General features: G+C 41.0%; 8 protein-coding genes and 2 long non-coding RNA genes across 18 annotated transcripts; 6 read left to right on the top strand and 4 right to left on the bottom strand.

Annotated features, from left to right (window-relative positions):
* Window positions 1–3,391: 3,391 nt before the first annotated feature.
* Window positions 3,392–37,481, bottom strand: CAPS2 (calcyphosine 2). Of its 2 annotated transcripts, none has more exons than XM_083399755.1 (19): window positions 37,378–37,481; window positions 34,715–34,816; window positions 34,140–34,186; window positions 32,628–32,673; window positions 32,008–32,133; window positions 25,728–25,760; window positions 25,109–25,297; window positions 24,557–24,679; window positions 23,939–24,006; window positions 22,282–22,401; window positions 19,559–19,633; window positions 18,304–18,399; window positions 18,114–18,207; window positions 15,342–15,460; window positions 13,935–14,011; window positions 10,514–10,668; window positions 8,976–9,095; window positions 6,236–6,332; window positions 3,392–4,854 (listed from the first exon to the last, which is right to left on the bottom strand). In XM_083399755.1, the coding sequence occupies exons 2-19, from the start codon at window positions 34,793–34,795 to the stop codon at window positions 4,679–4,681; spliced, it is 1,842 nt and encodes a 613-aa protein (XP_083255881.1). In that variant the 5' UTR covers window positions 34,796–34,816; window positions 37,378–37,481; the 3' UTR covers window positions 3,392–4,678. The 2 variants fall into 2 exon arrangements, with proteins under 2 accessions (XP_083255881.1, XP_083255880.1); XM_083399754.1 differs by having other exon boundaries at window positions 36,963–37,477.
* A 1,420-nt stretch (window positions 37,482–38,901) lies between these two features.
* On the bottom strand, window positions 38,902–45,331 carry CCDC107 (coiled-coil domain containing 107; the record flags this gene model as incomplete). The annotated part of the gene is made up of 6 exons (XM_083400050.1): window positions 38,902–39,427; window positions 40,570–40,679; window positions 41,503–41,593; window positions 42,276–42,342; window positions 43,802–44,007; window positions 45,178–45,331. 6 exons carry the CDS (start codon window positions 45,329–45,331, stop codon window positions 39,138–39,140), a joined length of 918 nt encoding a protein of 305 aa, XP_083256176.1. The 3' UTR covers window positions 38,902–39,137.
* A 570-nt stretch (window positions 45,332–45,901) lies between these two features.
* Window positions 45,902–54,101, top strand: LOC310658194 (glioma pathogenesis-related protein 1-like). Of its 2 annotated transcripts, none has more exons than XM_083400051.1 (6): window positions 45,902–46,088; window positions 47,826–48,071; window positions 48,350–48,456; window positions 50,620–50,702; window positions 52,111–52,140; window positions 53,827–54,101. In XM_083400051.1, the coding sequence occupies exons 1-6, from the start codon at window positions 45,909–45,911 to the stop codon at window positions 54,084–54,086; spliced, it is 906 nt and encodes a 301-aa protein (XP_083256177.1). In that variant the 5' UTR covers window positions 45,902–45,908; the 3' UTR covers window positions 54,087–54,101. The 2 variants fall into 2 exon arrangements, with proteins under 2 accessions (XP_083256177.1, XP_083256178.1); XM_083400052.1 differs by lacking the exon at window positions 53,827–54,101 and adding an exon at window positions 52,227–52,618.
* Window positions 53,310–54,093, bottom strand: LOC310658337. Its single transcript, XR_014502247.1, has 2 exons — window positions 53,994–54,093; window positions 53,310–53,693 (listed from the first exon to the last, which is right to left on the bottom strand). It is a non-coding gene; the product is annotated as an uncharacterized lncRNA (long non-coding RNA).
* A 102-nt stretch (window positions 54,102–54,203) lies between the features above and the next one.
* Window positions 54,204–60,163, top strand: LOC310658203 (GLIPR1-like protein 1). The gene is made up of 6 exons (XM_083400065.1): window positions 54,204–54,462; window positions 55,303–55,548; window positions 57,150–57,256; window positions 59,070–59,158; window positions 59,595–59,627; window positions 59,714–60,163. The coding sequence occupies exons 1-6, from the start codon at window positions 54,280–54,282 to the stop codon at window positions 59,866–59,868; spliced, it is 813 nt and encodes a 270-aa protein (XP_083256191.1). The 5' UTR covers window positions 54,204–54,279; the 3' UTR covers window positions 59,869–60,163.
* A 1,603-nt stretch (window positions 60,164–61,766) lies between these two features.
* LOC310658202 (GLIPR1-like protein 1) lies at window positions 61,767–70,266 on the top strand. The gene is made up of 6 exons (XM_083400064.1): window positions 61,767–62,145; window positions 64,135–64,380; window positions 65,853–65,971; window positions 68,857–68,945; window positions 69,602–69,634; window positions 69,725–70,266. Exons 1-6 carry the CDS (start codon window positions 61,924–61,926, stop codon window positions 69,877–69,879), a joined length of 864 nt encoding a protein of 287 aa, XP_083256190.1. The 5' UTR covers window positions 61,767–61,923; the 3' UTR covers window positions 69,880–70,266.
* Window positions 70,267–72,342: 2,076 nt separating this feature from the next.
* LOC310658199 (GLIPR1-like protein 1) lies at window positions 72,343–86,249 on the top strand. 3 transcript variants are annotated; one of them, XM_083400059.1, is made up of 6 exons: window positions 72,413–72,655; window positions 76,659–76,916; window positions 80,721–80,824; window positions 81,905–81,990; window positions 85,831–85,863; window positions 85,953–86,249. In XM_083400059.1, the coding sequence occupies exons 1-6, from the start codon at window positions 72,470–72,472 to the stop codon at window positions 86,114–86,116; spliced, it is 831 nt and encodes a 276-aa protein (XP_083256185.1). In that variant the 5' UTR covers window positions 72,413–72,469; the 3' UTR covers window positions 86,117–86,249. The 3 variants fall into 3 exon arrangements, with proteins under 3 accessions (XP_083256187.1, XP_083256185.1, XP_083256186.1); XM_083400060.1 differs by having other exon boundaries at window positions 72,417–72,655; window positions 76,737–76,916; XM_083400061.1 differs by lacking the exon at window positions 80,721–80,824 and having other exon boundaries at window positions 72,343–72,584; window positions 76,737–76,916.
* Window positions 83,105–84,073, top strand: LOC310658359. The gene is made up of 2 exons (XR_014502271.1): window positions 83,105–83,604; window positions 83,793–84,073. It is a non-coding gene; the product is annotated as an uncharacterized lncRNA (long non-coding RNA).
* A 3,306-nt stretch (window positions 86,250–89,555) lies between the features above and the next one.
* LOC310658205 (glioma pathogenesis-related protein 1-like) lies at window positions 89,556–100,827 on the top strand. 4 transcript variants are annotated; one of them, XM_083400067.1, is made up of 6 exons: window positions 89,556–90,160; window positions 90,935–91,572; window positions 94,807–95,052; window positions 96,210–96,316; window positions 98,262–98,344; window positions 100,275–100,827. In XM_083400067.1, the coding sequence occupies exons 2-6, from the start codon at window positions 91,390–91,392 to the stop codon at window positions 100,451–100,453; spliced, it is 798 nt and encodes a 265-aa protein (XP_083256193.1). In that variant the 5' UTR covers window positions 89,556–90,160; window positions 90,935–91,389; the 3' UTR covers window positions 100,454–100,827. The 4 variants fall into 4 exon arrangements, with proteins under 4 accessions (XP_083256193.1, XP_083256194.1, XP_083256195.1 ...); XM_083400068.1 differs by having other exon boundaries at window positions 91,115–91,572; XM_083400069.1 differs by having other exon boundaries at window positions 89,556–90,050.
* KRR1 (KRR1 small subunit processome component homolog) lies at window positions 100,243–108,424 on the bottom strand. 2 transcript variants are annotated; one of them, XM_083399998.1, is made up of 10 exons: window positions 108,272–108,424; window positions 107,252–107,427; window positions 106,293–106,427; window positions 105,894–106,019; window positions 105,631–105,714; window positions 104,758–104,814; window positions 104,237–104,407; window positions 102,868–102,945; window positions 102,681–102,774; window positions 100,243–101,642 (listed from the first exon to the last, which is right to left on the bottom strand). In XM_083399998.1, exons 1-10 carry the CDS (start codon window positions 108,348–108,350, stop codon window positions 101,509–101,511), a joined length of 1,134 nt encoding a protein of 377 aa, XP_083256124.1. In that variant the 5' UTR covers window positions 108,351–108,424; the 3' UTR covers window positions 100,243–101,508. The 2 variants fall into 2 exon arrangements, with proteins under 2 accessions (XP_083256124.1, XP_083256123.1); XM_083399997.1 differs by having other exon boundaries at window positions 107,252–107,430.
* Between the last annotated feature and the right edge of the window lie 33,723 nt (window positions 108,425–142,147).

The raw sequence follows: 142,147 nt of genomic DNA on the forward strand, positions 1-142,147 counted from the left end.
TGCTTTTTTCTAGATTTCAAGTCAGGCAGAGGGATACCATAATAAACATATTTCTTTTAAGAGGCTAATTTGTAAATCAACCACAATGGATGCCATTCTCAAAGTTGCAGCCCCATATGTGGAGGCAGGAAAAACTTTCTTATTCCTATTTCAGAATTTACAAAAGATCACAGTAGAAGTGATATGCTTACTTGTAGATCAGATGCTTTCCACCTTCCTTTGGGTTGCGTTTTCCCCTCCCCCATGTAACTTTTGCAGAGAAAACTGCTTCTGTTTGGATGGAGCTGTCTACTGCCATGGAAACAGAACAATCTTCTGCAAAGGACCAATGCTGAGATTTCTCTGCCTATTTTCCGGCAGCATTTCCCACTAAAGTGTCTAGGAAGAGCTTCAGTGGCTTCCTGTTATAGCTTGTAAATTGAATGTGTTGCTTCCCTACATAGAAAGGGCTAATGGTCAAGTACTATTATTAATTGTCTCTATCTATATAGTAAAAAAATGGGAATGTCACTGTGCAGCCTCCATTCAGGAGTCATAGTGCCACATCATATTCCTGGATTTGTACATGAAACCAGTTCCTCAAACCAATATTTGCTTCCTGGATCAAATTGTATGATGGATAGTAAGACTACTTCAAGTCAAGTATGCTTTAAATCAGGCATAGGCAAACTTGGCCATCCAGATGTTTTGGGACTACAACTCCCATCATCCCTAGCTAAGAGGACCAGTGGTCAGGGATGATGGGAGTTGTAGTCCCAAAACATCTGGAGGGCTGAGTTTGTCCATTCCTGCTTTAAATGCTTCTGGTCTTCTTCCTCGTTGCTTTGTAGCTTTGAAGCACAGAAGCTCAATAGTTTGGGCTCTCACTTCTGCTGTCAGTTGTTTCTCTTTTCAATCTACAAAGATAAATGACACTCTAAAATAACTAACACAGGGTGACATTGAGCCATAATAAATATAGGGACCAGCCATTCTAGCAGAGTAGACCCAAAGGCACATGAAGCCACTATGCTGTAGTAGATTATATAACTGTTCTTAGGTTATGGAATAATTTGCATATTTCTGACTTAGTGTGCTAATTAAAAAGAAGCCAATAGTTTGTCCCTGTAGCAATTCTAAACCTTTTAACTCCAAGATTCATTTGTAAACCTTGATTAACCAGCCAAATAGCTTTAGTGCAGAAGACATCTGGCTTGGTAGCCCTTTAATGCTTTCCTTTAATCCTATTTAGAGTACCTTTAATTTATACCATGAAAACTAAGTATTATATTTTGTCTCCATTGTAAGGTTATGCTACAACTGTCCATATCCTTGTTTCTTTGCGACTGAATGTCATCCTAAGAGACTGAAAAGTCTAAAGCTTATGCAGAATGTTATGCTTTGCAGATTAATTAGAGCACCAGTTCAGGAGCATGTTGCAGGATCTGAATTAGCTTCTGATAAGTTTCCAGCTGGAATTCAAAGTGGTGGTTTTATAGCTTTCTCAGTTGTAAATGACATGGGATTAGTCAGATGGAAAGCCACCTCAATCTTATTTTCCTATCTGGGTGCAGCTGCGGTAGGGGATGGATTTGCAGTTGATACAAACTGAAGGGGGCTGTTTTGTGTCACAAGGATTTTTCCTCCTGAAAGAAGATTCATTAGTTTCCTTTTAAGACAACAGCAAATATATGTTAAGACAGGCTTTACAACACAATCACATGTTCCTCCCCCCCTCCGCCATCTCTAGAATTGTATAGGTTGAAAGCTTTCAGGCCATTCCAAAATGTTATTTTTAAAAGAGTGAAATTGGAGCACTGGCTTGACATTCAAGCACCTTAAATCCTCTTATCCTTAGAACACTACGTAAAATCAGCCATTTAAGCTTCAAGTTTCCAAATCTCAGGTACTTTTTTCTGGTTTCTGAAACACTGTGGGAAGGGGTAGGGATTAACTGAACCCCAGTGCAGGCATGTTTACCGGATTCACATATACCACATGCAGTTGTCTCTAGTGCTCCTATGCAAACATGGTCGCAAAACAAAAATAATTTAATAGCAAAAACCTTTGTATCAGCTTGATTACAGGATTTAATTTGTGTCGAGGAAAATAGCAGGATCTCGGAATTAGATTGAGCTCTAAAGAGTATTAAGGATTCACTTAATAAAGTTTGAAACAGAATAAAATATCGCTGCCTCGGCCAATTAAGTACAGCTATTTAACTCATACTTTACTACAATGGAATCTTCTCACATCACAATGGATATTTGTTGAAAAGTGACTAAGCTGTGCCATGTGATGGGGTTCTTCAGATAGTCCTTATCCCTCTCTGTACCGTTCCACACCCTATGGGTCACAAGGCAAGAAAATTAGCACATGTCTTCACCATTTTCACTGGAATTAAACCAAACATGGATTGGCAGCTGCCATCACCCACTGATTTCTGAGTAGCAAGACCCTCCAATATTGCTGGGAGGAAAGAAAACATTTGAATAGAAAACAGAGTCACAGAATCATAGAATCTTAAGAGTTGGAAGGGACCACAAAAGTCATCTAGTCCAATCCCCTGCAATGCAGGAATCTCAACGAAAGCATCCATGACAGATGGCCATTCAACCTCTGCTTAAGAATCTCTAAGGAAGGACAGTACACAACCTCGGTTCCACTGTCAAACAGCTCTTAGTGTCAGAAAGTTCTTCCTGATGTTTAGTCGGAATCTCATTTCTTGCAACTTGAATCCATTGCTTTGAGCCACACTCCCCAGAGCAGGAGAAAACAGGCTTGCTCCATCTTCTATGTGCCAGCCCTTTAGATATTTGAAGGTGGCTATCATAGCTCCTCTCATCAGTCTCCTCTTTTCCAGCTAAATATACCCAGCTCTCTCAACCGTTCCTTATAAGGCTTGGTTTCCAGACCCTTTATCATCTTGGTTGCTCTCCTCTGTAAAATGCTGGAGGGGCTGCACTTCAGTTGGAACACATTTCCACATGTGGTGGGACTGTAAGGAACCAGAGGATTTATGGAACATAACTTTCTTGGAAATTTTATCACTGCAGCTGGGGTAATCATAGCCAGGACCTGGAAAGAGCTATCAGGAGGCACATTAGAGGAAGTGTGGCATATAGTGTTTAGGAAAATATTTCCCAGATCTCCCGAATTGAATATCCTGCTTTCATTTTAGTTTTAATGGTTTTTAACTGTTTTAACTGTTATGCTGTTTTAATAAGCTTCCGTATTTTATATTTTAATTATGGATATTTTAATGTAGTTGTATTTTAATTACAGGTAACTGTATTCTTGGTTTTATTCTTGTTATTTTGTTCTTGGATTTTATTTGTTTGTGAACCGCCTTGATATTTGTTCTTGAAATGAAAGGTGGGATAACATAATAAAACAGGCCAACACTTGCATGCATAGTAAAAATCCATAGTTTAATGCTATAGTTTAATATATAATAGTTTAATGCTACATAATTAAAAATGAAATTTGGTTATGAAAAGTCTCTAACATTAAATTGCATATTTCACATAACAAGCTTACCAAGGTTTTTTACTGAATAAAAATAATAAATCTCTTCAGCATCAATATAATCTGTATTTCAAAGGCACAATTTAAAGACATAATATTAGTGGGATGATTAAAAATATGTGCGCATTAAGATCAAATAAGCTGTTCTCTACCTTTTTAGTAAAAGCAAACCAACGCCCAACCAAAATAATGGCAGATCATAACAATGGAATATATGAAAACCATATGCCCATCAACCAAGGAATTTATATATATCTCTCAAAGTGGTATACAACTCAGTTAAAACATAACAGATGAGATCATATAAAATTACAACCATTTCCAGTAATCACAATAAAACAAATCTTCAGCAGGTGTTGTCATGTGCTGTCAATGTAACAACCACAACCACAATCAGGAAAGCACATGGGTGAAGAAGTAAAATATACAATGAGTTCTAGAAATAGCTAAGAAATCAATGTGTTTTCAAAACATCATTTTATAAAAGTACAATGCTTCAATTAGAACTCACTTTTCAGATAAAATTTGCAGTTAACAAGAAATGTAGCTGCTGCTATAAGATGCATGTCAGTCTTACCATGGGCAACTTCTAAAATGTTGTAAGAGCACATCTGCATATAACTTTCCATGCTATTGGGTTTGTACTAAAAGAAAAACATAGGAAACACCTGGGAAAACCACTGAAAGAGTTGTTGATACATTTTGTAGTGTGATCTGTCAGAAACTGGTAGGGAATTGCAACAGTATCAGCCTTTCTGGTAATAAGCCTTTAAAAGCTAAATCTATAGAGACTTACTAGAAGCAGTCATTGCATAGTAGTTGCATACAATCACTTAAAAAAATTAACTATATTGATCAAACCTGTAACTTCCTCTCTCATATCTCCTTTTACTCAGTTCCGATTTAACAAAACACACAGTTTCCTTATCTACGATGTAGTCTTAATAACAGTTTTCAGAGGCAGGAAAATATTCTGAGTTTGGACCAAAACACAGCTTTCATATTAAGAATATTCAGAGTGTAAAAGTGTAAAGTTCAAAAGAGATGAACAAACAACATTCTAAAAAATAACTGAAATATCTTCAGACTATTCAGGCTAATTTGAGACACTTTCATGCAAGACGCTAACATGTTTCAAATTCTGGTAGTGCTTCCCACCTAGACGTTTGCACTAAATACCCCAGGGGTTCCTTAATGTGTTAACAAAATCTTCATCATCCAAAATTCCAATACTTAATCCTTCATAATAGTCCTCAAACTCACAGAATGACACTTCATTAGCATTGCTGCAGGCATCCTCCAGAGTTTCTAGAAATGAAGATCTAATTTCTTCTTCTGTTGCATCACCTGTTAAAATATTGCTTATTATTAAAGACGTTAGCAGGGATGCCAAGAGAGCAGAAAAAATAGACAAAATCAAAATCCATGTGTCATTGTTATTAAAAGTATGATAAGAATTTAACATAAAGGGATTTCTTAAGTGAAAATTGCAGGAGGCAAACCAAAGCAGGAGAAGGTCAAAGGGAATTTTATCTCAGATTTTTTAGTCTTTCATTACCCCAATCTGTAGATATGAATGAGGAAATTAAACAAAGCAATCTTGTTCCATAGTATGGATTTGAAGAATTCTTGATAAATATACACAGAATAGTGGCTTGGAAGTTACCAGCCATCATTGCTATGTCCATGATATAACCATTTTTCAAACCCATTTTTACACCATATTTTTTCTAAATTAAATAAACCAAGAAAGTAAGAAAGAATCACTACCTTGTTTTCAGTATCACAATGATTATAATCAATACTCATATTCATATTTCAGACAATATTTTCAAGTTCAATTATGACACATTAAACCTTAGTTGCTGTTAAAAGAACTGGACCAGGATAGTCCATTTTTTGAGTCAGTTGGTAACTTTATTATCAAAATGTAAGGCAAGCCATTCAAATAAGTTGTGAATTGTTGACAAGAAGATGCTAGCTCCCCTCTTTCCCACATTCCCAAAGTGTGACTAAAATGGGTCAGAAAGCAATGTGCAAGGCATCTACTCCTTTCAATCACTATCAACCCAAAGCAAAAAGCTTTGAGCCCTTCTCCCTAAGTTGTTACATCAGTATTGAGGGGGCTGGGAATTTGATCACAGTTTCTGTATATTTGTGAGCCTTCTTCATACCTTTTCAGACTACTGTATACGATTGACACAGCACTGACCACTCGCCTTGGGATGAATGAGCACATGTTAATTTTTTGTATTCAGTAGAGTTCATTACAGCTTATTGTGGTACCAAAAGGTTGTAATGGTATCTGTTCAAAGATATGTACGTGGAAATGTGGTACTTAATCAAAACAAATATTTTTTTTCCTAATGGACAAACTTAGGCATCCACAAATAGCCTTTGTGACCAGTCATTAATTGTTGTAACCTCATTCCCTCCCATCCTGTGGCACATCTTAGAAGTCCTAAGGGAGCACCAGCCTCTTATTCCAGTTAGGCCAAGAGAATTGTGGCAGTTGTGGCAAAAAAAACCACAACCACCTTTTGCCATTTACACCAAAACAGGACACACAATATGAGTGACTCACACTGCCTTCCCCACAAGTTCAGAGAAATCAGAATAGACACCGTCCTTTCACTTTGTGTTGTTGGGCTAGTCAGAAGAAGTAGGATAGATAATACGACGTTGATAACAAGACAAATCAACAATTACTTTCTTGTACATTAATTACCTGCGACGACTTGAGGATGTTTTATAGCACAATAACATTTCTTGATATCTGTCATAGGAACACTGCCAGTTTTGTTATAATCCAGCTTCATATAAGCCTGAAACAAAGACGACGGTCAGAAAAGAGCAAGGAAGAGAAACACAAATTATGCTCACATACACCTGGCATCTTGAATGATAAGAATTAATTGGTTGGTTTGACCTTAAAAAGACAGAATGTTCATTTTTTTTAAAAAAAAAGCAAAAACCCTTAAGTAAAGAAATCATTTTAGTTGTGAACCTACACCCCCCACGTTGGGTATGGAGAAAGATAAAAAATGGAGTAGTAAAGTAAATAGCTGGGTGTGCTTAACTACACACACTTCGCTGGAAGCAAGCATTTAATTTTATTTATTTATTAAAATATTTATATGCCACTTTTTAAAAAATGTATTGAAGTGGCATGCAATTTAAAACAGTAACTTTTGTAACTGGTATCAGGAAAACAGGCTGTTTAATGACTTTTACGTCAAAATATAAATTGTTGTCTCCAATGTTATTCCTACTCAAAGACTAAACCCATTGAAATTAATAGACCTGACTAACTTAAGTACATCAGTTTTATACTGTGAGCGCAACTTACTTGGATCCAAGTCAGGTATTTCATGCCCACAAGTCTGTTTAGGGTGAAGGGTTTTGTTTTGTTTTTTAGATTTTTTTTTGGTCAACACTGGCAATTCATTAACACTTTTTTCTGCCTGATGCATAAAGCATTTTCTCACTGACTCACTCATTTTCTCACCAACTGACAAATTTTATTCAAATGACCTAGAAAGAAAATTCCTCTCTCTTTCTGCACATCCGTTGCCAAAGGAAAAAAAAAAAAAAGATTGGTACTGTTCAAAACAGGAGTTATATTTTCACAAAGTGAAATGCCTAATGGGTTCAAGGACCATAGGATTAAATACCAGGAATGATACCTTTATTCTAGCATGCAAAACAGACCTGCAGGTGAAAGACTATTTTGCAGTGGATGCCTTTAATCTGTTCTGATATTTGCAGTGCATTATTGTGGCACGCACAGTGTGGCCTTAAGGAGTCACATTTTATGTTATGCATGCAAAAAGTACAAAAGAGAGGAAGAGCTACTGAAAGAGAGCAAAGACAGAGAAACAAATTACAAACTGAAATGTTTATAATAAATATTAAGAAGGGTGGTATAGAAATGCTTTAAGTAAATGAAATCATGATTAGTTTTTTAATAATGACACAGTCTGGAAATATTTATCAGAAAACTTATACAGTATTCCTATTTTACAGATGGTAAGAAACAAATTTTAGTAACTTATCCAGTCTCAATCACCCATCCCTGCCCCCAAAAGGAGTACAGAATAAAATCATATGAGTAAAATTTGTATCAACACTTGCAGAATTCTGGTTGCCGTTTCAAAGGTATTGATTTGTTGTTCCAGAAAAGTCAACGGGGCAAGTCATTTATTATAAAGGCAACAAGAACTGTTAAATGACAAACCAGAGGAAGCAAACTTTTCTTCAAAACATAGAGTGATTAATGATCTTAAAGTATATATATTGGATACTAGATAGTATTTAACCATAAAGCATTAAGCAGATCAGTACTTCTTAGTTATCTGTAGATAAACTTGTTGTTGTTTAGTCGTTTAGTCGTGTCCGACTCTTCGTGACCCCATGGACCAGAACATGCCAGGCACTCCTGTCTTCCACTGCCTCCCAGAGTTTCTACAAATTCATGTTGGTAGTTTCGAGAACACTGTCCAACCATCTCGTCCTCTGTTATCCCCTTCTCCTTGTGCCCTCAATCTTTCCCAGCATCAGGGTCTTTTCTAGGGAGTCTTCTGTTCTCATGAGGCGGCCAAAGTATTGGAGCCTCAGCTTCAGGATCTGTCCTTCCAGTGAGCACTCGGGGCCGATTTGCTTCAGGATGGATTGGTTTGATCTTTTTGCAGTCCATGGGACTCTCAAGAGTTTCCTCCAGCACCAGAATTCAAAAGCATCAATTCTTCGGCGATCAGCCTTTTTTATGGTCCAGCTCTCACTTCCATACATAACTACTGGGAAAACCACAGCTTTAACTATTCAGACCTTTGTCGCAAGGTGATGTCTCTGCTTTTTAACTGTCTAGGTTTGTCATCGCTTTTCTCCTAAGAAGCATGTGTCTTTTAATTTCATGACTGCTGTCACCAACTGCAGTGATCATGGAGCCCAAGAAGGTAAAATCTCTCACTATTTCCATTTCTTCCCTTTTATTTGCCAGGATATAATGGGACCAGTGGCCGTGATCTTAGTTTTTTTGATGTTGAGCTTCAGACCATATTTTGCACTCTCCTCTTTCACTCTCATTAAGAGGTTCTTTAATTCCTCCTCACTTTCTGCCATAAAAGTTGTGTCATCTGCATATCTGAGGTTGTTGATATTTCTTCCGGCAATCTTAATTTCAGCTAGGGATTCATCCAGCCCAGCCTTTCGCATGATGTATTCTGCATATAAGTTAAATTAGCAGGGAGACAATATACAGCCTTCTTGTACCCCATTCCCAATTTTGAACCAATCAGTTGTTCCATATCCAGTTCTAACTGTTGCTTCTTGTCCCACATAGAGATTTCTCAGGAGACAGATGAGGTAGTCAGGCATTCCCATTTCTTTAAGAACCCCCCATAGTCTGCTGTGATCTACACAGATATGTAGATAAGCTACATATATTTATATATTTAAAACCCACTTACTTTTCTCACAAACGCTTTCCTATATTCATTCATTTCACCAAAGATGGCACGAGTAAACTCAGCATAATCAACTTCATCATTTCTGTTGTCATTAAGCATTAACCACAAAGATTCAAACTCCTAAAATTAAAGAATTTTGTGTCAAATAAGTTGCAATTCAGCACATAGCCTAACGCTACCACATAACGCAACAATGGAAGAGGCCAAGTTTTTATTTATTAAACTTCTATCCTACTCCTCATCCCAAAGAAGTACAGGGCAGCAGACAGGTGACAAAACAATAAAAAACATATTTAAAACAATTTCAATATAGATGCAGACTTCAAGATTAAGTGTTTTAATTCTAACATGGCACAGTAGAAGCAAATTGTATTTTCCAAGTAAACTAGATGTAATGTGCAGACTATTTGTCCTAGGTTATAATGGAAGATATATTTTCACTTTAACATGCATGATGAAAAAGCCCTTTTGGCTACAATTTTGTTAACCTAATGGTATTTAAATTAAATTCTGACCCCAAGTTTGCCATGAGAGCAAGCTAACATCTGACATCCCCAGCCACTTTCCTAAAAAAAAAAAAAAAAAAAAAAAAAAAAGGTCTACGATTAAGTACCACAACTTTTAGATAACAACTTTGTAAATCACATCTGCTTTCAGCCAGTATCTCTACCATGGAAGGTACACTTCAGAATACTATTTTCCCCTTGTCTGGTCTAGTCCAAATTTACAAGTGGCAACTAATGACCTACAGCAATGTTCCAGGTATCAGTGACCTGCAGAAATGTAGTTTCCCCACTGTGCTTATGTCTTTCTTAGTACGGCTATCAGGCCCTTGGAAACTAAAATGTTCAAAGTTCCTGGCATCAGAAGCTCTGATACATGTGTTTTCCTTGGAATCTGGCATCCATATTAATGATGTCAAGCATATTAGTGATGTCCAGGCAACAGTGCTGTTGGGGTGGGAGAGAGAGGAGACCAACCAGCCTCTCTGCCTCCTACAGTAGCAATGAGGGAAGTGGGTGGGAGGGAAATTGTTTCTGACTTGTATTGAGCTAGATAAACTATGAAGTTTGGAATATATCACTACTGACAACCAGCCTGACCTCTCATACTTGCTTGAAACAAGAATTCCAAAAGAACTCTGCCTCCCAGAAGTAAAATTTTGATAAGGAGAGTGTGTATGTCAGCATAAAAATTGCTGTCCATGTTCCATAAAAATATGTTAAGTATCTTGATTCCTAGCAACTTATTTTATACAGAGCTAGAGAAGGCAAGCTTTTATATTTTCCTTTTTCTTTCTAAGTTACCTGTTCTGCTGATGCCAACTCCGTGTTCTCTAAATAAAAATACATTTAACTGTTCTAGACTGGTACAGGGAAGCTGCTTTCTACCCTGGGAATGAAACAATCCATAGAGGGTTGGTGGCAGCAATTTACCTCTGAGATATACCCAGAGTAGTTTTTAGATGGAACATACTAGGTTGTTCTGAGATGGGGATCAGTAGATTCCCTCAGAAGAGTGGGTTCATGACAGCATACCTTTTCAGAAATGTCTAAATGAAACACTTTCAGTGCTTGTTTGAAGTCTGCTTCTGTAAGAATTCCATGTTGTTTCTTTTCCAGCTCCCGGAAATACTTTCCTAATCTTGTAATTGTACGAACTCCTCTTTTACTTAGTTTTTCTCTTAACCTGTCTGGGGGAAAAAAGGTAAAAGCAGGGAACATTTTAATACTGTCTATTCTGACTTATAATTATTCTCCAAGGTCTTAGGCAGAGGACTTTGAAAGTCCTGCTACATGAGATATTTTTCACTGGAGTTGCTGCGTATTTAACCCCAGACCTTGCGCATGCAAAAATATTTTCTTCCACTGTGCTAAGAGATAACCTTAAATAAACAAATAAATGGATACATAACGGTTTTGCTTTGCATCAGTAAATAACTATATTTCTTAGTAACAACCTAAAGTCCATTTCTTCTGGACATGTAATAATGTTAATAAACTATTAACATTATTACATCTTGCAGAATAAAAGGACTTTAGGTTGTAACTAAGAATTATAGTTATTCACTGACACAAATGGAATAAAATGGAATAAATATCACCAGAAACATTTTTTTTAAAAAAATCCAAGAACATGAAGAACATTATGAAATGAAAGTTACATAAGTTAATGTCGTTATGTTATAAAAAACTGTTTGAATTGTAAATAGTTTGCTGAATGTGATGGTCAATTTACTTCTAACAGAGGCCTGGCAGATATAATGTATACAAAACCAATAGACAGCTATGTTTGTATAGTTACTAAAGAGGTGATTGTGTCTTGTGAAATTTTCCATTATGTCTGCTGGCACCAGAGACTGTTACATTTACATGGGTCAACAGAATAAAAAAGGCCACGCTGTAACAGACCATTTAATGGACGTTCCATTTGAACTCACTGGCCCTTAATTAAAGGCCAATGGCATGTCAGAGAGACCCTTTTGATTGGTTAAAGGAGTCTGACAGGAAAGAATAAAAGGGCAGACACAGCACTACTGTGAGAGAGTCTGGAATAAAGAGTCTGAAAGAAGACAAAAAAGAGAGTATGAAAAGAATGGGAGCTGAAGAAGCCCCTGCTGTCAAGAGGAATCAGCTGGAGGCGTGAGAGGTCCTAGTGGCAGCATGTAGTTGTCCAGGGAGAAGCAGCCAGGACACCATGGCTGAAAGTCTTAGAAAGTCTGCAGAGAAAGAAAGAGTAAAACAGCAGTGCTCTAAAATAACAATACCCAGATTTGTCAGCTGTTAACAAGTGTCCGTGTTGGATACACTGGGTTTCCACAGCTTCACTTGTATATAAACACAGAGGTTTAGCTATCAACGCCTTTAAAAACTGAATGCCACCCATTCAGTCAGAATGCTTTCAAAATCTTCTAAGAGCATGTACTGTAAGGTTAGGCATGAGAAGGGGCAGCACCACTAGATGAACTTTAAACTAAGATTGTTGGCTTATTCAAGGGATGCTATTTACAGAAAGGGATACACTGGGGTCTTAAAGGCATTTGTTAACAGTTCTGTTAACAGTTTCTGAAGACTCAAGAGACGCTGTTGTTGACAACAACCTCCAAGCGCCTTTCACTGGAGATAAAATTCCTTAAGATTCCACCCCAATCAAATACGCACACAACCCAGGCCAGGTATTGGGAACAATCTACATCTACAACCAAAAGTTCCTCTGGTTGTACAGTCAACTAGCAATTTAGGCACATTTAACTTGTGCAAATTTATCTTTATGTGCTTGGCTGGAAAAAAATTAAAGGGTATGGGCATCTGGGTGGAGAAAAACGTTGGCAATCGTACCCACCATTGCACTCACCTTGGGAGAGTGTTTGGCGGTGTAGAGAGAGGGTGTTTTGGCTAAACATGATTTTGGCTTTATGCACAAACCCCAGCACAAATTGTATTTCTAGCTGCTTGGACAGTTTGGCTAACTTTACAAATTCACCTGTGCAACCTTCCTTTGGTAAAATCTATATACAGGACAGCGTCTTAGAACAACTCAGCACCTGGCTTACTACTGCTGATCCTTATTGGATAAGCATAACAACACACTTGAGTATTACATTATGGGCCTCTGTTTCCCCTCTTTATTGTCTGGTCTTATACCTCACACTGCCCTCATCAAATCACTATCGCCCCACTCCTCAACTGTCAAAACCTAGTTAACACCCATATGAATGGAACCTCAATCATTCTGCTGTCACCTAGATCAATCAGACTGGATTTACCTGATCCTGGCCCCACTTAATAAAATCTTAGAAGCAATAGGTCTCTTATCTCCTCTGCCAGAATCTGTCACCAAGATCTACTGTTACACAGGCTTACAACATCATAACAGTACAAAGCCTCAAATCGGCTACAAACTATTTTCATTTCAAAACATGAACATAAACAAACATATATACAGCTTTTCTCCACAGTGCTCAGGACACAGTGATTCCTGACCAGGTTGAATCCTTTATAAAGCCCTTGAGTTAACTGAGGAAAAGAACCTTGACCAAAGAGAAGACTTCAGGCGAAGTCCTCTGTAAAGCCTGAGTTAGCTAGAGAGAAAAGAAGATAAGGGTAATTGGCTACTGGCTTAGAATACAGAAGAGAACCAGAACAAGAAAAGAGATACCTCTTTAAAGCTAATATCTTTTAAATCTAGCATCTGACCTACAAATAATCCAGTTATATAATACTATAAACAAGTTTTAATAAGTAATTGCTTGACTTTTAAAATTAAGTCTCTGGCCTTTTCATCCCATGACTAAATCCAGTATTGCATGTTATATGAATAGGAACTTTTTTATAATTTAATGGTGGCAGACAGTGCTTTTTCCCCCCAGGGGTACTCAAGGGTACGTAGTACCGGCACCTCTTTTGTTGCTGTTGTTAAAAAGTGTGGCACTTACTATTACAACTTCACGGTGAGTACCGGCATGTTTTCCTAGAAAAAAATCACTGGTGGCAGCATAAATAAAAGGGATAAGATAAGCAGGTATATTCAGTTTATATGTAAAAGCAGAAGTGATTCTAGCTGGCATTCTGCTCTTAATTGCTGTTTCCACTTTGGTTGGGTGGGGTAGTATGTATCCTTTTTATGTTATTGCAGGATGAGCAATAACATAAAAGTCAATAACTTTTTGATATATTTTAATTTGGAATTATATGCTTTTTGAAAGAAATTGTAAGTTGCTATGAGACACGGTTTTTGTAGCAAGCAGCAAATAAATATTAATAATCAGGGCTTTTTCTGTGAAAGCACTCACTGGTACAAAGTACCAGCACCTCCTTTTTTAATGGAAAGCATAATAATAGTAATAGTAATAATAATAATAATAATAATAAAGGTGGGATTTTATGCCTAGATATGTTAATATAGTTAAAAAGCAAAAACCATCCTTCCATGAAGGCACATGGTATGGGATATACAAACCTTGAACATTCCGTAAAATAATATTGTCTTCACCTTCTTGTTTGATAGCATGTTCCTCATTTTCCACATTAAAATTCCTATAATATATTAATTCATTAGAACCACGCTACACATAACAGAAGTTAACTTTCATAGATCTACTCAAATTATCACCTACAGGTATGCTAGGAAAAGGCAGTTATTTGTAATTTATAAAATGCTTTATAGTAACTGATCAAAATTCAGTATTTTTTGAAACCAATTTATTTAAATGCCATAAAGCACCCTTTCTTAGGTTGGCAAACCAGCCAAAGCTAGTATAAGTGCTCTTAAGTTACCTGGTCAACCAGAGCTTGATTCTTCAGAGGGAGTTCAACCCAATTCAAAATAAGTTGCATATTTCCACCCAGTTTAGAAGATTATCCAGCCACCACCCATCTTGTCATTTTAGCATCTTTACAATCCTTGCTTCTAATTACTACCTCTCTTCTAATTTGTCTTGCTAAAGAGTTCTTTCCCTCACTCACCTCCAAAAAATCCCACTATGATTTTACTGATGATCTCTAAACCTTAGGCCTGCTATGCTATCAGGGAAGTCCTAGAAGTACAGATCAAGGATTACAGGAATGCAAGTGGCATTTGTGGCAGCAGAAACCCTGGGTGGATCTACATTCGTGGTTTATAACATTAATAATGTGTTATTAAAATGTGACACCAGAGGGCACTGCAGAGCAACGAGCCACCAGCCATAGGGAAACAGTATGTTAAAGGTAAGGTGACGTTTTATAACAATGTATCTAATATTGTTACAAAAACGTTTAAAAGATCAATGTAGATCCAGCCCCTAATATTTCCCCCTTTCTTGTTCTGCTCCCTACTTCAGGGTCCCTTTATCTTCAACAGAATAACTGCTGATTAATTCCTACCTTTTGAGGATATAACACATTGCTTTTTTTTTTTACAGAAAGTGTTTTGTTTTATAAAATGGATATGCTACAGCTGCAGTTTGAAGAGAAATTTGTGCTGTTTCTTTTCTCTTGCACGGTCCAAGCAGCTAAAGGAGGGAAATAGCCTGAAGAGAAAGTATTAAGGAGCCCCTCACCACCTACAACACTAGATTCCCCCTTCAGATAAAATTTCACAGTTGCATTTTCTGAAAGAAAACATAATAATGTGTTAATGTAATATAGTGCTGCCTGTATGTTTCCTCCATTTATCTGGAGCTTCATAAAGGGAAGGATTATGACCCTCCCACTTCCCCATCTTAGTAATTTCAACTTCACAGTATCTGTCTAATCAGATATAACACTTATGCCCATCGAGATCCAGCAAAAACCCCAAATCTCCCAAGTCAACATAAACCTTTATTTGTGAACATATTTTCAAGACAAGAAATAAAATCTGACCCGTTAGACTAAATTCACTTACTTTAGAAAAGCTCTAGCAGTTTCATCAATATTTGTGACACGGATTGTAAATACTGGTTTCTGTTTCATACTTTCTGGAAGGGCAGGGTGTTGCACACTCAAAAAAGTTAGGTCTGCTCCCTGTCAGCAATAAAAGTGATTTACAATATTCCATAAAATATAACTCACTCATCACTACTACCTTCATAAAAATGAACAATTTCACATATGTTTGTCTTATGCAAGCACAGACACCATTTGGTTTCTATACTCAATCTTCTTCTTTCTTCTAAGCAGTTCTCTAGCAATACTAGCAACAATAACTACTATTCAATTAGAACTCTCAATCCTCAGCTGTCCTTGCTCATTCTGCCAACCAGCCACCCACAAGCTCCATTCCACCCAAATACCTTGTCTATTCCCACAATGCCCCAAGTGCCTGCAGTAAGTTAGCTCTATTTCCTAACAATACCCTCATTTAGTAACATGATTTTATCTGCTCCCTGCCTTTGTTGATTGCTCCCATTGTCATAGAACCTCTCTACTTGCATAGCCTGGAAAAGTTCTAGTCACTAGAACAATTACAAGTACAGTGACATGAACAAATGCATTCAAAGTGGTGCACTCAATTAAAGACATGTCTAGTTATGGGAATTGGATTGGGGAAGAGAAAAGCAGTATTTAGTGATTCATAGCAATATGAATTAAGAGTGTTCACCAGTTCAAGGTGATGTGCCCCCCATGATGTGACATATTTAACAATGACTAGTTACGAAGAATCTATCTACACTTAAGAGCTTCAATTGTTTATTTCCAAAATGTAATACTACAGAAGTCTCTTTCAATACATGTACTGAGGAACAGAGGAGCAGCTAACAAAACTATCCTAACTGCTGTGATAGCCCAATGACCATGGAGGAAATACAAAGGAGCTTGCAATACCCTATTATCCAGCTACAAACTTGTTACTAGAGACTCAATTGTGGCAGAATCAAAGACTGCTCCAAATAATATGCGTCACAGATTCTCAAAAGCCCAAGTTTGCTTTATCCCTCTGTTCACAGAATGATTGCAAAAACCGCACAATAGGAGTATTCTCTTTGTATTAACTGCCCAGTATAATTTGGCACCTCTTCAAATTAATTTACACATTTAGTTCACACCCAAGGTTCTGGACCATATAATAAAAAGTGAACACAATTCTTCTGTCACCTATTATTCAGCAATTAGTTGTTTTCCTTGAATGCTAAAAAGAATAGCAACATCTAAAACAATACACCTAAAAATGACAGCTGTGGTGTCTTAAAATTTTGCAGTAAATCCTTTTAGATTCTAATAAATTATGATCAATTTGCAAAAAACATGCCATTGCATTTTGCAGTTAGTCAATAAAAGGAATGCCCATTAAACAAAGCTGTTGTAATTTGATTATAAAAGTTAGCAATTAATAACCCCTTCCTGACTGCTACTGATTGCCCTCTTGTGGGAAAAGTAAGACATGCAGTTTTATTCCACTAATACAGTACTATTGACAATTGATATACTGTATTCAACAGAACAATTCATAAAACCAAGATTCAGGCACAGAATACAAATCCACTGACATGTGACAGGTGGAGGGTCACACTCCCGAGTCCGCACTCTGGAAAGTGCCTACACAAATGCCTTTGTTAAAACCATCTATATTACTAATGAGGGAAGGAATAGCTTTACCTTTCTTGTACGATGAACAGACACTGCACCACTTTTCCCCAGTCGAGTCCCTTATGGTAGTGTGGTGTTCCTGAGAAGGGACACTCATACTTTGCTCCAGACTGCCGTGCATAACCAGTCCTGTTCCCCAACACTGCTTCGTTCTGTCTCTACCCCCACAGCTGCTTTCAGCATTTGATCATTCTCCCCCCACCAGATGCTCACAACACTTTTTCCTTCCTCACTAGCCCTCCATTCCTTCTCTTCCTCTCCCTAGTCTAACAGTTCAAACAGTTACTTTCCCAATATTCTGATTCCTTTAGCAGCAGTTGCCAAGCTGGCCCAGGCTACTGCAGTATCCCCCATTTCTCACATTAGTACTTATTCCTGTTTTTCCTAGGCAACTGGCCTTATGAAATATATTAAAACCAAAATAGGAACATTAAACTAAATCTCATCACAAAACTACACAAATATACATATATCATCTGCCACATTACATACCCTCCGGTTTTCTTTAGTCAATCTTCAGGTGCTTCTCCTGATTAAGTAGATTTTTACCGCTTAGTAGAATTTTTACCGCTTACTTACACTTTTGCACTGAGCTGTTATGGAAGCCCCCACCTCCACCCATGAATTCAACAACAGACTTCAGATTATTCAGTTTGCAAATGTATGCCTCCTTTCCATAATACTCCCAGATTAACATTCTTCAAACCATATTTGTAGTAACACAGCTTTGTTCCAACTTAGAGAAAGTTGGAAAGTGCCACTATCTTCCAACCTCTGAGCCCAATCTTGCAAAACTTCCTGTGGTACACATTCAGTCTTTCTCCAACCTGTCAAAACACCTCCCTGCAAATTTGGCAGATCGCATTGTGCCCACTAAATAACACACACACACCCCGATGCCGCCCCAATTTTGAGATGTTGTTCCTGGCTCATTTTTCCTCGGCCACAGAAATCAAGATAACTTAATTTGTCTAGTTTAGTACTGAGGAACTAGAGTAAAATATTATAGAAAGATCAAATCACCACACCTAACAAATGCAGATCCACAAGCCCTTAGGTAAGCATTGTCACAGAAGTTCACCATACTTACAACATAGACATCACTTAGACAGTATTGCTTTCCTTTTCTCTGTCCACGCTGATGCGTATAAACTCCCTTCTGAATGAAAGGTAGAGCATTTGTTCTGTGCAAAATTAAAAAGCAAAACCAAACCTTTAAGTTCATTTCCTGAGAGGTAATGATTTGATAAAATTCTGAAGTTATTCCTTATTCTACGTACCTATTTTTACCAAATTGCCGATATTCATATACAGTTAGAGATTTGTCATATGCAAAGAAAAATCCAATCAGTTCTCGACAAGCATCGCGACCATTTCTATAATGGTAACAGAAGCTATCGTAAGTTTTTTTAAAAAATAGTGGAAACCCTATCAACCGAACAGACAAGAACTTGGCACGTTAGGTACATCAACATCTACCATAAGAATAATTTTCTAGATACAAAGCAAATGAACAAATGAATTACTTCCTATGCTTGCAGGCAAATCCCTACCTCTTACCTCCTCTAAGCAAATGAAAGAGTTTTGTCAACAATTTGGGGCTACATTCACAAAACTCTTATTTATGAATGGAGCTTTTCAATCCATTAAAATGTGCATACAGCAGCCCCCTGTTTTGTTCATGCAATGTTAGACTAAGGCCACAGTACACAGGTTGTGCAATATTTCACACGTAGATTTTTTAGTTTATTATCCTGTCCTTCCTTCGAACTGCAGCTCAGGGTGGTTAACAACCAACAGATAAACAATCATACAAAGTAACACATAAGTCATCAGCAACAATTCAACAGTGAATAACCTCAATAAAAGAGCATCTAAAGATAATTACTGCATTATGCCAACACCAGGGCAGTGTGATATATATATAGCCTCCTTGCAAAAAATAGTATTCCGTGCCTCCTCTCCTCTATCTACCACTGCCCAGATGCATATTGTCTCAAGTAAACAATTGAAACCTTACAAAGCACAATACTTAATATGTCAAACAATAATTTTTAACCAATCAGTAATGGTCTAGCTAGCTAGCTGGATCCTCAGACAATAACAAAGCAGTAATATAAAAACTAATAAAAACCACAAAAGACAGTATCATACCTGACCGTCTTCGATTTCCTTCAATAGCAGCAGCAGTTTGATTTTACACAGAGAGAGCGCGCAAAGGAGCTAAACTATCACCATTTCCACAGTGGCTTATGGTGACTCCAATCTTACCCACTGTATCTCAGTGATCAGATAATCTTCCAGTGACACCAAGGGCTGCCCTTCCTTCCAACCCTCCCAGCTCTTATACAGAAGGATTCCTCGCCTAGTCTGCCACCCTGGGTTGCCCTTCTTCCAAGACTTCCTCAGGGAAAAACATGCAATATTATTTCATTATCTTATTAGAAACTATTGGAGTAAGATATAGACATGAAAGTAGCATCCTCAGTTAAAGCATACTTGCGTTACAAAATACTTTAAAAGTTTTAGACATACCTTGATAGTATTCTACCATCAAAGCGTAATTTGTTGGAAAGCACATTTTCAGTTAATGCTGACCTAGTCCTTATTCTGTAAAAATAATTCACAGTATTAGTTAAGATCTGCACAAGCAAAAATAAACTTCTTCATGCAAGCTACTTTTGAACCTAAAAATGCTCATGAATTGTGAGGATAACAAATCATGAAAGCAGTGGGCAAAGTCAACATGTGAATTCCAATTGCTAATAAACCAACAACAAATACAACAGGAAATATGTTCTCACTATTTATGCTATCAGCCACATTCCTTTTTCACAGCTCTGTAGTGGAGATCAACACTGTGAAGAAATTCCTTAATGATCTAAACTGCCCACTTCAGTTCAGCGTTACAATGATGTAGGTAACACTATTTATTTATCAAAATATTTATATCCCATTGTTCTGCAAAACACTTGAGGCAGCTTACAATTACGTAAATGGAAACTATGTAATAAATAAAAAAATCAATTGTAACATTGATTGATGTTCAACCAAGTCATACACAGGGTAGGCCCAATGAGTAGAGAGTGGAGTTGCACTGCTCGCCCTGGCATCAGGCACACAGCTGGGTCACCCCAGGTGTTCAAGAGTTGGCATGGATGTCTGCACTAAAAAAGCCTAGGGATGAATAGCTGCTGCTTGTGCACAGGCTTCCATGCATTAGGCTTCCACATGGTTAGTAACCCCTATGTGTGAGCACACATACAGACTTCTTAAGTGCAGATAGGGCCCACAGTCACTGGCAGAGGAAGGGGGTGCGGGGGTTGCGGTCCATCCCAGGTGTCATCCCTGAGGGGGGTGACATCGCCATGCTGCCGCCCCCCAGGACACTTACCCCGCCCCTGTGCATGGCTAGCCCCTCCCCCATGCGGCTAGCCCGACCCCCGGGTGCACAGCATGTACACCGCTCCAGGCATTGGAGCAGCTAGCACGACCTCTGCCCAATGCATGTAAGAAACTGGTCTTTCCATGATGCCTCCATGAGATTTACACATGAAAGGGGCTACAATTTCCATTTTATCTAGATTATTGACATATGGTAAGACACACTAAGCACTAGATAGGACAACTCTGGGGATGTTACCAAACTGGCTGTCGGCTATGAAACTGTAGTAAAATGTTATTATGCACCCTTCACTCTAAGGTCCCAGTATGATTTTCATACTGAAACACAATTTAAAACAGTTTTTAAAAACTTAAAAAATACAATTAAAAATAAGGTGGGTCCTAAAAATATATATCTCATTTGCCAACGGGCAGGTCAAAGAGGCACAACTTCAGCATTCATCAAGGACTGTATAATGAGGTTGCCAGATACGCTTCTGTGGAGCAGGAGTTCCACACAATTTAGGGACTGCCATAGAGCATGCCCTCTCCTGGGCTGCTACTCCTGAGCTTCTGAACAACCAAGAGGGCCCCCTCTGCTGATCTTATTACCCTAGAGGGTCTGTAGGGAAAGAGGTGGTCTTTCAGATATTTGGGGGCTAACTGATTTATGGCTTTAAACACTAAAGTGAACACCTTGAATTGGACCTGCAGGTAAACTGGCAACTAATGCAGATATTTTAAAACGGGAGTTATATGTGATCCAAAGGGAACCACAGTTAGTAATCTTACTACTGTATACTGGACCAATTGAAGTTTCCAAGTTATCTTCAAGGGCAACCCCACATTGCAATTGTTAAGTTGTGGGCGAACATATCAGACGACACAGCTCTTGTTTATTCAAAGGCCAGAACAGAACTGAACTGAGGAGCTCAGTCAGCCTGCTTATATAGAGCTCCAGAACAATGTAACTGTAGCAACTTTCTAAAACTATCCAATCACTGAACGTCACTTTCGATCCTTCATTTGCATACAAACTATCCAATCACTGAACGTCACTTTCGATCCTTCATTTGCATAACTGTCTACAGTATCCCCCTGCTGGCCTTCAATACATAACAGCAATAATCCCAGGAAAGACCCAGGGAAGAACAGTTGCCACATGAGGTCCAACTGGCTGTACTCCAATTCAACAGTTTGTTTGCTAGAATGAAATCAACCAGAATACTGCTGTCTGGTTGGACACCTAATAATGAACAATATGTTTATGTTCATTAATTTCAATGGGTCTAGTCTTAGGAAAATTTAGTTGAATATCACCCTTAGTCTCAATCTGTAGTAAAGATTGTTGGATTGGTCCCATTAAAATATATGGGCATATAATATGTTCCGGTCAAAATATATTGATGAAATCTTTTAGGGTCCTGTCTCCAAAGCAGAGTTTTTGTAAGGAGCATAGTACAACTGATCAGTGATCTGTTTTGAATAATCTTATTTAAAAGTGTAATTAGAAATGATCATCCAAGGGTGTATATTGCATTTGTTAATCTTTCATCTGCTTAATTCCATTTGTGGGAAAAAGCTAACTGTTACTTTGTTACAAAAAATAACTCATGTTTCTTATATCTGGGCTCTTTCAGATTTAATGATCCAGTTAAAACATCACAATAAGCCACAGTTTGTCTTAAACCATAACTGAATTGTGAATATGAAAAAAAACCCAAAATATTTATTTCAAAGACAAAACAGGTCTGAGTGATTGCCTCTCTTTTAGATGAAACAAAGAAACGCAGATACACTGTCTTAGATCAACCAAAGCTTCATCTTGAAATAATTTTAAGGCTATATTCAGTAAGACAACAGCATATACTTACCTTGTTTCATGTAATGTTCTTTTTCGAAAGCGCAGAGGTGCTGTCCTTAATCCTGGAAGCATAAGATCCTTCTCATAAGTATCTGCATTCCCATTTTGTTCTGGATCACTTATCACAGCTCTAACAAACAAACAAACAAAAACCCAAAAACCCCACATGATTTCATGGAACTAGTTTTATAGAATAAAAATATAAAGTCAAATTCTTACACTGGAACTAGCTACTACACATAGAAGACATCAAGAGACAGCCGCAGAATCTATGCATTCAAATTTATGCATACAATTTTAAAATAATGAATGTTTTATCTAAATCACACAGTATAACTAATTTAGCAATGCTTTCACCATTTAACCCTATTCACAACAAAAGATTTGGTCACAATTCTGTCGCAGAGGCAGGATGCACTGGAAACAAGCACAGGGACTGATGAGTGGAGGGGGGAGGGGGAGAGAAAAAGGACAGGCACACCTGGTGTAGTCTACCTCCTCCCTAAACTCTTTCTCCCATCCTTCTTGCTGCTCAGCTCACAGTGCCTCACAACATGATTCTCTTCTGGGTTCTTTTAAATACATGCAACTCCCCATTTACACAGGTGCTATGTTCCGAGGCACCTTGTGTTTAAGTGAAATCACGTATATTGGGAACACCATTGCAAAACCCCCTAAACCTCTGGCAACCCTTGAAAAACACCTTTTAAAAAACCAAAAATCCACCAAACTCCACCACAATTGTTCCCTCCAGACATCCTTGCTTAAACTCCAACTCTTCACAGGCCTCAAAGGATTCTGGGATTTCACTTGCAAAGCTTCATGGGATTGCTAGACACTATTTTCACACCATTTTTGCCATTTACACACTCTTTTAAGGCTGGTTTTGCACTGTTTTGCGCCACTTACGGGTTTGTAGAAATGTGTGTGTGTGTGGTTGCACATGCCTAGAATATGTGTAAATGGGGAGTTGCCTGTCCTCCTTCCCTAACAGCAGGAATAGGAATACTGTAGCTCCATGTGCAGGCCTGAGATGATGGATGTGAACAAGGAGTATTCTGTCAGCCACAAAGACGAAAAGTAAGGCGGAAGTCCTATCTTGTTCCACATTAGACCTTGCTTGCCAGGCTCTTTTATATTTGTTCTACATCCTGTTCAGAGGTACTAGATAATGACCATTACATATTTACAAAATCAGTTTCGATAGATCTTATGCACAAATCAGTATACCTAAGATAATAATCTTATGGCGTAATCTTATATTTACTCAGCAGTATGCCAGTGAACATAAGGAGACCTTCTAAGTATGCATGCTTAATAAGAGTAGGTTAAGTTTATCATTATCAATATCTTTTTTGTTTTCATGTTTTATGATGCAAATTACTATGTGGATATAGGAAAGTTGGGTTATAGAATCAATAATAAACAGTGACATAATCCAATTGAATTTAGAAATTTTGGCTGCAATCCTGATCCCATTTACTTGGGAATAACCTCATTGAATTCAATAAGACTTAATTCACAGTAGACATGGTTGGCATTGGAACCTTAGGCACTTTGAATTAATTTGTGTCCATTTTTCTGGAAAAAATACATATATACATTGTATTTATTATCTTTTATATACATCAACATTTATATATCAACATTTGTATTTATTATCTTACCTAGATAACTGATCTATCATTACTTGTTCCACTACAGTTTGTTTTTTTCTTTCTGCTGCTACATCCTCCTGCAAGCAAACATTAAAGAGAAAAATATATAATTACAGCAGTTAAGAAAATATTGTTAAAATGTTAGGATCATTTGGATCTCTTAAAAATTAACAGTGGATTAGGGTTGTAAAACTAGGACACACATAAAATGTCACCCAATGAAAAGCTTACACAGATTATTCATAAACTCAGTTATGGTTATTAGAGACACATTTTTATTCAACTAGATAAGAAAAGATAATTTGAGTGTCTGTCATATGTGCAAATTTCATTCTAACAGAAAGAAAAACTGTTTCCATTACTTCTGCTTCCATTCAGAGCATCACAGCATAATAGACTAGTTGAAGCTGTGTGACAACAGTGATATGAATTAATTTTAATATGTTTTATACGCTGCTCAGAAATGAAACACAGTCAATCATATGAATCTTGGATCCTATGTCACTGAGATAAAGCTAAACCCAAGGTTTTGAGTAAGTAGGAAAGCCTCCTTATTTAAAAATGCTTGGAACAGAAACTAGTATATACAGAATTTTATAACAAGTTAACATTTCCCAGAAGACTTACAGCTTCCAATTTTCTTATGCTGTGCTGTATTGTGTAGGGTTTGCTTGTATAACATTGCTGCAGAAGGGCCTTTTCATCAAAAACTGTCATCTCATCATATGTTTTGTTTTCAGGCTGTAAATCCTATGTGGGAATAAAACATGTTATCTAGATATTATCACTGATAATCAGTGGCCAAGACTAGCACTCTTGTTGCATTTGATTTGTGTTCCTCACCATTCAGAATGTGCAAGAAACATTTGTAGGTTCTAACCTATGCTAGTGTCCTGCACATAACTCTATTTTTTTAACTTCCCAGAATTATGAGCTGGTTTAAACTTGCACTGTTCACCTATATATATGCTGATAAATTGAAATGGTGTAGATTTTGAGCAACTGGTGCTCCACCTATGAGAACTTATTTCTGCAGTGCTAATTCTGTTCTCTGAATCAAGGCAGTATGTTATATGAATCCTGCATGCATAAATTCTATATACCCCCAATGGTCTGAGCACAGTACTTTCACATAAAGGTTAGTAGAGTTCCCAGTGTCAAATGAAGTATGAATGTTACCTTTTCCTCAGCTATTCTTTCTGGAGGTTTGTGTTGTTGGTTATCCTTTGCTTTTTTTTCTGCAACTCTTTGAGAATACTGTTTATATCCCTCTTTCATTTCTGCTTCATACTGCTGATACTTGAGTTTGTATTTATCTGTTGGGGGTGGCAGATTTTCTGGTACTGTCTTTTGCTCCCACAAAGAAAGCTGAAAATGAATCATTGGGAGCAGTCAAAACAGCTACTGCAATTGTGAAAGTTTAATAGCGAACACTTTGTTTTTTAAAAGTTGCCAAAAACTATCATGGTACAATTGTAAAATGAAAGTTGAGTTATTTGTCAATAGGGCAGTTTATTATTGTACCAAATAACTACACAATGAGTGAAATGGACAAAGATTTCTACAAACTTCCATTATTATCTTGAATATAGCAATCCACATTTCACATGCAAATCATAAATGGGAAATATGAAAATATAAACTGGCAAACTTTTTCTAAAATAGTTGGGGGGTTTTCAGCATCTGGATGCTTTATTTTTCTATTATTGGACCGAAGCAGAAATATTAATGATTTCATTATTATTTTGAAACACACACACACAAAGTTTTGTTTAATATGTTTCTTTAACTATATTACCTCAGCTTTCTCCAGCTCTGTTTTTCTTGCTGTCTGGGTAAGAGAAAGAGAAAGAGCAGAAACATAAGTGAAATATTTTTCACTTATATTTATAGTTAATCAATATAATTCAAACAGAAATTAATTTCAGATATGACTTTAGGGGGAAATTAAATGAGTTATAAATATTTAAGTGCAACCCAATGCTTAATCAGAAGTTGCCTCTAATGAACTCTGTAAGTCTTACTCCCATCTACACCAACACTCCTTATACATAACCCAGAGCCACACATGCATATTCTATATACTTTGGTGTTATCAGACAGGACATGCATGAAAGGGTCTACTACAGACCCTTTAATCATGGCCATTCAGTTGAATGTTCTACTGAAACAACTGACTACCATAATTACTAATGTCATGCAAATGGCCGTTGCAGCTACATGAATGAATAAGACTCTTTTCCTCTATAAATGGGTATGGTAGAGCCATACTGAATACAATCATGACCAGTGTATTTAGGGTGGTGATGCATGTTAAATAGTGAATAAGATCACAACATAAAAATGTAATATGTATTTAAAAGTAGAAGTCAAACAGTTACCCTTTTACACTTTTCCAGCACATTTTACGTGCTATAAAATATTAAATTCTTTTGACAAATATGGGCATTTGCTAAAGTACAAATATCATTTTCCCAAAATTAGGGCATTGAAATATATGCTATCAATACCCTAAAAATAGACACCAGCAAGGTTGTACTGTACCTAATGACCAGAGTAATCCTACTGGGGGCGGGAAGAGAGGAGTGTCCATGATAAACGAACTGCCGCATCCAATCCATCCTGAGCTTGCACCAGTTGGGACAGAAGCTGGGTAGGAGCAGCTCTTTTCCTGGTAATTCTGGTGCTTTTCCACCCCTCCAGTTTCCCTCCCATTGGTTCCCATGGAAGGGCAATTCACTAAAGCAGCTTCAGGACTGGCATAGTTTTATTTCTGGTTTGGGGGTTTAACAAGAGAAAAATTTGGATCATGGGGATTCAATGCCTCCCTCTGTCTGCTCTGGCACTCCCTGCTGCAGCACTCACTTATCCAATGCATCTCTGAATTCAGTTGCGGTATTCTGCTGCCCAGGAGGATTCTCCTGTGTGGGTGTCTGAGGGCCCTGCTCCTTCCTGCCACTTACCATCTGGCCCGGGGCGGGGCCTGAAGCCTCATAAGGACTGCTGCGCTTTGCTGCCCAGGAGGATTCTCCTGTGTGGGTGTCTGAGGGCCCTGCTCCTTCCTGCCACTCACCATCTGGCCCGGGGCGGGGCCTGAAGCCTCACAAGGACTGCTGCTGCGCTCTGCTGCCCAGGAGGATTCTCCTGTGTGGGTGTCTGAAGGCCCTGCTCCTTCCTGCCACTCACCATCTGGCCCAGGGCGGGGCCTGAAGCCTCACAAGGACTGCTGCTGCGCTCTGCTGCCCAGGAGGATTTTCCTGTGTGGGTGTCTGAGGGCCCTGCTCCTTCCTGCCACTCACCATCTGGCCCGGGGCGGGGCCTGAAGCCTCACAAGGACTGCTGCTGCGCTCTGCTGCCCAGGAGGATTCTCCTGTGTGGGTGTCTGAGGGCCCTGCTCCTTCCTGCCACTCACCATCTGGCCCGGGGCGGGGCCTGAAGCCTCACAAGGACTGCTGCTGCGCTCTGCTGCCCAGGAGGATTCTCCTGTGTGGGTGTCTGAAGGCCCTGCTCCTTCCTGCCACTCACCATCTGGCCCAGGGCGGGGCCTGAAGCCTCACAAGGACTGCTGCTGCGCTCTGCTGCCCAGGAGGATTTTCCTGTGTGGGTGTCTGAGGGCCCTGCTCCTTCCTGCCACTCACCATCTGGCCCGGGGCGGGGCCTGAAGCCTCACAAGGACTGCTGCTGCGCTCTGCTGCCCAGGAGGATTCTCCTGTGTGGGTGTCTGAGGGCCCTGCTCCTTCCTGCCACTCACCATCTGGCCCGGGGCGGGGCCTGAAGCCTCACAAGGACTGCTGCTGCGCTCTGCTGCCCAGGAGGATTCTCCTGTGTGGGTGTCTGAGGGCCCTGCTCCTTCCTGCCACTCACCATCTGGCCCGGGGCGGGGACTGAAGCCTCACAAGGACTGCTGCTGCGCTCTGCTGCCCAGGAGGATTCTCCTGTGTGGGTGTCTGAGGGCCCTGCTCCTTCCTGCCACTTACCATCTGGCCCGGGGCGGGGCCTGAAGCCTCATAAGGACTGCTGCGCTTTGCTGCCCAGGAGGATTCTCCTGTGTGGGTGTCTGAAGGCCCTGCTCCTTCCTGCCACTCACCATCTGGCCCAGGGCGGGGCCTGAAGCCTCACAAGGACTGCTGCTGCGCTCTGCTGCCCAGGAGGATTTTACTGTGTGGGTGTCTGAGGGCCCTGCTCCTTCCTGCCACTCACCATCTGGCCCGGGGCGGGGCCTGAAGCCTCACAAGGACTGCTGCTGCGCTCTGCTGCCCAGGAGGATTCTCCTGTGTGGGTGTCTGAGGGCCCTGCTCCTTCCTGCCACTCACCATCTGGCCCGGGGCGGGGCCTGACAGGCCTCACAGGGACGATTGCTGTCACTGCTGCGGCCCAGGGGGTTCCAGAGTGGCGCAGAGCTTTTTTTAAAATGTTTTAAATTTTTCCTTGTCCTTTTTATTTAATTTTTTTTTGTATATGCGGGGACGTGGATGGGGGTGGGATGGATGTTTAGTTGGGAATTTGTTTGTTTTTAACGGATTTGTAATTTTTATAGTTTTTTATTTGTATTGTTTTTTGTTTTCTGGGGTCTTTTGTTTTTGTATTTATTGTTTTAAGGTCTTATTTTGTTCTTAAGGGGAGGGGTCAGGGCTGCCGGGGAGTGGGTCCCAGCCAACAAAATGGCTGGGGCATGTTCCACAGAGGGGGATGCGCTGGGACAACCGATCTCAGTGATCACGGGTAGGAGGAGGAGTTACGCTAAGACCAGACCTTGTTATTACAGAGGAGGCAGGTTTAGTCGTTGTCTGAGGACTATCCCTGCCTCCGGGTCTGGTCCTGACCGGACGGATACTAGAATCAGCAAGGGATACCCACATGACCTGAAGGTGCTGCTGTGCAATGCCAGGTCAATGATTCATAAAACCACTGCAATCCATGACTTGATCATGGATGGAGGATTTGACCTGGCATGTGTAACAGAGACTTGGTTGGATGAAGCAGATGGGCCTGTTCTTGCCGCTGCTTGTCCACCAGGTTTCTCTTACGCACAGCAACCCAGGCCTTGTGGGCGGGGAGGGGGGGTTGCAGTGATTTTTAGGAAGTCATTAGCTTGCACCAGGCGTCCTATTGGGAAGACCCAGTTTTCTGAGTGCATGTTCTGGAAGTTGGGCAATAGGGGCAGTACAGGATTCCTTCTGGTGTACCGACCTCCCCGCTGCACCAAGGATTCCCTGCCCGAGCTGCTTCAGGTCGTGGCGGATGTCCTCCTGGAGACACCTAGTTTGGTTGTCCTAGGGGATTTTAATATCCATGCCGACACGACCTTACAAGGGGCCGCTCGGGACTTCGTGGAAAGCATGGCCTCCATGGGGCTGTCCCTGAATAAGTTTGGCCCAACCCATAGCCGTGGACATGCCTTGGACCTGGTGTTTACCTCAATGGATGTTGGTGATCTGACACTAAGTAAAAGCGAAACAAAAGAAGTGCCATGGTCAGATCACTTCCTGGTGCAACTTGACTTCTCCGCGACCCTTCCCCTCTGCAGGGAGGTGGGACCGATTCGGATGGTCCGCCCCCGCCACTTAATGGATCCAAATGGTTTCCAGAGAGTGGTAGGGGATGCTTTATCCCATGTTGATGGCCTTTCAGTTGATTCCCTGGTGGCCCGCTGGAATGTGGAGTTAACCAGGGCTATTGACTGTTTGGCTCCGAAGCGCCCTCTCCGATTGCATGGAGCCCGGACAGCCCCGTGGTTTTCCACGGATCTGAGGGCAATGAAACAATCGTTGAGACGGCTAGAGCGCCGGTGGCGGAGGACCCATTCTGAAGCTGACCGGACACAGGTTAGAGCTCAATGTCGAGCCTACCAAGTGGCAGTAGCGACGGCGAAGAAGACTTTCTTCACCGCCTCTATTGCATCTGCAGAAAACAGCAGCAGGAGACTTTTTCAGGTGGTCCGCAATCTAGCGGAACCACCTGCTACATCGGGGCCCAGTACGGGCCACATGATCTCCTGCAATGATTTTGCAAAGTTTTTTGCAGATAAAGTCGCTCAGATTCGGGAAGAGGTCGATGCCACCGTGGGAGCAGGGCCGGGGCGGGAGAGTGCTAGAGTCCTGTCTAGTCAAATTGCGTGGGATCAATTCCAATCTGTTACCTCCGAGGATGTGGACAGGCTGCTTGGACGAGTGAAACCAACCACCTGTCTCCTTGATCCTTGCCCATCCTGGCTTATAAAAGCTAGCTGGGAAGGGCTGGGCGATGGGCTTCGTGGGGTGGTGAATGCTTCCCTCCGTGAGGGAGTCTTCCCAGACCCGCTGAAAGAGGCGGTTATTAAACCGCTTCTTAAAAAACCATCTTTAGATGCGGCCACGATGGCCAACTATCGCCCAGTCTCAAATCTTCCATTCTTGGGCAAGGTGATTGAGCGAGTGGTGGCTGAACAACTCCAGGCACGCCTGGAAGAAGCGGACCATTTGGATCCCTTCCAGTCGGGATTCAGGCCTCATCACGGGACTGAAACTGCCTTGGTCGCACTGGTTGATGATCTCCGGCGGGCTAGGGACAAAGGTGAGAGCTGTTTCCTAGTTCTGCTGGATCTCTCAGCGGCGTTTGATACCATCGACCATAACATCCTTCTGGACCGTCTTGAGGGGCTGGGAGCTGGGGGTACTGTCATACAGTGGTTCCGCTCCTTCCTCCTGGGCCGTGTTCAGAAAGTTGTGGTGGGGGATGAGTGTTCAGACCCCTGGGCTCTCACTTGTGGGGTGCCTCAGGGTTCTGTCCTCTCCCCCATGCTTTTTAACATCTATATGCAGCCACTGGGAGAGATCATCAGGAGGTTTGGGCTGGGTGTTCATCAGTATGCGGATGATACCCAGCTCTACCTCTCTTTCAAATCAGAACCAGTGAAGGCGGTGACGGTCCTGTGTGAGTGTCTGGAGGCGGTTGGAGGATGGATGGCGGCAAACAGATTGAGATTGAATCCTGACAAGACAGAAGTACTGTTTCTGGGGGACAGGAGGCGGGCAGGTGTGGAGGATTTCCTGGTCCTGAATGGGGTAACTGTGCCCCTGAAGGACCAGGTGCGCAGCCTGGGAGTCATTTTGGACTCACAGCTGTCCATGGAGGCACAGGTTAAATCCGTGTCCAGGGCAGCTGTGTACCAGCTCCATCTGGTACGTAGGCTGAGACCCTATCTGCCCGCGGACTGCCTTGCCAGAGTGGTGCATGCTCTGGTTATCTCCCGCTTGGACTACTGCAATGCGCTCTACGTGGGGCTACCTTTGAAGGTGACCCGGAAACTACAACTAATCCAGAATGCAGCGGCCAGACTGGTGACTGGGAGCAGCCGCCGAGACCATATAACACCGGTCTTGAAAGACCTACATTGGCTCCCAGTACGTTTCCGAGCACAATTCAAAGTGTTGGTGCTGACCTTTAAAGCCCTAAACGGCCTCGGTCCAGTATACCTGAAGGAGCGTCTCCACCCCCATCGCTCTACCCGGACACTGAGGTCCAGCACCGAGGGCCTTCTGGCGGTTCCCTCACTGCGAGAAGCCAAGTTACAGGGAACCAGGCAGAGGGCCTTCTCGGTAGTGGCGCCCTCCCTGTGGAACGCCCTCCCACCAGATGTCAAAGAGAACAACAACTACCAGACTTTTAGAAGACATCTGAAGGCAGCCCTGTTTAGGGAAGCTTTTAATGTTTGATGTATCACAGTATTTTAATATTCTTTTGGAAGCCGCCCAGAGTGGCTGGGGAAACCCGGCCAGATGGGCGGGGTATAAATAATAAATTATTATTATTATTATTATTATTATTGGCCCTCATTCAGTCCACCACTTGGTCATGCACCGCTTATGAATGATCATGCCATGGATGAGTGATGTTTTATTATGGACTGGCATGGCATTCACCAGAAGCAGCAGGTGAGTAGGTCCACATAGACACCCTAGCCTTGCTGGATGAGAAGAGCAGGCTTTGCTTATACTTTATGTTCTTCCTTCCAAGATAGTACACCCCACTCCTTGTGCCTCATCCCCTATAACCCTGAAGATGATATAGCTGGAAAATATTCCTGTTAACAAACTAACCTGTTGAATATCATAATGTTGTGCATAAGGGCTCTGTAATGGAGTACCCCAGCTGATGTTCGAAGATGAAAGTAGTAGACCAGTATCAGGCTGTCCACCACTGTATGGAGTGTAGGGATCACCATCCTAAAATAAAAGGACTTTTTAAATGCCAAAGTGTTATGCTTTGTTAAACTGTTGCAGAATATCAATTGCCCAAGAATTCAGGAAGCAAATTCATAAAATTTATGGACACTGGAACTACACAAGGATGAGCTATCTGACCACATTAGTCAGCCACAAGTATCGTGTGTGTTGTGAGTTTTATAAGACACAAGTAACAATACGAATTTCAGAGAAAAGTGTTGTTTTTTACATAAACCTAATCCAAATAATGCCAATTAGGAGCTGCGAAACAGTTTTCTATCCTGAAATATCACACACAGCTGCATATTCCGCCCAACATATTAAAAGAACGTTCTAATGAATTCAGAAAATTAGTTAGATGACTGGTAAGTGACAACTAGGGCAGCATATTCAAGCTAGCACTATGAGATCTAGATATTATTTTGTTTTTTACTTCCAGCAACTGCCACATCTAAAAGTTGGTTAATTTTCTGAAATTAATAGATAATTGTTACCTCATCCTCTGAATCTCCCAGCTTTCCCAGATCAAGGCATGGAACTCTGTAGAAAATCAGAAATTAGAAAATGTAGCAAGCTTTCAAAACTTCCTTTGGTTTTCAGATGCCACAATATGTTTTCCTTTCAAAAAGTTTCATTGATTTCTAAAGGGGTCTAATTAAAAAGTTGCAACTCTCCTTTTCCTTATGGAATCAGGTAAAAGAAGAAAATAAAGAAAATAAATGCACTTCAGACTATTTCCATCCCCATTTGCAAAGGACCCTTGAAGTTCTGTGAGGAAGTTCTGGAAGGCAATTTGTTGTTACCATCTCATAAAGCTTGAGCCAGTGAAGATTAATTTATTTTCACTCTCCACTCAGATAAGTAGCAATTCAACATTGCATTTCTATTACCTTTCTTCATAATTTTATTGTAATTATTTCTCTTATAACCATCCAGTAATCAAGTGAGATATTAATCGTAGTGAAAGTGGGTAATGCATTTGTGAATATTTATGATTTAGAAAGAGGCATTCGGTTTGCTATTAATATTTAGCATCTGAGACCACTCTAGTTCTCAGTGAAATAATTGAAATGTTGAAATGTGTAAAGATTTGCAAGAAGAAAACAGTGCTCAGCAAGGCTCCACTGCCACTAAACGTTATCTATAATAACACTTCTACTTACTTCACCCAGTATACATAGATGCATGCTCAGCAGCAATCCCTATCTTTCTGCCTTCATAGTCCTCCTAAATCCTCTCTAGCTTACAAAGTTTTGATGTCCCCAAACATTCCTTTCACATCAGTCAGCTAGTTTTTCTCCTTTGTCTACGTCTTTCATTCCTGAACCCAACAGCCCTCTGTACCTAGATAACTTTATTCCCTATGTAAAAATTAATTTTCAAGTACAAAACTTGTTTAAAAAGCACATGAAACTCTGGAATAATTGTAGTAAAAAGAATGATACATTTCTGTCTACAAAGTTTTCTTCAACGTATGAACTTGTTCATTGAGAAATACGTGAAAGCAAAGTAACATATAAAAATAAGAACACGGACCCTATAGATGCATACACACATGCACACACACACAAAATAAATAAAATTTGATGATAATTACTATTTCTCTTTGTAGAATTATGTAAGAAAAGTCTGGTACTAAGAAATTCTTATTTTCAGAGAGTTAGAGCTAGAGATCCTAAGGCTGAAGTTCTACTCACAAAAGCAGAAGGTAGGATTTTGGGGGGATTCCCCCTTCCCCTGCAAATCTGCTCTGGAGGACTGGAATGCCCTCAAGAACAATGTGGGAGGTGGGGAAGGAAGAGACAGGAGGAATCTGAGAAAATAGCCATTCTCCTTCCAAGAGGAACAGCATCCACTGGACCAGCTGACCTTCCATTAACAGAAGGAAGGGCTGCTTTGGATTCATATGAAATGAAAAACGTGACAGTGCTGTGAAGGGGTAGCGGGGGGGGGGAGAGACAGTAAACAAAACATAGGCAGTAAAAAAAAAGAAAACATTGACTTACTCAGCTGGTCGAGGGCCATGTTTTGTTTTTGTATGTGGCCTCCATCCCTAAGGGAAGAAAAAAATAGAACCATGTTTAATTCCAGGGTTTTTGCCATATTTCTAAACCCTAAGATTTGAAATCTTTTAAATGAGTATCAATCAGGGTCGAAATACATTTAAATGATGGGCACAGTAGGGGAGAAACCAAGGTTTGTTCTTGGGTTTACAGCATGTGATTTGTCTGGAATGAGACAAACCATAGCCCCAGGATTGGATGACACATTAAAGTTTGCAGCAGTGCAGCAGCAGGAAGACCAGGGTTGCAGCAGAAAGACCAGGGTTACAGTATTTAGTGACATGTCAGTTTAGTGACATGGTATTTTTCATACCACAACAGGATAGGACAGATGCGGTGTCTGATAGTATGTTGTAACAAAGGATTGTTTTGAAAAATTATAACATTAGCAATGAGAGGCAAATAGGAAAGAGGATTCAATACTGAACTTCACGTACCCTATGTACCAAGGACTTTCCAGAGAATGGTTAATGATTGTTTAAATATATATATATTAATCTTTAATATGCTCAACTTACTTGAGCAAGTTTGTAGTTCCTTGAGGACAGGGCTGCTTGCTTTCTTGGAGATGCAGCAACTCCTTTAATCTCTAAATCCATTTGAATTCAGGTATTAACTACCTGTAAAAAAAAAAGAAGGAAAGGAAAAAAAGGTTATTCTCACAGGATGGGAGAAAGAATGACTTGTGCTAAGAAGGATATTAACAAAACAGTATTTCCTATAATAATTAATTCCCTCTTGAACTGCAGTTCTCTCCATAAGCATTCAATTTAGTTACCACAGGTCTCAATTTATTGTTTAAAATGAGAGCATCTATCAGCTTTAATAAATTTCATACTTCAGGCTCAACCAGATGCAGCTTGAAACCAGAGTTTCAAAGTCCAACCTTGGATACTGTAAGTTCTAGATTTTCATTTCAACATATAAGCACAAATTAGCAAGTACACTAAGGTTACAATATTTTTTCCAATGAATCCGGGGACACTTTTCAACTTCAATGGATTTTGTATGGGGACTGGTTTGTAAATCCAGGGACTGTCCCTGGGAAACGGGGATGTCTGGTAACCTTACATTACACCATGAAGGACTTTTCCACAGTTTTATTCAATTTTCTCATATGCCTACAACAAATAAATTAACTCAGGGATACATGATCAATACATGGAACAAACCTGTTAAATGTACTAAAAATAATGAAACCTCTATTTATATGGGTACCAGTGCAAAGTAGGCACCCAGTCAGAAGGGTAGAAATATATTTCAAAAAATTAATAAATTGTCCAGTAGCACCATAGAGACCAACTAAGTTTGTTCTTGGTATGAGCTTTCGTGTGCATGCACACTTCTTCAGATATGAAAGCTCATACCAAGAACAAACTTAGTTGGTCTCTAAGGTGCTACTGGACAATTTTTTTATTTTATATATATATATTTCTACTGCGTCAGATCAACATGGCTACCTGCCTGAGTCAGAAGGGTGACTTGTTTCAACTATGATGTAGTACGCTTGCAAGCATGCATAGAACAGAAGACAAGAGGGAGTATGACATTTGAAAATAAGAAATATTGTATGGGGAGGTGCCAAATATTGTCCTCTCTCAGGGCACCATACTGTATTACCAAAGTGCACCCCTGAGCATAGTTTCCATGATGGCTAGTAGCCACTGATTCACTCCGAAGACTCAGTTAGGGTCAGGGTTGTGCTGTCCTTTGAGGACAATGATTCATCTCTCATTACTGGTGGCAGAGCCAGTAACTATGGGAGGGATAGCCAGGCTTTTTGTCCCAGGGTTAAGCTTCCCGAGGGGCGCCACTGAGGCTCCCCGCTTCTGTGTGTGTGTGTGTGTGTGTGTATACACTTGTACGCAAAAGAGCATATGCGCGTGGGGTGTGTGTGTGCCAAACTGGTCTTTGACTGGGGTGAAATAAAGCCTAGTTTTGCCCCTGCTGGTGGTAAATGCTGTAACCCTGCCTGAGTCCATAGAACAGGGCGGGTAATAAAATATATTGACTAAATCGTAGATTTAAACCAGCACACCTGTTTACAGAACCACAGAATGGCAGAGTTGGAAGGGACCCTCCTCTACTTCCCTCCCGCAACAACATTAATATCTGCAAATAAATGTATTGGGGAGGGGGGCTGCCCTGCAGGACAGTTTTTAAAGTAACTTGGGAGTGATCTAAAGCTATGGTTTTCCCAGTAGTGATGTATGGAAGTGAGAGCTGGACCATAAAGAAGGCTGATTGCCGAAGAATTGATGCTTTTGAATTATGGTGCTGGAGGAGACTCTTGAGAGTCCCATGGACTGCAAGAAGATCAAACCTATCCATCCTTAAGGAAATCAGCCCTGAGTGCTCACTGGAAGGACAGATCGTGAAGCTGAGGCTCCAATACTTTGGCCACCTCATGAGAAGAGAAGACTCCCTGGAAAAGACCCTGATGTTGGGAAAGATGGAAGGCACAAGGAGAAGGGGACGACAGAGGATGAGATGGTTGGACAGTGTTCTGGAAGCTACAAACATGAGTTTGACCAAACTGCGGGAGGCAGTGGAAGACAGGAGTGCCTGGCGTGCTCTGGTCCATGGGGTCACGAAGAGTCGGACATGACTAAACTACAACAACAAAGGCAGGTGGGCCCCCTGGGACTTCCTTTGGGCTCTGCTACATATTTAGCTAGCCTCGCGCACAAGGGATCCCTCGGGACTCCTTCGCGCACGGTCCCGTTTCCTCGCCACCAGAAGCGCGCGCGGCCGCGGAGCTCTCACCGCCGCCTGCCGCCGGGCTGGGAATCCGCGGCCAAGCGCGGCGGCCGCCTCTCGGTTAACGCGGCTCTGCCCATGGCTCCTCGCTCTCCCTCTTGGGGCGGCGAAGGCGGCCCGTCAACAAATATTTTCTCTCACACACGCGCGCGCGCGCGAACTCTGTGGAGGTCCGACTTTGATGCTAAGCGCGGCGGAGAAACGGCGGTTGGAATTTGAAAGGCCCCGCTAGTTTCTTCGTTAACGGCTCCCGGGAAGGGATGCGTTGGGCGCGCGCCCCCGCGGTTGCCTAGGCGACCGGTAAACAAGACGGAACGCCTCCCGCTCCCTCAACCGCCACTTGGGCGCATTAAGTTGAAAAGACGCCCCGAGAGGCGAACGGGGAGGCCGGGCGAGCGCCCCGATGGTCTGCCGCTCTCACCTCAGTGACAACGTCCCTTCCTTCCTCGGACTATTCCCGCCTGGGCGCTTCCTTGTCCAGCCTCCTTCCCAGCCCCACCTCTGCTCTCTCTTCTGGGCTTGTTCCGAGGGAACAATCCGCGAGCTCCTCCCTAGGAAGCGAGCCTAGAGCCGCTGCTGCTGCCCTAGGAGGGGCGCATAGAGACCGGTGGCGGAGGAAGATGTAGGGAAGCGGGCACCCACCTGCCACCCACCGACCCATCTACCTTTCCCTAAAATCGCAGAGAGCGCGTTGCATTTGTCAAAATGCGGCAGCTCCTCACCTGGAGCTTGCGCACTTTTTTTTACCAGCCATACCTACAAGCGGGAAGGAGGGGCGACTACTAAAGGCCACCGTTGCAACAGCTGCTACCATAACAACATCGCGGTGCCCGGGACAAGTTCCGGGGAGCAAGTCCACAAATCGGATTACGAGGTATATATGAGCCAACTTTTGCTACTATGATTGCCTTAAGCTGCCCACCTGTTTCAGCGAGCGGCCCTGGTTTGTGTGTTTTTATAAAGTTCCTGCACCGGCCAGCTTTCTCCTAATGCAAGAAACTACCATTTGGCTCATGAACCCAAGCAAGCCTGGTGTTGTAAGATGGAACGATATTTTTTTCCCCCGACACCCAGGCTGCAGGGCAATCTGTGTCAAGTTTTTCTATCCTGACAAAAGTTTTCCCCCTCATAATGTATTTTATGCTGCTCTCAGTAATGGATACAATATTTTGAAATTAAGTTTACTGTATGTAGAATACACAAGTGTGAATTCAAAGATAGCTTTATTTCTGTTAAATAAATCATGACACATGTGTAATATGTCATGTTTTGTTGCTCATCTGAGGATGCATTTACCTGATTTTAAGACCTGCTAAGGAAAAGATTATTATTATGTCCTCATATGTAAAACCACCTATGATTAATACTTCTTCAATTCTACTGAAGCCCTATTTAAAAAGCATTTGTCATACAATTCTGTCTTCATAGTATTTGCAGGGATCAAATAAGTAAGAAATATTTGTCCTCAAATTTCAAACTTAGGGAACATTTTTCATCTGTTACACCTAAATATGGGTTATATGACAACCCATCAGGTAAGCTACTACATTTCACTATTGTTAGCTAGTCAGTTTTTCAATACTTCTGCTGCTCTATACAATTTTCAGGAAGCCTGGCAAAAATTATTAAGATTGAAGTAACAGAATCAAAGAATTGTACAGTTGGAAGGGACCAACTCCCTGCAATGCAGGAATCTTTCACCCAACATGAGGCTCATGCTCTACCAACTAAGTTATCCCAATACAGTACCTTTCCACAGTGAATTGTATAAACTTTCCAGAGTATTTCAATTGTTTCAGAACAAAAGTAAAAAAACAAAAACAAAACAAGACTCACTGCTTGTCTGTACACAGTATTTGCTCCAAATCCTTTCTGTGGAGACATTCATGTGAAATGTGTAGACTTTAAAAGTAAGAAATTGGAAAAAAATGTATACAACATAATCTGTTACCATTCCTTGACTTTAATAGTTGTAAAAAATACATTGCATCTTTACAGTGTAGTGGAATACTATATAGAGCTTTTAGGGTAATATATACAGAAATACCTTTATATAGAATAAATAGAAAAGTTTCATATATTGTTTCAATGCATATTGCAGCAAATGTGAATCTGTTCCATAATAATTTAAAAGTGCATTATAATATGTGCAATAATTCATCACAAGTTTTTAAATATAACTTATCTACCTAATTCATTTTTAATACGTCGTCTTAACCCAGTCTCTGGTTCTGCTGTTTCTTGATCAATTACTTCATCATCTTCCATCTTCTTTGGGTCTTCCGTTGGACTAAGCAAGAACTCATGATCATAGTGCTTATGCACCTCTTCAACACGGTGTTCCTCAATATCTTCAAACAGCTCTTTATGCCCAGAGTTTTCATTATCACCCTCACCCATCTCTGCCTCAGGATGTGAACTGAATGACTGAATAAGATCTTCAAGCCTCTCTTGGCAAGTGTGGCTAACATCTGAATTTCAAAAAAAAAAAAAAAAAGAGGGGAGGGGAGGGAAGAAAATGGGAAATTTAAAATTATAATTAAGTCCACTGTCTGTATAATAATTAAAACAAAGCTGCTATCAGAAAATTGCAAATGAGCAACCAGCTTTATTACAGATGGCAGTATGCACTACATTATAAAGTATACAGTTCTGTAACTTGTCTATTAAATCATAAGTAATGTTTCTTTTGTTCTGTAGCTTAAACAAATATATAGATCATTCACAGGCCCACCTTCCTCTATAAAAATGAGTGAGGAACACCATAGAAGCCGCAGATCTGCATCCACTAATAATGTGATGAAAGGGTTACAATCTTTGGCCTGTTCTCCCCCGTTTTCCCCAAACCACACCTATCTGCCCTATACCTTATGTCAGAGATTTCCAAACTTTTCATGTTGGTGACACACTTTTTAGACATGCATCATTTCATGACAGTAATTCTGTTTTACTAGCAAACCAGAGGTTAAACTAACCTCTTTCCAGCGCTGGAAGAAGCACAGGGAGTGTTCACACAACACCCCTACACATGACAGCTGACACACGTCGTGACACAGTTTGGAAAGTTCTGCCTTATGTCGTATATGGTCAGGTAGCGGCGCAGCTGGATCAGCTGCATGCCTAAGTATTTTATGGCAAACTCAATAGCACCACTGATTCATGCAGAAAGCAGGTTTGAAGTCACAGCCTATCAGCCAATGGGCACTGAGTTCAAGCCGGCTAGATTAGCTATGACTGTGCTCCCAGCCCTATGCTCAGCACTGTGGTTCCCAAGTGTCCAACAAACAGCTGAGTGTTAGACACTTGGAAACTACTGAACAAGGACTTGGGACAGGTTGGCAGGACAGCCTGCCTGTTGAAGTTGTCCAACATAGGTGGAGGCAAATAGCAATTTGGCCCGCTGGGCTAAAAAGTTCCCCCACCCCTTATCTAATGGGAAGGTATGCTGTGCCCTCTAATTGCTTAGAAAGAACAATACTACACGATACCACCAAGTCATACAAATATGTCAAGACCCGCAAAATCGTATGCAAAACCTTCAGCCAGAGTCTCAAGCAGAGTCTCAAGCAGGGGTTATTACAGTGTGATTTTGACATACTAAAGATGTAAATACCTTCTGGTTTCATTGTCGATTTGTCCAATCCACTTTCTTTCATCAGCTTCCTAATGGACTCAAGCTGTACCATAATTTCATCTTTCTGTTCCGAAGCCAAGGCATTAATGCTGACATGAAATTAATTGAAAAGTCAGCAGGTAGTAATAGAGAGCAGCTATTAATATGCCACCAAAATACTTTTTCTAACCCTCTTATAAGAAAACTCTCAGTGATATATTCTTATGACAGCACTTAAGAATCAGACAGGCTATGGAACCATCTTTCAACTATGCCAGTCACTAGGGACCACCTTTCATTACATCAAGGAAGCAATAGGAATTCTCATGCTGTCAGGATTCTGCTATCCAGATTAAGACTACAGGACACAAACTGGCAAGTGCAAAGAAGCAAACAACACTATCAATAATACAGGCACAAAACCTAACTGCATCTGCCATGATGTGGGCAGAAGCCGATAAATGGACCTATGTAATATTGCTCAAGACACATGCAAAAGAAGAGATCCAAGATATACTCAAACTCTCATCTACTTATCTACCACTATTAGTCTAATAAATGTTTAAATGGGTCATTCAAGTGATACTGGTGTAATTTATTTTTCAATCGTAAAATATTCAAACCTATAAATACTCCAAATGCATGAAAAGCCTGTATGAAGAAAACTTAATATTGGCACCTTGAAATCTGAATTACTCATCCAGTCTTGTGTAGCCTATATTACCAAAATGCTATTTAGGGTCTAGGAAGGGAGTGTAAAGATTGTTCCAGTATTTTTTTAGTATATTGTCAATTATTGTTAATGCAGAAAATATGGAGACAGCAAAACAATTCACGTGCTAATATTCTTGTGATGTTTAATCACATTTACCAATTCACAATTGTCTTGAGAGCTGAAATATTACTAAATCAAATCCCCACCAAAATACTCACCAGCTTGAAAGTGGATCTAACTGATTCAATAAAGAATTTAACATTTTCTCTGTCTGTGCTAGATGTTGCTCCAACTCCATAAGCTGGCGTTCTACAAGTGAGAACAAATACTTTTAAAGCAGTGTTGCTAATAGGTATTTAAAAACCAATAATCTATTTTTCTACTTTTCCAGAGGAGCTATGGAACTGCACTAATGCATTCAAGAACTGTAATCCTAAACTTAGTTTGATATTATAAAAACCAAGTTTCACTGAATTCAGTAGAATTTACTTCAGGATAAACATGACTGGGATTGCATTATAAACAATACAATGCAGAGAAAATTTGAAAAGGTCATTTTACCAGCAAAATTGGCTAGGAAAAAACAGCTTCACTTATTTGATTAAATGAGCAGCATTTGATCTGACAGACATTTTTTCCTAAAAACCAAATACATGCATTATCAATACTTGCAAGAATTCTGTTCTCCAAAGTAGATTGCTGTAGTCTGTGCTAAAGAATAATGATACAAAGTAGCTTTGCCATAACTATCAGTAAGCAGTGAGTGGAATGCATTTTCAGGAATGCACTCGACTCATAAAACAGCAGCCCAAAAAGCAATTAAGATTATACAATCCCACCAATTTGATTGCTGGTCACACAAATAGGGGAATAGAAGGGCTGTAGAAAAAATATCTCAAGCTTCTTAAGCTGAGGTGTGATTGCCTGAACTACTATGTGCAAACTGTATGGTAAAGATCTCTAGGCCAGAGATTTCTGAATCGACTTCTACCTGTTTCTTTTGTCTTAACTTCTGTAGTTTTTTCTTGCTTGGATAAGCTTTCCTCTTGAGATTTCATCTATGAAAGAGTAAACAAAATTTACCACAAAAGCTTTTAATATTGAAAATAACTAAACCTCAAGAAAATGTTTCACTCGTTTAAATTAATGTGAAGACACGAGGCAGGTAATAATACTTTATCTTGGAAATATAGTGTAATCCAAAGCATATTTCCCCATCTGCTTAATTTATGTTTCAGCCTCTTTATTCTCACTGACTTCACAATGACAAAACCAGCATCAATCCAAAATTTCCTGTTGAACTAGGCTGAAAGCTAGCCCCTTCCTAGTCATAATGCTTTAACTTACAGTTCAGTTTTCCTGATTTAGTCATACCTATTTTAGTATAATTTTTTTCAGATACAATCCTAAGAACGATTAAAATTCCCACTACTGCCTTTTGTCATCTGAATTCTGTATACAACACAGATAAAAGCCTTTCTAATAGAAGAACCTTTGGGAGACACAATTGTTGCTTATACTCCTAACCACATTTATTGGACTATAAAAGCATTTACAAGTCCAGCCTAAGGCATTTATATTTCATTCTTTCCTGAGAAAGCAAAGGGCTCCAATACTGGAAATACATATATTTATGACCAGGTTGCAAACTTGTTGTGGAGAACCTAGTATGCCAATGCATATTTCAAGTGTTGCTGAAGAAATACACTTCTCCACTTGGTTATCATTTCCACTTCCACTATCAGACTAGGTGACTGCCTATCTGTAGATACCCTTTCCTGTGATGCAGGCCCAACCACCTCCAACTCCAATTGGCTTTGCTGTTGACTTCTCCTCTCCTTTTTGGAGTCAATCATTTGTCTAGGCAGGGGTTGTGCTTGCTGATATGTTTGTTTTGTTGCTTGCTTGAGCATAGAGCAGGAAGCTACTTGAGGGTCTCAGCTGAATAGGATGGTGAGGGGAGGATGTGGCATCCTAATAATAATAATAATAATAATAATAATTTATTTCTACCCTGCCCATCTGGCTGGGATTCCCCAGCCACTCTGGGTGGCTTCCAACAAAAGATAAAAAATACATTAAAGCATCAGTCATTAAAAACTTCCCTAAACAGGGCTGCCTTCAGATGTCTTCTAAACATCAGATAGTTGTTAATTCCTTTGACATCTGATGGGAGGACGTTCCACAGGGCCAATGCCACTACCAAGAGGGCCCTCTGCCTGGTTCCCTGTACTGTAACTTCACCTCTCGCAGTGAGCAAATCTTGTCTTGTTTCTGCTTTGAGTCAGAACAGAGACTGTTCTAAAAGCTATGTGCAGAGGCATCATTATCATCACCTTTTCCTGCACTGTTCCAAAGTTGTTTGGGAGTGGGGCATGGCAGTGGCATTATCATTACGCACATGACTGAACAAATTCCAGTTCTGTACAACTACGTGGATCATAAATTCTCTTGCTTACTAATCCCAGTTTTGTACAACTACGTGGATCATAAATTCTCTTGCTTACTAATAGTTACCTTTAAGAACTTGTATAAAGCAAATACACCCACACCAACAGCATACAAGGGCATGAGTGTTAAAGCAAAGTCTTTGCCATTCCCTCTAGTCCGCTCAGTCTTCATCTCCTTCTCCATTGCATTTCTCATTTGTTGGATGCTTTGGTATGTTGTGCTTTCAGAACCCTCTGAATTCATCTGTGACTGCAAGATTCTCTCAGATCCACCTGAAAAACAAATAGTACATACATACATGTAATACATACATGCACATACAGACTGAAATAAAAAAAATGAGAAGCACTCAAGTCTGTGAAGAAGAGAATTGTTCTGCAGCATGGAGAAATCAGCTTCACTGTGGAAAACAATTCCAGGTACAGCCTCAATGCGATAGTGTGAGATTGGCTGATGCTAATGAACATGACAATAGGCTTCTCCACTCCACACTTAAAATTAGCCCCTCTTAAAAACTCTTATGAGTCTCCTCTTTGCAGATGGAGCTCTGCGGTCACATCAGACACAGGAATTGGCTGGGAATGTTTTAATTTTATTTTGTGCTATATGTTGACATTTTGTTTGATTTTATGTCGTGCTGGAGCTTAAAAGACTGCTATACTTTAGCCATCTTACAATGGAAAAGCAACATTAAAGTATAAACAAATAAAGCAAGTTATGAGTAACATTCAGTTAAAGCACAAAACACATTTCCCATTCCCCACAGCTTTGACACACTGGCAGAGTAACAAGAGAAGTATGGAGCCTACTAGTATATTAAAGGGGAGAGAATTAGGATAGCTTAAATCTGAACTAAGGAGACATACCTAATGCTGCTATAGGAATGGCTGAAATTTTAATTTCTAATTTTCTTGATGGATTTTAGGCCAAAAGGAAGTTAGCCAGGTTTCCCCCTTGAAAATATTTATCTTCCAAGACTTTATCAATTTTAAGAACATAGAAACAAAAGTGGGTTTTTCCTCATTCTGCCCTAGAAGTTATCTTTCCCAGTATGCATAAAAGGCAGAAAACGCCAGTTTTTCACATTCCTTGGGACTAATTAAATACTACAACTCAAAATATTATTATCCAAAAAAGAAAAAATAATGAGTTAAAGGGGGAAGGCAACATCCAAAAGTTGGAACTGTTTCGTAGCACACTAATAACATAAGTGACACCGATGACGGTTAATGCCCAGCATCACCTTTCTCCTCCAGGATCACCCATACCTTTGCGGCAAAAAAAAATATTTTAAAATGGGGGCGGGACTTAAGGAAGATTGCTTGGAAAAAGGATCCTCTTGAAAGAAAAACAGTTCGCTAACTAGTCTAATGAAGCTCCCTCGTTTCCCTCTATAACCGGACTGCAGGGATGGGAAGGGGAAGGTGGCCGACCCCATATACCGTGGCGCTGCTGATGAGGATCGTGGCGACCAGGCGAGGCCTTGGCCCCCCGCGGGGACCTGCCGCTTCCGCCGAACATCCTCGGCATCACCACGAAAACGCAGAGCACCAGCAAGACGGAGATGAACACCTGCTGCACCGACGACAGCACCATGGCGGCAGCGGAGGAAAGGACCAAAAGGAGAAGCGGAGGGCGGCAAACGGCCCTCGGTCAGCCGGGAATCGACAAGCGGCTCGTGCCGGGCCCGTCCACCGGCAAAACGCCTGGGGAGAGCGAGAGTCAGCAGCGCAGGAACGAGGGAAGTTGGACGAGGAAACCATTAACGTGGGAAGGGCGACTTCCGGCCCCGCGACGCCTCCGCTTTTCCTTTCTAGCGCCCCCTTTCGGGCTCCAGGCGACACGGGAAACCGAAGCGCCTTTTGCCTTCGTAACTCTCTTCATTGGAAATTAGAGAGCGACGTTAGCTAGTGCAACTCGGGGTAGACCCATTGACGCGAATGGGCCTAATCGGCTCTCTGAGGAAAATTTAGCGGAGGGAAAACCCGCGCGGCTTCCGCCGACTGCCTATATAGAAACGGCGCCCCGAAGTGGCCGGAGCGTCCGCCTCCTGAGGCGAGAACACATCATCCCGAGGCGGCTTGGGGGGCGGGGCCAGGAGGCGGAGACCGTTAGGGCAACGGTCGCTGCGCGCTCCGCCCGGCCCGCGCGTTCCTGTCAGGGCGCGGCGGCCATGAAGCGATTGTGGCCGTGGCTCGTCTTGGGGCTGGTCGTCCCCGGGGAGGAGCCGGTCAAGCAGACATTCCAAGCCTACCCCCAGATTACTAACCAGAACTTTATCCGTCAGTACGTGGACGCCCACAACAACTTCCGCACCAAAGTCCAGCCCACCGCTTCCAACATGCTGTACATGGTGTGTCCCCGGCGCGGGGTGGAAGGAGGAAAGGGAGCCGTGGGCCTAGCCGGGGTGTGGGTGTGCAAGTAGAGGACAGGGGCGGATCTACCTATAAGCTAAACAAGCTATAGCAAGCGCAGGCAAACTTGGCCCTCCGGATGCTTTGGGACTACAACTCCCATCATCCCTAGCTAACAGGAGCAGTGGCCAGGGATGATGGGAGTTGTAGTCCCAAAAACATCCAGAGGTCCGAGTTTGCCTATGCCTGAGCTATAGCTTAGGGCCCCACTCTCTTGGGGGCCCCAAAAAAATTTAAAGGGGGGAAAAACTGAATGTACATTTCCAAAATATATGATAAAAAACACATCCAGCAACAGTGTTTTGTGTTGTGTAGGCTCCTATGATGTAAGTAATGCACCTGCTAGCCTGCTCCCTAAAATATCACTGGTTTTAAAAACTTATTAGGTCCATAAATTACCATATAGCATCAAAAAAACAGTGACAATTTGTTGTTGACAAAGGACAGCTGGACATATAAACGGCCCCATTACCTTCAGTAGCTGAGGGCCTCATCACACCTAAATCCGGCCCTGGGGAAATGTGAATACTTCAACCAATTGTGTCGCAAATAGCTTGGTTCTGTTCCCCACCACCACCCAAAAAAATAAAGCCTGCCCCTCCCAAAAAAGAATTCCTGGCTACACCCATGAAGGGAGCTGAGACAATTTGCGGTGCCGCCAGAGAGGCGAACCCCTCCCCCTGGCTTCTCCTTGGGCCCTAAAAGGGAGAAACTCCCACTGTCATCCACTACATCTTAAGGACAGTCAATGAACATTGGACGTTTTTGAGAAGCAAACCATGACTGCCCTACAAGAGGGGTAGTGGGGGTGCCTGCCTCGGGCAGCCAGTGTTGGCTGTATCGAGGGCGGTGAGAGAAGCAGAGATGGGTAGAACACAAGTGAATAATATCACTGTACTCAAACCTTGGTTTCAACTGCTAATTTCCCACCTGGGCAGGGTCATTGTTTAAAAGTGCCATTTTCCTTTGTTCCCTGCTTTATTCAAACCTCTGTCGTTTTTCAAACTATTTTCCTCTCAGTTCTCTTCATCTCCACTTCACTTTAACTTCTGCTGTTTTAAACCACCAGTTTTCCCATGCCAGGTCATTCATTGGTGATGTGCTCCACCTACCTCACTTTGATTCCAGGATTGTGCTAAGGCACTACAAATCCACCAATGAGGGCTGTGCCATATGTCTTTTTTTATGTGTAAAAGAAGACATTGTTTGAGAGCTGGGTGGAAAAGGTATTGAAAGTGAAATATACTCGGAGTCGAGCATGAATATTATGCTCTTTATTCAGCTCGTAGTAGCAATGAATGAAATTTTCCCAAAAATGTCTAGCTATATATACATTATTTACACAATGGGCCCCATGTGATTGGCTAATTCCAGGCTGCTCCTGTAGGCCAATCAGGTTGCAGATTCACTTCTTCCAGAAGCCTGATTGGCTGCTTCTGCAGGCCAATCAGGTCGCAGATTCACTTCCACCTGGAGCTGGATTGGGTGGCTCCTGCAGACCAATCAGACTGCTACATTCTGGATCCTATTGTTCTAGGATTCAGCTCAGTGCATAACAGAAAGAAAGACTTGTAATCTGAATTTTGACTGAACTGAAAATGTGACATCGTTACATTTACTAGAGCTGTATAACAAAAATAATTAATAGCTGTGTGTGATACTTTTGTATTTTGCAGACATTTGATCTCGCCTTAGCTAAAATAGCCAGAGAATGGGGAAAGAAATGCATATTTGAATATAATCCAATTAATAATATTCACCCTGAATATGCATTTAGGCCGTTTGGAGAAAATATGTACAGGACACCTGCCAGAAGAAAACCATTTGATCCTGCTATTCCAATTTCAGTATTTTATGATGAAGTAATATACTACAACTACAGTAGCAACACATGCGAAATGATATGTAGACATTATCTTCAGGTAAGTGTCAACCATTTTTGTATCTTCAGAAACAGAAGCACCTTAAGGTTAGACATTTTCCTGGCACATGCAAATAATGAATACAGCTCTTAATCAGACATCAAAGATTTAACAGTTATCACCCCCAAATTAACAGAAATAGTATTCCATTTACATGTCAACCAGGATGATTGAATACTAGCATAAAACATAAAGGTACCTTTAGCCAAATGACAATAAAGAGAGGAGGAGTCTGAAGAGAAACTGAATATTACATAACGTAATCTACTTTTTTCCAGGTTGTTTGGGCTAATACTTATAAAGTTGGCTGTGCTGTTATCCTCTGTCGTCAATCACAAGATGGAAGGAAGAATAGTGCGACATTTGTATGCAATTATGGTCCATCGTAAGTTAAAGAGATCCAAACTTGTGTTTACACAAAGTGTTCTAACTTGCAGAATTGCATGAGTATTCACAGTTGAATTAAGGAGCAATCTTAACTGCTCTTTACAGAGCTACAGAGCCATTGGTGCATCTGCAGTTCTGCCATGCACAATGACTGGGACAGAAATTACAGGACAGGCATATCACTGTGCCAGCCTCTGCCAGCGTGTAGGTGGCAGCTCAGTCCCTCCCCACCCATTTAAAACTGCTATCAGTGGGAACCCCACAGGCATCACCCCACTGGCAGCAACCAGAAGAAGCTGACAGGCCTGTAGGGCTGGGCAAAGGTACACCCTTTCCTAATCCAAACCTCCCTAGCCTAGTGTAAAGGAGGTTGGATTGTTTTCTTACTGTATTGCGTCTTTTACTGTTGATTGCAAAGCAAACAGAATACTCAACTGCTGTTTTCGAGCCATTTCTATGATTAACAATTATTTCTGTTATCCAAATGGTTAGACATACAAAATGTGATTAATAAGATTCACAATTTTAGTTCTGTTACAACTGTAGTTTAAAATTTTATTGTATTGTAAGTACCGTACTCTTCCATGTATAAGACAAAGGTTTTTTTACTCTAAAGTTATGTTCAAAAACTTGCCTCGTCTTATAGAAGGATAGTGAATGGGGTGGGCGGGTGATTGGCTGCAGCTGCAAGCAGGAACATGTCAGCGACAATTGTTGGCTGCTAGAAGGGCTGTTTTGGATTGGCTGCTGCTTCTCTAATTGGGTTGGTGATTGGCTTCTGCAACAAACACTGCTGTTGATTGGCTGTTGCTGCCACGATTGGTGGCTGCTGTTCTGGGACACACGTGATTGCCAGTGGACAGCTTTTCTCAGTCGGGTATGAATTTTTTTGCTGGGGAAGGGTCTGTTTGCGATTGGCTGTCGCTGTGGCAAGTGGGCGACTGTTTGCTGCCGGCAATTGTCAGTATCGATGCTGCATGTGAGCGATTTTTGGCACACCACACCCCCAAGCTGTAAAACTCTAGGCAATCCTTTGCAAAAAACTCAACAACTCTGAGCCATCTCCCCTCTCCCTCCCATTTTATTAAATTTGAGTCCCCCAAAATAGATGGGGGAGTCTTATAGATGGGGGAGTCTTATAGACGGAAAAGTACAGTGTGTTGTCTCCCTAGCAGGGAGGAGCCATCGGTCATAGAATGCATCCTTCTATGAAGAAGCTTCTTGGTTCAGTCCTCAGTATCTCCGCTTAAATAATCATGTACCAGGTGCTGGCGAAATACCTGACATTCCAGGAGAATCACCAAATCAGCTTCATGCACCCAAGAAGTAGGCTCTGGTCCATGAAAACTTAGATTAAAATAATTTTTTGACAATGGCACTTTTTGTAGTTTTGACTACTACAGGAGACCATTTTTTGTGTTTTTAACAGTATTGTAAGTCACTTGGAGTGATAATACCACAGATACCCTTTTGCAACTTTACTACACAAACCTTGTAGGTCACCAATCCAACCCGCTACATGAGGGCTGCACTCGCTCACAGGTGAACTTCTAGGGCATTATACCTAGAGTGAGTGGGGCCAGAGGCAAAAGAGGGCATGGCAGTAGATGAAACATTTACCTTTGCACAGTAGGCCATGTTCCAGTGACCAAGAGAGACCCAAGCAAATAGATCAGTGTTGCAGAGCCAATACTGGTGACACTGGCACTTTGACAGGGCAGCAGCAAGATTTTGGTTAAATGGGTGCACCAGCAAAAACACTGGATTTACTCCACTGCTGTTCCCTCACAACCCAATCTTGCCTTTGCTTCATCCTCTTAAGCAGCAGTGATGTCAGTACTGTATCAGAAGGGTAGGTCTGCAGCACCATACTGGTCCCTCCTGCCAGCCATGAAAAGCCAGAGGTCTCTAAAACCTGTTCATATCCACATTTCTTAGTCTTTCGGCCAGTGCAAAGCTGGAAGGGAGTGTGGCCCAGGCAGAATTGTAAAGCCAGGAAAGGATTAGAGGGATGCATTCAGCACCCAGGACTGAGGTTGTCCACTCTTCACAGTTTGTTAGCATCCGTAACTTTTATTATATGTATCATAGCCTTCGTTTTAATTTTCAATAACTTTGTGTACTTAATTTGTTATTACTCTAATAAACTTTTGTTCTTTAGGATGGAAGTTGGAATTCAACCATATAAACCAGGAAGGCCATGTAGTAACTGCCCAGGAGACAGGTGTCAAAACAGACTCTGTAGTAAGTATAGGGAATGATGCAAATGTTCATGAAAAAGATTATTTAAACCATCAAATATGTTGGTTTTTGAGTTCCATTTGTATCACCTCTAGTAGGACATTCTAATGTGCTTAAGGCATGGAACGCAGGAAAAGCGAGTAGTGTTCTGGTATTCACCTCTTTGCTTTGTCCCATGTCAGTCAATCTTTAGGGAAAAGGGGAATAATTGTGCTTTGGTGCACTGTTGCAGTAGAGAGACAACAGTTGCTTCCTTCCTTAATATAGGTGTCCTAGGTTCTTTTGAGAGGGATCTCATAGGAGGTCAGTGTCTCCGGGTGCTATAGAGTACAAAGCTGCATTTTCAGTCATTCCTGAAAAGTGGTCCTTAAAATATTGTTGTCAATACTAGTACTGAGCTAGTGTAGAGAAACAAAAGGGAACATTCCATTATACCTATTCGTAGTTCTGTTCATGATTCAAGAAATCACATTCAGATATTTTACTGATTAATTGGTGTTCAGGTTTAAAGCTTTACACATGACTATATCTTATAAAAGTATGTGATTGCAAGGATACATAGAGTGCCTTTTGATTAGAGCAAAAGATAAGTGAGAAAACACAGTGCTCCCTGTTGCTAGCTCATCAAAAATTATTACGTATCTGTTGGTTACTGCATACACAAATTATTGCCTGTTATTACCTGTACTTTGCCCATGTCTCTGTGGTTTTGAAAGGTGTCTAATGATTGTGGTGGTAGCCACCACTGTACCTCTGGACAAGGTATTACTGAAAACCAAATAAAATACAGTGGTACCTCGGGATGTGAACGGGATCCGTTCCGGAGCCCTGTTCGCATCCCGAATGGAACGCAAGATGCAACAGCGTGCATGCACGGGTCACATTTCGCCGCTACTGCACATGCGCATGACGTCATTTTGAGCGTCTGCATATGCGCGAGCGGTGAAACCCGGAAGTAACGCACTCCGTTACTTCCGGGTTGCCGTGGAGCGCAACTCGAACGGGCTCAACCAGAAGCACATTTAACTCGAGGTATGACTGTACCTTCTTCCTTTCAGCTTCCAGATTATAGAAAAAAGGTTATAGGCAGGACAGCAGATAGACTACAGTCTGAGCCTTCAAGTCATCAGTATTGGCGGGCAGTGGTGGTGGCAGAATTTCACTGTAATTTTGTTATTAAAATTGGTTACTCACCTTACTCTTAACTTAAAACCTAATAGACTTGGGGTAAGGAGGGGGGCTTTCAACTTACCAGGTATTTATCAAATAAATCACTGTACATTTTGGATGCTGAAATTTAATGGAAATGCTTTCACGCTTCCTGTCATATGGCTGAAAATAAAAACTCATAGCAAAATGCTAACATTTTTAAAGCCTTTTTTCACTTGTTACAACTATTTCCCTTTTGCAGGAAATTTTGAACGCGAAAAAGTAAACAACCGTATGTATTACATTTGTTTTATACCTTAATTTACTTAAAGAACAAAATTCAAATTCAGTGAAACTTTTTTATTTTTTAAAAAATAGGCTATTCACGATGGCATCCAACCTCTAAATTCAAGTTTATATGTGATGACTTCTGCATCGCTGTTGCAGTTTTAAGGCCATTATTAATGTTTGTAGCATTTGTAGCTGTTTACATCTTAAAACTCCAATATCCAGGTTTAGTTTTTAATACTAGGGTAGGTTACTGAGCATATTTACATGAATGATAAATATTATATTCCTGCATTTTATATTAAAGTAGATTTGCTTTGTTGCATTGTATCACATGTTATTTTGTGTTTTCTCAAACTGTATAAATTTACCTGTTACATATTAATGTAATATTAAATATTTTTAAACTGGAAAGATAAATTTAAAATAAAATATATGGTTATCTTGAATATTTTGCACAAATAAAAATTAAGCGTATTAAATTGGTTGGCATCTGTCTGTCTCAGGAGACAATGAAGCAGTGTGCCTTTGGGGGTGAGGTCAAGCTGTTGGAAGGTTGCATCACCTGCTGTGGCTGTAGAGACCTATGTGGGAAAGACCAATTTTGTTGCAGCTGGGGCAAATTAAGGCATTCAGTTGTGCTGCTGCAGATGCACATACATTTCTCCACTCACTCTTACCTCCAGTTCTATTCAATGTGTATTACACTATATGAGGGAGTATTCTGTGGTGGCTTTCCATCTTTGGAATGTTGTCCCCAAGGAAGCCTGCCTGGAAATTGCATTTACTACCATTTCAGCAACAGGGAAAATATTTGTTTTCCCAGGCTTTCAAAAACTGCTAGTATAAACATGTTAACTTAAAAGAGTTTGATTTTACTGTCTATTTGACTGGGCTGTGGCTGCTTTAGTTGTTTTAACTTTATTATTATCAGTTGTTAAATTGAAGGGTTTTAAAAAATAGTTTTTTAGTACTGTTAGCCGCCCTGGGGCCATGAATTTATGTTGAAAGTGCAGGCTATAAATTATGTAAAAAAATTATTCTGTATATAATATCCATAACAAGATGTAAACTCCTTCCACTTAGATCTCCTTATAACAGCACAATTTTGGATGTGTGTTAAGGTAGATCAAAAATGCTTTCTCTCTTTTAGCCATGTCTCTTTTCAAAGTCTAGTTTTAAACTTTTAATTTATTTGAATGTGTTTCTCTTGGGGAGGAGTGGAGAGAGAGTGGAGCACTGGCTACCTTCTAGTCCAGGCTTTCCCAAACTTGGGTCCCCAGCTGTTGTTTGACTACAACTCCCATCATCCTTTCCTACCAGGACCTGTGCTTAGGGGTGATGGGAGTTGTACATGTTGACTGAAGAACAAATGCTCCCCACACCAAGAGCATGAGTATTAAAGCAAAGGATTTGTCATTCTCTCCACTGCGCTGAGTCTTCTAGTTCAACTCCTCCATTGCAATCCTTTTTTTGGATGCTTTGGCAGGTTTTGCTGTCCGAACTCTCTGAATTCATCTGCGACTGCAGCATTCTGTCATAGCCACCTGAAAAACACTTTTAAAAATATTAAGACCCGATAAGAGTCCAGCCGATGAAGACCAGCACTGAAAGCATGATTTAGGCTTAAGTAGCTTCTGAATGGAATTGCTTGGGATTCTCCAGTCAAGAGTACCCACTTCCCCCGCAGCATTTCAGCTAAACCACAGTTCAGATGGATTTAACACAACCACAGTAGCCAATTCGCATTATGTATGGACTGAAATGGCGGGGGAGACAGAGAGGAGAGATAGAAAAGGACCCGCAAATGTCCCCTTTAAAAAGAGAGGAGAGCGGGAAGAGGCCCAGTGCACAAACCCGGAAAGAGAATCGTTCCGGAGATGGAGGTACAACCTCGAGACTGGCTGGTGCTGTTTAAAACAGCAAAAGTTTTCTGAGCTGCGCACTTGACATCTCGTGCGAGTCTCGTCCGTGCAGGTGGAGCTCTGCAGCCGGTGGGGTCACAACCAGGCAAAGGAACGGCGTGGAAGCGTTCTAAGTGGAGAGCGGGAGTTCGGCGCGGGGGCGGGAGGTGGTAGCGCTGCCTGAGGCCGTTAGGGAACAACGGTCTCTCCGCGCGCGTCCCTAACTCGCCGCCGCAGCCATGAGGCGCTTCTGGCCGTGCGCCGTCGTGCTGGGGCTGCTCGCCGTCGAGGGCGTGCGCGGCGCGCAGAAATTCGCAGTCTATCCCGAAATCACCAACAGGACCTTCATCGACGAGTATATCAACGCGCACAACCAGCACCGCAGCGAAGTCCGGCCCCCCGCTTCCAACATGCTGTTCATGGTGGGTGTCCCGGGCGCGGGGTGGGAGGAGGAAAGGAGAGCCCCCGCTTCCAGCTGGGCGCTTAGGAGAAGGAGCTTCCCATTGAACCCGCCGCCACCTTTTCTTTCGGAGGGCTCCTTGCCTGCGGTTTAAAAAGGCAGATCCTTCAGGTCACGCCTTTGGGCATTGTAAGATCACGGTCTCAGGCAGAACAACAAAAAAATTCCTCCCAGTAGCACCTTAAAAGGTAAAGGGACCCCGGACCATTAGGTCCAGTCATTGTGGTGATTTTGGGATAGGCGGCGAATTTAGGTGGTTATATTTAGGTGGTTAGGTGCAGCTCATTTTGGTGGTTATATCTGGGAAGGGATGAAGGACCCTGGTGAGGTTTTCTGCCTCAGATTGCGAAGTAACCGCAGCAGCTCGAGGCTGAGAATTTTTTCTCAAAGACTGGTGGTTTTCTGAGAATTTTTTCTCAAAGACTGGTGGTTTTCTTTTCTTTTGGCGTTAACGCCCTTTGACCCGCCTCTGAAAGCTGTATGCGTAATTCACATGGTAGAATGAGAATAGATAGCTGGTTCTTTAAAAGCCTGGCAGTTATTCTACTTACTAGTGCCAGTGAGTAATATTTAAGTAAAGGATCTACCAGTGTGAGGGATAAGATCATAAAGGGAAGGCAAAGTGACTAACATTAAAACCAATTAAGCACATTCAATAAAATCATCTAAAAGCATAACTAAACAGTTAAAAGGGGGCAGAACTTGTTTGTTTTAGTGAGACTGAAGACGTGTTACCCATTAATTTACTAGAAGTGGGAAATGTTATTAAAAGCTCCATGCATGATTCTTTTCTGTTTTGTAGAGTTTTGATCTAGGTTTAGCTAAAATAGCGAGAGCATGGGGACGGAAATGCATTTTTGGACATAATCCAAACAGAAAAGTCCACCCTGAAACTAAATATCAGCCATTTGGAGAAAATGTATGGCGAGGATCTGCCTCCAGCCAACCATTTAAAGCTGCTGCTGCCATTAATGCATTTTACAGTGAAGTAACATACTATACCTATGATGACCACACATGTTCCAAAGTATGTGGTCATTATACTCAGGTAAGTTTCATCCTCATCTGCTTAGAAAATTTGAATCAAAACTTGAATAATTTGAGACTCTGGGTGCTTCCGGACTGTCATATTATGATATGATTCAGTCACATCCTGGCAAATTCAGGCTGTGCAATTAAAGTTAATTTGGAGCTCTTGCAAAACAAACCTGCTTCCCCAAAAGATTAGACTTTTTACAATCAGAAAAGTGATGGGGAAATGACCTGGAAAGTGAGGCATAACATTTGCTTCACACAATGCTGTCTAATAATCTCTCCACAAATAAATCAGGATGATTTATTAATTAAATAGCCAACACTATCAAATCTTCAAACAAATCAGGTTGAATATTCATTAAACAGGCTGACTGGAAGTGACCTCTGTAATCATATTTTGTGAAATAATCATATTCCTACCATCACCATAGAAACTGCTTACTTATAAAATGCATTGAATGCTTGAAATTAATTAATTGACAACTTTCAGAAAAAGGTTCCCACTTCAGTTTCAGTTCTGTAGAGTTTTTTGAATTGCTAGAAGTTCTAACATCTATAAAAACTCTGAGCTACTAGCAGTGGGCCAGCACTAAATGCTGCAGGGTTTATGCATGGCAACAAAGTTCTTACCATGAGAATTAAAAGCAAATTGTCTTAAGACAACCCTTCTTTTAATGTCCTGTTCTGCTCTTTGCAGGTGTGCTTTTTAACCATGCAAAAAGCAACAAAGGTATAATTTACAAAGAAATGACCCCCTTGGACAACTCCAAAAAAAATATTAAATGTTTGTTTGTAGTACTTTTGTACCCCTTGTTTGTTAAAGTTGCACAAAGCAGTTTGATAATACTGATTAACAACTGTAACAACCCAAATTCAGTAGAAATAATTGCTAAGCTGTCAGCACAAATTACTGACAAATAGGCCAGGAAGCCCAAAGGTGTTTTATTCAACAGCCATGCTTTTATTCTAAAACAAAGCATTAACAGTTAGTGTGTGGATCTGTTGAAGTTTGGTAGGCCATGATATTTCCTAACAAATGTCTCTTTGTAACACAACATATTGAGTTTGTAGCATCCTTCTCTATCAATTGCATCAAAATCAATAATAATTAAATATTTAATTGGGGATAGTGTTGTTGCTTTAGATTGGAGAACCATTATTTTATCCTCACAAATATTTTGGTTACATATTTCCCTGGCACAGGCAATGATCAACACAGTTGCTCACCTTGAGCAATGAATGAGCAATGAATATTTACCGTAATTTTAGTTATTTCCATCGCTCAAGATGAGCAGAAATCATATGCCATTTTACATCATAACTGTCAACTTTTCCCTTTTCTTGTGAGGAATCCTATTCGGAATATGTTTTACATATATATTTTAAGAACATAAGACAAACACCCGTGGTCCATCTAGTCCATCAAGCATTTTCACAGTGACCAACCAGATTAGGGTACTTGAATATAAGCTTTGAATTCTTATATAATATAAAGATGCCTGTAGCTAAATGCCAAGTGATGGCAGGAATGTGGAGAGAAACTGATTGTTAGAAATGGTAACTATTAACACAACTTGTACCTTTATCTTATATAATAAAACATATCCTTTCCAGGTTGTTTGGGCTGATTCTTACAAGGTTGGCTGTGCTATTGTTTTCTGCTCTCGAGCAGCAGATGGAGACAGAAATGTTTTGCATTTCGTGTGCAATTATGCTCCAGCGTAAGTTAACAAATGCTAAAGTGAATGTGTTGACACTTAGGAGTCTAAAATTCATGTGATGGGCAGCTACAGGTAATTTGGAGGAAATCAGGCCCGTTAGGTGGAGGTTCCCCTCCGCTGCCATCACAGGACAGTACATATGACATCAAACGTCATATTGGACAACTTTTAACCAGGGGTTTCAAATCTTCTCCGAACAACAAATGGGGCCTGCAGCTGAAAAGAAGGCAGGAGTAGCACTGCTACCACACATAGGAGGTTGGGACATAAAATTCAGCAGGCGTCATTGTGCGGGACAACAGCTAGATTGTGCTGACAGCCCTCTGAAGTCAGAGCCTTCCAGCATTAGCATATACATACTTTATACATGGTGTCTCTCTCCAAATGTCTTTGGCATCTGCATTTTGCCCTAATGTGCTTTGGCCTCTGAATTGCTGTCATGTTCCCCTGTACTTCCCCTGTACATTGCCTAGCTCCAGTCCATTCCCATTTGGACGTTCATAAAGATTTTCACTCTCATTCCTGGGAGGTGAACTGTCTTGAACTGGATATTCCTTATAAAAACTGATCAGTCAGCCTTTTGATTTTAAATGCCAACTGCCTGCTTACATTCTGGTTAGAGTGGTCCCTTTTTAAGCATGTCTGGCTTGTCCTGAAACATTAACAAATCCACCACTGCAAATCCACCTGTCTAGCTGGCCCTGTGCAAGGAATAGGAAGCATTTCAAAGAAATCTATCTTGAAGGGCCTGGTTTTCCCACCTAGCAATAATTTTTTTGCTTCCAGGACCTTATGACTACATTTCGCCACATCATGTGTGTCAACGTGCACCACACACTCCTTTCCAGCACTATCTTATCAGGATATCTAAATGGTGTTTGCCACCCACAACCTTTCCAGCATTGTTTACAGATGTATATGTCTTGCTTTTATTTATTGCTACTGTTGATTTCTATAACACACAAAAGTACAGTTTTGAGACATGTCCGTTTGTCTGGACATTTACAGCATTGAGCACAAGTCATTTGTATCTCTGATTAAATGAAAGAATTGATCCCTTACATCTGTTTCCTTGAGATTATTTTGGAAAGCTTTAACCTTTGTTCAACCACAGGTGATAAGGTAGCTTAAATAACTTTACAATGTAAGACCACTCATTTGAGCATTGTTACCAGGGTGACTTGGACCACTTCAGTATTCTCTGTATGAGATCCAGATTGTAGTGACCAAAGGCAATGGTGTGTCTGAACTAGGCATAATACCTAAATATATTTGGCAGCTCTATTCTGTGTAAGTCAGTTTTTAGATCCATTCCTTCACATTCAAAGACTTGTCAACTCTTCCAGCTCAACATACTCCGCTGTGATATTTGGTCTTGTGTGTTGATGCCTTTATACCTAGGACTGCATTCCCTCTCAGACAATTTTACAGGAACTGCATGACAGTGATGGGTAGGGCCAGAGACAAAAATAGGAAGAATAATGGATGTGACTTTTACCTTTGTCCAGTAGGCTTCCATCCAGACAAAAGCCAGACAAACACCCATCACCATAAGTAAGAGGCATGATCACAGTTCAAGGACTCATTACAGCCAGAAAAATCATTCAAGAGTGCAGAGGTAGGGCTGATGAGGCCCTTGGAAAATTTCAAGGACCAGATGGAGAGGCCTGGAAGGCTGCATTTGGCCCCCAGACCTAGACAACTTATTCTTACATCTAAAATCTTTAATTATATGACCAGTAGCTTGCATTTTAATTTTCAGTTTAGCTTTGTGTACTGAATACATAATGTTATATAATATTTTGTTCTTTAGGGGCAATTACCGGGGCGTTCGTCCTTATAAAAAAGGATCTTCATGTAGCGAGTGCCCAGAAGGAGACACTTGTCGAGATCAACTCTGTAGTAAGTGTGATGATAAACTATCATATTTTTAAAAAATGTATTTATTTAGATAATTTCTATATTGCTTAACACATCTGGGGGGGCGGAAATAAGTGACTTGCAGCGTACCTTTAAAAACTACAAATACAGTATAGTGGTACCTCAGGTTAAGTACTTAATTCGTTCTGGAGGTCTGTTCTTAACCTGAAACACCACTTTAGCTAATGGGGCCTCCTCCTGCTGCTGCGTCACCACTGCACGATTTGTTCTGATCCTGAAGCAAAGTTCCTAACCCAAGGTACTATTTCTGGGTTAGCGGCGTATGTAACCTGAAGCGTATGTAACCCGAGGAAATACTCTTCCATTATATAACAGAAAATAAAATAAACCCAAGGTAAAATAGTAACATTTTTAAAGCTTTCTTTTGCTTGTTATATGTATTTTCTCTCTTTTCCAGGAAATTCTGAACGTGAAAAAGAAAGGAATGAGAGTATGTATTACATTTTTATTTTGTTGTTTAACTTTAGAGCAAAATTCACATTCAGTAAAAATTACCTTCTTTTTTTTTAAATATAGATTATAAACGATGGAATCCACCGTATGCTTTCCACATTACCTGTGATGAATCCTGTATTGCTGTTGCAGTTTTAAGGCCATTATTAATGTTTGTAGCATTTACAGTTGTTTACTACTTAAAATTACGTTATCCAGGTTTAAATTTAAAACATTAATCTCCAATATGCACATAAAACACACAACCATTTTCTTTGAGTATCTTAGCTAACAGAGCACATTAACACAAATGCTAATATTATTTTCTTGTGTTTTATATTGTAAAACTAAATTTGGCTTGTTTTATTGCTTCATATCATATTTTGTTTTTTTTCAAAATTGTAAAAAGTTCTGTTTCATATTGATTCATTGTGAACATTTTTAAATCTGTAAGATATTAATATAATATAAAATATATGGTCATATCTTGTATGTTAAATACCATGTAAAAAATAAATATCAAGCATATTAAAATAAGCTTAATTATTTGACATGATTAAGCTATATACGAGTCCTTTTTTCTTCTTCCAAAATCACTTTTTTGGATTCAGCGCATCTGATTCGTCCTAAATCCACTGAAAAAACGCAGACAACAAATTTGTTGTTGACCAGTGTTATTAACAGATAATGTAGCCTTATGAGGCTTTGCCCTCGGGTGGGAAAAAGTATTGCACCCGGGAGAGGGAGTGGGAGTCAAACAGACACTCAAGGAATAGTTTCAGAGAAAAAGCTTTATTTCTACCATCCATGAACTGGTAGAAGGAGCAAGTGTGATAGATTCACAAAACAAGCACGAGTTCACAGTCATTTGCACAGAGCATATATTCCCCTTCCTGTTCCCTCCCCTTTCTCCTCCCTCAGGAGTCCTGCCCCGTGAGTTCCTCTGAGCATGAACAGAAAGCTCCTGTCTTGGGACTCTTTTGGACTCTTCCCAGGAAAGGGAGTGAGAAGCCAAGGGGGTCGAGGAGCCTTGCGGTTCAGCGTGTTCAAAGATGTGTTACAACCGAATGAGATAAGATTCATTTCTCAGGCCTGCTCTGAGAGAGTCTATTCATTAGCTTTTTGAAGCCTTCTCGTACTGATAAAAGTAACGGTTTGCCTTTGCCACAGCATCTTGTGAGAAAACAGAGGAAAACTTTAGCTGTGGATTTTTTAGAAGACAAAAGGAATTTTGGACAGTTTTGAGGCCTGGTTGGGGGGGGGTGACTTCGAGCCTAGGTGGGGTCACCTGTCCTCACCTCCTTCAATAAGAAACAGATAAGAAAGAAAGAGGTAAGTTTGGGCTCCCTGATTTGAGAAGTTATTGTGAAGCTGCATGTTTGTGCTGGTTCATGCTAGAAAACATTGATGTTTTGGATCTGGAGGGATGGAACAATAGATTCGGCTGGCATGCCTATTTAGCGTACCATAAAATAGCTGTACATAAAGAATTTTTAAATCATGTTATCAGAAGGTCGTTATATAAAGTCTGGGGAAGACATCGGAGATTGTTAGAGCCCAAAACACCATGGTCGATATCACCATTAGAGGTATTATCTGTTAAAAAGAAAAATACATTTTCAGAGATCCTCTCCACTTTGGTATCATTTCATAGCCCAAAGTTGGATTCTGACTCAAATGAAGCCTTTGCTGTCTTGACCTGTCTCCCAGCTTTGGTTTAACAACAATAATAAATAATAACAGCAGCAGCAGCACTGAGGAGATGTCCAACTGTGCTTTCCCGAACGGTAAGGGTTTTATAAAAAATAAAAATGCTCATCGCAGGCCCCCGCTTCTCAGACCGCTTGCCAAAGTGACTGGGAACCAAGCGGAACTCCTCCCCTAAACAAAGTTATATGTCGCTGCACCCAAACGGGCATTGCAGGGGGTTGGACTAGATGACTTCTAGGGGTCCCTTCCACTTCCTACTCTACAATTCTACGATTCTATGACCTCATAGCCTTCTTCCTGTGTTTCCCTGACGCTTCCTAGTGGGGCTGCCCTACCTTGTGGCGCTGATGCAAGACAGCGCGCTCTGGATATGGCAGGGATGCATACAGTAAACGGGCGGGGCGGGAAGGAGGAACGTGCGCCACGCGCGCACTAAAAGTGGCGCGAGAACGCAGGCAGTGCGCGCGCAAAGTTCTAGCCGTTTAACCATCCATTCTCCAGACCGTCCCCTGCAGTTTGAGCGGCCCGCCGCGCAGCGAGCAGGAGGCGGCGTCGACGCCGGCGGAGACCATTAGAGGGCAGCTATGCTCACTGCGCGCGCCGCCGCCCGACGCGCGCTTTTTCCCCAGCAAGCCATGGGTTTGCTGTGGTGGCCGCGGGTGGCGCTGGCGCTCGTCGCCTTGGAGGTCGCGAGCGGGCGCAGCTTCCCCAGCATCAGGAACAGGACCTTCATCAACCAGTATCTCGACGTCCACAACAACTACCGCAGCGGGGTCAATCCCCCCGCTTCCAACATGCTGTACATGGTGTGTGTCCGCGGGGTGGAAGGGGGAAAGGGAGCCGAGGGCGGGGAGTGTTGGGGGAGAAGCTGCCCCTGTCATATGCCCCTGCCTCAGGCAGCCGGTGTTGGCTGCTGTGGGGGTGCTGGGAGAAGGCTTAGCCAAAGGGGGCGGCAAGGGGCAGCTGCCCCCCTAAATCAAGTAAATCAATAAAAATAGTTGACTAGCTGAGGTTCTGCCTCCCATATTATTATTATTATTATTATTATTATTATTATTATTATTGCTATAGCTTATATACCGCCCTGTACCCGGAGATCTCAGGGCGGTTCACAGAAAAGATCACAACATATATAATCAGAATAAAAACAACAACCCCACCTCAGAAAAGAGCTATATTTTAAAAGGGTATATAAAACCTGTCTCCCCCCCCCCAATAAATCCTGGCTACGCCCATGGGAGAAGGCTGGGGGGGGGGGGGTTTGCCACAGATTACAGAATAACAGACCAGCCTTGGTTCACTACGTACCTTGATGCATTGTTGCCAGCAGCGACGACAATCTTTTCTCTTTTTTAGGGTTTTCTGTCCATTTAGAGTTACACCTCATGTCTTGCTTCTGAACCATAGACATAATTTTTACATAGTCGAAAGAGGAAAACTTGTTGGCTCTTAAAAGACCTAGCATTTATATTTACGGCTGCTAAGTGTGTAATGCTTTATTTAAAATAATGTTTAAGTATAGAAGTACCAGGGCTCAGGCCCTGATTCTCTATGAGGTGGGTCATGGCATGCCTTCCTTAAATAAATAAATATTGCCTTCAGGTTCCTGGGTGATGATTACATTTTCCAGGGTTTAATTGATTCCAGAACTCAATCCCTTCATAAATTGAACCCTGACTAGTGGCTTTTTTAGGTTGAGCCAAGACTGACTATCACCTGTCCTGCATCCAAGTTAGCTTGTTACCCACAGGGGGGTTACCCACAGAAACCAACAATAATAGGTTGCTTACTTGTAACTGATTAAGTCATCTTGTTAGTATTTCAAATAACTGTTTATGTAACAAAAAGAGTGAAGATCAGAGAAGAAGAAACCTATCCTTTTTATAATTCTTTAATAGAATGCTATGATTTTTACTATAACTGCAACCCTCTCTTTTATTGCACCAAATATGAATTTAGTTCTAGATGCTTTTCTTTGGCTTTCTTTATATGCATTTCTTTCAAACAATATATATGCTTTTTCTTATATCAATAAATTTACATATTTTTCCTTCTGTAAAGAAAGTCCAGACTGTTCATTAAGTGGAATATAAAATTAATTCATTATTTTAATTGTTTTTAAATGACCAAAACAAAACAAAAAAAATAGTCTGAATCACTTCCACCTTTGGGAGTATTTGTTTAAATTGTTGATTATCTAAGGCAGCCACTTGTTTTGCATCTCTTGATTGTTTTTACCCAGACCTATTCATTATTAATATAGACTTTTAATTTGAATGACACACTCCAGTTGTAGAGGATCCCATATTTGCAGTTTCTCTAGTAAGAACTGAAAATCATTTTTTCTTGACAGTATTTCAGCATGAACATAAAGACTAAGATTTCTGTAGTTTCAACAATCAGTTTCCTTTTGGCCACACATTCCTCTAAATAACAGCATGAAAGTAATGAAAATGTATTTTAATTCATTCAGTTTCTTTGACATTTTAGTTCCTATACAATTCGCTGTCCCCCCAATCAAGAAAAGCAATAAAATACTTAACTGAGGCTCTGCCCCCCAACATGAAGCCTGTCCCAACACAAATTCTGGCTATACCCATGCCTGTGGGTAGATTCCTTTGAATTCAATGGGGCTTTCTTCTGAGTAGACGTATAGAATTTCATCATTCGACAGCTTGATGCAAGTACGGTAAATATTTCTGAAGAAATACTTGCTAGAACTCAAGATGTATTATCAGCACGTTTACTATACATGTATAATGTTGTGATAATGTCATAATTTTTATATTTTGCAGACATTTGATCTAGCTTTGGCTAGAATAGCTAGAGCATGGGCACAAAAATGCATTGTTATGCATAATCCAACTGATATGGTCCACCCTGATCCTAAATTTAGGCCTTTTGGAGAAAATATATGGGCTGTAACTGGCTATAAATACCCATTTGATCCTGCTGGCCCTATTGAAGATTTTCATGACGAGGTAAAATACTACACCTACAATACCCACAAATGTACACGTGTTTGTGGTCATTATACTCAGGTAAGTTCTTCTCTTCTCTGCTTACATAGTCCACAGAATTTGAAGCAAAATGCAATAACTTTAATTATTTCAGACAATAAAAGTATGAAGTAAATATTGTAGTTGCTCTGTGATCATAAACTGTGAAGGAATAATCTGCATTCTGTTATTATCAAGGATACTTAGTTATAAAGTATATGGAGTGTTTACAATTAATTTAGAGGCAACTGACAAAACAAACCTCTACTTTATTTCAGTTCCAATATTAAGTTAACATGTATTGCTGATGGTTGTAAGATTCGTAAAAACTGAGCTACTAGCACCTGGCCAGCACTAAATGTTACAGGGCATATACATAACAGCAGAATTCTTACTAAGAAAAGGAAGGGCATTGAGTTTTGTTTGTAGCCCACTTCTGTTTAGTTTCAATTATGTCAGATACAATAAGACTTAAATATGGGACAAAAGGTTGGGATACTTATTGGGGAGAATCTGGTGTTTTTCTATCGTTTTTTGTTATTTGTGGGGGCTGGCATGTCTTTTATTGTGGAAAATTTTAACACACACACACATGCATATACAGTGGTACCTTGGTTTACAACCATAATCCGTTCAGGAGGTCCGGTTGTAAACCAAAACAGGTTGTAACCCAAGGCTAGCAATTTCGCCAATGGGGCCTCCCTCCCAAAATTGGTTGTAATCCAAAAAAAGGGATACGCACTTCCGGGTTTGACGTGGTTGTAATCCAAAACGGTTATAATCCAAAACGGTTGCAAACCAAGGTACCACTGTATATGACATGCATCACCTTGGCCCCGTGATTGAGGGACCCTAGGGCCCTATTTGATCAGTGTGGTGCGTGCCCTGTGGTGTGTGCGCATGACATCATCATGCCCCGCGGCATGCTAACATCATATGCCGCAGGGCATGCTGTTGCACACACCACAGTGCATGCTGATGCGTCGTTTGGATGCCCTGCGGCATGCGCCTGCTGCCACTGTCAAAGTTGGGGGGGGGCACGGCCCCCTGATTTGGAATATATGAATGACTTAGAATACTTGTAGTCCTCAGCAGAATGCTAGTTCTGTCTTCAAAAACTGAATCACCATGAATTTATACATTTTCCTGACAGGAAAAATAATCAGTGAAGCTTGAAATAAGACATCTAAGACAGATCATTCATCAGCCAGGATTAGCAGAAATACTACTCCATTTACATGGTTCAGTGGTAGAGCACTTGCTTTGCATGCAGAAGGTCTCAGGTTCAGTTCCCAGCATCTCCAGGTAGCGCTGGGAGATGCCTTTCTGAAAACTTTAGGAGTACAGAATAGGATACTTGAATATTAATCTAAGGTATAAATGTGCCTTTAGCTAAATGCTAATAAAAGTGGAGGGAGGGAGAGCAAAATCTGGAGAAAAAAATGAATGTAAGAAATGATACTGTTCAACGAAGCTTGGACTTTATAATGTATAATCAAACATGTTCTTTTCAGGTTGTTTGGGCTAATACTTATAAGATTGGCTGTGCTGTTGTTCACTGTCCTGCGACAACTAATAGCAAAGGAGCCAAGAGCAAGAATTTTTCATATTTCGTTTGTACTTATGGTCCACCGTAAGTTAACAAATCTTAAAGCGATCTAAACTTGTGTTACACTTAGTAATCATAAAACACCAAACTGTATGCCTGTTTGAAACTGAATGTATTAATTTTGGATTTTGTAAGCTAATTTACATTTCAATTATTTTTTTAATTGAAAAGCAACCAGAAAACTTAACAGCTATGCTTTTCAGCCTTTACAACTTTAAACATTATATTCTGTGAACTAAAATATCAAGAACTGTAAAAAGTTCTCAAAACAGTTAGGAAAACAAGAAAATGATCAGAAATAGCTTTAGTTCTGTCCCACCTGCATCTTGAACTTAAATAATGTACAGTTGTATACAATAAACAATATTGCAAATTACGGTAGGCTGCACGATAGGCGGCATTATACTCAATTTACCGTATTTTTCTAAGACTTGGTTTTTTTACCCAAAAATTAGGTTTAAAATTGGGGGTTGTCTTATACATGGGTAGTGCTGAGGGGTGTTTTCTAAATTTGGAGTTCCCCAAAATACCTGGCATCTTATACATGGGGGCGGGAGAGAGAGAGAGGCAGCGACCATTTTGCACAGGGGTTCTGTTCCTGGCCCCCATGCACTTTGGTGGAGCATGTATAAGCCTGCTTCGCCCTTTTCCTGATCCAAAAGGACCCACGCATTGGCGATCGTGCATCAATTGGTTGCGCACAAAATTGTCACCGCCTGTGTGTGTGTGTGTGTGTGTGTACACACACACTTTTTACTTTGTAACACTGAATTTGTCTTTCCTTCCAGAGTTGCCTCAGCTAGTTAGCCCTCATTAACTATATGAAGCTACAACAGTTCAGTCCTGTTAGTTAGAATAGTTTAGTCCTGATGCAGCACTTTATTCTTACATAGAATCTCATATAACGTGCTGCCGCTTCATCCGTCTGGGAAGCAGTGGCGGAACTTCATGCTCCAGCACCAGGGGGTGGAGAGCAGGCGGGGGCGGGGCTGGAGATGTCTTGTATATATATCTTAATGGTGATGTCTTGTATATTAGAAGTACAGACAACTTCTCAAGATCTCAGTATTAGAATATGAATACAAAGAGCTGCCATTACCCCACTTTTTAAAGTGTTGGGGACCCTCTTGTAAAAACACCTCAATTATTATGGAGAAAGAACAAAATTCTAAACACTTGAGGAGTGGTCAAAACAGCGGAGCATGTAGGACTTCGGTTTAAAATTAAATTTCTTCAAACACACTTATTCTACAAAAAAGTAAAATTAGATGTAGTAAGAGTATCATTTTGCACGCATAAAAGCTAAAAACTAAAGGTGGGGGAAACAGAATGTTGTAATAAAGCACCAGTATATTGACACAACTAAACCACTAAACAACAACAAATATTAAAAAAACCTCTACCTGAGCTAGGAGCTATCAGTTCTTAGTTGCAGAACAGTTTAAAAAATTATCAGTATAAATTTGTTAACTGACTGAAGAGCCAAGGCCGTAGCTAGGGGGTAATGAGGTGGGCTCTCACCAGGGGCACAGGTGAGGGGGGCGCAAATTGTCTAAAATATGTCTATAAATTAAAATATTGATTATTGTCTCATAAGAAAAGGTTTTAAAAAGAGGGTGAATAGAATGGGGGGGGGGGTTTGGAGGAGAGGCGGAAAGAAGAGCTAATTTGTCTGTGGCTAGGGGGCGCAATCTGCCAGGGGCGCAAGATCACCTAGCTACGGCTCTGTGATTCCCTAAACAAAGGCTTCTATATACAAAATATTGTTTGTTAGTAACATAGAAAGTAAATGTTCTCCAGTTAACAGAAATACAGTGGTACGAACGCTTCCGGTTGCGCACGCGTCAGGTTACGAGCTGTGCTAATCTGGAAGTAGTTGCTCCCGGATGCGAACTTTGCCCCGGGATGCGAGTGGAAATCGTGTACCAGAGGCACACATGCGCACGCAGGAGACACACTTTCGCTAATGGAGCCTCAAGTTAAGAACAGTTTCAGGATAAGAACGGACCTCCGGAATGAATTAAGTTCGTATCCAGACGTACCACTGTATAAATAATATTAATTTGAAAACAAATAATTACAGGGGTCAGGTAGATGCAGGACATAAAATACCAGTACAGTGGTACCTCAGGTTAAGAACTTTATTTGTTCTGGAGGTCCGTTCTTAACCTGAAACTGTTCTTAACTGAGGTACCACTTTAGTTAATGGGGCCTCCCGCTGATGCTGTGCCGACACCACGCGATTTCTGTTCTCATCCTGAAGCAAAGTTCTTAACCCAAGGTACTATTTCTGGGTTAGCGGAGTCTGTAACCTGAAGCATCTGTAACCTGAAGCGTCTGTAACCCGAGGTACTACTGTACAAGGTCAGTTCCATGGATTATCATGATGATACACAGACTAGCATTGCCTGGATAATAGCACCTGGAATGATTTGCAACTTGCTGGAACCAATAGAAAGCACAAAACATTTTGATCTTCAGTTTAATTTATGTACTGAATACATTATTACATCCTGAAACTGTTTTTCAGGGGCAACTAGGAAATAGGAAGAAGAATGGATGTGACCTTTGTGCCACAGGCTTCCATCCATAACAAAAGTCAGATTTCTGTGCTCTGTACACACACCCCCTTCACCATCCAGATAAATAAGAAGCATGATCATAGTTCATGAACACATTACAAACATTTGAGAGTGCAGTGCAGGGCTGGTGAGAAGAGAGAATGCAACGTTGGGGGAGTTCCAAGTACCAGATAGGCCTGGAGGTCTGCATTTAGCCCCCAGACCTAGACAACTGATTCATTACATCTAAAACCTTTTATTACATATCCAGTAGCTTGCATTTTCATTTTTAGTTTTGTGCACTTTGTGTACTGAATACATAACATTATGTAATATTTTGTTCTTTAGGGGCAACTACGCGGGAGTTCGTCCTTATAAAGCGGGAGCTCCATGTAGCCAGTGCCCAAAAGGAGACACTTGTCAAAAGAAACTCTGCAGTAAGTATAGAATTAAATGATGCAAACAGTCATGGAAAAGATGATGATATCAACCATCACATACAGTGAGGGGGGGGGGGAAGTATTTGATCCCCTGCTAAGTTTGCCCTCTGACGAAGAAATGATGAGTCCATAATTTTAATGGTAGGTTTATTGTAGCTGTGAGAGACAGAATAACAACAGCAGAAACCCAGAAGACAAAAGTCATGTGCAAAGGCATGTGAGTCCTTTCCATGGAAGGTAGGCAGCAGGTCAGTCCAGTTATGTAGTGCTGAGGAAAGGTGATCAGGGCAAAGCTAGTCTCTCCTTGTGTGGGGCCAGTTGTCTTTTACCAATTGCATGGGTCCTTGGCAGTGGTAGTGCTTCTCCAGGACAGGGCCCAGACTCCTTCTGCCATTTGGTGTCCTAAGCAGTTACAGGTCAAAGCCAACAGTATAAATTGAGCTTCAAAACGTAAGGTAGCCAATGTGGCCCTGTCAGAACCAGTGTTATATGACTGGTTTGTCTTAGGCCTACCAATAATCAGGCTGCTGAATTCTGAAGTAGCTTCAGTTTCTGAACAGTCTTCAATAGTCTTCAAAGGCATTTGCAGAACAAGTGCATTACAGTTATCCTATTTTAAAGCCTTTCTTCATTTGTTATAACTATTCTCCCAGGAAATCCTGAACGTGAGAAAGAAAACAGCCTACGTATGTATTATATATCTGTATTATAGTTTAAATTTACTTCAAGAACAAAACTCACATTTCATAAGAATGCTTTTATCTTTTTTAAAATAGGCTATTCACGATGGTATCCACCCTTTGAATCCCGGATTATATGTGATGAATCCTGCATTGCAGTTGCAATTTTAAGACCGTTATTAATGTTTCTAGCTTTTGCAGCTGTTTATTACTTAAAACTCCGTTATCCAGGTTTAGGTTATAAAGCATAATTTTTGATAGGCGTATATAACTTGAATATAACTAACAATAATATTTATAAGAATATTTTCCTGCATTTTATATTTTAAAAGTAGATTTGGCTTGTTTCTGCGATACTTCAATTTTTCTGAACTTGTAAAAAGTTACTTGTTGCATATTAATGAGTTGTAAATACTTTTAAAACTAGAATACATTAGTGTAAGTAGAATATATGGGGTGGTGTTCAACTGTGTTTTACTCAGAGTAGACTCATTTAAGTTAATGAACATGATTAAGTTAGTTTCATTAATTTTAATGGATTTATTCTGAGTAAAACTTAGCTGAATACTATCCATGGCCATATCTAGTATGCCATGTTCAACATTAAGTGAAAATAAAGGCTAAGCATATTAAAAGAAGTTTATTTATTTATTGTATTATTTATTTTGCATGATTAACAGGATGCAATGAATGAATATTGATGTGATACAATGTCACAAAGTGGTCCATCTGGCTTAACATGTTCCATATAAAGTTTTCCCCAACTTTTTATGTTCTTATCCTGTGAGCACTTTCCACTGCACTGTTCCGTGTCATTCCTTTATTTATCACAAAGGTTAGGTGATTAAAGTTGATTTGCTGGGAAGACCATCAAATCAACTTTAATCACCTAACTTGAATTTTCTGGTATGTGATTAGATCCCACTCAAAAATAGCAACAGTTTGAAAGAGCCCTTCATTTCTCTCTTTATGAGGTTTAGTGTGTGTGATTAGCCTAAGATTAGCCATCTATATCGCAGAGAATCGTCCACAGTTTTTACATGAATACCAGCCTTATGTCCTATGTCTGGGGAAAATTAAGGCTTCAGAGATACTACAACCTGCTCATGTATCAGGAAACTGTGCATATGACTATATCCTTTCTATAAACCCATCTTACAACTACAGTCAGAAAATGAGCCTCCGTGTCCATGTGTTTACTCAGATGTGAGTTGTGCTAACTTAATCAAGATTTACTCTTAAGTAATTGTGTATAAACTGCAGCTTTACAGAGCAATCCTTGCTAGGTAGATTTGCTAGTGTATCTCCTGTGTATGTTCAGCTGTATCCTAACTGCTTCTGACCAGAATGTATGTGCCCAGGGAGGCAAGGTGAACTTTCATCTTCTACCCTTCTATTTACTCCTGTAGTGAATTTAGTTAAACCTGGTGGTGTATTTTATATCAAGCTGTGTAGACGAGACCAGTGAACTCAGGGAGTTAGGAAGCAGTGCAACTTTGTTCGGCCCTCTCCCTGACTTGGCATAACCACTCCCCACCTTTGCTATGGCCCTCTTTTGCCATCTACACCAATGTTACCTACACTGGCTTAGCTTACACCAACTAGGCTTTCCCCCAGTCAGTGTAAGAAGATATTCTGGGGCTATCTCAAATGGTGTATCTGAGGGCTGGGATTGCACTGTAAGCAAAGTGAACACAGTGAATATTCAACTGAAAAGAAAAAGAAAAGACAGCAGAGTGGTGTCATTGTTAATAAGAATGCCCCCCCCCCACCTGCCTGCCACTGTCCCTCTGTCCCTATCTGCCTGGTACATCAGGGGAACTTCCACAATAAAAAAGCCAAGCCTATCTGGACAAGAGATTTTATTAACTAACATGTATCTTACAGTTCCCATCTGTGCTCTGATGCCTAATTGCAGAAAGAACTACTATCTTCCAATGCCCCAATCCCAGGAGGAGGCCATTACCTCCTTCAGTGTAACCAATTCCCTCCTCAAATTAGTCTCTGGCTGGTCTGGTGCCAGTAAGCCAGTAACATTCCTGTGTTGTTCTCTCTTGGTGGGCTTCATTGCTGTTGCTGAACTCATCTCCTTCTCTCCCCTTCCCAATGGCGTTTGAAATGGCCCAGTGGAGCCGATGGGAAGCAACAGCACCACCACCATTGCTTCTGCTATCGACTTCAGTTTCTTGAGTGCTCTGCCTGTTGCTTTCAGTGCCTCCAGGACTGACCATGAGGTCTCAAAGGCAGCGTACCTGACAAAAGGAACGCCGTGGTTTCATAGCTGTCAACTTTTGGAATCCTATTCGGAAAAAGGGAATTTCCCTTAAAAAAAAGGGAAACGTTGACAGCCATGCGTGGTTTAGATCCTGCACCACTGTTCAGACGCTAGGAGCAACAGACTGCCAGCCACAGGACACTTGGAACAACCACCATCTTACTCCGGAAGAGTAAACTCGGTTAGAACGGCAGTGCACGGCAGCGATGAGTTGGAGGCAAGTCTGGGAGAAATTCTCTTTGAATTGAACGGAGCTGCAGACGCGCACAGCATCAGACCAACACGCGCGGAGAGCTGGGCAGGCTAGGGCTTGATTTGAGCCAAAGCTCGCGAGAGATAAACCCTGGAAGCTGAAGAACAGCAAAAGATCAGAGAACAGAGTAAGGCTAAAATCCTGTACTGTACACGCCTGGTTAGAAATAAGCCCCGCAGAACGCAACGGGGTCGACTTCGGATGAAGCGTGCAGCAGACCTCGAGCGCCGACCGTTGAAGGAGAGCAGCCGCGCATGCGCACCCGCACGCCGGACTGGCGCTTCCGACGTGCGAGGGCGCCGCCGCTGCCGCCATGCCGAGGCTGTGGCCGTGGGTGCTGCTTGGGCTCGTCGCCCTCGAAGGCGCGCGCGGGAGGAAGAGGTTTCGGCCGCAGACTTACCCCGGAATTACCAACAAGACCTTTATCGGTCAGTACGTCGACATCCACAATAGGCTTCGCTCCGAAGTGCAGCCCCAGGCCGCCGACATGCTTTACATGGTGTGTGTGCCCGGGGGGCGGGCGGGGGAAGGCGCTCGAAGGGGAACTCGCCGCTCGCTCCGCCGCCCTTTCCTCAGGAAGGGAAGGCGAGGCAAGCGCTGCTCCGCGTTGCCCACCGCTTTTTAACATGCGAAAGTCAAAGGCGGCGGGGGGTGGGTAACCAAGCCTGCTCTTGCGGGGCTTCATTGAACCCTTCTGAAGCGGCTGCTGTGCCTAATTCGCAGGCTGTTGCGGATTTCGGGATTTCGCTGCGGGTATGTTTTCACTACAGTAGGAAGGTACTGGCGTGCTCAGGCCCCCGAACTTCGTGAGAGCGAGCTGTGAGGTAACTCGAGGGCCGCAGCCTTCTGTTGTTCATATGCATTTGCATTTTCCAGGGCTTAGTCCTGGCACGGAAAACATCAGCGCTAAAACCTATTAGACAAATGCGCTGGCCTGGGCAGGTCCACAAAATGGAAGATAGCAGGGTCCCCATAGACGTGCTCTGCGGGGAGCTGGCTTCTGGCACCAGGCCACTTGGCAGACCATCTCTGAGCTACAAAGATGGCTGCAAAGGTGACATGAAGGCCGGAAGCATCGACCTTGCCATGAGGGAATCCCTTGCAGACGACCACAGTGCCTGGACACAGGCAGCCTAAGTCATGTATCCATAGTAAGGGGGCGAAATGACCGCTGGGCGGAGTGGAGAGAGAAGAAACTCTGTGGTGTATCTCCATCTGCAGCAGCACAACTGGACGCCTTCATCTGCCCCAGCTGCAACAAAACATGTCTCTCGCGCATCAGACGCTGCAATCTTGCAAGAGTTTGACCTCACCCACAAAAGCTCACTGCTCCATTGTCTCCTGAGACAGATGGATGCCAACCAGTTAAGCCCAGACTGATGTTTGACACTTTTAATAGCGAAGCTGAGCCAAGAATGGCACCTTCTGTGGGATAGCTATATTGGCAAACAGTAACAAATCACACCCAAGTTACACTGGGTGAAAGTCTGCCTCTGCTGCATTCAGGAAAAACATGCCTCCATAGCTATGTAAATCTGCACCTTTGTACAACATCTTATGGGTGTTTAGAATTATAGAATTGTAGAGTTGGAATGGACCCAAAGGGTCAGCTACTCCAAACCCCTGCAATCTAGGAACCAGCTTATGTCCTGCAGGACCTTCAAATGCAACTACTGTACAAATATTCACCTTCCATTTATGATAAAAGAGAAAATAGGTATTATTTGCTGAGAATAGATTACACTTCCGTTGCTTTGGCAATCTGAAAACACACACAAAGGAAATAACAGAGGCAGGAGAGAGAAATACAGTAGAGGCAGCTGTAAGTGTAAAGTATATTAGTTCAGTAATATGTGTATTTAGTCTTGCCTGTAACGGTAGGATATTGGAACTAGGGAGTTGTTTCAAAAGCTAAAAAAGCTATTCAAAATGTATATCCTGCCATTCTGCTAAATGGCTACAATATGGCTACAAATCTGTTCCATACAGTAAAATCACTGCAAACCAAAATTCATCAAATAGTAAAAATACAATAAAAAATGCGTTAAATTTAGAACGAAAAGGTAGCAGACAACCTCCTAATTATTTTGTCCTCTGCTTGTTTATTTTAAAGCATTTATGAATCCCTTTAATATTTTAAGCTCTCCCAACTGTATACAGAAATACGACATAAAAACAATATCATAAAAACAGTAATTCAGTAGTATGATTTGTATATGATGGCAGAAGGAAAGACATTCCAGAGAGTGTAAAGGCAATGATGGAAAATGTCTGCTCTTGGGTCACCACCTTGTTAAAGTCTGTTGGGTGCGTTGCCAAGAATAATATTTCCCCAGATCATCTAAGTGAACTTACAGGTCATACACAGTACAGTGGTACCTCGGGTTAAGAACTTAATTCATTCTGGAGGTCCATTCTTAACCTGAAACTGTTCTTAACCTGAAGCACCACTTTAGCTAATGGGTCCTGCCGTGCTGCCGCTGCACAATTTCTGTTCTCATCCTGAAGCAAAGTTCTTAACCCGAGGTTCTGTTTCTGGGTTAGAGGAGTCTGTAACCTGAAGCGTCTGTAACCCGAGATACCACTGTATAGGGGCAAATAATCTTTAAGGGAACTTGGCCCAAAGCTGTTCAGGATTTAACTTAAATGCTAGTAACAAGATCTTGAAAATAGCCGAGTAGTTCTCAGCTGCCACTACTGTTCTAGGGACTAGGCAGGTATCCTGGTTCTAGACAGTTTAGGGCTTTTGAAATTCTGTATCTTTTAGGCATTTCGAAACAGGTAATATCTATTTATAAACATTTATTACTTTGAAGCAAGCCACTTTCAGAACTCCTGTCAGTGGAATAATCTCTAGGGTCTAGACCAGGCTTCCTCATACTCGGCCCTCCAGATGTTTTTAGCCTACAACTCCCACGATCCCTAGCTAGCAGGACCAGTGGTCAGGGATGATGGGAATTGTAGTCTCAAACCATCTGGAGGGCCGAGTTTGAGGAAGCCTGGTCTGGACTGCTTCCTTTACTACATGCTGCCTTTGGAGCAATGTACTCAAGGTGATTTACAATTTAGAACAGAGCATTAAATCTAATAGTTGTGATTCAAAAAGGTGGGGGGGGGGATGGAGAAGGAATAAGAAAATAAGCAGATTCAAATATTAATTCTTGCATAATGTTACATAATATTCTAATAACACTGTATAGTTAATACAAGAAGCAGTTGCCAGTTGTTTCAGGCCTTTCAACTGTCCTCCTTAGAGAAACCTGTCTGGTCTCATCACTTTTTACATTTTGCTAGCTTGTTGAGGCTGCAGTTCTAAACCCACTTACCTGGGAGTTGGTTGGCGTCCATTTGGGATATAATGGAAGAGTGTGCCTTCCATTGTAGGATATACAGTGGTACCTCCTGTTATGAACTTAATTCGTTCTGGAGATCCATTTGTAACCAGAAACCGTTCTTATCCTGAGGCATGCTTTCACGAATGGGGCTTCTGCTGTGCGTGTGCCTCTGGCGTGCGATTTCCACTTGCATCCCAGGGCAAAGTTTGCTTCTGGGAACAGCTACTTCTGGGTTAGCAGAGCTCGTAACCTAAAGAGTTTGCAAGGAGGACAGTTTGCAACCAGAGGTATTACTGTACCTCTGAGTAGATTATGCTGAAGAACAGAGTTTTTCCAGGAAGGCTGGCTGAGACCTCCTACTGTTCTTTTTAGTAATTTTTCTGCTGCTTTGTTTTATTTTTCATTGTGTTATTTTTATTGATGATTGTTTTAAGCATCTAGTGTTAGACAATTTGGGATAAGGTGGATGTACATTTTTGAAAGAAAAAACCTTAATACTATACTTTCATCTTTAAAAGTTAAGCTCCTGAAAATTTAACTCTCATGTAGTGCAGCTCTAGTTAGCAAATCCCATTGGGGCTTTGGCTGTTAGGGCTCTCTTCAAGCAATGATAATCATCTGATCATCAGAGCTTCAGAGTGCCTTGTAAAGAGCTTTGTAGGTCCTGCTGATCAGTGGTAAGTACAAATGGTTTTTGGGTTCAGGTGCAACTCTCCCTGCCTGAACCCAAATGCCGTAAATGAGCATGGCTTAGCTGGTTTTGGCTGATCAAATGGGGAGGCCTGGAGGACCTCAGTAACCCTGTCCTAAATTAATATGCATAAGTGCTTGAGTTGCTATGATACTGTTGACTAGATAATGCCAAGTTTCAGGATGAAGCCAACTTAGGCTGCAATCTATACCTACTTGTCTTGGCATATGCCCCATTGAACTCAACAGGACTTACTTCTGAGGATATTATGTACAGTATAAGATTGTTCTGCTTTAAGTGCTTGATCCAAATAAATATTTGCATAATGTTTGCAGTACTGTTGAAATGTGGATGTGGAAACCTAGCCAGATGGGTGGGGCATAATAATAATAATAATAAAATTATAGTCACTAGTAGGAGTTAGCTAATGAAAATGTGATTTAAAAAATGCATTATATATTTCTTGTATCCTGCAGACATGGGATCTAGCTTTAGCTAGAACTGCTAGAGCATGGGGACAGAAATGTATTTTTCAACATAACCATTTTATGAAGAAAAAAGGAGCTGGCCATCCTGATCCTAAACTTCATCCAGTGGGAGAAAATATATGGTTTGGACCTGCCCGCAGAGTGCCATTTAATTCTTCTAATGCCATCTATTCATGGTACTCAGATAAAGATTTCTATGATTACCAGGACAATTCGTGTTCACAAGTATGCAGACATTATAAACAGGTAACTTCTGTTCTCAGTTAAGATAATCTTAAAACATCAAGAAACATTGATCACTTAAGACAGCAAGTACATGAAGTGACTTTTATAATGGTGCTATATCATACTTTTTAAAGTAATCTGAAGGCTATCACATTTAGTTATAAATATCCATTTAGTTATAAATGACATTGGATATTGAATTTATAACTAATGTCAGGATGTGAGGATCCCAATACCTCAGGGATCACCTCTCCCCATATGAATCAACCAGGACCCTGTGATCATCATCTGAAGCTCTTCTTCATGTGCCTCCTCCACAAGAGGTCTGGAGGGTGGCATCATATGATCAGGCCTTTTCTGCATTGGCTCCCCATTTATGGAATGCTCTTTCCAGGGAAGCTCGGCTGGTGCCTTCTTTGCATATCTTTAGGCACCAGGCAAAAATGTTTCTCTATAACCAGGCCTTCAGCTGATTAATATTCTATGGCCTTTTAAATATGTTTTATGGTGTATTTTGTGTTCTCATTTTGTATTTTTATCTTCTGAACCACCCTGTTATCTTCAGAGGAAGGGCAGTACACAAATTTAAATCATCAACAACATCATCCAAAGAAGCACTACCTGATGAGAAGAGGTAGAACGGGACTTTCCCATCCCCTTTGCACCTAAGCCACCTGAAAAACCTCTACCGAAGTGGGTCGAGAAATCCTACTGAATGGAGTGGACTGTGGCACAGGGGAAGAGGAGATTACTAAAAATCAGGCACCTTCCAAGAGAGAAATTCTCATTCACAGAATATTTCTCTGCCTGGTTCTACTAGAGCCCCTTTCAGTTCCCCATGTCATAGCCCACCCTACTCAGTAGGGTCTCCCAACCCCTCCAAAGAGGCTTTGAGGAAATTGCGACCTGGTGATGATTGTTGCTGGGAGAAAGACTGGTGGAAATCACCTTGTCCTGGCTCTAGTCTGCTTCCAAGTCATAGAATGGTAGAAATTAATGTAGAGATCATTTCTAAAATTTCTGAATATATTTTTGTCAACTTCAGTTTTAATGAGATTATATAATTTTAATGAGATTATATAATTTTAATGAGATTATATAATTTTAATGAGATTATATAATTTTAATGAGATTATATAAATTGCAAGAATTATAGCTTTCATCAAAGTATATAAATTGCAAGATGTATAGTTCAGGATGCTGGAAGCTCCTTGAAATATCTGTAAAAACTTGGGATCTTCCCCTTTCCAAGCCCCATGGGCACCCAAGTAAGTTATTTATTTATTTATTTATTCATTCATTCATGAATGAATGATGCTTTTGTACCACTTTTCTTTTGGAATACACAAAGCAGCATACAATATTAAAACAAATAATAAAACAACATCAAGCGGCAGCAAAGGACCCTTGCTTACAGGAGATATAGGATAGCTACACGTGGAGTCACTGTGCTGTGCCAGTACCTGCCTTCGATGCAGCAATGTGGTGGCTTGGATCCGTACCTGATTTGTGTATTGGAAGGATTAGTTTGCTTTAATCGCTCAGGCTTTGCACCTGCAAGGCATGAATGATGATTGAAGGTTAGCCCTGTATATCCTAAAATGCTCTCTCATCCCTTATATACCCAACCAATCACTGCACTCTGCAGGAGAGGGCTTTATGTATATGCCACCTCATGAGGAGATCCACTCCATATGATGTAGGAATTGGGCCTTTAGTGTGGTGTCACCTATCCATTGGAACTTCCTTCTGCTGCATATGAGACGTGCCATTTCTATTATCTTTTCTGAATCCATGCTGCACAAATATTCAAGGTTTGGTTTGGCCAGCACTCTGTACAAGTGGGATCCACTCTAAAGGTGAATGGTAATGTACATTCTTGCAAACAGAACAGAAGAAGCAAAGCTTGATTTAAGCTTGCTGCTTTCAAGCAATACACATGGGATGGAGAGGAACGCATAATTATGCACCTGCACCGTTCGCCACTTCTGAGAAGCATATACTTTCATTCGGTCAATTATCAGCCTCCTTCTGAATAAAATGGTCCATCATTTTTTAAATCATCTTATCATTAACATTTAGTACAAGTCAGTTACCTCTGGTCACCTGAGCACCTTGTTTTGATTGGCTCAAGGCACTCCTGAGACCTCCCAGTCAGGCAGAAACCTGTTCTCTCTGCTGTAACTCAGTACCTGTGCCTATTGGCATGCCATATCTATTCTGTCTTGCTTCATCTTCAGTCTTAATCCTTTGTGTCTTATGAACCCTCTCTCTTCAGGAAACCTAGTCTTTAAAATACCATTTCGTTCAGTCTTCCCTATGGAGGCTGCTCCACAATCCTTGGCACCCAAACTTCTCCCTGAAAACAGAAATGTCCAGTTGTAGCTATTTTCTGCCTTATATCCTCTTCACTGTACCCTTTCATCTTATCTGTGTTTTGTTGTTTTATTTGTCGTGGTTACTGCCTCTTGAGGTGGAGAGAAGAATCTTTTTCAGCCTAAGGCCCACATTCTGGATGCTACATACTACACACCAGTGCTGGGTGGGACCAGAGGCAAAAATGGGCAGAGCAAAGGCTATGAATTTTACCTTCATACAATAAACCACATTCCAGCCACACAAAAGCCTGAGATTTGTGCACTCCCATATCTCCACCCTCAGTCGTGGCAAGCAAGAGACATTATCAGAGTTCACAAACACATTTCAGCCTGGCAAAAGCACTAGAGGAGGGAGCGGAGCAGGGTTTAGTGGTGTGGCCTAGGGAGAGGGGATGTGGCATATGGAGGGCTCTTCTGTAAATCTTGATATCCTTCTGTCTTTGTATGGTCCAGACCCAGCTTTTTGTTTTGTTTTTAGTTTTGCCCAAAGCTGTTGAGCTTTTTTTGTAAGATCTAGAAGAGGAAGTAGTTTCTGAGCTATTTTTAAGGAAATTCGCCAACATCTACACTTCCAACATGTGTTGCCATATGTCCGGATTTTCCCAAACATTAAAGCGATTTCCACCCAGACACTGTTTCCGATGGCTGAATCCCGGCAGTGTCCGGGAAATTCTGAACGTATGACAACCCTAGTCTGTATAATAGAAGCATAATCTGTTGGTCAAGGGAATTTGGATTTAGATGCCCCGTGTATAATCTTGTGATAACTAACAATATTTTTCATGGGTGTAGCCAGGATTTTTGTTTTTTTGGGGGGGGGAGGGGGGCAGAACTGACATGATTGGTCAGTTAGTTAAGTATTTCTATTGTTTTACTTGAAGGGGAGGAGCAGCTGTCCACCCCCACCCCCCTTGGCTAGGCCCATGATCTTTTTATCCTGTCATTTTTGTTCAAGCCACAGCACAGTATTACTTATTGACTGCAATTTTGGCAGAGTAAATAAATAAATATTACTCTGTATTAACCCAAATTGGGAATTGGCTGTCTTTGCTAATTCCACCAAATAATTAAGTGAGTGGAAATACCATGTAGCAGCCTCTGTGGCAGGTAACAATCCCTAGATTGAAGATCATCAATAATACATACACCTGTGTAGGCAGATCCCGTATGTAACTTTTAGGGGACACAGATAGGCTGATAAGGTTCAGCTGGTGAAGGCTGATCCATTGCAGGATGTTGCTGTAGCCTAAGAGAAGTTCCTTTCCACCAGCGAAGGCACTTCTGCCACATCCTGACCCCAAAGACGAAAACCATTCACAGTTCTTTGTTCTGAAAACTGGAGGATTTGTAATAAATCTCTAAAGCCTAAATATCTGGACTTGGTAACTATTAACACAAATTGTACCTTTCTTTGTAAAATAAAATCTGCTTCTCCCCCCCCCCCCAGGTTGTTCGGGCTTCTACTTATAAGGTTGGCTGTGCTGTTGTTTTCTGTCATAGAATTGATCGACATAGAAATACTGAATATTTCGTTTGCAATTATGGTCCGACGTAAGTTAACAAATGTTTAAGAGAATAAGAGATAAACCCAGCCAGTGACCTAAAAGTGTAGGATTTTAGGTGATTTTTTCATTGACCATGCACAAAGTGGCTGTGTAAATTTTCTAAGGCTTTGGTATTTTATTTAGCTTAAGTACTGTAAATATTTAAGGAGGGAGTCCTATGAATAGATAGCTGAGTATAAGTTTTATTGGACCTAATAGGGCTCACTTCTTCATAGACATGTATAGGATTTGGCTGTAAGGGTCCAATTTTTTCCCATAAAGGAGTGCTGGTAGATATTAAGCAAATAAGTGTTTCTGAAGTACATAGAATTAAATGTACATGTTGTTTGTCTTGCACTTAATTCAAATTTAACTTTAAATCGGTGATGGCTTCTTAAAAGAATCGCACTGCAAAAAAAAAAAAAGAAGAAGAAGAAGAGGCTCAGAAGTTCACATTGCAGACCCCTCACATAAGCAATTACTCATAGGGGTTGAAGTTCATGTAGTCATTACTGAACTGATCAAGGTTGTAGTGCAGTGGTTGGCCTCTTTGCTGTAACTTTAAAGGTCACATTTGGCAGTCCTAAATATTCTCTTCACAGATTTATTAATTGTGTATATATCACAGTCTATATCTAATCCACAGCATAGGACTATTCTAACTCAGGAAAATCCATTGTATAACCTAATTTTTTTTAGTCGATGCCTCAATGCATAGGCATTTTATTTGTTACAACTAAATAATTAACCGTATTTTTCGCTCTGTAAGACGCACCAGACCACAAGACGCACCTAGTTTTTGGAGGAGGAAAACAAGAAAAAAATATTCTGAATCTCAGAAACCAGAACAGCAAGAGGGATTGCTGCACAGTGAAAGCAGCAATCCCTCTTGCTGTTCTGGCTTCTAGGATAGCTGCGCAGCCTGCATTCGCTCCATAAGACGCACACACATTTCCCCTTACTTTTTAGGAGGGAAAAAGTCTTATAGAGCAAAAAATACGGTATATTCAGAATAGCTTGTCCTTTAGTCTTCAGTTTAGCTTGTGAATTGAGTACCTTATTACATTCTGGAAATTATGTTCCTTAGTGACACCTACCCTTCAAGACCTTACAAAACAGGACAGCCCTGTAGTGCATGCCCAGAAGGAGACACTTGTCAAGACCATCTCTGTAGTAAGTACAGATCTGAGTAAAATGAACATTCATGAAAGGCTTTCTCACGCACATATGTATATATTTCTATTAACTTTAAAGCAATACGAGCTTCTCTTGTGTGTATATATGTATGTATATGCATGTGTCTATGTGTGTGTATGCACACACATACATATTTCTGTTAAGTTCAAGTCATGGAACTTAGAGCAAGGCAGGTTTGGTTGTCAAAGCAAACAATCTGCAAGACCTGGAAGGAAACCCGATCTTTTAAATACATTGTAGTAAATGGCTGCAGTTTCACAACACTGTGAAAAAGTAAAGTGCTGCACTATTCCAATGGGAAGAAAGCCTGCCTCCCAATCTAATACTGTATGTCTTAGATTCTGCTAGGAAGAACTCAAAGGGTGGGGGGGATTCCCACTCCCTTTCCCCCCCCCAATTCATGTATTTTTACACCTCATATCATAATGATAGAATTGTGCTACACAATTGTACAAAATCCAGCTTCAACGTTCCAACAATTTTACATCCTTGTCTACAGTAGTGTGACAATGGTGTCAGACAATGCAGTCACAGCCATTGCACTACCACAGGCATTGCACTACCACAGATTTGCTTACACAACTCATAATCTATGGAGATGCTTTCAGGCTGTATCCTGACTTCTTTGTTAATTCGTGCCTAATTAAAGTTCAAGAGTTTGGAGATGAGTTGATTTTTACCAAATACCGTATTTTTCGCCCTACACCAGCCCTACACCAGCCCATAGGGTGCACTTATTTGGGGGGGGGGGGGATAAAGAAAAAAAGCGGGCTTTCTCCCGGGCAGACAGTTATCTGACAACACGAGGAATATAATTAATATTCTAGAAAAGCTACAAGTGAATATCAATACTAAGGCAGTTTTGATATTTGTGGATGCAGAGAAAGCCTTTGACAACATTTCTTGGAGTTTTATGAAGAAAAATCTAAAGGGGATGGAGGTAGGTCAAGGTTTTGAAAATGGTATAGGTGCAATCTATTCAGAACAAAAGGCAAAATTAATTGTGAACAATGTAGTGACAGAAAAGTTTAAGTTTGAAAAAGGGACACGACAAGGCTGCCCAATTTCTCCTTTCCTTTTTATATCGGTCCTTGAGGTGTTGTTAAACATGATTAGAAAGGACAAAGAGGTTAAAGGTATACAAGTGGGAGCTAAACAGTACAAACTGAAAGCATTTGCTGATGACTTAGTATTGACTTTACAGGAGCCAGAATCTAGTACTAAAAGGGTATTGGAACTGATCCAAGAATTCGGACAGGTAGCAGGTTTTAAGTTGAACAAGATGAAAACTAAGGCTTTAGAGAAAAACTTTACTGTGAATGAGAGAGAGAAGTTTCAGGAGGAGACAGGATTAACATTGGTTAAGAAAGTGAAATACTTAGGGGTTAACATGACTGCTAAAAATGTGAATTTATTTAAGGATAATTATGAAAAATGTTGGACTGAAGTGAAAAAGGATTTAGAAATATGGACAAATTTGAAGTTATCATTGTTAGGCCGAATTGCTGTGATAAAAATGAATGTATTGCCAAGGATGTTGTTTTTATTTCAAACATTGCAAATTTTGGATAAGATGGACTGTTTCAAGAAGTGGCAGAAAGATATTTCTAGATTTGTTTGGCAGGGGAAGAAGCCTAGAATAAAATTTAAGATATTAACTGATGCTAAAGAAAGAGGTGGATTTGCCCTGCCAGACCTTAAACTTTCTTATGAATCAGCTGCTTTTTGCTGGCTGAGAGAATGGCTGCTTCTTGAAAACACTGACGTGTTCGATATAGAAGGTTTCAATAATGCATTTGGCTGGCATGCATATTTGTGGTACGATAAGGTAAAAGCACATAAAGCGTTTAAAAATCATATTGTTAGAAAAGCATTGTTTAATGTTTGGATAAGATATAAGGATTTGTTAGAAAAGAAAACCCCAAGATGGCTGTCACCAATGGAAGCGAAGGCACAGAAAAAACTCAATATGGAGGCCAAATGGCCAAAATATTGGGAAATTTTGGAACAAGATGGAGACAGAATAAAATTGCAGAACTTTGAAAAATTGAAAAATAAAGTGCGAGATTGGCTCCATTATTATCAAATAATGGAGGCATACAATTTGGACAAAAAAATTGGTTTCCAGGTGGAAAAATCAAAATTGGAAACAGAATTGTTAGAGCCAAAAATCAAGAATCTGTCAAGAATGTATAACTTGCTGTTGAAATGGAATACTCAGGATGAAATGGTGAAATCAGCTATGATTAAATGGGCACAAGATGTTGGACATAACATAACGATGGCTGACTGGGAACAGCTATGGACCACAGGTATGAAATTCACGGCATGTAATGCCCTAAGAGAAAATCTAATGAAAATGATTTATAGGTGGTACATGACACCAGTCAAGCTTGCAAAAATGTACCATTTGCCCACATAATAAATGTTGGAAATGTAATGAGACTGAAGGTACATTCTTTCACCTTTGGTGGACATGCCCAAGGATTAAGACTTTCTGGGAGATGATATATAATGAAATGAAAAAGGTTTTTAAAAATACCTTCCTGAAGAAACCAGAGGCCTTTCTCCTGGGCATGGCCGGCCAATTGGTGCCAAAGAAGGATAGAACTTTTTTAATGTATGCAACAACAGCAGCAAGAATACTCATCGCGAAGTATTGGAAGACACAAGATTTACCCACCCGGGAAGAATGGCAGATGAAGTTGATGGACTATATGGAACTGGCGGAAATGACTGGCAGAATCCGAGACCAGGGAGAAGAGTTGGTGGAAGAAGACTGGAAAAAGTTTAAAGACTATCTACAGAAATACTGTAAAATTAATGAATGTTAGAACAAAGTTGGAATGAAGTTATATGGCTTTAGTAGAAATGTTATAAGGAATTAAGTATAAATAGATTAATAGAGTGTTAAAGGAAAAAATAAGGTTAGAATGTTTTAAGATAATTATAGGATAAAAAACAGAGGAAGATGGAAAGGAATTGCTGAAACAATAGAAGTGGAATACAAAAAGGGAGGTGTGAGGAGGTTGTTGAAATAAGTGAATGGAAGATAAGATATTGAAATTGTTTGATGTGTTTTAAATTGTTTTTGTTTTGTTTTGTTAGTTTAATGTGTTAGTGTTAGTGTTATGTAGTGTTTTTGTATTGTATTGTATTGTCCATTTTTATTCTTTGTAGTGTTTAAATTGTTGGAAAAGTAATAAATATTATTTTGAAGGGGGGAAAAATCCCCCCCCCGAGCCCCAAAGAGCAAAGAAGCCATGGCAGCGAGCGGGACCTCGCCATCGCTTGCACAACCTCGCCATTGCTTGCGGGGCTGGGGGCGGGGGAAGCCTGCGCTTCCCCCAAACCCAGCTCCCAGAACAGGTCCAGGAGCGAAGGCGAGGTTGCGCAACCTCGCCATTGCTCCCGGAGCTTGCGGGGCTGGGGGAGCAGGGGAAGCCCAAGCTTCCCCAGCCCCCAGAACGGGTCCCGGAGCTTGCCGGGCTGGGGGGATAGCTTCCTGAAGCCTGGTGCGCACCGACCCCTCTTGCTCTCCAGGCTTCAGCGAAAGCCTGCATTCGCCCCATAGGACGCACACACATTTCCCCTTCATTTTTGGAGGGGAAAAAGTGCATCCTATAGGGCGAAAAATACGGTAAATGATTGTGTCATACACTGATGATTGCACATTCTGGATGCTGAAATTCTGTAGAAATGCTATGAGTTACCTGCCGCAGTCTGACTGAAAACAAGTAAAACCCATTGATAATATATTAATATTGTGAAACAGGTTTCTCCACTAGTTATAATGCTACTTTTCTCCTTGTGCAGGAAATTCAAGTCGTGACAAAATATACGTCAAGCGTATGTATTACAATTAAATTATATAGCTCAAGTTTACATTTAAAATGACATTCTTGCTTAGTAAAAATATGTTTGTTTGTTTTAAATAGGCTATTCACGATGGTATCCTCCATGGGAACACAAGCTTATATGTGATGACTCCTGTATTATACTTGCAATTTTAAGGCCATCACTAACACTTCTAGCATTTGTTACTGTTTACTGTTTACAGAAATGTTATCCAGATTTAATGCTGCAAACAGAAACTGTATGAGATGCATATAACACAAAACATTATCCTTAATATCTAAGACTCATATGTACATGGATGTTTATGTTTTTAAAAATAGATTTGGTTAATTACATTGTTTTATATATTTTCAATTTAATAAAATTATTAAAAAGTTTATTGTTTCATTTTAATGACTTGGGGATATTTTTAAAAGCAGAAAAATGAATACTAATATTGTGTGTGTGTCAGTGTGCAATATTATGGGTTTTACTGATCTGTAAAAACCTGTCTCTGGAATTGCCATTATTTTATTGCTCACTTTTTCTGGAGCAGTCCAGTTCTTTTGATGTTATCCTCCGAAGTTCTTTGCAGGTTTTTTTCTTCATGTAATTGTAACAGCAGTATGTCTGTTTTGGCACAAAAAACACTACAAAGTTTTTTCTGAAGACTTGTGCCTTTAAATTAAACACTTCTTTACAAATTCAGCCCACTTTCTTGCTACGTTTTGTTTCTAGCTTGGATATTAAGTATAGGCTACCTGTTGATTACCCTGTGGATCAACTCACATTGTTTTCAACATAAATGAAAAGAGGAACTTGGTAACTAATCCTCACTTCATCAACCTTGGCTGGAGTACATTTTGGTTCCCAAACACCGCAAACCTAGAAGTGATTGTTCCGGTTTACAAACTTTTTTTGGAACCCAAACCTCCAGTGGGGCTTCCATGGCTTCTGATTGGCTGCAGGAGCTTCCTGCACCCAATCAGAAGCCACCATTTGGTTTGCGAATGTTTTGGAAGTTGAACGGACTTCCGGAACAGATTCCGTTTAACTTCCAAGGTATGACTATAGAGGATTCCTACGCATGCACAGAAGTGTACCAGAAACTCCTACTGGGCAATTCAAAGTGGTTATTCAAAGGGTAATTAACAGGCTATTCATCTGCAGGGATGAACAGGAAACAATAAAACTAGCTACATTTTTAAACCATATACTTTAAATTGAAGTTACCACAGATTTTTGCTTAATGGGATTCTACTTGTAAGTAAATATCATAAGAAAAACTTGTCTATGGAAGAGTGCATTGCGTTAATTAGTGTACTGTTTTAATTCCATTTCCAGTTAATTGTGATAAAGCAATACCTTAGAACCAAAGTGTAGAAGCAACCCAGGGCTTGAACAGTAAAATCTGCAGGGTTAATCAAGTGAGCCCCTGCACGTGCATAAGACTCTTCAGGTGCAGAAAGAAACAAAAATGTACACCTTCAACCCCTGCAACTGACAGGTAGTAGGAAGACTGCAGAGTAGCCAGGCCTGGTATACACGTGTTTCCCTAGCCTGCTGAGCAGTGTCTCCTGCTTACTGTGCTTCGTATGCTGGTTCAAGGCGCTGAACTCAGGAGCCTTCAGCTGAGGAACACACATCAGATACGGGAACAGCTCCTCCTAGTCCTTACACAATGGCCAGGGCAAGCCCACACTGAATAAATATAGTTACCATGGGACAAAAATGTCTATAATTGGGGTAGGGTCTAAACCGGGTTGCATGCACTCCTAGTACTGACAAGATGACTGAAAAGAGCTTTTTCACAACTCAGCCAAACCAATTCAGTGTTTCTCCTTTAAGTTCTACAATTCCTAAAACATTGCATGTGGGCATGTGAGCTCCAACAGGGTCACAGGGTTTAAGAAAGTTAAAGGTGGCTTGACAAACCACCACTGTCTTGCTCAGTTGGTAGAGCATGATACCATTGTTGTTGTTGTTGTTGTTGTTATTCCTGTTAATCTCAGGGTTGTGGGTTCAAACCCCATGTTGAGCAAAAGATTCCTGCATTGCAGGTGGTTGGGCTAGATTACAGATTCTGTGAAACATACCTCCATCTTCTCTGGATAAGCCCTTAATTAATTGCACCCTGTCTCAGAATTCGTCCTAGCTTGCTATACACCAGAAACATTTTTTATTCATCAGATTAAAATGCTGTATCTGGGCTTCCCTGTTTTGGTTTTGTTTCAACACACATGTTAAAGAAACCACTTCCTGTACACTTGTTTCAGAACACTGATGCAACTCTTTCCTGTTGTTTTTAAAAAATATGTTTGAAGTACAAGTGATCGGTTTTCCAAAATATACACCTTGTATTTAATTAGTTTCACTAATCTGGAATGGAATCTTTTGCCCATGGATGTATTGTTGTGGTTGTATTACTGCCAGACACATATTTAGGACTGGTGTGCAAATGCCTAGACAGTATGTGATCACTATCTTTCTTGTATTTCTGTCTGTCTATATTAATGTGGTGTGGGGATCCTATGCTAAGATACTAGTTGATACCTCTGCTTTCTACACTTCACAATACTTGAACACTAATAATTGTAAACAAACTTCCCAACAATATTAACAATGATGCCAGTGGAGGCTCTTCCACACTAGAGCTGGTGTAGCACAGCTCTGCCAAGAAGAATGCCAGACATTAACTACCCCCCCTCCAAAAAAAAGCCCAACAAATCCACACGCTCCATTGTTAGCAGACCTCTATTAATCTCAGAAAGCTACAATTGTTAAACTGTGTAGCTCTATAGGGTGAATAGAGGTCTCCCTAATATCTCTCAGCAAACTACAGCTGTCATGCTTTTTTGCAGGGAAGCCATGACTGTGATATGATAATGCTTTAAAGGTATAGTGCAGATGGGCCCTTAGTTGTGTCCTAAGTATCCATAAACCTGCTGCTTAAGTGTCCATTGTTTGTTTGCATGGAAGAGAATGGGGAGAAAACCTGAACAAGTTGCCATGCCTCTGTGATCCCATGGGCCACTCCTACATGACTTACTAGCAGTTCTGGCAGGTCCAGTGGGCATCAACTGTCATACATTAAATTGTATTAATAGTCTAGCTGTCAAGGGGAAATGTGCAATCCCCCCCAAAATTGGGAATTTCTTATTGAGATTCATAGGCCCACTCAAAATTACCAGGGGGCTACATATCCAACTATATATTGTAAAATCTGTTGATGCTGCTTAACTTCCACTTCACATATTGTTCATATATATTTCGGGTCCAATTCAATCAATACGTAATTGCATGCTTAGAACATCACACTTTTGAAAATGCAGTGGTGTCTACCATGGGTGTAGCCAGGATTTATGTTTGGGGGGGGCAAAACCGACATGATTGGTCAGTTAAGTATTTTTATTTATTTACTTGATCGGGGGAGGGCAGCTGCCCCCCACCCCTTTGTCTACCCACAGCACCTGCTATGTGTATTATTTTGTGTCACAAATGGATCATTACTTGTACATCTGGCATTCTCACATTCATTTAAAAAAACATAGCTGAAACACGTGAATTTGCACATTGACCCTGGAATGAAGAGATTCATAAATTCTTCCAGTAATATGTCTCTATGTGGTTAGTCATTATTTTCTATAATAGTGAAATATTTGTTGGCCACATGGTTTTTATACTAGGACAAACAGAAAATATAAAATATTGATATGGGAAAATGCTGTATATACGTCTATGTTTTTTGAAAGAAAAATATATATTCTGCGACTGTAAAGGTTTGGGGTTTGCAGTGTTGCAGGCCTGTGGCAGTAGATCTTGGTGGCAAGGTTCTGTAGGGTGGGAGAGAGACACGATCGCTTTGAGAATTTACTAGGTGGGGCCTGGATCAGGTAAATTCTCTCTGATCTGGGTGACAGCAGAATCCAACTGAATGGAAGTTCCAGTCAGTTGGGAGTTAACCATCAATACGAGAAACAGTTGAGTTTAGTCAGTTGAGTTGAAGGGGAGAAAGAGAGTTGATGAGGAGGGGGTGACGAATAGACCAAAGAAAAACAGAAGAAAAAACAGGCATGGGTATTTATACCCATTGAATTATTTTTTCCCTTCTGGCGAAGATCAAGGGAAGGGAGCTGGTGACTGAGTTGGTCTGAGATGCTGATCTATGTTAAAAGTCTTACCAGAGGATGGTTACACAGGCAGGTTTTTAAAAGTTGACTAAACTGTCCAAGCAAGCCAGAAATACAACCAGAGGAGACTTGGGGTAGAGAGGCAGATTGTATCCAGAAGCAGGACTAGGATATTGGCGGTACGTATTTGGCTAGGGTGAGAAATATAAATAATATTGCCTGAGGTAAAAGCTGCTTAGAGGCTACTGTCTATTGAGTCCTCAGAAATTGTCAACTACTGTACTGCCTTTGAGGTCCCCACTATAAGTGTCAGTATCCTGTTACATAACACAGTATCAGCAATCTTAATTTCAAGTTCATTCTGTCTATAGTGTAGGTGCCCATCTCACACCTAAATTTTATATACATGCCATTAGGAGGTTTTGAAAGCCTTCTGAGGGAAACTGGTGGCAGCAGGAAATTAAATAAGCGCAGGTACCTAAACCTGTGTTTATAGAAAGTGCTGCTGAGAGAACTATATATTCTGGACTGGATATTTTACTGTTGTGAGTAGTACTGTAATTTCCCCCCCTAAAGAGTCCTGAAATCATATACCACTTCAAAATGTGACTAGGACTGGTGTACAAGCCAAAATTAGGGGGGGGGAGTGAAGAGGTTTTAAAATTATTGCACATCTTATACATGCAATTCTGGAATATGGACAGATCTGTAGACTTGGCAACTATCAATATTTTGACATTGTGAACTATTATTACTTAAATTACTATATTAATTGTAGTGATTCAATTTTTTCTGTACAGTATATGGACATTGCAATTCCAATATTCTGTTGTACAAGTAATCAGTTGTGGATTTTCTAAAGTTTACTTGCTTTTTTATATTTCATATTTGTTTTAATTATTTACTTCGTGGTGTTGTTGTTATTGTTGTTGTTATTTCCTGCTCTTCCCCAGCAAACAAATTAGTAAAAAGAATAGAGTGGATCTGGAAAACACATCTCCAGTGCCAAAGAGATGCTTTTATGAAGTTTATTTATTTCATTAAAAAAAATTGTATCAAGAAGCTACTGAAAAAGGATTATTGTACATGCTCACATGAGACATTTTATAATGCTTATTATGGTTCTTAAATAGTAATGGACTTATACCATACAAAGAGATGTTAGAGAAGCATATAAGGAAGTATAAGAAAAGGAACAGTTCAGAGGCAACATTGAGTCATGGTCTCCGCCTTCTACTGAAGCTCCTTCTGATGATTAATTTTCTGTAGTCTTTATGCTTATAAAGCAGAACAAGTAAGATTAAAGGCAGCCTGATGTTTTCAAGCTAAATATCAAATGCACAACGAAGAGCATTTTTTAAAAAGCTAATATATTTTGGCACTCTAAGAAATCAACACTGACTGGAGAATGCCAGAAATCCATTTTTTCTTCGGTGTTTTGCTTTTCCTGAATCTCTCTATTTCCTGCTACTTTTATGAGTCAAATACTTTGCCAGACATTGGAGATGCACAGTTTATTGAGGAATGTGTCAGAGTGCATAACAAATTCCGATCCAGCGTGAATCCACCAGCTACCAACATGAAACGAATGGTAAGGGATGCTTCATTCTGTAGCTATGGAAAATGTAAACATTGCTTTATGTGTCTTGAAGATTTAAAATTACTTACTGGCAGGTGTTTTTAATTAAGGTGTTAGATGCTACAGGTGTGTGTGTAACTCTACATTATCACATTTCCTAATGAAACGTAAGTTGTGTTTTACTAGCCATGGCCTCTAAATGCATTTCTGCAATTTTTTTGTTTTTAACTGAAAGGGGTTTCTTATGCACTTATTTCCTTTACTTGATTCCTACAAGCCAAATAGCACCAATGCTGCTTTCATAGCATTATCTGATGCAAACTATCAGAATTAAGGGGCTCAACTTGGGTAGCAAAGTCCAAATGAATACACTGGTGCCTTGCAAAACTGGTGCCTTTTTCATGATAATGTTTGGATTGATTTGGGAGCTTGGAAAGCACATAGCACTAACTATGGGTAAATCCCAACAGGATAAGAATTCAATACCTTTATTAGGAACAGCTATGCATCAGAACAAAAAGTCATTGCTTTTGAGTTTTAAAGAACTCTTCCACCACTACTATTATTAGTTTTATTATTTTATTAGTTAAGCTTCTTGTTTGCCTTTTGTTGCCAATGCAACCCAAAGCAATGTACAAAAATAAATTATTCTTTAGAGAAAGGATTGTGAGGAAATGATACATTGTTGATAGTGGAAGGCTTGTCTTCATGCTTACAGTTTTAAGATTGTGATTCAAAACTTTGCAATGTGCCCCTTAGATGCAACTGTAGATGGCTTTAAGGCATATTGAGATAATATTGAAAATTATAAAATCTGCATTTATTTGGATTGTTCTCTAAGACAAATAGGATCTTACAGTTTCCTTTTAAGGTTACTACTGGACTAACCAGCACTAATTAGTGTCAATAGCCAAACTAGGATCCGCTCTGTTTTTATGCTTATGCTTCTACCAGAAATTTCCCCTAATTTTCTTTAAAACTTCAGGGATGGTGATCAGGCATATATCCAACTTCCTTTTACATTAAACGGATGTTGGAGTTTTATTTTATTTTTTTAGTTAAATTGCTGCTGTGGGGAGAGATCAGGACAGTGTAGGGTAGCTAACCCTTTCCTTCAAAAACAAAAGCCCCCAGCAGCTGTGAGCTATGGGAGAGAATCTGCTATTAACACAGAACATTATTTGTTCATTTGCCTTACCCACCCTTCCCCATAAGATAATGGATGACTTCCAGCTTCCGTGTCCATTGCCAACACAATTCCACCACTCCTGCCTGCCCCACATAACCAACTCTGCAATAGCTCACTCGGTTAGCACCTGAGGAGAGCAAGGAATCATTAAGCAGCTAGCAGGTGCTCACTGTTTCCTATATTGGCCTTAATTTCAGTGTTGCCACTCCCTAGCTTGCAGAAGAGAGTGTGGGCTGAAGTATGGATGCATAAAGCCTAAACTAAATTAGAACTGTATGTAGCACTCTTATCATTTTTAGTTCTAAGGTAAAGATTTTGTTTAAATGAATATGTAGTTCCTCTTTCAGGAAGCATTTAATGTTTGATGTTTCATTGTGTTCCATTATATTTTGTTGGAAGCTGCCGAGTGGCTGGGGAAACCCAGTTAGATGGGTGGGGTACAAGAAAGTTAGTGTTGGTGTTAGTTCACACTGTTGAATGAAGATGGCTAACTGTAGGTAAACTATTTTGACTTTCTGTTGAGAGTTGTGGAGATAATAAGGTAGTTTGGCTGTTTAACTGCCAGTTAAATTCTTTCAGAACAAGGATAGGTTTGGGAGCAAAGTTTCTGTCTTTATATACAGGCACAGTACATTCAAAACCGGTGGGCTCTAACTAGTCAGTCAGTGTATATTCTTCAACCCATTAGACCATAGTCACAACCTGATTTGCGGGGACGCGCTGAAATTTGAAATGATTGGCTGGAAAGAGACCTTGTCTCAAAATAAAAGGGTTGTTTAAGACTTCAATCATGCTTAGTCAGAGGAAACATGAAGAAGACGACAGAATATCAGTTGCAGGAAGAACTAGGAGCTGGAGGCAGGCAGGGGGCACAGGGGCTTAGAGGTTTGGGAAGTCTAAGAAAATCTAAGAGCAGAAATCCCTGCAGACCTCCTTGGATCCAACCATTGAAGAACATACGTCCCAAGAGGCAGCCTTCAAGAGAGTTCTATAGGCAAGTCAGTCAGATGCTGAATGCCTGAGGTAGCAGAGAGTGCTGGACCAGGATGAGTTTTGAGAAAAACCTAGAGGACTCTAGAGCCAGAGAGCTGCAAGTAAGGAGGTACTGGGCTTAGGGAAGGAAATATGAGGGCTCTGAGTCCTAGAGTCCTCCCACCTCCTTCCCAAAGCCTAGTTAGCGCTTTCCCAGCTTTGGGAAGGAGGTGGTAGGACCCTGCGAGAGACTTGTACCTCCTTCCCAAAGCCTGGCGCCCCACTTAGCTGACTTTGAGAAGGCAGTGCAGGGGCTGAGGAGGTGTCACTGTAACAAGGCAGTGTGTGGCCCACGGGTTCCATGTTGAAGTACTATGGTGGCCTACTTGGTATGAAAATTTGGACCATCCTGCTCTATAGGGAAGAGGTGGTGGACCTGAGTGAAGAGTGCAAGTCCTCAGTGTCTAGCTGAGTGTTACCTGGGTATGCGTGGTTTAGGGGAATTGGCTTTAAAGCTGAAGAGGGATGGAATTGAATCTCCCATCTTCCTTTTGAAACAGAACAGTAGCCTTATAGTGTAACAATTCTGATTTAAACAAAAAACAGTAGTCAAGTGAACTTCAACATATAGTAACCATACAAGCTAATATCATCTGTTTATAACAGCAATTATTTAAAATTAAAGTGAAAATGAAGCAAATTATATTTTAAGTTGATACTGTGCTATTTTGTCCTACACTTATAGCTGCTGGGAGGTAAACGTAGGGCATAAATTGGTACGTGGATATGTGGTGGCAACAGTGAAGGGGTTAGAAAAATAAGTAAAAAATTAACAGCTTAAGAAAATCTAAAGGTGCAAGGTACCTTTACATAACAAGTAGTGGAGGAGTGGGACCAGCACAATATGGTGGCGGTGGTTTGCGATCTCCACCCATGCATTCAAGTTAACACAGAAGACTTAATTTGGCATTTATTTCCATGTTTTGGGGGAGGGGTGGTGACTAAATTTGTAAGAGCCTTAATTCTTCTAAATTTTAGGATTTTAAAAACTACATTGTAAATGGAATAATCTGTCTTTTCTGTAGAGCTGGGACCACAAACTAGCAGAGACTGCCAAAGGCTGGGCAAAGAGGTGCCTATTTCAACATAATTCTGACATCAAAATACCAGGGAAGGTACACCCCAACTTCACAACAGCTGGAGAAAATATTTGGACTGGCTCCTTTCAGATTTTTAATGTGACTTCGGCCCTCACTGATTGGTACAATGAAGTCAATCATTACAACTATGATACCAGATACTGCAGTGATGTATGTGGACATTACACTCAGGTAAGCCAATGCTTACATCTTGGCAGCTGATGTTGTATGCTTTCTAACATGTGCTGTGAGTCAGAAAATCTCTGCTTCGGATTTTGCCCTAATCAGTAAGCATAACAGTATCCCACAGATGCAGATAAGAGTAGTAACCTACTAACAGATGTTTTAAACTGTTAATGTATTTTTAAATAGCAGTAATCTGTCCTGGAACCTTGTGAAGGGTAAGTAAGAAACTGAATTGATGATGATAACAGGGTTATTCTAAAGATAACTCGTATATGTGAAGCATTGAACATTCTGAAGTGCAGTATAAGTGCTCCATGTTATATTTTCCCATCTAAATCTCAAGGTTTTTCCACTGAAACATCAATAGTGTTATGATTATTTTCTGGTCAGAGGGAAAGTTGCACACACTTAATAGTGTGTTGCACACACTTAATTGCAGAGAAAGAAGTAGTCTAGTTTACAGTTCCGACTCTGAAAGGGGGAGGGAGCCCTCAATATCCCTTAATCTGCTTTGCTTTGAAAAACAAAGCAGCTGGGTAAGTTAGCTGTTACTCTAGATCAGAGGTTTTCAACCTTTTTGAGTCCACTGCTCCCTTGACCAACTACATTCTTTCTGCGGCACCCCTGTGGGGCTCAGGAGCCCAGTTATGTCACACCTAGCCTGCAGAACTGGCAGCCTCTCACCCTTTTTTTTTTTTTTTAACATGCTCCCTTTTGAACAGCCTCCTCTCGTTCAGAGTCCTCTGGGCAGCCGCAGCTGCTGCCTCTGGTCTCTGAACTGCCCTCCCTCAAAGAAAGGTGCCTCCTCACACTGCCCACAGGGGTCTGGGACTTGATGTCTGTTCCCAACAGCAAGGGCTGGCGGATTGGCTGGCTGGGCTCCCTTGCCCGCTTGCTTGCTTGCTTGCTTACTCCAAGGCCGCCTCAGCTCCTGGCATCCAGCACCTGAGACACCATTCGCCTGGGGAGCTGCTGCAACAAATAGCTGTGCAAGCCTTTGGGAGGCAGAGTTGAGAGGGGGCATCAGAGAGGGGAGGGAACGAGAAGGCCAGTGTTGCCTGCAGCACCGCTGACCAATTAAGGCACCCCAGGGTGCCATGACACACTGCTCTAGATAAGTCTTAATACTAAATAATCTTCACAATCTACCCATTTAATTTCAGATGGTTTGGGCAACAACATACAAAGTTGGTTGTGCCGTTCTCTTCTGTCGTCAAATAACAGGCTTTGGGTCGAATGCTGCACATTTCATTTGTAACTATGGGCCTAGGTAAGTGTCAAGGAAGAATGAGTTACCGCAAGGGGTATGTGGTGGAGTTGGAGAGGGTCAGTTGAGAAGCACAGTTGGACAATTAGAGGAGCTTAATGGGATTAGGCAGAGGAGAGGAGGTTGGTTGTTCTGTTCATTAAAGGTTAATTGAAGACACCATTACCAGGATGTTGGAGGAGCAAGGCAGTATGTAACACACAAATCACATGAGTTACCAGTTTCTATCCAGGCTTAAAGTGAATATGTTAACCCCATAGAGCTCTGAATTGTTCAAGATCAGGTTATCTTAAGAACCGATGCTGCACATATGAACCATTCTAAGCCTGCTCTCTGGTCCATCATAAAATAGTTACTGATCCCTGGGTGGGGGATATATTTTTCAATGCTAATACAGGTAGGTGGAATAGCTGGGGACAGAAAGCTCCAGGAGAGGAAGGGTCAATGGAAGTTGGTCCTAGACAGGATGATGGAGACGGCCTGTCTCTACCATTTGTTGTTTAGTCATGTCCAACTCTTCGTGACCCCATGGACCAGAGCTCTCCTGTCTTCCACTGCCTCCCGCAGTTTGGTCAAATTCAAGTTGGTAGCTTTGAGAACACAGTCCAACCATCTTGTCCTCTGTCGTCCCCTTCTCCTTGTGTCTACCATACTCCTTATGAATATGGTGAGGAAGGGAGGCAAAACGTTCCTGAAGACTGGAGTTCAAGACTCTCACAAACTATTTACCATTGTAAGCAGTGGCCTGGCTCAGTGTGCTATAAATACCAGAGCTTTTGTGTAATATTGCAGATTATCACTCTCTGGCATTCCTTAAACCAGTAATGGGGGAAACCCATGCTCTTCCTGATATTGTTGGACTACAGCTTCCATCAGTGGCTATACTGGCTGGGGCTGTTGGGAGTAGAAAGAACACCTGGAGGGCCACAGCTTCCCCATTCCTACCTTAAACAATAAGAAATGGTATGCATTCATTAAACATGGGAGGTTTGCAGTAAACAGATTCTAGTGTACAGTATTGGTATAAAAACACATGGTATTGTTTAGATGCCTAGGAACATTATGTTCAGGCAATGTAGGTAAGATTCTGATAGCATGTGCTTTGGTTTGAGAGTTCATTAGAGACAAATATTTTCCCAAAACATCTTAATTAAAACAAGTTTACATGGAAACAAACTTATTCCATTGCACATTAAGAACATTAATATTTATTTATTTTGCTAATTCCCAGTCTCCAGGTTTCAGCAAATGTAAATACATAAACAAAAGGGGGAAATAGAACTCAACAGAAAATCATTAAATGTTAAAATCTTACCCTTTCTCGTTTTGTTTCCCTAGCCTCATACATTGATGTCCCTACCTGGTCTCAAATTAAATCTCCAAATGTATGGTTCCTATCTTAAATTGGAGGAGAGGGTTTGAATTCCCAGTTAATCATTGGGATGGCTACACCAGTATCAGCACTATCAATATAAAACAATTCCTTTCAGCTATTGCATGACAAATGCATCACCTCTCAGTTTATGTTAATTTTCAAAATGTATGAGTTAAATGAGTGTGTAGAAGAAAGAGATCATGATACATCAGTACCTTGGGTGGAGTTGAAAGCTCGTGTGCCACTTTCAGCAGTTGTCGAATAGAAAACAGCAAGAATCCAAACTGTGGTTTAACCTATCATTAAACTCAGGCACATAGCTGGGAATTGATACTTGATGAGTGTAGTAGGTTCAGTCTTGATTTCGAAAAAGTGGCTGCACCACCAGTTTAATGCCCTGAAATGTCCCTTCTTATGTCTGGCTGAGAAACTATCTAATTATTCCTACTCTCTATTATTAAGAATTTATACAGACAGCAAGCAGTTTGAATGTAACTGGAATAAGAATCTTTAAATCACATTCTGTACCCCCCTCTTTCCACAAAGTGATCTGACAAAGCTGTTCTTTTACAGTGGCAATTTCCCAACATGGCCATACAAAAGAGGAACACCCTGCAGCGAGTGTGACGAAGAACCGTGTGTAGACAAACTATGTGGTAAGTGAAAATGAATTGGACTTGCATGGCGAAAACAAAGTGTGACAATCGATTGAACATTTGTTACAAGGTATTATATTTAGAACTTGCCATAGTAGATTCCTCTCCTAGTTCTAATGTTAAGTCCCACCTCCTCTTGGAAAAATAGGGACATCCTACGTCACACCATTATAGCCAGAGATGGCTGTAAATATTCAAGGTCCTGAAGCTGGAAATGTAAAGTTTGTAGGAGAAGCTCATATGAGAACAGATGACTTAAGCTCATTACTGTCTATTGGATCATGTGGAGGTGATACTTTATAAAAGTTCAGTGTGCAGCAGACAATCAGCACACATTTTCAGGCATTTTTTCAGTGGTAGTGTGTCTGTTGTGGAACTCCACCCCTTCACAATGGACCACAAAGCAAATTTATGGGGAAGTATAATCCTGGGGAGTGCTCTTATGTCCATTTGTGTGCCTGTACAATCGTTTTTAATTGCAATTATGTAGTTGGTTGTGTGTTGCCGCCTGCTACCAATAATTGCTGTACTTGTAGCAGCTTTGCAAAGTAGTGCTGGAACTGGGCTGTTAGTGTACAGCTTTGTTCATACTGAAGTTTCTCCATGCAGAATATTCACATGGGGAAAAAGTTCCCCATTATTTTAGGTGAGCTAGAACATAGTGAGAGCTGGAACCTCTTTGCTAGTTTTCCAGCAGCAGCCAATATCCAGCCAGATACATTCCACAATGCACCCTGTAGTGAGAAATGTGGTTTCTAGAACGTGATTTGTTTTTCAGAGACAAAATATGTATAACCCCCAGTCTATAAGATCTTGATAGAATTTAGGCTACACCAGATTAAACGTTGTTTCAGATATCTAGACAGCTGTGAATGCAGACTCCCTTGCAAATCTGATGCATGCTGTAGAATTAGATACATGCAGAAAACTAATTAGTTGACTAATATTTTCAGCACACTCCAGGGACTTTTGACTTTGTAGAGGCACGGAAGATGCATTTGCTCTACACATGGAAGAACCAGGGGGGAGGTGGTCACAGGTTTATTTCATAAACAGCAGGCTGTCTAGGGTCCTAGAATGAAGACCATGAACTTTGGCTTTTTACATAGACCCCAAGAAGTTTTGTCAGCTTTAGAATGATTCATAATTTACAAGCCTAATACCGTATTTTTCGCACCATAGGGCGCACCTAGTTTTGGGAGGCAGAAAACAAGAAAAAATTATTCTGAAACCCAGAAGCCAGAACAGCAAGAGGGCACTGGCTTCTGGGATACCGTGTGGCTGTTCTGGCTTCTGGGGTAACCGCGTCAAGCCTCTTCAGGGCAGCGGGATGAAGGCTCCCCCTGCCCAAAGAGGCTGCGCAGGGCTAAAGCAGAAGCCAGGACAGACGCGTCGCTGAAGGGGCACTGCGCCTTCTCTCTCTCTGTGCAGCGCCCCTCCTTCACAGGAAAGGTGCTGCGCAGAGAGGGAGAAGGTGCAGCGCCCTTCAGCGAAGCGGGAGAAGGAACGGAAGGAGACCCTTCTGTTCCTCCTCTGGCTTCCAGGACCGGCGCGTCGCTGCCAAGCGGGAGGAGGAACAGAAGGAGTCCCTTCTGTTCCTCCCGCTTCGCATGACAGGCGCGTCGCTCAAAGGGCACTGCACCTTCTCTCTCTCTCTGCGCAGCGCCTCTCCTTCACAGGAGAGATGCTGCGCAGAGAGGGAGAAGGCGCAGCGCCCTTCAGCGAAGCTGGAGAAGGAACGGAAGGAGACCCTTCTGTTCCTCCTCCGGCTTCCAGGACCGGCGCAGCCTGCATTCGCTCCATAGGACGCACACACATTTCCCCTTCATTTTTGGAGGGGAAAAAGTGCGTCCTATAGAGCGAAAAATACGGTAATCGAGGAAGTTTCAAATTTGAACTACTCTTAATGTCTTTTTACTTTTATTTATAGGTAAAGTCCAGGAGGAGTCAATTTCTGACCAGGATGAATCAATTCGTAGCCAGAAGGAGTCAATTTGTGACCAGTACTGTATCACCATTCTAATACTGAGACCATCTTTTGCTTTAGGAACTTTAGCAGCAGTCTTCTTTGTGAAGCAACGTTATCCCACAATATTTTTTTATGAATAAACTAGCAATGGAGATAAAGAGCTGGCGGATTAAGCATAGTCAGCTGGTATATGGCATTAGCAATGAAATGTCAAGTCCAAAGTCTGCTTTAGAGCAGGCTAGTCAACAAATCCCATGAACTGTAGTCAGACATCTGCAGGACACCACACTGGCTATCCCTACCTGTTTTGTTTAAAAATTGGTAGCAGAAAACAATGCACCCTTTTAGTTCATGGTTCAAAAGTGATGTCTGTTTCTGGGGTGGGTTATTTCTTTACTTACCTGATTTTAATGCATTTGTTATGTGTTCATGTACATCAATAAAGCATAACAGGGAGGCATAATTTATGCCATCTTGACCACAATATTAATAAAATGTTGTATTATTTTAAAAATGAGCAGTGATAATGTAATTTGTTGGTAGGGTCTAAAATGTAAACAGTACTTGGGGAAAATAAGATTTAACATTTTCTCAGACTCTGCCTTCTTTCCATAAGTCACACATCACAATACCACAAATGCCAAGTACAGGTGTGCAGGTAGCTGGATAGAGTGGGCATGCAAACAAGTCTTGCTTTGCTATCCTCACAACTACTGCATCTCCACCCCAAATTCCTCTGTTACAGAGGGAAGGCCTGCAAGAGATATGAATACTCTATACCATAAGGGAGACCTGATAAAACAGGTCTTGTGACTGCACAGATTCAACAAAACCAAGTAGAAGCCCCCTGACAGAGGTCAGGGATTGAAAGGTGTGCAACACGTATAAGGCTGTGGTAAGTGTTTCCATTCATTCTGACAAATGACACCACAATATACTGTACAAAATAATATCTGGTAATATTGTGTATGCTAAAAACCTTCATACCAAAAACTTTCAATGCAAAGAACAAGCTGCCAATTTTACTTTCTGCAAACCTTGAAATCACTGAGGGGGTTTTCCAGGCCACAGAGAAAGCAAAATTTGCAAGTAGTTTAATGTGCACTACGTCAATGCATCTAGTCAGTTATAAATCTGCAGTTTATGAAAACTTCCTCCAGGGAAAAAAATGGAGCACTACAACCTTAAGGAAAGATCATTTCTTTTTCTTTGCATCTGCTGCAATTTTTAACTTTACTTCTTCCTCTGGAAGTGCTCCCAACTTCTTCTTCTTTGCCTTTTTAACCTTTTCTTTAATAGCTTGGATATCAATTTTTGTTTCAGCCGAAGCTACAAAAAAAAAAAAAGATAAAATATGGGTTATGTATTTGTAGGTAAACAAATTGGACCCAATGTATATTCAAAACTTTTACACACATCCACTGAACATGACATCAAGTTGTGCTTAGCAAACAACTGTCCTGATTCACATGTCATGATCAGCTAGAGTGAATTACCATGGCCATGTGAATGTACTGCCTCCCAGAGAAGAGACTGCACCAACTTTGCTCTTCCTCAGGCTCTTTTAGGGCAGCACAGGATGGCAGTTAAGCAAAGATTTGGGTTTAGTGTGTCATCGGAACCTGTGATGGTGGTTAAAGGCTCTCTTCCTTAACCACAGGACTAACTTTGACTACAGTGCTGACCCTGTGTGTTGCAGCTGTGAAAAGCAATTTACATTAGCAGTCATTAAGAAAGGGATTAAAAAAATACAACTGCCAATACAGTGCCATTAAACAAATATATAGTGCAACTGCATCTGAAATATTGTGAACAGTTCTGGTCCTCTCACCTCAAAATTATACTGTAGCGCTGGAAAAGGTTCAAAAATAAGCAACCAAAATGATCAAGTAGTTTGAAGCAACTCCCCAGAACTATGGCACTACTTGTTACTAGGTGTTATCCTTCATTAATGTTAAAGCCATCAATGACTACTAGCCATACTGGCTATGTTTTCCCTCCCCTGGTGGTAGCAAAACTGTATGCTTCCATACACAAGCTGCTGGGAATCACAAGTGGGACAGGCAGCATGGATGCAGCACTCAGGGTGGGCTCATGGCCTTGCAGCAGGCCTGATTGGCCTCTGTGAGAACAGGATGCTAGACTAGATGAGCCTTTGGTGTGATACATCACTAACCAGAAACATAATTCTTCACTTTTCTCTTCCTCAGAAGACTTGTTACTATGTCAACATAGAAGACCAATGATAATTCATTACACAGAAAGGCCAAAATAATTTCCCTTCATCATGTCAATACTGAAAAGAGAACTCAATTATAAAAGGTGTTGTTGTTTTTTACAACAAATAATAATTTGAACTCATCCTACCTTTCTTTGGTTTTACAACTGTTTTTTCCTTGGGTGGAATAAAAGCTTTGTTTCTCTCTTCTTGCCTCCGACTGATTGCTTCTGCTTGTTTTGCCTAAGTTTAAAAAGGTCATACATTTCAGACAGAGCACATACAATTAACATGCGTATTTTAAAACAACTTCAAAAGACACCAGAGTGGCCATACCTTTATCTCCTCTACCCTCTTACGCTTCTTTTGACTTTCTTTCAAGAAATATTCACCACTTGCCAATTCCTTATCAATCTGTAAAAATAAAAATTATGATTAGCATGTTCCATACTGATTTTTTTTAAAAAAAAAACCTATAAAATAATAATCAGAAAGCATTTTTTTAAAAAAAATCATTAAATCTGTATTCTTTCCTTTCTCCCAAAAGTACATATTGAAATGAAGCTCCAGCAAATTCTACAAAATTGGCAGTGTTTAACCAAGGTTTTATGTATGAGCACACAATACACAAAGGATCATAAATGGATTAAGTACTACCATAACTTAGACTGCAGTTCTAATACCCATATACTGTACAGTACTATGAATCAAATCCACTTAACTCAATGGGACTTATTTCTGAGTGAAGCATGCAGAGTCAAGCAATCAGCAAATTTCTTTTGTATGGCAAATAATTTTATATGAATGGTCGTGTGAGTTTTAAAACTGAATGGTAGCTTAAACTGTTTTACTTAAACTGTTTAATAAAAACTAAAATGTCTTTATAAATAATACTAAATAATATGTAATCACCAACACCAAATAAATATGCAATTGTGCAGTCATTTGTACATATGAGGAAACATTTATTAAACACTACACTCACTAAACCCATCAACAGTGACCATAGAAATTTCAGCAGGGGGTTAACTTAAGCAACCCCTGCTGAAATTTCCCGTTACATGACTATTTCCTGTTACATGACTATTTCCTGTTTACATGACTATTAAGAATGCAGAAGCCCTGTTTTCCTTTCTCAACTGCCCACCCTAAAGCCAGCATAATTTTCACTCACACCTAAGTAAAACAAAATAAATTCAAAACAGCCTGCATACATTTGCTATCGTTCTGGTAGGAAATTGTCATCTGCTTTACAGAGCAATCCAAACCCCTGATCCACCAAACTAGAGGTGGTCTTGAGTGAAGCAGAAGAGTTATGTCTGGTTCCTAAGCTGCTTCAGCTTCCAGCAAACTATAGCAAGGGGCTTCATTTAGGCTGGTTTGCTGTGACAACCTAGAGCTGGCACAGGAAACATATAGACTTTTTCAAGCCACTGGCTGGCACAAGCAGTGGAGCTCTAGATGCTGTGAACACTGCACAGCTCTGTCAAGTCTTAGGACTGCAACACTTTTATATAGATTGTAGACAGCATTCTACTCTTCTGAATATTAATTCTTCTTTGCCACTGCCTTGAGATTTCCTTTGTTGGGACAGAAAGGCAAGCAAATTCCCTTTTAAATGTATATTAGGATTCCTTGACGTGCAATCAATTTAATTCAAACTCATCAATGTTCTGCAGTAAAATTCAAGTGAGATATAACAGACCTGACTCTCTGGTTGTGGAGGTGGGAAGGGAGTATATTCCTTCTTGACATTTTTCTTCTGTGGTTCTTTCCGTTTGTTTAAATTCTTGTGTTTGAATTTAGGCAAAAACCGTTCCCAGTTCTGCAATCGTAATTCGGGGTCTTTTGACAATTCCCTTTTAATCATCAGAGTCTTCAATCGCATTAAAACAACAAGAAATTAGAACATATTATTTGCTCTGCTCCTTTTAAAAAAATACATTCAGAGAAACAGGGAAAGCGAGGTAATAGTAGATAAAAACAACATAATTATAGCAGATAACATAAGGTATCAAATGTGAGAATGATCAAATTTATAAACTAAGTAATCAAGCCTAATTATGCCATGTTCTTTTCATGTTTTTTAACATGACCAATGACAAAAGAATTTTGTTATAGGAGAATGTTTAAAAGGTAACCAGCACCTCAACTGAAAATTGTTACAGTAAGGAAAGAGTGATACTTACATAAAACATCTTATACAATAAAGAAAACTGCACTCACCTTGATATTGTATATGGGATGAATATTCTTCATTGTATCAAGAACAACTTTCCTAACCTAGATTTTTTTTAAGAATGCAAATGGAGTAGTGTTAATGGCTGAATTTATAAACCACTGTATTTTAAAAGATAATACTAAGAACAAGCCTATTTCAATAAGCAAAGCTTATTTAATTAATCTTATATTTAATTGATCTTTTCAGAACCATTCACTAAGTTTCAGAAGAAGCAGACAGACAAACTGATCCTTTAGTTTACACAAAAGCTTGCATACTATGGACAATTTAAGCCAGGCTTCCTCAACCTCGGCCCTCCAGATGTTTGGAGACTACAGTTCCCATCATCCGTGACCACTGGTCCTGGTAGCTAGGGATCATGGGAACTATAGGCCAAAAACATCTGGAGGGCCGAGGCTGAGGAAGCCTGGTTTAAGCAATAGTAAGATTTTTGGTACTTGTACCCTGAAGCAATACTGCACCCATGTAAGGGAATTTGTGTGTAGCAAAAATTTTGTCATCATGCTTTCCACTCGTCCTAGTGCACTTCCACTACTTTGCAGCTTGCATGGATGCAAATACTTGGTGCTTAAAGCACTTTTTGTCTAATACAGGGTGAGCCTTTTAAAAAAGGCCCCGTGGAACATGTGTACTCTGTATCCACGGGGCCTCTTTTAAAGGACTCACCCTGTACAAAAGGACCACAGAACTTAGCAGCATGATAAAAGTTCTATGCCAGCGACCAACAGTGTAATAACAAAGTGAATTCCTTGGACAAAAACTGAACATTTAAATAAGGTATAATTACCAGATTTGGAGGGGGGGGTTAAATGCATGGAACTTCTAAAACATTATTTCCTGTGGAAAAGAGATCTTACCTCTTTTAAGCCATTAAAAGGTCCAAGAGCTGAAACAGTATTTCCCTGAACCATGATGTAGCAGTTTGTTAGCAGTTCCAGGGCCTATGTCAGAAAAAGATATGGGAAATATTTCAGGACTCAAATCATGTAAGCAGCTTTCTTAACAAACGCTAAGGCTTCAGTCTTAAATTCACGCACAGGAAGTAAAACCCACTGCACAGACTTTGACTTATTTCTAAGTAAACATACATATGATTGATCAGTAAGTATGTAAGACCAACCTTGAGAGTAGATCCATTGGGACCAATAAGTCTTTGTCTTCTTTTTATAAATCTTTCTCTGTTTCTGACCAAGGACCCAATTTTAATGATGTCACATGCAACGTCATCTTCAAGGATACGTACAGCCTAAATGGAACAGCAGAGCCAGTTAAACAGACACAAATATAGGCAGAAAGATATTTAATATCACTTCACTCTGTGAAACTATTCTGCAAAATGATTCTATATTCAAGTTAGACTGCCACTTCCACTGAATGACTATTCTAATAAATCCAGGGTATCTATCAGATTATTAATTCACAGATTTTTTTTTGGGGGGGGGGTTCCTGACAATATTAATTGACAATTTAATAGAAATGTAGCAATGGCAGACCACAATTATTTTATCACTGAACAAACCTGCTCAAATGGAACACTTCTTGCTAAAAGCTTTATTAAGTCTCTGGCTCTGATGATTATATATGGGTCAAAGGTCTTCTTTGTTGTGCTGACAGTCATGCTTCCTTCTATTAAGTCTAAAGCTGCATTGATGTGCTGTAAGAGAAAGATGGAAGTAACAGGCTAAATAGAAACTTTACTGTTTAACAGCCTCAGAGTTTTAAATTGAAAAACAAATTTTACAGTCAGAATATATATGAGTACCAAACGAACAAAAAAGAAGTTATTTCGATAATTTTCATGACATAGGAATTGTAAAGAAAATGTATTTTTTAAATTAACAGGACTTTCAGGACTGGTTTCATGCTCCAGTAGGAAGATCATTCTTGGTCTTGTTACTGCTGTTCCTCCTTGCTTTTGCAGCTTATTTACCTACTCTCTCTGAGTGAAAGAACAAAGAGAGGAGCAAAGAAGAACAGTAGTCTGCACATGGCTTATCCTCTCCCTCTGAAAAGAGGTCAGAATGGGCCCAGAGAGGCAGCCAAATGAACTTGCAACAATGAGGAGGAAGTGGACACATGCAGATAAAAAATCCCATTGGGAACATATTGGCCAAAGGGCCCTCCAAACAAAATGTGCAACCAGCATTATGGATTCCCCAATAATTATTCCTGCTAACTGCAAAAATGTCCATTAACATCACATAGATCTCATGTTACTTCAAACATCTGCTGCAGAGACACATGTGATTTATTTCCAATGGATCTTGCAGGCTGCTCCAACTTCTAAACAGTAGCTAGATGCTCACAGAGTAATGTAAAACGCTGTGAAAACAGTCATTTGTTATTTTAAGTAGCTTGAAACCTGTGCCCATTTCCATTCATGGAAGCAGAAATAAGAACACAACCTGGGCCATCAGCAATCTAGACTCTTAAGTAGAAAGTTAACACACTCCATTTAAGAATAGAAAGTATTCTTACATGTTCCGTCAAAGTTTTCTGCACCAGTGGCCAGCATTCTTTCAGATAAGCTTCTCTGTATTTTGGGAACAGAGTGGCAAAGCTGCTTTCTTCCAGGAGACCTCTAGGATTATCTTCTCTTGCAAATGCTGGCTCTTTCCACCCATCAGGAACAGTGAGAAGTTCAGAATCGTCCACTGCTAGCAATAAAGAAACATATTAGTTTTCTCTAAATGAAAAAGTGGGAAGGGTGTAATGCAGGAGAGACCAAGGAAGGTGCCACAACTATCGCTCTAGACTTTTTCTGAACTCTGAAGTGAGAAAAACACGTGAGGTGCAGTACAACAGCTGTAAAAAAAATAAATCAGGGTACAAAAATGCCGTGCAATATTCCAAACCACAACCTTAAAGAAACATATGCAACTTGGCTTCTAGGAAATCTATCCCACGCGAAACATTACTATTACAAGTTAGTTCACACTCGTGTTACTCGTCTCGGCCTCGATTTAGTCCTCTACCCACCACTTTTCTGCATGCCAGGAAAGCTCACACCACCAGAAAATAGCGCAATCTCTATGTGTTTCCCAAGAAGGAGACATCAGATGTCAAAGAAATAAACTATAAATAAATAAACCTGACGTTTAGAAGACATCTGAAGGCAGCCTTGTTTAGCGAAGTTTTTAATGACTGATGTTTTAATGTATTTTTAATCTTTTGTTGAAAGCTGCCCAGAGTGGCTGGGGAAACCCAGCCAGAGGGCAGGGTATAAAAAATAAATATTATTATTATTGAAAAACACAAACAAGAAGTTGGCATTTTTAAAAATACTCATTCCTAATCCTTCTTCCCTCTCCCCCAAAGGAAACAAGGCACTAACAACAACAACAAAAGCAGCCAAGGCGTGCCAAAACCAAGGCGGGTTTCACGGGGGTCTATAGAAGACGAAGCGACCCAAACAGACCCAAGCCTCGAAAAGGCGCCACACGTGGCGGGAGGAACCCGCGTCAAACGCCTTCGCGTGGGGTGGGGATATGACGTCACCTTTGCTCGCTTTCTTGGCCTTGGGGGTCCTCCCCCCCGCGGCTCCCTCCCCACTCTCAGCCTCCTTGGGGGTCGCCATGGTCCCCCTCGTTCCACCCGGCAAACGCTCCACACGGGCGACCCGGAAGCGCAGCGCGAAAGAGGAAGAGCGCGATGCCTCCTGGGAGCCGCCATCTTGCCTCTAGGATTTGTCATGTAGAGATAGGAAAATAGAGAACAGGCTGAAAGCTTGACGGAACCAAAAAGCGAAAAGCCGCCACAGGTTTTCTAGGACTATCGTGCCGTTGCGCCAACTCATCCCATAGCCAGGTGGTTGTTGTTTTAAAGAAAGCACTTTACTCTGCGTTGGAAGTGGAAACCTCATTCTATTTTTAGGATTGAGATGGGGCGCGCCTCTTGTTCTTTCCACCTCTATGGCCTCTTACTGCTCCCAGCCCCGCCCAGCAGTCATGCTTTCTGGGCTTTGCAGTTTTCAGCATTAGCTCCTGGACGCATATAAACCGCGGTGCACGCGGGTTTCTTTTTTGTGTGTGTTGCCGCTGCCAAGGCAACACGCGACAGATTCAGAGCGCGATTGCAGTTTTGCTGTTTCGGAACTTTGCACGCTCGTTTTACCAAAAGAAATAGGTCTCTCCTAAAATGTATTACCTTTTAAATCTCATCATTTGGTACCGACTCTTAGGATCAGACCATTGCACCAAGTCATGCATAGTGATTAGACATAGGAGCCAACACCTAGGGCCCCCCATAAAATATTTGGGGGGCTGCCCTGCCCCCCAAAAGTTGCCATTCGAATAGTATGCGTACCCCACATTTTGTGATCGATTGTGTGGGGCAGGGTTTACCTCCCCAATATTTTATTCAAGTCGGCACCCCTGTTAGATATGCAGCATGTATGAATCTCAAAAGTAATTCATACTGAAACGGCAGTCTGAAACCCGATAGTCGTTTACAACGGAATAAATCCGTTTGAACTCAGTAGCAATCAGTTTCAGGTAAATATGCAGCGGAACAAAGTATTTTTATCCCTAACTTCAAAGCAGGCACTGAAACCTTGATGTACCCCCTCCCCGCCCCCAAAAGGAAAGGATTGTACTGATACATGTATTCAATACATGTAGCTACTGATTGTATTTCTCACTAATGTTACATTTTACATACACATCTCTGTACTGCTAGCATATTTTACTTCATCAAAGCCCAAGATTTACCATGCATGTCCCACAACAATAAAAAGAATGTGATCTCTTTCCAAACATGGAAATAAATCTTACTGAGTAATAGTTTGGGCAATCATTTGAGGTCAGTTTCAGCAAGCGAGGACCTAAACTTTTAAAGAACTCCATGTTCTCAGACTAGAATTCACTGTTCATTTGGTGAAAATTTACTTAGCAAAAATGGCTTCAACTCACAACACATATCCAAGCCTTAGTTATTCAAATCCTCTGGTTACAACCAGACTTTTTAGTGTCTTTTTAGGTAGCCAACTACTTATATGACACTTCAGTACTCCTATTTGTAAAAAAGAAAGAAAGAAAAAAGAATGTGGTTATTCAAATGTTCAGGACATCTTTATTCCTCAAAAGGGGTTTTTTTGGCAGTCATGTGGATATAAAAGGTTGGGGGGTGACTCAGGAGCTTACTCTCAGCTTCAGTTAGAATGGCTTTTCAATGTGAAACACTTCACATCTGCAAATTTCCATTTTCATTCCACCCTTCTTTCCTTAGGCTAAGGGTGGCATACATTGAGTGAATGATCCATAGTATCCCTACAACATGCCTAAGAGAGGTATGTGAGGCTGAGAAACTCTGATTTCCCCAAAGTCACCTGGAGCAGAGATTCAAACACAGGCCTTCTCAGTCCAATGCTCTAGCAACTATACAACAATTGCTCTCTTACTGCAATTCTCAGTCTAAGAATAAAGGAAATAAAAATAATAATAAAAGAAATTCCAATTAAGACTCTGATTTCCCTATGTTCTATATATCATAAGTTCTAACCATTCAAGGCGGGAGTTGGATAAATGCAGTGATTGTATCTGTACATGAATAGACCACTCAGTATATATCAGAACAGAAATACCTAGAATCATAGAGTTGAAAGTCCAACCCCCTGCAACGCAGGAATATGCAGCCGTCCTCTAAGGGGATCAAACCGGCATCCTTGGCATTATCAGCACCATGCTCTAACCAACTGAGCTATCCGTGCAGTCTTCATCATCTTGTTTCCTCGAGAAGGACAACATGGGGGTGGGAATGCTTCTATAAATGCTACACTAAATCACTTTCAAACAATCACAAAGCCTGCTTTCTCAGTAACCTTATGATCGAACCATAATGAAATGCCATATGCAAATGAGCATATTATGCAAACCTCATGAAGCTTCTCTGAGTCTCAGATGGTGAGCCCTTGGATTCCTGGTTGGGTGGGGGGAGGATTTAGTAGGTCAGCAGCTTGAACTGAGCTAGCAACATGGCCTTCTCCTTGAAGCATTACCAGTACCAGCCACTGCAACTTTTTCCAACCTTGAAACTCAGCGGCAGCAAGACAGATAGAGTGGTGAACCTTTGAGTGCAGTTCCTTGTTCTATTGGTTTCCTTTTTGTGTGGCACTTTACTGTACCACTTATTATATACCCCCGAGAAATTTACATTTCTCTCCTTGCTAAGAGACATTATGATTATTTCACACATAGCCAGTTTTCTGGAAATAGGGTCTTTAATGTCCTAGGTGATCGGATTGTTTTCGTTCGTTACACTGTCCTGTAAAATTCAATTACTTGGAGCCTAAGAGAGATGCTTTTGTCTGGCACGCTTCGGTTGTGTGCCCTGTATAGATTATCTTCACCATTACAATTGCCTAGTGCCCAATGAATCATATAGAAGCTTTCATAGCTTTGTAATTGAGAAAAGGTTACAACTCCACTATATTAGATTCAACTATAACCTAGAGAGCTTTTTAAAAACACACATGAATATTCAATATGATCCGTGAAGTACAAAATATGCTGATCTTGCTGATAGTTTGGTGGCGAGTTCTTGTATGCATGCCAAGCAGATATTCCGTCCAATCCCCCCCTCCCGCATATTAAACAGGAAGAATCCTTGAAGTCTGTTGGAAGACAAGTCAGCAACATGCCCTCTTAAAAATTGCTGGGGCCCTTTGCAAAAAGATATTGTTGCACACCACACCAGTCTCTGAGCACTGCAAGATTCCAGGGGTGCCAGGTGCTTACCCAGGGTTCGTGTTTCCTTCGGAATGAGGGACAGCAGAGACTGTGGTGTCTTTATGATATATGGTTTCTTCACACATATGTACGACCTGAACGATGGAGGGGCTCACAGCATTAACACCCCAAGGGGGCCTTGCTTCCCCCATAGCTGCAGCCTTGGATTCCAACAGAAATCAGGCATCACTCAGCCTCTCCAGCTTTGCAGCCTGGTGCTTCCTGCATCTAGCTTCTAGCTCAAATCCCTCAACTTTTCTTTTGGCCTTTATCTTTCTAATTGCCAGTGAGTTGAGGGAGAGGGCCCATCCCTTTGTCCTCTGGCGCTGAGCCACTTCCTTTGTTTTCTTAATGGCCCATTACCTAGACTATCACCTCATTGGGTAGCTAGCTAGGTATTCCAGGAATATATAGTTTACCCCGCCTACGAATTCATAACAATATATTGCAAACAAATGTTCATCAATTAATACAGTGGTGCCTCGCAAGACGAAAAGAATCCGTTCCGGGAGTCTTTTCGTCTTGCGATTTTTTCGTCTTGCGAAGCAAGCCCATTGACGGAGTAGCGCTATTAGCGCTATTGGCTAAAAAAGGGCTAAAAAAGGCTTTTCTTGGGGGGGGGATTAGCGGTTTTGCTGCTAAAATGCTTTTAGCAGCTTAGCGATTCAGAATAAGGGGTTTTGGAGCAAAAAAAAAAAATTTGATTTTTTTCGTCATTTTTCGTCTTGCGAAGCAAGCCCATAGGGAAATTCGTCCTGCGAAGCGCCTCTGCAGACGGAAAACCCTTTCGTCTTGCGGGTTTTCCGTCTTGCGAGGCATTCGTCTTGCGGGGCACCACTGTACAGGGGTGAGGGGGACATGACACACTGCATTCCCACAGTCTGATGATTTACAATATTAGTAAACCACTCTTAAATTGAACATTTAAAATATTAATTCATAATAATAATTCACAATAAAATCATATCGTATATAAAAAACTAGTACCATATGGCCCCCAAGCTGTGGCAGCAACAAAGAGAATCTGTCCAGTCCTTCAGGTTTTCCCGCTGCCTCTACTGCTCTGAACTCATTACATCAAAGATTTCCCACTGATTAAAAATGTCCACAGTTAATTGGCAATCACTTCCAGAAACGGATACCTTAACCCTTCTCTCTCACACAGAACATTCCTCTTTCAGAATGTGAGCAAAATATGAGGCTTTTCAAATATGAGCAAAAATAAACCAAAAGCAAATGAAGTGTGATTTTAGAGCTATTGCTTTTATTCATAGGAATGAATTAAAGCTTACTCTGAGAAGCTTCACTGAACACAGTTCGACTTTAGTAAAATATACATTTATAGGATTGCACAGAGTCTCATACTACTGACAGATTCTTGACAGAGTGTGATAGTCCTATAATAATGTTAAAAAGGTAAAGCGACCCCTGACCATTAGGTCCAGTCGTGGCCGACTCTGGGGTTGCGGCGCTCATCTCTCTTTATTGGCCGAGGGAGCCGGCGTACAGCTTCCAGGTCATGTGGCCAGCATGACTAAGCCGCTTCTGGAGAACCAGAGCAGCGCACGGAAATGCCGTTTACCTTTCCGCTGGAGCAGTACCTATTTATCTACTTGCAGTTTGATGTGCTTTCGAATTGCTAGGTGGGCAGGAGCAGGGACCAACCAACGGGAGCTCACCCCGTCGCGGGATTCGAACCTTCTGATCGGCAAGTCCTAGGCTCTGTGGTTTAACCCACAGCACCACCCACGTCCCTATAATAATGTTAGGCTGTATTTTATTACATGTTAAACAACAACAACAACAACAACACATTTATAATCTGGAGATGTTGAGAACAATAATCTGGACATTCTTTAGTTAAAGAGGGTTAGTGCAATAAATCCTCAGCAACCCAGGGAACATGTGAGAAGATGTAGGATGCAAAGGGAGAGTTTAATGGGTCAGGAAGGATTTGGGACTGTTTCATTTGCAGTTCCTTCTTCTTGCATGACCTTGTCCTGAAACCACAGAATGCTCTGAAAAGATAGGGCAAAGTCTGTATTGAGAAATTAAACAGCCGGTATAGGAAAACAAACACTGATAACAGTCTTCTTTTCCAACACCGACTATTTAATTTCCTAATGCAAACTGAATATTGTAGGCAAATGTATAGTGTGTGCAGGTAAAGCTCTGCTAACATCTCTTGGAACAACTGTCTTTTGGAAAGCCCCCCCCCCCCAACCCCACACACATATAAAGTTGATGCAGATGAGAATTGATTCTAACAGTCTTGTATGTGCAAAGTGGAAGAGACAAAGGGTGGGAGAAGAGAGGAATGTCTTGTAACAAGAGAGGGCTTTTTTTTTTTATCCCTACCACTAGGTGGGAGTCGTTTCCATTTATTTGAAGCTGGGTTAGTATTTGTTCTTTTCCTTTCATTATGACTTCTGTACTTTTTGCAGTTTGATGATTTTTGTTTGGCTTGCAAGAGAGTCAAGAGGAGAAGATGACTGCTGGTTAAACCTGCCACTAATCTAAAAGAGTTAAGTAAAATAATCAGCTGGACAGAAATTCTGAAACCCTCTAATAAATGCTAAACTCTGGGTGTCTATAGCATCCTCCTTTGATAGTAATTAAATTTCCCTATTGCCGTAAGATTTACCCAATCAATGAAAAAGTTTACTGACTGAAATTAAAAACACATACACACATATTTGTTTGTGCATGCACACCCACATACACACAAAACTCAAACACTGGGTAGACATAAAATCATTTACACAACTAGTAATGTTTAACTTTAAAATGCACACTCAGAAAACGACAACACCACAGATGCATTTATCAGCTCCTCTCCCAAGCCAAATATGAACTCTCGCCTCTCATTTTTTTAAGGATATTTGAGTCACAGAAATCACTTCGTATTTGTTTCAGACCAGATTCCAGAGAAGCACAACACTTGGGAGTGAGTGCCTGAAATGGTGCTTTCAAATGTACCAAAGCAGCAGAAAGGGTACAGGGACACAGAGGGAACTTGATGTGTCAGTGTTGCTGTTTTGCCGAACATCGTATCTTCCATACCCCACAAACTATCTAGCTCCATTGATAACCAAAAATGCCGCCACACAAAGACAATTTGAAAGCCAGCATGTGGAAACCCCCCAAAATCTGGTGCTCTCTACAGTGCTTCTCCCCTTGACTTTTATCTCTGGTTTATCCTCCCTCCCCTTTTACACTCTAAATGTCCAGAAGCTTTTCAAATAGATTGGTTTAAATGTATACTATGTTACTTCTGTATTATTTCCATCACCTTCCTAAGCCCCAAATACTTTGCTTGCCTTCCAGTGCTCCAGAAAATTAGCCACAATGATTCTAAGATACTTTGTGTGGTAATAATTCCAAAAGACAACAGCAGCATATTTCCCCCATCCAGCCATTAAATAAAAATTGAATCACATGTTTATTATTTCTACACAGGGGCTAATGATTGTTCAGACTTTAATAACTTAAGAGGTAAGCAAGTCACTCTTTCTAAATTGTTATTACTCCCTAGTACATGTTTTGCACCTTGATCGATAGCACAGAATTGACTGGCCATTATTATCTTCTAATCATGTAATTTATAGATTTGAAATATGTTCAAATTGCCCTAACTATGCTTGACTGTTATTGTTTAAAGTAGATGAAGGGAGGAAGCAATAACATCTGCCACCTTTATCTGCTCTGTTCTTCTGTATTCTGTTTCTGTGCAGCAGGCGGAAGTTCAACAAGTGTGGCTTTCCGCAAGATAGCCAAGCGGAGATGGAAAGCCCACCTGTTGCATTTCTCCCTGCCACCCACCTGTTATGACACAGCAGTCTGCCAAAGGTTGCCATCAAAGGAAGACACCCCTACCTGAATAATTCATAGCTACTACACAGAGAGTGAAAGCATCGCTGACTTGTTTCCTTTATTACAACATTATGGCAGAATAAATAGCTCCCATCGACAGTGAAAGCGAATTCCATAACTCCAGCACCAATACTCCTTACACATCTTCGCTATTCAAGAGGCAGGAAATAACTTGCATAAAATATTATACTTTGTACTATACAAACTGCTAGTTTCACCACTCATTGAATACATTTGGCAGCTGGTACTTATGTTCTGACTTCAATGAGCCAAGAAAACAACAGCTGTTCATTAAGCAGAGGACATTTTAGAAGTATGTATATTATATTCTGTAAGTAGCTAAAGGGGCATCTCTCTGAAGGATTTCAGGGAACAGATTAGATTTATCAGGTTGCTTTTACATTAGGTCGTGATAGTTAATTCGGTTAGTTCAAAATCAGTATTACCCAATAATTTTGTAAATATGGCCAATTATTTTCGTGTAAAGTTATGATTTCCCCCTAGCTGTTCTAGAGAGGAGGAGATGGTTTTTCACACAGTGGTCTGGTTCACATGCTATGCTATCTCAAACCATGGCATTGCAAACATGCCGGCTCCTGGAGAGGAGATTGTACCCTGGTCTTAAGAAGTGGTGGCAGTGGCGGACTTTGAGTTTTCACATTCCAGCAGCGCCAAATATCAGCACCCTGTGCCTCTCACCTTCCATTGTTGCCCTCTCAGCTCGGTGCCCAGTGCGGGCAAACTGGTTGCGCTCCCTCTGGTAGAGGTCAACACCAGCACTTTGAGGCCAGAAATGGACCAAGAGGAAAGCACAAATGACAAAGCACTGACAATGATTTCAACACCCAGTACCAGTTAGTCTACTCTGAGTCATAACTGTAAATAAGTTTCCAAACCGTTTTAAAAGGCCTTCTCATGCATAGTGCGCTTGTCTATATGTGTACAATATCTGTACATCAACAATGTACACAGATCCTTTTCCTTGCAAGGTTCCTATTCCCATTAATGCAAGTTGTGCACCACAAACTGAACATTTCCTTTAAAACCGCAGAAGCAGACATTAAAATAAGCAGCCTTGCCAAATCATTAGTTACCAGACAGTGAAGGCATCTTCCCAAAAGCTCTGCAGAATGCAGCCCCAGAATGTTCACAAGCTTATGAATAGATCCGCTCCTGATAAAACAACGTAGTCGACAACACAGCTGTTGTCAGTGGACAGAGTTGTAACCTGAGATTCCAAGGAAGGAGAATAATCAACAGGTGGTGTTTACAGCTTGCTCAGTAGTCGCTTGAACTACTGATGGCTTTTCAATGCAAGGAAGCTCCATGGCAGTCTCCAATCCAAGTTCCGCAAAGCATTTAAAGTAAAGGCTTAAAGTTAAGTTGATGAGTACTGCTTGTTAAATCAATGGGATATCTCACGTACTTAGTGAAAGGAGATATTGGTGTTTAGAAAAGACTAGAGTTTTCCATGTGTGAAGTCCCGGGATTCAGCCTGTTTTGTGTAAAGTAGCAAGGCTCTGGAATATCATCGCCTATTACCCTGAATTTCGTTGATCATCACAGCTATGTGATCAATGGAGCTCTCTGTCTTGGTTTTCTCTGTTTTTCCAATCTTAAATTCAGTTCTTCACCTTTCTGCAGCAATTTGTCTCTCCTTTTAAATCCTCATGAAAATTCACGAGCATTTTAGTGTGAATTTCTCCTGATGAACACACCTTTGTATGCAATTTTGCCTAATGCACATTTTTGCAAAGAATGTCAGTTCATCCAAAGAATTCTAGGAGCTGTAGTTTGCCCCTACAGAGTTACAACTCCCAGCCCCCTTTACAGTTCCCAAGATTCTTTGAGGAAAGTTGTGTACCTTAAATATGCATTGGATGAGCGTTAAATGTACGGTGTGTGGATCTGCCTTTTGTTCTTAGGGAGGGAGAAATTGCCCCTGTTAAAGAAATGATACTGATCAGGAGGATACAAAATATGTTTAGCTGTACAATATTTAGGGCTTCTCCAGATGACATTTTTATTCAGTATTTATCCTGATTTGTTTGCACTTAGCTGACATGGTGGTTTGACTATGTCTGATCTTTATTCAGCCGGTTATATGATAATAAACATTCATCCTGATTTGCTTATGGAGTGTTTACACACCTTCCATGTAACCATTTAGTCATCTCATGCTTTTCAATGCATTTCCTTGTCACTTTCCAAACTGCAAAAAGTCAGGTGTTTGTTTTGTTTTTTTAAAAAGTGTATTTGTTGCACCAGGACAACAGAACAGTCTAATCAATTTTAGTTGCTCTAACCTAAATTTATAGTATGTGTCATAAAATAGTGACAGTCTGTAGGCACCCTTAGAGTGAATGGCTGCAATGAGGGTACAGTTCTATACCTTTATGCCCAAATGCTACTAACACAGTGGTTTCACTTCACCCCCCGAGGCACACTCCATTGTGTCTCAAGACTGATGCCAACAAATGCCCAAGTAGAAGAGGGAGCCAAATTCTCTCTTCTCTACAGCTATTGAAGGTACAGAATTCTCATTTCCTTTGCATCCGACAATATTGTAACATGATAAAGGGCAAAAGTTCATGCATTTGTAGAATGCATAGCAAGAGGACGGCAAAGCAGAAGTACCAGCGACATCTACTTTCGGAAAATAAAATCAAACATTCAGTCCACACTTGCACAAACAGCGGATTCATTTTTAAAGAAAAAAACAGCACAGCACAAAAATTATTTTGTTTTCAAGGCCTCAAGCTGGCTTTATTTCAACTTCTTAACTCCCACTGTTTGCAGCATATGTGGCAAAGGGATGTGGTTATTTTCTGAGAACTATTTGGCAGCAGCGTTAAATCCAAGAGGATGAGAGAAAACGGAAAAACAAACTATTTGCAGTCATTTTTAAAGGTAGCTCAGGGAACTCTTATCTGCTATAGTTGGCACAAACAGCCTTTCTAATCAGCTTTGGGACATTTCTATGAGGTACCAGCTAGTTTCCTAGGTGAGAAATAATTGCCCTCTCATTGGTCTCATTGGCTGTGGCTTCTAGAAAGCCCAAATTCATGTGGTGTTAATCACATGGTTTGCCCTTGAAAAAGGCACAACTCTTCTTGAAGAAATAATTAGCTTAGGGGGCCCATTCCAGATTAGAATGAGGGACCGGAACTTTAGCCTTTTGATTCCTACAGTGGTCTTATTCTGTATAAAGAAGATTTCACCTGCAATCTGGAAGTGTTGTGGAAGCTCCCATTTCAACCTGGAAAAGGCCAACTCACACGAGAGTTGAGCCACTGCCAGACTTTCCATAAATGGCAGAAGGGATTCACTCACATACCAGAAATTTAGGCTTGTGCAATTAAAGTGGATTTAAGTGCTCTGGTGCAGCAAACCCACTGTAACAAACACACAAAGACCTTTTGCAGTTAGGAAAGTGACAGGGGAATGCTCTAAATGCATCCTGTCTCTCATTATGCAAGCAGTCACCCAGGTAACTTTCAACAGTTGACATGGAGAAGGGCCATAGCTCATGGCAAGAACTTCTGCCTTGCATGCAGAAGGTTCTAGGTTCAATCCCTGGCATCTCCAGGTAGGGCTGTGAGAGACGGTTTTTGCTATATACATTCTCCATGAGCCAGGAAATCTCTGGCGAAGCCTTTGACTTTTTACACAGCCTTATTTCTGCCCGATTTATAGGCTATTGTCTGTATTGTCACCAATCTGCTGCCAGCACACCAGAGTGCAAGTGACATATTCAGCCTTCGCTGTCTTCCCTCACTGTGAGAAGCAAAGTTACAAGGAACCAGGCAGAGGGCCTTCTTGGTAGTGGCGCCCATCCTGTCGAATGCCCTCCCATCAGATGTCAAGGCAATAAACAACTATCTGATGTTTAGAAGACATCTGAAGGCAGCCCTGTTTGGGGAAGTTTTTAATGACTGATACTTTAATGAATTTTTAATCTTTTGTTGGAAGCCGCCCAGAGTGGCTGGGGAAACCCAGCCAGATGGGCAGGGTATAAATCATGATGATGATGATGAAAGTTAAAACTACAATAGCATAGACAAAAAATAACTAAAACTTGTCAGGGAACTGCCATCGGCTCAGGGGCGAGAGGGGAAAAGCCGAATGGATTACAGAGAGCCCCCAAAGATTGTGGGAAGCAGCACTTCCTCAGCGGAGGAAGGAAGCCACGCCTCTAGTGGAGAGGAGATGCAGGGCTCAGAGGAGGCAAGGCGGTGCCAGGACCCCTTGCCTGAGCCAAGTGGGGAGGAGAGAGGTCACCCGTTACCCATGCCTTCCTTGCGCAGTGGGCTTCCGAGCAGAGAGGGGAGGCGCAGACTGGGCGTCAAGAAACTACTCTTCTGTGGAAGGTTTAAGGACCGCCCACTCTCAGATTCTGCCAGTGAATGAGCAAGACACGGAATAGAGGCGCTCTGCTTTCCAAAGGTTTTTTATCACCGATAAGAAAGCTTTAAAACAGACTATTGCAGCATATTGCCTGATTGCTCTCGAGCAACCAACCCATACCTCTAACAAAACTTATACAAGCTTTCTAAACATATAGGCTCGCTTTGGCAGCATGAGTAGTACACAGAATAATGTATTCAGCAGGTGCTGAAAAGAATACAGTGAATGATATCAACAGGCAGGGAGTTCCAAAATTCATGTTACACAGCAGTGTTTTATGAATGGCTGCAGTCTGAGGTTCCCATTGTTTCAAGACGTATGTGAACAACCCATTCTAGCATCATTTTCCAATGTGTTCATAAATGTTCATGTGATCTTCTCCAGAATCATCACTGGAGCGGTCACTGTTATGCCATAATTGATCACATTTATATTCCCTTTTGTCAGTCTGCAAATGTTTGGGTTTTCCCCCTCCTTCAACATTACGATCCCTGAAGGATCAGACTGTTGAGCACAGCTGCACATTCCTACCCTCTCCATAGGAGCAGCTAATACTAATCGGTTTAGGAAAGACCTCGTATATTTTTGGGCAGGATATAAATACAGAACTTCCTGTGTGGCAGTTCATCTTCTTGGTTGGGGAAGTCCGCTGTGTAAATTGGCTGCTTCCCCCTTTCCAGTTCTTAATTGCAATCTCCTGTTAACTCATGGTATTTCAGACATGTGCTTTGCAGATGAAGAGTTGTCAGCTAGGACAACAATGTGCCTATGCAGGCATTGTCTCTCTCTCACACACACCCCGCCCTTCACACAGAAAAGCAGGAAGTTTCCTATGATCATAATTGTTCAGCGGTTGTAAATGTTAAACCTCGGTGCTTAAAGAGCCTCAGAACTTTGTCATGGGCAAATAAATTTCAAAAAGCTATGGTCTATGCAATTCTCAGCACTGGTGAAATGCCCACTTGCTGGTGTGCATAGGAATATTCGAGCAATGAAGGATCTGTCATGCCAGTAAAGCAGTAAGTGGCATTTCATGAACTTAGGGGTCCTTTTCCAGTCCCACAAGTCTAAGACTCTATGAACAGATTTGGGGGGGAAATATAGTACATTTTAATAGGAAGAAAATAATCACACTACACCTTTTATTTAATAGGCTTTCTGTGAACTAAACAAGTAATGACTCTTTTATATCATTAAGTCATTTCCCACAATTAAACAAGATATTAATGGTATTGCTCTATAAACACATCCAATTAAAATGTACTGTACAAATATAATTTCTCTTACCCCATGTATAGAATACATCTTTGGGGAGGGGGGATATAAAAAATATATAACAGGCAGACAATATGTTTCAGACAGTTTTTTTTTTAAAGTATTATTCCTATGGTATTTTCATTTAAAAGTGTAATCTGTTTCTTTTAGCATCTTCCCTTTGATAACCCAAAGGGCTCATAAATGTTTTAATACCATTTTCTATGGACATTTACTTGGCTGGATATGCTTGCTCCCAATGCAACATTTGATGTTTTCAAATGTAGGTCACACTTCTCTGCTAAGAAAAGAAGAAAGGCCGCACGGCTTCAAAGCAATCCAGAAATTGGTTCATTGGCACTTACCATGATGGTGCCTTCTCTGGTTGGTGGAAGGAGCCGGCCATTGCTGGGTTAATGCCTCCAACTAGCCTAAGACAAGAAACTTATGTGGTTTGCACATGCTCCTCCTCCTCTCTGCCAGGAGACCTCAGTGTAATTTCTTGGCCCAGCTTTGGAAGACATACCCTCCAAGCGTCCCTATTTTCCAGAGACAGTCCTGGAATTACGAAATCCATACCGGCTTATGATTTGATCCTGGAATGTCCCTATTTCCTCTGCTGTTGCTGCTGCCACCATGCTCAGGAAGGAGGATGAGCTGGTGCAATGGTAATCCCACATTTAACTTGCGTGTGACGCGGGTGGCGCTGTGGTCTAAACCACAGAGCCTAGGGCTTGCCGATCAGAAGGTCGGCGGTTCGAATCCTCGTGACAGGGTAAGCTCCCGTTGCTTGGTCCCTGCTCCTGCCAACCTAGCAGTTTGAAAGCACGTCAAAGTGCAAGTAGATATGTGTAAAGGGAAGGTTAACGGTGTTTCCGTGCACTGCTCTGGTTCGCCAGAAGCAGCTTAGTCATGCTGGCCACATGACCCGGAAGCTGTACGCCGGCTCCCTCGGCCAATAAAGTGAGATGAGTGCCGCAACCCCAGAGTCGGCCACGACTGGACCCAATGGTCAGGAATCCCTTTACCTTTATCTTTAACTTGCGTGCATTCAGCTTTACACGCTTGACAATTTTTTTTTTTTAAGGAGTCTGGAGAGGGTGCGAGTGTCATTGCACCCTGTGTTTTTTGACTATACACAGTTTGGCTTTGGACACAATCCCCAGAATGTAACCCCTGTGTACATTGCAGGCTTACTGTACTGTATGCTGAAGGCATACAATAGTAGAAAGCTGATGTCTTCCCGCCTTGATTGTATACTTCCCAGAAGCATCTCTCTAGTCATTGTTGGAAATGTGATGCTAGGTCAAATGGCTCCTTTGTCTGATCGAAGAGGGCTATTTTTCCTGTTAAACTCATTTGGCGGTTGTAGCTATCATCACGTTTAAATGACACTGCAAAAAGAAAAATGCAGGGACTGCAGCGAAGCCTATATAGAAGGAGTCAGCAGGAGGTGAAGGTAATGACTCCATAGAACTCAGCACTGCCTCCTATTCTGCCAAGCCCAAACAAACTGGTGGCTATTTTTACGTTTGGAATTTACTCCAGCCATGAGCACATAACCTCCACATATTTCCAGATGGGATTCTTGTCCTTTAACAGCCGCATTTGATACTTCTAAAATGGCTTGCTGACTGATCTGCTAGAATGGCATTGTGCCAGCTCATCAGCTTTCCCTCCTCTTTCAATCGCTATGCAGAGATAAATTTAGATGGGCAGCCTACAACACTAGGGCCATATCTTCCTTCAGGAAGTGCGAGAGCACCAGCTCTAAAACCTGAATGCCTCATGTGCCACTTTATACTTGACATCTGCGAATGCTCGAAGTATGTGACAAAAGGAATGGCTCAACGAAAGCGGAAAGGAAGCTTTGCTGTTTATATAACGGTGGCTAGCTGCCCATGCTGGCGATACTCAGTATCTTGAGCCTGGGAAGCCCCATAAAGAATTGCTGAGGGGAGAATACAGCATTTAAGATAAGGGCACTGGCTGCAGTTATTCACTTCTGAGGCAATGCTACAGCATAGCACAACAGTGAGAGCACTACACCAGGGGTTGTCAACATGCGTGGGCCTGTGAGGACATTCATAAACCAGAGAACCTGTGGTGGCACCACACACACATTTGCAGCCAAACACACCACAACCTATTCTACTGACTGCAATACAATGGTACAGTGGTACCTCGGGTTACAGACGCTGCAGGTTACAGACTCCGCTAACCCACAAATAGTACCTCGGGTTAAGAACTTTGCTTCAGGATGAGAACAGAAATCGTGTTTCGGCGGCGCGGCAGCAGCAGGAGGTCCCATTAGCTAAAGTGGTGCTTCAGGTTAAGAACAGTTTCAGGTTAAGAATGGACCTCCAGAACGAATTAAGTACTTAACCCGAGGTACTACTGTACTCTGGTTCTCAAACGGCTTAGTTGTCAAACAAATCGGCTCCCAAACATTGTAAACCCAGAAGGAACTCTTCTGATTTGCAAATGTTTTTCAGATGCCAAAAGTCCAACGCCAATCAGAAGCCACAACTTGGTTTTCAAATGGTTTCGGGAGTCAAATCGACTCCCGGAACGGATTAAGTTCGAGAACCAAGGTACCACTGTAGAATGCTTCTTTCAAGCCCAAATTCAGGGCCCCAAGTTTATCTGCCAGCTAAGCAAGAAGTATCTACAAAAAGTGACTATATCTCTTCTGTATTTGCTACTGTAACAAAAACCAGCCATTTAGAAGACAAAATTGCCTCTTATAGTTTTAAATATACTTACAAACAAACACTTTAAGGGCCAAGCGAAACATGCTAAGGATGTCACTGGACGTCAAAACAACCTAAAGGGCATCTAACTTTTGGAAAACAGAAGAACCAAATGCACAATGACCTTTAAAAATGGACAGGTTGCTACTTGCACCCTGTGGGATTTTAAGACGTTTGTGAAAAGTTAGCTTCCCCTCTTTTAGGGAAAGGGAATAACAACATGTGCTTGTTTTCCTCATTCTCCTCATTCTTTATTTTCTACCCTTTGCTCTTTTATCAAAGCCTTGCCGGGTTTCATCTTGCTGTTGGAAACAAGCCACAACAGACTAGGTTGGTTAGAACTACATATCCAAGTGCATCACAGAAATATTCTCCAGAGTGCAGGCAACCATTTTTAGTGAAAAACAATGAACCTCAAAGCATTTCAAGCAGCACCTGCTTTTTATCCAAGACAGACAACTTATTGCAGGATGCAGTTATTATACAAAATTACATTTGATGTGTGAAAGAAGAGATTTAAAACTAGTCAGTGCTTTCTTGATGAAGAACTGGCAAAGAGCTTTACAAACTTCTTGGGACTCACTGCATTGTCCACCCCCACCACCCAATATTTTTGAATTTGCTATATATTGATGAAATCAAACACATGGTTAGAATATAATTGGTAAAGCAACTGTAATCTGGCTGAAAGGGTGAGAGAGGCAGAACCAACAACACCACCTTATAGGAAATGAGTCCCATTGAATGCAGTGGAAGCTACTTCTGAATAGATATGGGTTGGTTGAGATGGCATGTGTGCCCATGTAAAATGCTATTTCATCTCTGCCTGTACACAGCCAACAGATCTCAAATAATTTATTTGAATCATGTGTTGTAAATGCCTTGTAGGGTTACAGCCATTTTTTTAAAAAAAGTAGTACATGAAACTCTGAAAGTCATGTAATGCAGTTGTATGTTTAAAGCTGTGTATTTTGGGGTCACAAAAGCCTTGACCAGCACCATCTAGGTTATATGGTCTCCTCCAGAACCTTTCTCCACATTTTAAACGTTTTTACAACCATGAGTGAATGCTGTGATTCTCAAAGTGATGAATATCAGCTTATAGACTCAGGTGATGGGCTAGTTTCTACTTACAATGAACAAGCTGACCCTCACCCTGATAGTGGTCCAGTGTAATATTGAAGGTCCCTGTTTTTAACTATCTGATACTGTGTGAGGAAGATATGACAGCAAAAGTATGGTAGTTTATTCCTCTGTTGCAGAAAGCTTTGTTCACTATAGCAATTTTTAAAATCCCCAATCTTTTCATTTTCAGGTCTTTTCTTTGGTAGAACTTTGACACACCTGGGTAGAAACAGCTGCAAGTGAAACCTGTGTGACAGTTTTTAATATTACATAACTTGAGAAAGAAAAGTCCTAAAGGTTTTAGGAGAAGTACATAACTCCTGTTTTTAGCAGGATTTTACTGGTGGTTTATCAAGCAAAAACATGTTTTTCATCCATCATCCTTGAGAAGATGTCAGCAGCACCAAAGAGTAAAAGAATAAAAAAGAAAAACATATTCTGAACTGTCTCCACAACCAGAGTATCTTTCTTTCCAGGGTCCAGATTTCTTCCCTATATGACATATCCACTTGCATTTTAGTCTTGTACTTGACTTTCTCTGAGCCTCATAAACTGGAGGAAAGCTTGAACAGAATTAAATGGTGCTCTATAAATCTTTTCAAATAGCCCCAAAGACTAGAGACCTTAAAATTCAACCAAGGCAAGTTATTAGGTATTCAGAGCTCATTTATGGGAAGGATGCATCCTGGCAAATTTTATTCAGTGATTATAAGTGTCCTCACACAGAAAGAAACAAAATTTGTAAACAAATATTTTAAACTTGCATGCAAAATGGCACCGTTAGATATCAAATATGCTATCTCGCATGAAGAGGTTAGCCATTTTTGCTTAAGCATAGTTTGTTGTTTTGTTTGTGCTGAAAAACCAATTCCAAATCACATGATGATCAGGATGACATCTCAATGTCAAATAAGCAATCAGATTCACTTATGGGATCCACATGATTAAATCATTGAGAGATGAAATCAGTTCAGGGAGCAAGACAGGGATATTATGAGAACGAATAGATAAACATTTTCTCAAGGACTCCCGGATTCCCTCCGCCTCGATACTGCTGCAACTATTTGTGAAAACCCGTTTCATCATTTTGGTTCAGCCCTAAATTTATATAATGCAGCCATTTTTTATCATTTCATTTTTCTTTGGCGCATTGAGATCAGTCTATTTCAAAGCAAGGGAGTCTGTTTCTCCCAGATGACTCATGAGAAACAAGAACTGCAGCTTCCATTTGACAATGACAGAGCTTGAGGCACTCACTTGAGGAAATGGGAGAGATAGGTTGCCTACAATCTCTGCCATCACTCTTCCTTTGCTCTGACAAGAACTACATTCTCTTCATTAAAGGTCACGGAGCTCAGATAGATATGTGATTGCATGCTCTGCAGACCAAACCGTTCGAAGCCGAAGTAACCATACAGAAATCAGCATTGGTGCAGATGATTGACTGAGAGACTTGAGTCATATGCTCACTTTTAAAAGCTATGTATAGTATGGTGATGTTAGACTGGGTCCTTTTTTCTATTACTAGAAATAAAAAACACAGTTTTTATTCAATGCTAATCCTACTCAGAGGGATGCGGGTGGCGCTGTGGGTTAAACCACAGAGCCTAGGACTTGGCGATCAGAAGGTCGGCGGTTCGAATCCCCGCGACGGGGTGAGCTCCCGTTGCTCGGTCCCTGCTCCTGCCAACGTAGCAGTTTGAAAGGACATCAAAGTGCAAGTAGATAAATAGGTACCACTCCAGCGGGAAGGTAAACGGCATTTCTGTGCGCTGCTCTGGTTTGCCAGAAGCAGCTTAGTCATGCTGGCCACATGACCCAGAAGCTGTACACCAGCTCCCTTGGCCAATAAAGCAAGATGAGCGCCGCAACCCCCGAGTCGTCCGCGACTGGACCTAACGGTCAGGGGTCCTTTTACCTTTAATCCTACTCAGATTAGGCTGAATAGCCATCACTAACAGGTAAAACTTAATTGGATACAACTCACTGACCCCAAGTGTTCACATAAATGTTCTTCAGAAAGTTCTCCCAAGTTCTGTTTTAACCTCACTTCTGTTTGTGTGAAATTTTATATCGACAGGGCAGTCAATGATTCAGTCCAGAGAGAGTGTGTGTGTTCATAATCTTTCAGCTGGACACTGTTGTTGAATGCCCACAACATTCTTGTGGGTTGTTCTTGGGTTGGGCAGCAGATCGGGGCCCCTGAGAAGCACACCACTCACCAACCCCTGAGCTTATCATCCGCAGCCACCATCTGGGAATAGCAGGGCCACCAATGCCTGCTCCTCTCAGGCCTCCTTTTTTCTCTCATGCCACCTTCAGGGCCACCCTGGGCTGCTTCCAGTCACCTCAAGTGGTGATGGGAGTGACAGAGGAGGAGGTGGGGGGGCGCCATTTTCTGTTTTGCCTCAGATGGCAAAATGACTTGGGCAGGCCACTGCTAAGGGTGAGATCCACCAGTGACAAACTGTTGGAGAACTTCTCCTCCCCTGGAGAAACTTGATGAATTTGTTTCCCCAGAAATAGGGTGGAGAATTTTAAGAGGCTGTTTGTGCACCGTTCCAGTTCCCTCATCTAACTAGTGTGCTTTGGTAGTATGGGAAGGTGGGAGTCTTTCTCGAGCTGCAGTTTTGTTTTTTTGAGCTAGAGGAGAGTCATGTTACATATCAGCAGCTTCTTTTTGTAAATGCAATGCTTGCTCAAGCAGGCATCTGGTTACTTTCATTCTCTGAAGCACTGTTTCTCAGCTTTCAGACTGAAGGGGGAAATCCTAAGGAAAAAATGCATTTTTTCAAGCTTTACCAGGACAACTCTTAGGTTCCTTGCCGGTGACTTTCTAAGTATGCAATTGTGCACAATCTTCTGTTGAGGCAGAAAACCAATTTCTGGAACAAAAATCTAATACACATATGCAGCCTATACAAAAAGGGGAGGTTTATAGTGGTAAGTGACAAAGAACAGGCCTTTAAGCCGAAGGTATTTACTCAAGGAATAGCAAAATATTCCAACAATGTGGTCTGTGTGATATAGTGGAAATGGTGGAATGCTCTGCCAATTCAGCAGGTGCCTTCAGCTTCATCTGTTAAACACCTGCTGAAACATTTCTATTCCCTGCTAATGCAGGGAATTTAGGATACATCTTTCCACAGCAGTTATCTGATTTCTGATTTTAATGCTTTAATATGGTTTTTATTATACTGATTTATGTTCAATTGTTGTAAACCGCTCTGATATTTTAAAAATAGCAGTATATAAATATTTTTATCAAGCTTTCTGATTGCATTGGACCTATTTATAAGAGATTTATCTCTAAGATGATTAGGTTGCTTTACTACCAGACTTTTTGCCCAGTAGCTTCAATATACTAGAAGCATCAGATTTAGATGGCGGCAGGGAGGCAGGGACTTTCAGTCTTGGCAACTGGTATTGGACTTCTGGACTTGCGAGGTGGTGTGTTGTTCGATATAAGATTGAAAGTTTGGGGGGGGAGGGATGCTCGTTAATTTCATTGTACACAGGGTGTAAGATGACAATAAAGGTATTATTATTATTATGAGTTCATGGAGGAAGACCCACAGAGGATTGCCTGCTGTGCTCATTAGGCCTAACGCTCAGCCGAGTCTGTGGAAATTGTGTTTTTTGCTAATAAAGAGTTAACTCCAACTTTGAACTATGTGTGATTTACTAACCAGTAGTTAGTAGTGTGACACTACCAAAGAAGAAACCTTTTGTCAATGCTATCCACGAATGCCTTGCATAGTATGATCTCTATGGCTACTTTTCCTTTTATACAGTATTGTGTTTCCAAAGCAGTGCAAAACCACCTTAAAACAGTGACTCTTAATTTTTCCTGCTGTGTAATAGTAGAATAAATTTTGCACTAAGTACTCAGCCAGCCAAATAGCAATTTCTTTGGCTTGTGTGAATAATTCATGCTGTTTTTCAAGTTTTACCATTCTATTCCTTACTCTTAAACAATGTGAACTTGCAATGAGGAAATGAACTGTGTACAATATTTTCAATAACCTGTGTATAATATTTTCTCATGCAAACCATAGTGTTTGGAGTGTTCAAATTAATACATTACAAAATTAAGACATATAATAAGGACATTTGAAAGCGAAAAGTACTGCACCAGCTCCAAATTATTAAAAAAATATTTATGTGGGTTGCCCTTTATATTGTAGCTCATTATAAAGTGTACCTCCACTTGTCTGAAATTCCAGTGAACCAAACATTTAATCTGAAGCACACCCATTCAGATAAAGGATTTGACACTGTACTTCCTTTACTTTTTACCTTTTTCAACTTAGATGTCAACTATCCACAGACAAACAGTTCATATAAATGCAAAGCTGGAAGTCAAATTCTATAATTATCCTCCCAATATCAAAATACTGCTGGTTCAGCACTAATACTGGCAAAAGCAAAATAGTCTCTGCTCTGGCACAACGTTTGGTATGACCTTGGGTAAGTCATTTGATTAGTCTGCTTGTCATTGCCTGGCTGTTCTGTGGACATAACATTTCTTTATTTGCACTGTCTACATAAATAGCTAACTCTTCCTTACAGAGCTGGTTCTTAATGTGTTGGTACATGTCAAATGCCTAGCACAATGTGATCCTAATCTGCACTCGAGCCTCTAGGTACCATAGCGCAACTAGAAGGTTATCAGTATGACCGAGTTTGGAAAACTGTAGATCACTTTATGCTGAACTAAGTAACCACTTTGTTTCCTTTCCAAAAAAAGTTCAGAAATGTCGCTAAACACAAACGTTGGAAATAGCAATGCCCTTGAATAATATAACATTTGTAGTAAGCAAACAGAAAAGCTTCTCACTTTTTCCTCCTTCATCCCTTGGGTTGTACAAAGGCTTTCATAATGGATGTTATTCCTGGCACAGGTTTTACATGCTACCTGATCATCAAGAATACTCTTTTGAAGTTTGACCAGGGCAAATGCAGTTTAACAGTATGGATGGGACTAAAAGAAAAGAAAAAGCCCCAATTCCTGAAAGCAGGCACTAAGGCAAACAACATGGAATGAGTTCAAAGGGTGACCAGTTTGGGTGGAATTATTTTGCACTCATCTCTCCCCTTTTCTCTTAACAGGAATTTGCACTTTAGGCAAATTAGGAAGGTCACAAACTTCAGAAGACAACTGGTCTTTCAATAGAAGGGTTTGAATGTCACAATAAACCATAGTTAATGGTTCACTGTGCATGAGCCAATCACAACCACTTTGCTCCTCACCACTATCACAGTTCCTGACTTAGTGCAGTGGCGGACTTTGGGCTTTTAAATTTCACCAGTGACCTGTGCAACAATAAGATTTGTCGCCCCCCCACCTCTCGCAGTCTGTTCTACAGTATTGTTGTGACACCCCTCCATTGCCGTGCCCAATGTGGCCACACCAGTTGCATTACCCTAAAACCGCCTCTGCTTGGTGTCACATACAAACCAAGGATTGTGGTTTCTTTTGCTCAAGCAAAACATGATCAGTAAGCCAAGAACTACCAAACTAGGCTAGCAACTGTGTTTTTAATGGAATAAAACAAACCACTGCTCCTTGTTCGGATGCAGTGCTAAGTCAAGGATTGTGATTTTACAAAACAGGCACTCTCCGGAAAATATGGTTCACTGTGAACTATGGAAAACTAAGATTTACTGTGCTGTCCAAGCATACCCACCGTAAGTACTTTAGTTTTATTTTATTTTTCTTTGAAATAATCTACTTTACATGATAAACTATTAATAAAAATAAACACACATTTCTTCAACCTTTTTTATGGCCCAATAAGACAAAGCAGAAATAAGCAAAATAATGTCCTCTAAGTGTTGTGGAAAATTATTATTTTATTATTATTAAATTTGTATACCGCCCTATACCTGTAGATCTCCGGGTGGTTCATAACTACAGCTTTCATCAGCCCCAGCTGGTCTGGCCAAAAGTTAGGGATGATGGGAGTTGTAGTCCACAACATCTGAAGGCCACCCCATTGGCTACAGGATATCAGTGCTCACAACTCTCTAGAGAACATACTTGGTAAATATTAGCAATTTATAGGCAAGGGCAGTTAGATCATGTGTTTATTATGCAACCCACATCAGGTGCTAGCTCGCTTGATCACAGAAAAAATACCTCTCTCCGTCTCACACACGTTCCAGTCAGACAGTCTCCTCAGCCTCCAGACATTTCAACTGCCCCTTTCTAATCTCCAAACAATAAAACACAAACTGTTCCAACTTCCTTGGAATGGATTCTATGCAAATGAACCTGCCGCTTTGCTCATGACCGTAAAACGTTTCTGTCTCCTCACGCTATAACTACAGGGCTCAACAGTGAAACAAGGAATATCTATTTCAGAAGCCCCTATGTTGCCCCTGCCCTCAGTAAGCAGGGATATGTGAATGCGTTCACTAATACAAGGCAACAACTTCGGTTCATAGTACAGACACCTTGTAGGTCAATGGTATAGACACTGCCTTGTAGACCTACCCAAAATAGCAAGGAAATCTGATTCCCCATTCCAGAGGTTTTCAATATTTTTGAGTCCATTGCTCCCTTGACCAACAACATTCTTTCTGCAGCACCCCTGTGGGGCTCAGGAGCCCAGTTATGTCACCCCTTGCCTGCAGAGCTGGCAGCCTCTCACCCTTTTTTGAACACCCTCCCTTGTAGAGTGTTCCCTCTGCCTCCTCTTCCCTATCCTTGGGAGTCCTCTGGGCAGCTGCTGCTGCTGCCCCGGTCTCTGAACTGCCCTCCCCCTCCCTCAAAGAGAGGTGCCTCCTCACACTGCCCCACAAGTGTCTGGGACTTGTCTGTCCATTCCCAACATCAAGGGCTGGCAGAGTGGCTGGCTAGGCTTCCTCACCCGCTTGCTTGCTTACTCCAAGGCCGCCTCAGCTCCTGGCAACCAGCACCCCCAGGTCAGCCCCAGAGGCAACATTTGCATGCGGAGCTTGTAGCCAGGGCTGCTGCAACAAACAGCTGTGCAAGCCTTTGGGAGGCAGAGATGTGAGAGTGCATTACAGGAGCGAAGGAAGGAACGAGAGACAGAGGGCAGTGTTGCCCGTGGCACCCCTGACCATCATTCAAGTCATCCCAAGCTGCCATGCCATACTGGTTGAAAACCCCTGCCCCATGCTATAACTTCCAAAATGGCCGCTCACTACTAAATATGCCAAAGGCCACGGAGAGTCAACATCATGCTCCCTCGACAAGCGCTACCTCATCCTCCTCCCCGGCCCTGGTGCTGCTGGGGGAAATCAGAAGTCAGAGTGGCTTTTGTAATTCTGGGACTGTCCCTGGAAAACAAGGACACTTGGAGGGTATGCAATCCTGAGCTAGATAGATGAATGATTTGACTCAGTATAGGGCAGCTTTCTGTATTCTTAGATATACGTCTAACATGCATGTGACGTGCTAGACATGAGCCTGACTCTGGGGGAAATGGTCCTAGGAAGAACATGTCTAATGAGGAAATGGGTAGCCTCCGCCCTCTTCCCGAACACCCCATCAAGCCCCCATAATTCCCGTATCTGCTTCCTCCATGGCCAAGCAGGGCAAAGTGCAGTTGTTGGCTACTGCTCATAAAATACATTTCTGCCTCAGGCTCAGCTTTCGGCAACAGCAGTGCCAGTTCCAGAATCCTTCTATGCATTGCTCTTTGGGGCCAACTAGCAGATAGATCCAGAAGAAGCAAATCATGTGGGATAGCAAAAGAGGAGTCTCCTCCCCCCTGCACCACTTATCCACTCCCCCCAAGGGAAATTCAGTGCATGTCCTTAATAATAATAATAATATACATTCTACCACTGTAGCATGCCATGTGCTATATACTATAGTGGAAAGGGAGTAGTGCAATGTATTAATACAGGAATGTTCAGATTCAAAAAGAATGCAGTGAAATATGTAATTTCCCAAGTAGCTATCCAAAGCTGAAAAGGGTCAGCCAAAGAATTCACAACAGGGTAGAGATTTGAGCACCGTTCTCCCCAATCCACACTCACTAGATCATACTAAGCAATGGGTTTGTAAGCTTGGAGGTAAATGAAATGTGTGCATTATGAGCCGTGCCTTCCGGCATTGACATCAGGCTGACATTTGCTGTTCCTCTCCAATATAAATGTCTGACTACACTAAGAATGTAATATGTGTGTCAAAATCTTATGGTTAACTATTTGTGTGGCATCGTGTAAAAAATACAATGTTTGGCCCCAGCATTGTCCTTTTAATTCTTACAGCAACCAGATGAGGGAGTCACAATAACATTCACATTCCAAATGAGCACCTAACCTATGAGACAATAACTTGCCTAAGGCATCCTAGCAACCCACAGCTGAGCAGGACATTTGAACTCGGATTTCACAAATGCAAAATCAGCATCTTATCTGCTGAACCACACAGGCTCAAATTTAAGCAAAACAGATGGGAGTACAGTATTATTATTATTATTTAACTTTCCATATTTGCTAAGTATCACATAATTGCTAAGTATCAGACTAACCTAGATGCATTCATTGAAATATTAGGAAGTGACATATTGCTGGAGGTGAGGAGCAGCAAAACTGCACTTCAGGACAAGACTGAGCCAATAAAACTCATCTTGAGTAGGATTGCAGCAGATCTCTGGACTGTCAAGTCTAGGGAAACTGTGGAGGCAAAATTTAACAAGCTGGCAAAGAGGAAACATGGAAAGGGGAAAATTACCTAGCCCTTACAGATCTAAAATTGCTCTTTAATATATACATACTTGGGAGTAAGTCCCGCTAAAACCAGTAAACTTAGTTCTGAGTGAACATGCCCTGGATCTGAATATTAGAGAACTCAATGTAGTGCTTGAAGCAGGAGAAAAAAGGGATCTCTAAGCCATTCAGTGCAGCCAGCTGTAGATATTTCCTGCTGTAGCTGCCAAGAGCTCTGAGGTTTTCTGGCTTCTATTCTGATGAAGGGGAGAAGAGATAAATCCTTGTTTCCTTCTTCATTGTGGGGTATAAAAGATGCTTCCCCTCTCTGCCTATATACACCTTCCATTTTTAGAAATGGTTTTGGAGGGGCCCTACCCTGCAAAGTAGGACATTACAATACTTATTGATCAGAGAGAATGAGAAGCACAAGCAAACAAACTCCATAGGATCCACTGGTCACTTCTAAAGTGCTTCCAAACCCTTTACAGAGCATTCACAACTATTAGGGGATTTCTCTTTTAACATTAGGGACCCTCTTTAGTGCTGGGGGTAATAATGAAGCATGGGAATTCAATAAGCACTCTGCAAGGATAGCAATACATTAAATAAAATATTAAAACACACGCAGCCCGGGCAACTGCAATCAGTCTTCTGAAGCAGTAAAAGGAATGCAGAAACAAAGGCTTAAATCCCACTAGCAGGTGGGAGAACAGATTTTGTGGTCAGCAAAAATATTTGATGGCCATTTAATCAACCACCCACGCTAACAAACTATTGGGCTTAGTGGTACAGTTGCGGAATACCAGGCTGGTTCATATTAAGACGCTGAAACAGGGCCCTTTGACCCAAATACAATTCTAGGGTGTCAACTGGGATGAATGTATCTGTCTCAATGCAGCAGTAACATAGCCTCATGGTTGGGAAGGGATGAGTTGCAGTGGGCTGCAACGATTGCATCTCCTTCACCAGTCCTTCTGTCCAGCTGAGAGCTAATTCTGAACATTTGGATCTGGTATATCTGATACCAGGCATTGTGTCAGCAAAATCACTGTATCAGGGAGAAGCTCTGATACAGTTCTACACTATTTTAGGGTAGTATAAAAATAGGCTACCATTTTTCATAGTATGAAGATAGGCCCGCTTATGGCTTGGATAGTTACTTCTGCTGCATAGATTAATGTGCTCTATATGAATTCATTAATGAGCTGTGAAGTGCTTTCCAGACAGAGATGGAGCCATAAAAAACAATCTTACAGTTGGTTAGCGTTGCACCCCAAACCTTTGTCCTAATCCTGAAAACGCATACTTTTGTGATCTGTTTTTTCCACTGCAAGTTAAACATATGCTCTTAACATTTGCACAAACCAAACCTTTTTTTTCATTAAGACCATCTGCCAAGTGTCAAAGCAAAAAACTGCACACATGAGAAATGTGAGGCTGTCCTGATTAATTTTTAAAGCCCGCAGGTGCAGCGGTAATGGCGGCCTTTTAATAAACCAGAATGACAGGAACATAATAAATAAAAGCATTAGACAAAGGCACTGCAAGACTAGCCAGAAGAAGAAACTACACAAAAGAACTTGTTTTCCAAGACAAAGCTGCCACAATCGAAATGCTCCTAACTAGCTGTGGAGCACATAGCCAATAATCTATCAGAAATAGGCAGTTAAAAGTAATCCATTAATAAATTCCAGATATGCACATAATACATGAGCATGCCGGAGGAGCCTCTGTAACATTGTCGTGTTTTATTTCCAGGATGATGAGATTCCGCTCATTTTATTTAATCATAAAACTTACATTACTGCCTCTAAAAGTGTTTTAGAGGACTATTAAAATTGCCCCTCTATCGTTAGAATTGTGCGGAGGCTAGTAAATGTCTTTTAGGGGGGAAGGCAGGGCATATAATCTCTTGCCCATGCATGTCATGGTCTTTACACTTAGTATCTGTTTGTTAAAACCTCCATCCATTTAACAACGTACCTGTTTCTCCCTGTCCAGCTGCTGCTCAGAGGCTCGCACCACAGTAAATAAAGCTGCATCCTGCTCAGCTTTTTGCCAACTTGGTTAAGACATAAGATGATCCCTGCTGGATTGTTCTCAATCATGGTCAGCCAAATGCCTATGGAAAGCATGACATGAGTGCAGCGGCATACAGGCAACTCTCAGTTTACATGGGGGTTATGTTCCAGAACAGCACGTAAAGCCAAAATTGCATATAGTCAAAGCACATTGGGTTCGGTAGTGGGTGGGGTAGTCAAAGTCTTTTCTCCCAGATGCCTGTTCACTTTACGCACAAGTTAAAGGCATGTAAGTTGCGAGTTCCCTGTGCTCCCATATACTGACTCTGATACTGAAGGCAATGCATAGCCATCATGTTTATGTGACAGCGAGAGCCTTAGCCTCCTTGAATCTGATGCAGACCAAGTATCCAATGGAGCCCCACTCTCAAAGAATTGGAGCAGTAGCTTCAGCAGAAGGAAGATGCACAACAGAGCTGAGGATGAGGCATTTCTGAAGGCATGGGAAAGCACATAGCAGGATGCTTAGCTTTGGTCAAGATGATCTGCAGGTTCAGTGAGCAGGAATGCCACATGTGGAGATGGGACAGCCGACTGAAATAAAATTGTACCAAAGAGTTAAGAAAAGGTTATTGCTGAAGGCTCTGCAGTAGATTAATTTTGCTTTTACCTTCTGGACTTAGTTGAGGAGCTCTACAGTATTTGTCGGGAAGGATTTCCTCCCCCCTCATGGTAAGATTGTCTAATGACCAACTTCTTGTGTCTTACCCTGTGATGTGTTGCGTGAAAAGGTGTGTCCGCTGCCGTGTGTATTTGCAGACTTGCACAAATAGGAGTACAGGCGACTTAGAAACTGGGATCAGGCTGGGATGAGGAGGGAAACAGAACTGCTTAAACATCACATCTAGATAGCTTATGTACACTATGTACATAGCCTATGCCTCCTCAAGATCCCAGACAGAGCTTCGGCCAACCTTCTTTAATTAGAGGAAATTATTTAGTTCCTTCTATCCCAACAAGGATATCAGTAGAAATACTTTCCCCAGCCAACCTCAGAGACCAAGAGAAGCCCAGATGTGTAGAAACCTGGCAAGGGTGGGACATTTTCAGGCACAAGGTCAAGAAGAATTAAGCACTCCCACTCTCTCCTAGTCACCAAATTCCCATTAATTAACCAGGAGATACAGGTTGCACATATTTTCTACTATAATATATAAGCTAGTCCTATGATCTGCATATTTTATACTAGTCTCACCATTCCCTATTATAGGTCCAAGGAAAAACACAGTAGACCTTTACTGTTATCTACAGTATTTCATTATGCTCTCTTTTCACATTTACAGCTGAGCAAGAAAATGTTCTCCACAGTTTGCTACTCTCCTTTGCCAATATGTTCTGTGCAGGAGTGTGGTTTGCTCTCCCTTGCGCTACCTCAAGCCAAATTAAACAGCTGTAATGAGGACAATTCCCTGTTGTTATGCTTAACGAGTCTGAGGAACACTTTCCCTCTGCGGTGGTGAACTGATTAATCAGCCTACAAAGTTGCACACCCAGGCACCAAAGGTGGTTTTATCTTTCCAGTAATGGAAAAGGTGTGTCAAGATTCAAAATGCTTTGGAGCTAGTTATATAAAATAGTAATATACCCTATAAATTTTAGGTAGAAAACAGGAACATGCTGTTTTAGATAGGGCTACTTACACTACTTATCTTGGCAACACCACTAGGTGATCAGACTCAAATGTCAGAAGCAGAAGTTGCCAATTTCGCATGCAGCCAGGTAGTTTTTGTAACAGAACGTTTCCATTGAGTGAATCCGATTAGTATCTTCACATGATATACCGTAGGTGGAAAAAAGGTAGCAATGACTTAAAAAAAATTGTGTATAGATATCTGGGTGTTGTTGGGAACACTGTAAAGCAATTGCACAGTTATCACTGTATGTTCCAAACTCTTCTTGGATCATGCGACAAATGCGCTTCCATGTGCCAAGTGATGCTGTGAATTGGTGCCTCCTAACCTTGAAGATTCATTGACATATCTGCAAGTGTAGCATTGCTAATTTCTCAGGCCACAGAGATTGCCTGGCCCTCAATTTGTTTATGCTCCATTCAGGAAATAAAAAGCTGAGCTCTGTGGCAGCCGCTCAACCTGGCAGCATAAATTGCAGCAGTATTTTTTTAAAAATAAAAGCTGTCTCTCCCCCCCCCCCCCTTTAGTGGGGAAAGCTGCTCCTTAAAATGAAATGGAAACAAGCCAAAGGCCAGCCTAGTTATCTGTGTTTATATTCACCGGCTCCATTCATTCAATCAATCCATGCATGCTGACAGAATGTCTGCACCTGAGGAAAGAACTGAGCATTATTGCTTTAAATCTTGCTATTATACTAATGCATGTTTTTTTGCTGCAGCAGAAAAAAAGTGGTGGAAATTCTGACAAACAGGAGAGTGTAAATTCAAGAGCTGGAAGACGTTGAAGGGACAGCAGGTGCGTCCACATCAAAGCTTTTCTCCATGCAGCTGTAACTTTCATGACTATCATTGACATGGCTGATAAATCAAAGATGTGTTGACCTTGGACAGCATTACACAAGCAATTCCCTTTATTCAACTAAGCTTTCTGCTAGGATATATAGTTGGCCCAATTGGCTACCATATATAAGGGACAAACAGGCTTTTCTTGAGCTTCCTCGGTTTCTTTCCCAGCAGTTTTGTTGCAGATGCCATTTGTCGTGAGCCATGAAAAGAAAACAAGCCCCGCTTACATCTGAATATCCTCATGTTCTCTTCGCAATAACAATCTAAGGTATTCATGCTGCATAGAAGGCACAGTACATCCTTGCATCTTTGTTCCTGGCAAAGCACTGCAGTTGTTTATCAGCTGGAAGTCTTTGATAACATGCTCTGCCTGGAACTCTGGAATCTCAGAAGTTGCTTAATAAAATGTAAGTATATTAAGACCCCAATCCTACGCACGCTTAACTTGGGAAGAAATCTCACTGAACTCAAAGGAGCTTACTTATGAGTAGATGTGCATAGGGTTGCACTGTAATTATACCTCTCAAATGCATTAAGAATGAATTTATATTATTTTGTTTAATATTATTAAAACACATGAACAATTGTCATTCTCTTGACTGTTCTCTTAGATCAAGATGGCGGATGTGACTGGAGGCTCACAAGCATATGTATAGAATGTCATGTGGACTTTCCTTCCTCCTTCTTCTGCATAACTTGAAGAAGCCAGGATGACCCCAACCATGAAGAATTGAATGAATGGATGGGGAAATAGGAGGTGGTAGAGGTACAACGTACTGTAATTTAAACATATTTTTTAAATCGCAAATTGCCCAGAAACCTCGTGGTGAAGAGCAGTTAAGAAAGCTAAATAACAAGAACAACATAGTGACCCTTCTCTCTTAGCCCAAAATATTACTTGGGAGGAATGCAAGAGGAATTGGATCCGAAATACAGCAACTTTTGATAAAACTGCTAGGACTGTAATGCGGTCTTTTATAGTAGGAATATAACACCATCCCTTTTTTAAAAAATGAATTTGCTAGATTTTAAGCCATCCTTTTCCATTAGGCTCACAATAAATGACATAATAGCAAAAGCATAAAGTATACCATTACATTAAATCTATAACTAAAAGCAGATACCAGGCTCAAAACCAGTCACATATGATCCAATCCTTATTCTAGTCACTTCCTCCTACATAACAAAATGTGCACAGAGAAATACCCTAAGTCTTGGAGGACACCAGAATTTATATGCTGTTTTTGCAATTACGTTTGCATCCTGCAGAAAATGCTGATTTAGGATGCTGAGGCCCACCTCCTCAGCAAAAGGTGAAGGTATTTTGTCACATTATCTGCTATCTAATTAAATTCAGGGGGTCCATTAATTTAGCGCAACTAACTATCTAGCAATTACATTAAGGCTTCCCAAACTTTCCAGGGCAGGCTAATAATAATTGAACGCTGCACATTGATTCTTAAGAGCTATGTCCTGCCAGCTGCCATGAAAACAAATAGAGTTCATCTGAGGTCATATCTTCAGCCAGTGCTTGCAACTGCTGTTGAGATTTTTGTTTGTTTGGCAAAATTCTTTCCCTCTATTAAAAGGTTTAAAATGCAAAACGGCTTCAGCTGTGAAGTGGCATGCAAATCAAGCCACCTTATTATTTAAAGAAAATGGGAATTTTGTTCTGCTTGATAAGCAGTTGTTCCTCAACAAATACATGACACGTGCATGATTATGGTCATCCCCAGACTGTTAGTAATTTATAGAAGGAATTCAAGCCCATACTGAAGTCCAATGGCAGTGAATTAAAGCACTCTGCTACCCTAGCGCAACAAATCCGTTTGGGTTTTTTTTAATGGACTTTTTGCAGTTAGGTAAGTGACTGGGAAATGCACTGAAAGGTGGGATGAACCACTGAAGGGATTGAAGGGAAGACAGATAAACAACACACAAGCAAATCAGGGTGAGTGTTCACTGTTGTGTAACCTCCCTGCAAGCAAATCATAATGAAAGCTCAATAAAGACTACTCATAGGTCTAACTTCCATGTAAACATAATAAAAAGGTCATTTGGAGGAGCCCTGTGTGCGGATGGATCTCATCTATTTCATCTGCCTCTATAGTCCATATATCATAAAATTAATATACAGGGACATGTAGGGAGAAGCTATATTGAAATTACTCCACGAAGGTTGAATGCCTTCCTCTTTGAAACTTGCCAAAGCCTGAAAGCCTGAAGAGCAGTCTTGATCATGAATGGGAAACTGGAAATAACCTCCATCTATTGGATTCTCCATGGCAGCACTGCAAAAAATGATTCTTCTCCCTGGCATGCCCAGAGCAGCCTGCCCTTAAATAAACTGCCTCTTAACAACTAGCTCAGCAGAACTGCAGCCCTTCTCTTTGTTCTTGTAATGCAAAGCCTTTTCTCTAGATTTCAAGTAATAGTTGGGCTGAAAACAACATTTTGGTTTGGAACATGAAAAGGGGAAATTATGCATTCTTGGGATATGAACTAACTTTTACCCAAATGCAGGACTTGGGGGAGAAAATGGAGACATGATTCCCAGTTCTGGTCAGATTTTAACATTTGACTGAAATTGGAACAATAGAGCACAGCTTATTTCCTGCTTGCTCCAACACAGCACAGTATTTTGATGCTGAAACAAAGGCTTCAGATATCAGTTTCAAGGGTTGGATTTTATGTGTTGTTGTTTCTTTAATTACTCCTCCAGATATTTGCCATCAGCAGTCCATTAGGGCAGATTCAGTGTGGGCTTGGGATACACAATTCTCTTGTGCAAGAGAATATATTCATAGCATGTTTATAATATTTTCTTAATCAGGAAAGCTAATAAATACCAAGATGGTGTTGCAAAGCATTTTCAGACATTGTTATTCACTAGAGGAAAGTAGGATTCTAATAAGCACAAAAGCTCCCACATTTCATCACCCACAAATTTCTCTTTTATTGCTCTAAACACATTAAACTGTTTTTGTTTTCTTAAGGACAACTGAAATTGCTTCCTTGCCTGTGGGGATGCTAATATGTATCTGTGATAAGAAAGGAATCCATATACAAAAAGAGAAAGCTATACTGTAGTATGTGCTGAAGATTTAGGCAATAATGAGGAAGCCAAAATATTTTCTTTTTCTTGGAATCATTTCCCCTTTGGCTGCTCAGGTTTGATAAAACTAAAGCAAGATTAATGTTCAGCTCACTCCAGGAGATGAATGATCATATTTCAAAGTCAAGGAATTCCCAAGCTCAGGCACATTACGACTTCAGAATATATCCACCAGAGTGCAAAGGAAAACTAATTTGTAACCCCAGATAATTTGGACAGTTCCTTTTAGCGGATTTGCACCTTGGAGTTACCAAGTGTTTACTCGGAAATAAATCTCATTTGTACCTTCAAGGGAGGGCCAATTTCATGCCCATAACACCCAAAATTCTGATCAAAAGCCCTTACATTCTGTGCTCAAAATAAATGATGCAGATCATTATTCTTTATGCGCATTTATTTAGCTTGCATCTTTTAATCAGATACAGGAACCCTGGACACAAGATGGTCAAGATGAGATGGAACTGCCTCTCCATCCTCACTTGGAAGAAGTGAATTAAAGAATACCCCCTTATATAACCCGACAGAGGGTTCTTCACCTGCTCATCCACTATGGAACAGCAGCAGAGTGTATTCCAAGCCACCCATCCGGTACTTAAAAGCAAAAAATGTACAGGTGTCCCCCCACTCAAGCATGATTGACTCACACATGACCCATGTATATGTGCGGCGCTGGGAAAAGTACCACAAGAAGTGGCCCTTAGTATAATAAGCAATCAGATACAGTTATGGTTAACAATCACAAACTATGCCTTCGCCGGTCAAGTCTCTTCATACTGAACCTGTCTTTCTTCCTGATTTGCAGTTTAAACTTATACACACACAATATATTGCACTGCAGTTTAAATGACTGCAAGTTTAATACTATATTGCTAGG

Source organism: Podarcis tiliguerta (assembly GCF_965153285.1).
Source record: "Podarcis tiliguerta genome assembly, chromosome: 10".
Lineage (NCBI taxonomy): Eukaryota > Metazoa > Chordata > Lepidosauria > Squamata > Lacertidae > Podarcis > Podarcis tiliguerta.

Excerpts from the sequence above, each read along its gene's own strand:
- LOC310658203 (XM_083400065.1), top strand. The coding sequence starts at position 54,280 with ATGAGGCGCTTCTGGCCGTGCGCCGTCGTGCTGGGGCTGCTCGCCGTC. Across the intron at positions 54,463-55,302 it reads CTTCCAACATGCTGTTCATG|AGTTTTGATCTAGGTTTAGC; the intron begins GTGGGTGTCCCG and ends TCTGTTTTGTAG. Across the intron at positions 59,628-59,713 it reads TGAAAAAGAAAGGAATGAGA|ATTATAAACGATGGAATCCA; the intron begins GTATGTATTACA and ends TTTTAAATATAG.
- LOC310658205 (XM_083400067.1), top strand. The coding sequence starts at position 91,390 with ATGCCAGAAATCCATTTTTTCTTCGGTGTTTTGCTTTTCCTGAATCTC. Across the intron at positions 95,053-96,209 it reads TATGTGGACATTACACTCAG|ATGGTTTGGGCAACAACATA; the intron begins GTAAGCCAATGC and ends ATTTAATTTCAG. Across the intron at positions 96,317-98,261 it reads ATTTGTAACTATGGGCCTAG|TGGCAATTTCCCAACATGGC; the intron begins GTAAGTGTCAAG and ends GTTCTTTTACAG.
- CAPS2 (XM_083399755.1), bottom strand. The coding sequence starts at position 34,795 with ATGGATTTAGAGATTAAAGGAGTTGCTGCATCTCCAAGAAAGCAAGCA. Across the intron at positions 25,298-25,727 it reads CAGAGCTGGAGAAAGCTGAG|CTTTCTTTGTGGGAGCAAAA; the intron begins GTAATATAGTTA and ends ATTCATTTTCAG. Across the intron at positions 9,096-10,513 it reads ATTTAGACATTTCTGAAAAG|GAGTTTGAATCTTTGTGGTT; the intron begins GTATGCTGTCAT and ends CTTTAATTTTAG.
- LOC310658202 (XM_083400064.1), top strand. The coding sequence starts at position 61,924 with ATGCTCACTGCGCGCGCCGCCGCCCGACGCGCGCTTTTTCCCCAGCAA. Across the intron at positions 64,381-65,852 it reads TTTGTGGTCATTATACTCAG|GTTGTTTGGGCTAATACTTA; the intron begins GTAAGTTCTTCT and ends TGTTCTTTTCAG. Across the intron at positions 68,946-69,601 it reads TTGTCAAAAGAAACTCTGCA|GAAATCCTGAACGTGAGAAA; the intron begins GTAAGTATAGAA and ends CTATTCTCCCAG.
- KRR1 (XM_083399997.1), bottom strand. The coding sequence starts at position 108,350 with ATGGCGACCCCCAAGGAGGCTGAGAGTGGGGAGGGAGCCGCGGGGGGG. Across the intron at positions 105,715-105,893 it reads CCAATGGATCTACTCTCAAG|GCCCTGGAACTGCTAACAAA; the intron begins GTTGGTCTTACA and ends TTTCTGACATAG. Across the intron at positions 102,775-102,867 it reads AGAGGGTAGAGGAGATAAAG|GCAAAACAAGCAGAAGCAAT; the intron begins GTATGGCCACTC and ends TTTTAAACTTAG.
- LOC310658194 (XM_083400051.1), top strand. The coding sequence starts at position 45,909 with ATGAAGCGATTGTGGCCGTGGCTCGTCTTGGGGCTGGTCGTCCCCGGG. Across the intron at positions 50,703-52,110 it reads GTGTCAAAACAGACTCTGTA|GAAATTTTGAACGCGAAAAA; the intron begins GTAAGTATAGGG and ends TCCCTTTTGCAG. Across the intron at positions 52,141-53,826 it reads ACGCGAAAAAGTAAACAACC|CATTTCAGCTAAACCACAGT; the intron begins GTATGTATTACA and ends CTTCCCCCGCAG.
- LOC310658199 (XM_083400059.1), top strand. The coding sequence starts at position 72,470 with ATGCCGAGGCTGTGGCCGTGGGTGCTGCTTGGGCTCGTCGCCCTCGAA. Across the intron at positions 80,825-81,904 it reads GTTTGCAATTATGGTCCGAC|TGACACCTACCCTTCAAGAC; the intron begins GTAAGTTAACAA and ends TATGTTCCTTAG. Across the intron at positions 85,864-85,952 it reads TGACAAAATATACGTCAAGC|GCTATTCACGATGGTATCCT; the intron begins GTATGTATTACA and ends TGTTTTAAATAG.